A 144,179-nucleotide genomic window follows, 5' to 3' on the forward strand; every position below is an offset into this window, starting at 1 on the left:
AATTCAAAACAAGGTTTTCTTCTTAAGTACAAAACACCCATACAAAAGTGGAGGCAATAATTCCTCTTTAACCAAGAATTGTATTGATAGTGGGTAATAATTCTTGATTCTGGATTTAAGAAAGGCCAAAGTACTGATACTGAGTTTCTAAATATCTACTTGTTAATTTGAAAGAGAAATCTTCTCCAAGAACAAAATGTCAATGAATATATCTTACTATGCTCCCTTTTAGGAGAAGCCAAATATTAATTAGAAACTAACTGGGTAGCAACCAAGAAATGTTCTGACTATTGTTGATTGAGTAAATATAAATGCTGAATATTAGATGTGGTAGTCATTTGAATTTTAGAATTATAAGATAACAGAAACCAACTGTTCCTTCAGGGCAGAGATCATTTCTTGTTATTCTGTGTATGGTTGGTTTCTAACATGTACCTGAACCACAATGTGATACGTAATGTGACACAATATGACATACCTTATTCAGCAGATTTTTCCAAATGCCTGAGTACAGTGGACACTCAAGAATTTTTTAAATAAATTGCAAAATGTGCGAAGACAAGTTTATGATGTTACAGGTTGGCTTAGAGAATAAATTATACTTGAAAATTTCATTTTCATTATAAGTAATTCATCTCTTTATTTCCCACTAAACTTCAGCCAATTTTTCTGTTGTATTTAGTTTTTTAAAGAGCCTTAAAAGGAAGACTAAAATGTCAATTGTAGGCATCTTACTGTTGAAATCAACAAATGGTACATTCAGGTGACAGATCATACCATCCTGATTGGTCTTACTGGCTTCTTCTTGAAAGGAAAGCTGATTCTTGAAAAGGCTCAGCAACAGAACCAAAGAATATCTTTAATTTTCCCATTAGCTAAAACTGATGCCCAAAAGTCGTAAATCTAAACTTTCAATAACAAGAAAAACAAAACATTTAAGATGAATGATGAATTTACTATTAAAACTATTAATGGGCCAATTGTGCCCTAGAAAGTTACATGATCAGTTTGCTCACTTAATCAGGTTAGGTGTGTTTTATAAAACAAAATATTTTCTTTGAACACACATCTGTGAAATTCTATTTGATCATGACAAATGTTTTAACAGGTTTTTTTTTTTCTACATTTGTTTATTTTTGAGAGACAGAGAGAGACAGAGCACAAACGGGGGAGGGGCAGACAGAGAAAGAGACACAGAATCCGAAGCGGGCTTCAGGCTCTGAGCTGACAGCACAGAGCCCGATGCAGGGCTCAAACTCACAAACTATGAGATCATGACCTGAGCCAAAGTCAGACACTTAACCGACTGAGCCACCCAGGTGCTCCGTGATCATGACAAATGTTTTTAGAGCCTGCTTTTACTTACCAGGAGGCCATGTAAAACTTTCTAGTAATAAATGATTCTTATAGGGCATTGTCAATTATGCTCACTTCTAAAGTATTTTAGAAATAATAGTTCTTTAATTCTTACCTACAACCTTGTGTGGCATATATTTTACAATTGAATTTTTTACAGATGAAGAAACTGATGCATAGGAAAGCAAGAAAAGTTTTCTAAAATAATACAGTTAACAAACAGTTGTTAATAAATAGTAAAGATATGAACACTGGCAGTCTGGCTCCAGAATGTTCAGAGCTATGCTCTTATTGTTGCAGAACATGAAGTTGAAGTAGAATACACATAAATTCTGGTCCCAGAAATCTTGGACCAATCTTTAAAATGAGTTCCTCAACTTCAAAATGGAGATACTATGCATTTCTTTTGCATAATGTAGTATTTGAGAGCATAGGTTCTGGAGCTAGACTGGATTTGAAGCCAAGTTCTGCTACTTATCAGTTGTATCACTTAACAAGTTATGTAGCATCTCTATACTTCGGTTTTCCCATTAATATTATGGAGAAAATAATACACATAAATAGATACTTTGAGGGTTAAATTAGTCTCCTTTCTCTTGCTTAGAAGAAAGTCTGGAAAATATAAGTGATTTACAGGTGCTGGTCAAATATAATAAATGTAAGAACAAAATTAATTTAAATACATGGCAGTAAAGCACCAAGTAGAAACTCAATAGAAAGTAGACACTGTTATCTTCACTAATCTAAATGTCTCTGTTATCACAACTCCTCAATCTTATCCTTGTCTTCTTGTGCTTTATGCTAAACTAATTTTAGTTACTTTAAAATTTCAATTTTGTTCTCAATGCCTGGCCTCATTACTTGTTTCTGATATCTGAACAACCTTCTCTCTGTGTCTTTTTCCTTACTGCTCTTTAATATCATCATAATCATAGTTATTATCATTGTCACTTACCTTTTAACTTAACCCTCACTTTTTCTGGGAAGCCTTCTTTAGCTCATTTTAGATCAATATGGTAGCCCTCACTCCATGTTTTCTTTGCACCCTAAGCTGACCCTGTCATAACACTTACCACCAGTCTGTATTGTAGCTGATTACCTGTTTGCTGGCCTGTTGTTTCTCCTCAATTAAGCATATCTTACAAACTGTTCCATCCCTGAGGCACTTATCACAATTTCTGACACATAATACATTTTTCTGTATGTTTATTGAGTAAATGGAATGTTTCTTTTTTGGTCTACTGAGAACAAACTCTAGACCAGTGGTTTTTATTATTATTTTTTTTAGATGTTTATTTCTTTTTGAGAGAGTGCAAGCAGAGGAGGGGCAGAGAGAGGATCCAAAGCAGGCTCAGCAATGACAGCAGTGAGCCCAATGTGGGGCTCGAACTCAAGAACAGAGAGATCATGACCTGAGCTGAAGTCAGACGCTCAACCAACTGAGCCAGCCAGAAGTCCCTAGATCAGTGGTCTTTAAAAGATGGTGTATAGAAATATTTTCTCAGCCAGTGAAATGTGGTCAATTTTCAGAAAGATACGTGTAATTATTTTTTTTTTAATTTTTGAGATTATGTTCTTATTTTAATGATAAAAATTATTCCTTAAATGAAAACAACAAATGAATTAGTTTATTTGTATTCTCTTTACTTAGAAAATTAAAAAGCTAGCAACTATTACTACTGGAATTGCTATTTTTTTAAAATTTAACTAAGCCATGAGATCCAAAATTCTGGTGGGAAGGAAATGAGGCATAGAAATAAGGACACAAGTAAATGATGCAGAAAAGTAAGAGTGAAGAGGTTCTAAAGAGGATAATGATATGCAGTATCATTTTTTATAATATTGTTTAGAATTAGTGATAATTTTATTGGGATAGCCATGCATGTTAAGCTATTTATTGTAATCTAAGTGAATGTTCTATTTGTTGTACCTCTCCCAAAATTGAGGTTTTACAGACTGAAAGTTAGAGTGCTTCTGCATTTCAGTAGAGCATTTGACAGTTTTAAGAAATGTTATTGGATCAGGCACAAAAATATATCATGGTTAATAATGGAGAGGGGTGGAATCACAACCTAAAAGTGATGCTATATGTCAATGTCAAGTTGGAACGTTATGACATTTTCTTTGACTCTACCACATTCAAAATTTTATTAATGACTTTGATAAGAACACTGATAGCTTGCCTAATTTGGAGGTGACAGATATTGTAAAGAAACAAAAAAGATCAATTACAGTATCAGATACAAAGAAGTCCTTGAGAGGTTAAAATAATTGTCCATTTGAAGAAGAAAAATATTGTGACAATAGAAATGTATGCTTGCTTCCCAAAAGGAAATTTATAAGAATAAGTTAGTTACCAATTGAAATAAATGTAGAAAGATGTAGCAATTTTTTTAACGTTTATGTATTTTTGAGAGAGAGAGACAGAGACAGAGACAGAGACAGAGCATGAGTGGGGGAGGGGCAGAGAAAGAGAGGGAGACACAGAATCCAAAGCAGGCTCCAGGCTCTGAGCTGTAGCACAGAGCCCAACGCAGGGCTCTAACTCATGAGCTGTGAGATCATGACCTAAGCTGAAGTCGAACGCTTAACCAACTAAGCCACCCAAGTGCCCCAGATGTTGCAATTTTAATTCAATACTACCCAGTAGTAAAAAGTACCTAAAAAATAGTTGTGATCTCCCTTGTAATAATAAATGAAAGGATAAGGTCAGCACGAGGGAAAAAACAATTCTTTGCTTTGGATAATGGATATTGCATTCCAAGATGATTTGATAAAGGTAATATATCTGTAGATGAGCTACCAAATGTTGAAGAGAATTAACCTGTAAAAAGAGAAAATTAAGAAGAATTTTTTCTTTATCTTCAAATATTTATTTTAATTTAACTTTTTCATTCTGGGGAATGTGTGTGTGTGTGTGTGTGTGTGTGTGTGTGTGTGTATTTATATTTTGTCCCAAGTGAGAGATTATAGAAAGGTATCTATCAAAAGAAAATGTTTTTCATTTATTTGTAAAAATATTTCAGATTATTTAACATCAAAATAAATGATTATAGAGACAGTCTATTGCAAACATAGGAAAGTGATAATGAAGTCATTTTCCTACAGTTGAAGGTCAGAAAAAAATAGTATTTTATTTCATCCCAGGAGACTGTTGAGAAATGCAATTACTGTCCGAACTTATTTAAATATTGTGAACTGTGAAACATACATCTATTTAATAAACTTGAATTTGATTTTTGCAGATAAATAATGTCATAGGTGAAGGGATGAGGCATATTTAGAGGACAATAAGTCACATTTGAATACATTTTATACATTTCTGCTTCTGAAATGCATTTTAGTCATAATGACTAAGGAGAGCAAACAATAGGGAGCTGAGAAAGTGGCTCTATAAAATATGTTTGCATTTGGTTAGTGTTGACCACAAATTCAGTCAGAGAATTAAATGGGAAGTGATGAGTCTAAACTCGTATGTCACTCCAGATGCTTTTTTTTAATCCCAAATTCTGCATTTCCATCTTGTTCCTATTTATTGTAATAGGTCAATGTGATGAAATAAGTATACCAGGAAATCTGAAATTACTGTAGAAGGGGAATAATCTTTAACTTGAATAGACTTTCTTTCTCTATTTTTTTCACTAATTTTCTTTTATTATGGTTGTCCCACTTCATTGGCTCAGCTACAGGTAATGTGTCACCATGATGAATGCCACCCACTTCTATCAGACAGTGCTGGCTAGTGAAATGAGGGCTCCATTACGAGCTGTAGTTCATTTCTGATTTTAACACAGATTGGTTGAGTGACCTTCAGTAAATCGGGTCATGTCAGCATATTGGAGCTTTTTGGCTGCATCCTTGCTGCCTCATATATAATGAAGGTATTGCATATGGTAGCCTTTCAATATGAATAATCAAAGTTATCACTAAAACATCAACAATATTTCACTATTGTATAACTAGCATTGCTAATTTCCTAACTTCATCTCAATCACTAGCTTCTTTATCAAGATTATAGGAATGCTTCTCTTTCTATATGTAATGTTATAGATCTTCCTTTAAATATTTTTTAAAATGTATTTTTCTTTGTTGAGGTATAACTGACAAATAAAATTGTAGGATTGTAGAACACAATGTGATGATATCACACACACACACACACACACACACACACACGCACACATTGTGAGGGGTTTCCCCCTACTGAGTTAATCAACAGTCCATTATCTTACATATTTATATTTTTCACTTTTTAGTGAAAACATTTAGTTCTACTCTCTTAACAAATTTCAATTACACAATATAGTGTTATATATGTTATATATCTTTGTCTTTGGTAGAAGTTTTTTGGGAATTTCAGCTTAGAATTTAGTTACAAACATGATTGAACCAGTAACTTGTTCAGGTATTATAGTTCCTCAAAAGACTTAATATTTTAGCCAGATATTCTTTTCCTAAAAAGAATATGTACTTTTCATATAGATAAAAATGTACAGAAGCATATAAAGTAAAACTAAGTTTCCCACCTCACTGCCAATAATTCTGCTTTCTAGAGATTTCTTTGCCATCAATTAATCTACAATATAAGTGTGTGTGTGTGTGTACATTTACTTATTAATTTAAGTGGTATTCAACTCCACTTATTTTTACACAACTTAGTTAATATCACTTAAAAATATATCTTTGAGATTGTCTCACATCAATGTCATATAGATATGTTTTATTCTTTTAATGACTACGTATTCTTTAATTATAGTATTGTATCATAATTTGTTTACTCAGTTGCATATTGGTGGACATTCAGAGTTTTATAATATTTTGTGATTATAAACTATGCTGCAAAAAATTCTTGTGTGTGTGTTTATATATATACTTAATGTATATATTAGGTGATGTACAAATCACTTAATGTTGCAAAGTGTACTTTACATTAAGTGATTTTTAAACTGAAACTCTTGGAATCAATAAACCTGCAAAATGAAGAGGTTGAGAATGCAATCGTATAAACGTTTTCACCAATATCCATGTTGTCATTCCTTGAAAATTAGATTAAGAATAAAATATTGCAATACTAAGTATATTAGGCCTAAATGTACCATGTATACTAGTTATTTATAAAGACAGCTGGGTGAAAAAAAAGTGTTCCACTTCTTGTTATTTTTATTTTCCCAGTTCTTTGATCTTGCACCAAGTTAGAGATAAGCATTGATCAGTAGCACTGATTATATCTACACCTTTATATGAAAGGTGTATTTGATGAGATATGTACATATCATTGATATCTTTTACAGGTACCCAATTTTCAGGTATTAGAAGATAATGCTGAAGACTGATGATATTTTTCTTTGAACAATCCAAGATAAGCAAATTGGAAGTTAAACAGCAATTTCTACTTCATTACATATGTATAAATAATATATGTGTTTTAACATAAATTGCTGATAGAATATATTTTAACATTATGTCTTTGCATGGGAAGTGCAGTTACCACAGAAGATAATATTTTTCTTGCCATACTGATTTAACACTGTATTCTGCCATCCCTCTTTTTTCACTTGATACTAAACATAGTTTATTTTAGATTATGTGGTAATAATTCCTGAATTGTTTACATATTCTGCATTTGGAAATCTTTAAAGTGTTATTTTTCACTGTTCATAATCCAGGCTTAAAAATATGAGTGATTTTTTTTTTTTTATTAAGGTGACCCTTTAGTGTGAATCTGCATAAATGCAGGCATGGTTAAATGTAATTAGATTTATTACCAAGAAGTGTGTGTAAAAGCAAACAAACAAATGAACAGAAATACATTTAGCACTTCAAATATAGGATGGATATCCTGCCAATGTTGGTAGTATGTCATTCATTCTTCTGAGTACAGGTTATAGTACCAACATGCAAAAAGAATTTCATCAACTGTCTTAAAGTGGTATAGAGACCATGCTGATATTGAAGGTTGTATTTTATTTCATTTTTACCATTGTCTTTTAGAAGACATTTTTATGTACTGCCTTAAATGCAGTTAGTTACTTACACATTTTGAAAAAATATGAAATATATTACAAATATTATTGTATTATTATACAAATAATTCAAAAGTTACATGGCAGTTTTATGCATCTTTGGTAAAGTGTGACTTTTACTTTAAGTTTAATATTTAATCCCAACCCTTCAACTGCTTTCTTCTTAAGTCTCTTGGAGAAAGCCACCACAAACGGAGGACACTGTATGAATTTAGGAATTAATCTTAATCTTACTAAAGATAATGACCATAATAATAACTCTTTATTCATTGCATATGCACCATGCACCAAGAACGGTGCTAAGTGTTTTTATGAATGATCCTCTGTCCACACAACAACACAAAAGATATGGTAAGATTATTCCTTCAGTGAAAAATTGTGCTTTGAGCTGTAAGGATTCATTAACTTAAAAAGATCCTGCTATTAATAAATGGCAGAGACAGGCTTAAGCTCAGGTCTGTTTGGAGACTTGAATAGTTACAAATAGAAGAAATGTATCATGAGTATGATGGAGCTTTCGTTTATAACAAATTAAGAGAATGTGAGCACAGAAGGACACATAAAGTTTCAACAGTGTTAGTAAGTGTTTCTGTCTTAAGCTATTAGGGATTCTTCTTTTTTAAGATGCAAAATCTGACATTATTTGGTGTAAAAATGCCTCAGTCTAGAATAAGTAAGATTAGATACAAAATAAATTATATGTGTAATTATATTTAATGATTTTTAACTATTTCCAATTCTTAATTAAAGAAAATTAGAGACCAAGTAAAATGTATAGTATAGTGCTTTCAATCTAGCACGAGTGGGGAATAAGAGGCATATGAAATGTGACCCCATCATTTTATTCCTGTTCTTTTGACCCAGAACCGTTTAAGACTCAGTTTATTAGAGAACAAGTTAACCAAATTATACCAATATTGATGAATTTTTAGCAAAAGGTGTTTTCTGATATTAACACAATTGAGCAAATGTAATTCTACAGGACAATTTAGGCATAATTGTTAAGAGGAATAGTTATTTTCTGATACATTTTACAGTGAAGATTTACCTAATTTACCGAATTTTTATTTATTTTGAATCTTGCTAACTATAATTTCTTTGGTTTTGTTTCTTTTCAGTTCTTTGTGTCATATATTCTAAAAAGTTAAATTGATAGGACAATCATCTGATAAGGAAGCAAGCCACAGAAAAGCCATGTTTTCAGATGTAAGTTTTGTCAGTAAGAATCAATTCTTGTACCAATTTTAGACAATAAAAATTTTACCAAATAATTTTGCAAACTAAGTTTTAGTCCCTATTGATTGTTTCTACAAAGTTAATTTTTGCTGTTAGTGTAACTTCTAAATGGTATTGAAATTTGCTCATTTGTATCAAATTTGAACTGCCTGCAGTGCTAGCTGCTCTTTATTTTATTTTAGGTTGGTAGTCTTATGTAGTTATATGGCTTTTGAACTGAGTGAAAGATTTATGATTTTGATTTTATTTCGTAGCTAATTTATAAATTTTTGAGCAAATTATTGCACTATTTCAGTACTGAGCTTTGATTTAAGATGGACAGGTATTATAACTGTGATAGTTTTTAAAATACATTTCTGACCACTTTGAATTCCATACTTGACATGTCCATGCTATTTTCAGAACAAAAAGCAAATGAATGATGAGATGAAAATGCCTTCCCAGTAAACAATGTCTTTATGACTGAATTAGTGTAGATAGAAAGGCAAAGTCAAAACCTGGCTTTACCAGAAAAATGCATGCATAAGTGTTCAAAATGATCTTGGTCTGAATGGTGAGAGTATAAAATTTTATATTCTTCCTTTTGATAGTCTGCTTTCTATATTTTCTGCAATAAACATGCATTACATTTTTCAAATAAGGAAAGGAAATGAAGCAAAAGAAAGCAATCAAGCAGAGACAAATGATATTGGACTTAGAATAAGTCTTTTGGGTGTTTTAGAATCAATACATCATAATTGCAAAGGCAAATTCAAGTTTTGAAGGAATCAGTAGCTACAGTATGCAAAGTCCCTAGAGATGGACCATCTCAGAGGCTGGAAGCTCAGGTAGGGAGGCTATCAGGATATTGTGGATGAGGAATGATGACTTCTTGAACTGAACAGGCATAGGGATGGTGGAAAGTTAGCAGACCAACAGGTGGAAGAGTTGAAAGACTTAGCCCAGCAGAAATAAGGAATAAGAAATGTCCAAATGGAACAGGTTTCACCCTGATGTTCTCAACTGTCTTTCAATGCCAAAAAATAAACAAATAAAACAAACAAAAAATAAAAAGAAATAAATGGTCCTCAGTCAAAAATTTTGTAGAAAACAATTCATAGTGTCTCTAGATATTTGACTTTGTATTGGAACAACTGAATTTCTCTAGAGAAAAATTTTCCAGTATGCTACCTGGGGTGGGCTGGAGGTAGGGGTTGAATTTTAATTTCTTATTTATCACTCTGAACCACATTCTTAGAAAGGTGTTGGGGTCTATGATTTATTTTAAATGGTATGTAATGATACGTAAGAGAAGTGTTGTGGAAAAAGTGCTGACTTTGAACAAGAAGCCCTGAATTCCATCCTGATCCTATTCACTGACTATTTGTGTAGCTGGGAAATGTGAGGCCATAATTGTGCTGTAATTTGCAAAAATGAAGGAGGGGAAATGATTATAACAGATTGGTTTCAGGCTGATCTTAAGTATTTTCTTAATATTTATTTATTATTTTTGAGAGAGAGAGAGAGAGAGAGAGAGAGAGAGTGGGGGGGAGGGGCAGAGAGAGAAGGAGACACAGAATCCGAAGCAGGCTCCAGGCTCTGAGCTGTTTGCACAGAGCCTGACACGGGGCTCGAACTCACGAACCACAAGATCATGACCTGAGCAGAAGTCAGCCACTTAACTGACTGAGCCACCCAGGCACCCCTCAGACTGACTTTTAGTTTTAAATTTCTGTGTTTCCTTCCTCTTCAACATATCAGTGATGTGCCTAAATGAAAAACTTGAATGCAAATTACATACCCATCAATAAACAAAAGGCTACATAATTTAAACTAACATTTATTTAGTAACTACTCATTATATACTGGTTTTCTATGCGTCTTAGTCTGTGTAGGGTGCTATAACAAAATACTATGGTCAGGATGGTTTAACCAACAGATGTTTATTTCTCATAGTTCTGAATGCTGGGAAGTCCAAGATCAGGGTGCCAGCACTGTAGGAATCTGGATGAAGGCCCTGTTCCTGGACTGTAGACGGTTATCTTTTCTCTGTGTCTTCAGGTAGTAGAGAGAGAGAGAGACATCAAGCTCTGGTCTCTTCCTCTCCTTATAAAAACACTAATCTTATTCAGAGGACCCTGCTTTCATGATGTCATCTAAACCTAACTATCTCTCAAAGGCCTCACCTCCAAATACAATAATATCGGGGGGTAAGGAGTGAGGCAGAAAGAGAGAGAGAGAGTCCTCCACACTCAGTGTGGAGCCTGATGCGAGGTTCCATCCCATGACCCTGGGATATTGACCTGAGCCAAAATCAAGAGTCTGATGCTCAACCAATTGAGCCACCCAGCTGCCCCAAGACTAAGAACTTTTAATATCTTCCTTTAAAAGATTAGGAAATTTTTTCTTGAGAGAGAGAAGGAGAGTGTGAGTAGGAGAGAGGGACAGAGAGAGAAAGAGAGAAAGAGATAGAGAGAGAATCCCAAGCTGGCTCCACACTCAGCACAAAGCCTGACACCAGGCTCCATCCCACGACCCTGGGATCATGACCTGAGCTGAAATCAAGAGTCAGACGCTCAACCGACAGAGCCACTCAGCCACCCCAGAAAATGAGGAAACTAAGTAGTAATTCCCCCTAGGTCACCCAGTTAGGAAAATATGTATTCAAAAATGCAAATTATAAAACTCGCATTCTTAAGCACCGTGTTTTACAATTGTGATTCATTATATGTTGTAGCTACTCAGAAAAACAAGTTAAATCTGTATATTCACATTAGGGTTGTACCCTTTTATTCAATTTAGCAATAGGCTAATTTCAGGCACTGGACTGTTCCTAGATGTGGAGTATGTCATGACAATAAAATCTAATCTAAGATCCTAAGCTTTGTGGCTTTTCTGAGATACTCAGATAAATTTTTAGCAATAAACTTTTCCAAAAGCAATATTGTTATATGAGAACACAAAGCTCAAAAATGATAAATATCGCCTCTAATACCACCATTTAGGGAAAAAAAAATCACTGTACTTAATTGTGTGTTAAAAAATAAAGAAAATGACATCTTAGTAACTAAAAAGCATTTAATCTGTTTTATTTTAGGAAATATCAACAAACATATTTTTTATTTTAAATCTATTTGATAAATATTTGTCCTTGTTTCTTGCTGCATCCGTTGCTTATTTCAGTGATGGATCTAAATACTCTGAACCTCAGCTTCATGAGAGTCTGTATTAGAAAAGCCTTTTATTATGAACTAATATTTTATTAGTTTCGTTCTATTCTTTCTCTTTCCTACCTTCTTTTTGCTCACTGTCTCTCTCTGTCTCTTTCCCAAAGAACAACTTTTAATCTTATTTTATTAATTCCCAGATCATTCAGTCTGACAACTCAATCTTCCTCTAAGGAAAGTGTTGTCATTTCATAATTTTATCTACTGATTTCTGGAAAATGTTCAGAAATATGTAGAATATTTAGAATGTAAATTTATATCTGGTAAAACTACAAGCATATGTGTACATGGATGGAAAGTGAGTCTGTAAATGTGAACTATGCTTGAAACCTATGCTGCTAACAAGTCTTGTTACTTTACAGGTGGAACTATCAACATGAGTGTTGCTGGGGCTGGCCGACACGAGCAAATGAATTAGCTCCACTGTAAGAAAAACTGTAAAGTTTATATGCTTATCCTTTGCATTCTTACTTTTTATAAAGACATGAAGAATTATGATTTTAAGATAAAACTCCAGTATATTGAACCATTGAAACAAAATAACATAAACATCTGTGACTCAGCACATGGTTTACAAAATGTGACATTATCCAATTGGCTTCAAAGATATTTCAAAGAAAAAAGCAAAACTAAATGTTGAAAGAATTAAAATTCCCTGCATAACTTTCCCAGATCAAACCAGGCATTGTTCCAAGGCTTTACGTATATTACATCTATTAACTGATCTAATGCTAATGTTTTTATGAAGTAGATTTATTCATTATCCTCACTTTACAAAGAAGGAATCAAAAGTTTATAATAATTAGGTAAGAAGGATTTGAACCCGGGCTATCTGACTGCAAGTGTCATTGTGCACACACCTCACTGGGGTCAGCATACCCTAAATCTACCAGATACTGTCAGCAGCTGTTGTATCAGTTGACATTCCCACATCCTATGTACGAGATTTCATGATTCTCCACATCCTTGTCCACAGTTGGTATTTTCAGACGTTTTAATTTTTGCAAATTTGATTGTGGCATATTATTGCATTTCCCCTAAACCCCAGTAAAGTTGAATATCTTTTCATATGCATATTCGCTATATAATGTTTCTCTAGATTTTTCATTTTTACATTTTAATTAACTATATTAAGGTATAGCTTAAAAACAACAGCAGTATGTGGTCTCAACAAATTGTGAAATAATTTGCCTATTTAATCTCAATGAAGCTTATTTTTTATCAATCTCTCATTGGCTTGGACCCAGGCAAAATACTAACCTGCTTTCTGTCACTCTTAATTAGATTTTCTTTTCTAGAATTGTATGTAAATGAACTCACATGGTACTCAGTCTCTTCTGTCTGGCTTTTTTCACTCAGCATATTTTTGACTTTAATTCATGATGTTATGTACATTAGTACTTTGTTCCATTTACTTATAAATAATGCTGTATTGAATAAATAGATTACAACTATTCGTCCTCTCGTTGAATGACATTTGAGTTTTTTCTCTTTTTTATGCTTACAAATAAAGCTTCTATAAGTATCATGTACAAGTCTTTACGTGGACATGTTTTCATTTCTCTTGGGCAAATACCTAGGAGGGCAATTGCTAGGTCATATGGTGAGTCCACATTCTTCAATATTTTTATTATTTTTTAAAAAACATTTTAAAATTTATTTATTTATTTTGAGAGAGAGGGACAGATATATAGAGAGAATGTGAGTGAAGGAGGGGCAGAGAGACAGGGAGAAAGAGAATCCCAAGCAGGTCTCACACTGTCAGTGGAGAGCCTGATGTTGGACTTGATCTCACGAGCTGTGAGAGCATGACCTGAGCTGAAACAGAGTCGGCACTTAACTGACTGAGCCACTCAGGCCCCCCATTCAACATTTTTAAATTTAGCCACTTTGGTGGGTGTGTAATGGTTGGTGTTTGTTGTGGTCTTAATATGCATTTCCCTGATGATTAATGATGTTAAGCATCATTTCAACTCAGTGAGACCACCATGCTAACTCCACCTGCATCACCCATGCTGAGACATTAGGATATTGCACCTAGACCAAAATCTGGGATGATCATTTGCTTCTCTTTTCTCTGTGATCATAGTCCTTTTTGTCTGGGCTACAATGTCTGAATACTGTGGGTTTCTGTGCTACCCCAGTTTTCCAATTGTTTGCAATGAGAAGGTAACTTTCATCTCAGTTACTCCATTATAGCCAGAAGCTGACTATTGTTCTTTTACAAAATAAATTTAAAAATATTATTTGTAAACAATTAGGAGTTCATTGAACTTAGTTTTGCTAATGAAAGTAAATTGAATTAAATATATGGAGTTTAGGAGTTTATGTTTGTTCATTCCTTGTATTGTATACTTTCCTTCTAGATTCTGGATTACAATGATTAATCACTACTTTAGTAAAGTTAATTTGGTGGTAAACTCCCACATTCTTTATAAGTCTGAATGTCTTTAATTTTTCTCTCACTTCAAAATGATAATTTAGGTGCACACTAAATTCTAGTCTGTCAGTATTTTTTTCAGCCTTTTGCAGGGAATAATAGTTTCCTGCCTTCTTGTATTTATTTCTGCTGATAGCTGTCTTATCTTTTTCTTAGGTTTTAATCATTTTGTTAGCCTCAATACTCAGTAGATTGAGAGCAGAGCACAGAATGGTAGCTTTTTATAATATATTATAACATATAGCTCAATAATAAAAAAAAGAGAAGAGGAGAGACTAAGGAAGAAAAGGAGAGGTTTGAGGGTTCCGGAAGATGGCGGCGTAGGAGGACGCGGGGCTCACAGCGCGTCCAGGCGATCACTTAGATTCCACCTACACCTGCCTAAAGAACCCAGAAAACTGCCAGAGGATTAGCAGAAGGGAGTCTCAGGAGTCAAGCGCAGACTAGAGGCCCACGGAAGAGGGTAGGAAGGGCGGCGAGGCGGTGCGCGCTCCACGGACTGGCGGGAGGGAGCCGGGGCGGAGGGGCGGCTCGCCGGCCAAGCAGAGCCCCCGAGTCTGGCTGGCAAAAGCGGAGGGGCCGGACAGACTGTGTTCCGACAGCAAGCGCGACTTAGCATCTGGGAGGTCATAAGTTAACAGCTCTGCTCGGAAAGCGGGAAGGCTGGAGGACAAAGGGAGGGAGAGCTGCTGAGCCCCTGGACGGCAGAGCTCAGCTTGGCGGGGAACAAAGGCGCCAGCGCCATCTCCCCCGCCCATCCCCCAGCCAAAATCCCAAAGGGAACCGGTTCCTGCCAGGGAACTTGCTCGCTCAGCGCAAACACCCAACTCTGTGCTTCTGCGGAGCCAAACCTCCGGCAGCGGATCTGACTCCCTCCCGCTGCCACAGGGCTCCTCCTGAAGTGGATCACCTAAGGAGAAGCGAGCTAAGCCTACCCCTCCACCCCCCGTGCACCTTGCCTACCCACCCCAGCTAATACGCCAGATCCCCAGCAACACAAGCCTGGCAGTGTGCAAGTAGCCCAGACGGGACACGCCACCCCACAGTGAATCCCGCCCCTAGGAGAGGGGAAGAGAAGGCACACACCAGTCTGACTGTGCCCCAGCAGTGGGCTGGGGGCAGACATCGGGTCGGACTGCGGCCCCGCCCACTAACTCCAGTTATACACCACAGCACAGGGGAAGTGCACTGCAGGTCCTCACCACGCCAGGGACTCTCCAAAATGACCAAACGGAAGAATTCCCCTCAGAAGAATCTCCAGGAAATAACAACAGCTAATGAACTGATCAAAAAGGATTTAAATAATATAACAGAAAGTGAATTTAGAATAATAGTCATAAAATTAATCGCTGGGCTTGAAAACAGTATACAGGACAGCAGAGAATCTCTTGCCATAAAGATCGAGGGACTAGGGAACAGTCACGAGGAGTTGAAAAACGCTTTAAACGAAATGCAAAACAAAATGGAAACCACAATGGCTCGGCTTGAAGAGGCAGAGGAGAGAATAGGTGAACTAGAAGATAAAGTTATGGAGAAAGAGGAAGCTGAAAGAAAGAGAGATAAAAAAATCCAGGAGTATGAGGGGAAAATTAGAGAACTAAGTGATACACTAAAAAAAAATAATATACGCATAATTGGTATCCCAGAGGAGGAAGAGAGAGGGAAAGGTGCTGAAGGGGTACTTGAACAAATTATAGCTGAGAACTTCCCTGAACTGGGGGAGGAAAAAGGCATTGAAATCCAAGAGGCACAGAGAACTCCCTTCAGACGTAACTTGAATCGATCTTCTGCACGACATATCATAGTGAAACTGGAAAAATACAAGGATAAAGAGAAAATTCTGAAAGCAGCAAGGGATAAACGTGCCCTCACATATAAAGGGAGACCTATAAGACTCGTGACTGATCTCTCCTTTGAAACTTGGCAGGCCAGAAAGGCATGGCACGATATCTACAGTGTGCTAAACAGAAAAAATATGCAGCCGAGAATCCTTTATCCAGCAAGTCTGTCATTTAGAATAGAAGGAGAGATAAAGGTCTTCCCAAACAAACAAAAATTGAAGGAATTTGTCACCACGAAACCAGCCCTACAAGAGATCCTAAGGGGGATCCTGTGAGACAAAGTACCAGAGACATCACTACAAACATAAAACATACAGACATCACAATGACTCTAAACCCATATCTTTCTATAATAACACTGAATGTAAATGGATTAAATGCGCCAACTAAAAGACATAGGGTATCAGAATGGATAAAAAAACAAGACCCATCTATTTGCTGTCTACAAGAGACTCATTTTAGATCTGAGGACACCTTCAGATTGAGAGTGAGGGGATGGAGAACTATTTATCATGCTCCTGGAAGCCAAAAGAAAGCTGGAGTAGCCATACTTATATCAGACAAACTAGACTTTAAATTAAAGGCTGTAACAAGAGATGAAGAAGGGCATTATATAATAATCACAGGGTCTATCCACCAGGAAGAGCTAACTATTATAAATGTCTATGCGCCAAATACCCGAGCCCCCAGATATATAAAACAATTACTCATAAACATAAGCAACCTTATTGATAAGAATGTGGTCATTGCAGGGGACTTTAACACCCCACTTACAGAAATGGATAGATCATCTAGACACACAGTCAATAAAGAAACAAGGGCCCTGAATGATACATTGGATCAGATGGACTTGACAGATATATTTAGAACTCTGCATCCCAAAGCAACAGAATAGACTTTCTTCTCGAGTGCACATGGAACATTCTCCAAGATAGATCATATACTGGGTCACAAAACAGCCCCTCATAAGTTTACAAGAATTGAAATTATACCATGCATACTTTCAGACCACAATGCTATGAAGCTTGAAATCAACCACAGGAAAAAGTCTGGAAAACCTCCAAAAGCATGGAGGTTAAAGAACACCCTACTAACGAATGAGTGGGTCAACCAGGCAATTAGAGAAGAAATTAAAATATATATGGAAACAAACGAAAATGAAAATACAACAATCCAAACGCTTTGGGATGCAGCGAAGGCAGTCCTGAGAGGAAAATACATTGCAATCCAGGCCTATCTCAAGAAACAAGAAAAATCCCAAATACAAAACCTAACAGCACACCTAAAGGAAATAGAAGCAGAACAGCAAAGGCAGCCTAAACCCAGCAGAAGAAGAGAAATAATAAAGATCAGAGCAGAAATAAACAATATAGAATCTAAAAAAACTGTAGAGCAGATCAACGAAACCAAGAGTTGGTTTTTTGAAAAAATAAACAAAATTGACAAACCTCTAGCCAGGCTTCTCAAAAAGAAAAGGGAGATGACCCAAATAGATAACATCATGAATGAAAATGGAATGATTACAACCAATCCCTCAGAGATACAAACAATTATCAGGGAATACTATGAAAAATTATATGCCAGCAAATTGGACAACCTGGAAGAAATGGACAAATTTCTAAACACCCACACTCTTCCAAAACTCAATCAGGAGGAAATAGAAAGCTTGAACAGACCCATAACCAGCGAAGAAATTGAATCGGTTATCAAAAATCTCCCAACAAATAAGAGTCCAGGACCAGATGGCTTCCCAGGGGAGTTCTACCAGACATTTAAAGCAGAGATAATACCTATCCTTCTCAAGCTATTCCAAGAAATAGAAAGGGAAGGAAAACTTCCAGACTCATTCTATGAAGCCAGTATTACTTTGATTCCTAAACCAGACAGAGACCCAGTAAAAAAAAGAGAACTACAGGCCAATATCCCTGATGAATATGGATGCAAAAATTCTTAATAAGATACTAGCAAATCGAATTCAACAGCATATAAAAAGAATTATTCACCATGATCAAGTGGGATTCATTCCTGGGATGCAGGGCTGGTTCAACATTCGCAAATCGATCAACGTGATACATCACATTAACAAAAAAAAAGAGAAGAACCATATGATCCTGTCAATCGATGCAGAAAAGGCCTTTGACAAAATCCAGCACCCTTTCTTAATAAAAACCCTTGAGAAAGTCGGGATAGAAGGAACATACTTAAAGATCATAAAGGCCATTTATGAAAAGCCCACAGCTAACATCATCCTCAACGGGGAAAAACTGAGAGCTTTTTCCCTGAGATCAGGAACACGACAGGGATGCCCACTGTCACCGCTGTTGTTCAATATAGTGCTGGAAGTTCTAGCATCAGCAATCAGACAACAAAGGAAATCAAAGGCATCAAAATTGGCAAAGATGAAGTCAAGCTTTCGCTTTTTGCAGATGACATGATATTATACATGGAAAATCCGATAGACTCCACCAAAAGTCTGCTAGAACTGATACATGAATTCAGCAAAGTTGCAGGATACAAAATCAATGTACAGAAATCAGTTGCATTCTTATACACTAACAATGAAGCAACAGAAAGACAAATGAAGAAACTGATCCCATTCACAATTGCACCAAGAAGCATAAAATACCTAGGAATAAATCTAACCAAAGATGTAAAAGATCTGTATGCTGAAAACTATAGAAAGCTTATGCAGGTAATTGAAGAAGATATAAAGAAATGGAAAGACATTCCCTGCTCATGGATTGGAAGAATAAATATTGTCAAAATGTCAATACTACCCAAAGCTATCTACACATTCAATGCAATCCCAATCAAAATTGCACCAGCATTCTTCTCGAAACTAGAACAAGCAATCCTAAAATTCATATGGAACCACAAAAGGCCCCGAATAGCCAAAGTAATTTTGAAGAAGAAGACCAAAGCAGGAGGCATCACAATCCCAGACTTTAGCCTCTACTACAAAGCTGTCATCATCAAGACAGCATGGTATTGGCATAAAAACAGACACATAGACCAATGGAATAGAATAGAAACCCCAGAACTAGACCCACAAACGTATGGCCAACTCATCTTTGACAAAGCAGGAAAGAACATCCAATGGAAAAAAGACAGTCTCTTTAACAAATGGTGCTGGGAGAACTGGACAGCAACATGCAGAAGGTTGAAACTAGACCACTTTCTCACACCATTCACAAAAATAAACTCAAAATGGATAAAGGACCTGAATGTGAGACAGGAAACCATCAAAACCTTAGAGGAGAAAGCAGGAAAAGACCTCTCTGACCTCAGCCGTAGCAATCTCTTACTCGGCACATCCCCAAAGGCAAGGGAATTAAAAGCAAAAGTGAATTACTGGGACCTTATGAAGATAAAAAGCTTCTGCACAGCAAAGGAAACAACCAACAAAACTAAAAGGCAGCCAACGGAATGGGAAAAGATATTTGCAAATGACACATCGGACAAAGGGCTAGTATTCAAAATCTATAAAGAGCTCATCAAACTCCACACCCGAAAAACAAATAACCCAGTGAAGAAATGGGCAGAAAACATGAATAGACACTTCTCTAAAGAAGACATCCGGATGGCCAACAGGCACATGAAAAGATGCTCAACGTCGCTCCTTATCAGGGAAATACAAATCAAAACCACACTCAGATATCACCTCACGCCAGTCAGAGTGGCCAAAATGAAGAAATCAGGAGACTATAGATGCTGGAGAGGATGTGGAGAAACAGGAACCCTCTTGCACTGTTGGTGGGAATGCAAATTGGTGCAGCCACTCTGGAAAGCAGTGTGGAGGTTCCTCAGAAAATTAAAAATAGACCTACCCTATGACCCAGCAATAGCACTGCTAGGAATTTATCCAAGGGATACAGGAGTACTGATGCATAGGGGCACCTGTACCCCAATGTTTATAGCGGCACTCTCAACAATAGCCAAATTATGGAAAGAGCCTAAATGTCCATCAACTGATGAATGGATAAAGAAATTGTGGTTTATATACACAATGGAATACTACGTGGCAATGAGAAAAAATGAAATATGGCCTTTTGTAGCAACATGGATGGAACTGGAGAGTGTGATGCTAAGTGAAATAAGCCATACAGAGAAAGACAGATACCATATGGTTTCACTCTTATGTGGATCCTGAGAAACATAACAGAAACCCATGGGGGAGGGGAAGGAAAGAAAAAAAAAAAAAAAGAGGTTAGAGTGGGAGAGAGCCAAAGCATAAGAGACTGTTAAAAACTGAGAACAAACTGAGGGTTGATGGGGGGTGGGAGGGAGGGCAGGGTGGGAGGGAGGGCAGGGTGGGTGATGGGTATTGAGGAGGGCACCTTTTGGGATGAGCACTGGGTGTTGTATGGAAACCAATTTGACAGTAAATTTCATATATTAAAAAAAAAAAAAAAAAAAAAGAAAAGGAGAGGTTTACTGGCAGACTGATCAATGAGATTCTTTTAAACTTGAAGTGTTCATTTGAATTGCAACAGTGTGCCCAAACTGCACTTACAATCATATTCCCTTAATCAAGAGTAAGCCTCAGTTGTGAGAACAGATCATTTTTTCCCCTTTGAGGTCAACTTGTTACAGATGGAACCGCATGGCACTGTGTTTATACCGAAATGGGTTTTTGAGCTGTGCAAGAGCAGAGGTGGTAATACATGGAATGATTACATTTAATTTATATTTCAATTCTAACTCTCTTGAGCCTTGATTCTGCTTTCTCATTTTCCTCTTTTTGTGACAGTGGTGCATAGAGTGATGACTATAGATTTTCATCAGTAACTCCCAAATCCCTACCGGAGTCAGTTTGCTACAGCAACTTCTGTCTAGAATGGTTTCCTATTGTTTTGTTTTGGAACTTTGGTGATTTTCTTTTTCCCTTGCTCGTCTCTCTCTGTTCGAGAAACAAAATTATCTGCAATTTGGGATGCCATTATACCAATTTAACAAGTAAAATTATTTAATGAATTCATATAAGATTATATCAAAACATTAACATCCATATCTTCCAATTAATTGCTGTTAAATTCCACGTGCAGAGTCTGTTATTTCTGTTTTCTTAGAAATGGGTAAAGAATGTTGCTGTGTTTGTTATAGTTGTGGAAGAGAGAAAAGCTGAAATTAGAGCTTTTTAAAAGCCATCACCATTAACGAATCTAAATTTCTAGGATATTTATCACAATTAGTCTTACATGTCCTCTTACTACGGCTTTCTACTTTCTTGCATTTTAAGCAATGCCTGCAGGTTAGGAACACTATTTTTTCCTATATGTTCCTTTTTCTTCCCAGATGAGATTCTCATTCAAATGAGATGATTGCATTCTCCCCATGAACAAGTGTGTATTTACTTATCATTAGGCAGCAAAACTATAAAATAGTGGGATTAAAAATAATTATTGTAAGTGATGTGAGAAATTAAGAATATGTTGGGAAAATGTAGATATTGTGATGCATAGAATGTGTACAAATGCACAAATTTACTAAGCACCTCCTAAGCCACAGAGTTCTGCATTGAAGTTGCATCAGTAGATATTTTCTAAGCTCCTGCTTTGTTCCTGGAAATATGCTAGCTGCTGATACATACTATATCCTCTCGCCCTTTTCGTTCTACAGGATTAATGTCTCTTAAACTAAATTTCTTCTCTCTGTCCTTCCCACCTCTTTCTTTGTACAAATATCCATACATCATCTCATACCCAGGTGCCTGTAGCCCCCAGGATGGTCAACCCCTACTCCATTCTTCTTTATGCTTGTCCTTGAATACAGTCCTGCTCATATTATTCTCCTGTGTTAACTCTTCAGTGTCACCCCCTTGTCCTCAGTTTAGCATTCATACTTGATACAGTGTGCATCCTAGTATAGAAGGCATCTCTTGAGTTTGTTGCCTTTTATCCATTACAGCTCCTTTTGCCAGCATGGTACCACCCAACCATGCATACTTGTTTTGGAAGACACCACCTCCCACTGCACAGTATTCTGTTAGAACTGCCAACTAAAGTGTCTCTTTAAGGAGTAAGTACATGACCCAGGCTAGACCAATCAAAATCTCCCAAGAACTGAATTCACAGTTGAGTGCATGAAAGGACCTGAGGTGGTTGGAGCTGAGTTAATGCAGTGGCTGTGCCTTAAAGAAAATTCCATGAGTTCCTGCCACTGAGTTCCCTGGGAATCTCTTAATTCCTGTACTTCTTGAGATCTAGCTAAACAGCTCCTCCAACAATTATGTAATTTAACCAGTTCAATGAGTTCCCTTACTTTCTAAAAAGTTATCCACTGTTGGTTTTGATTGCTTTCAAGAGCATTTATTAATAGACCCTTCATAGACCTTCAACCCCATCTCTTACAATGTTCCACCTTGCATCTGAAACTTATTCCCATTTTCCCATTGTTTTTACAAAGTGCTCCAGTTGTTTTTCATCTGACTCTAGATAGTTGCTCCCCAGGCCTCCCCTTTTGTTTTGTGGAAACTCAATTCCTCTTATCTGTACTTATCTAATTCCTACATATCCTCTGGAACTCAACTTGCATTTTGTCCAGCAAGACTTCTTTTATATCCTAGATGTTTCTACTCTATGCTTCTGGAACCCATTTATTATGCTTTTCAGTTGTTGATTATCTGCTGTGAAAGAGGAAGTTTCCAATAAGTGGAGAATCTGTGTCTATCTTCTTCATATTTTATTCATAGTGCCTAGATGAGTGTGTAGTACATAAAAACAAATTAGTAAATATTTGTTGAATAATGAGTGAATGGATGAACATAAGAAAAACTTATTATCATGCTTCTAACTGAATATAATCAAGGTCCAGGCAGCAAGTTTTCTGACTGGAGAGAGAGAGAGAGAGAGAGAGAGAGAGAGAATTTCTGTACTAGGTCAGGTTCCTGGGGAAGGATGTGAGAAGGACATGGGAAGAACATTTTGGCCCTAGCATTGTGACCCTGCATTGAAAATGGTGCTTGTGAAATCTACAGCTTTCTGTAAGGTAGCATTTCAGCGCAATGTAGATATGTTGACAGATAAGTTTTATCTCACATATCAGTCTGGTTTTTAGTGGGATAATGAGGCCTCATCTAGTCTTGCTTGTCATGAATGAGTACGGTGATTGATTAGCAATATCTGCCTTGGGAAGAGGAATGAGAAAGTTTGAACAGGAGTGATAGGTATTTTCCATTCATAGGCTGGTATAATCCATTATTCTCTACTTGCCCTTTAGAATTAAATGGTTCCAGGAATTTCTCAGGGAGATGTAGAAAATGTCAGTTTGAGGAATCTATTGAGGGCTCATATAAAATTATAGAAACATAAAATTGTTAAGATGTCTCAAATGTATATATTCACATTACAGATTTGGAAGTTAATCAGTAGAGAGAAGAGGGCTTGCCCAAGAATGCCTACCCACTGATTAGCAAAAAACTTATTTTTTTCTATTTTCTGGTTTGGAGCTTTCAGTTTACATAATTGAATTTAAGAGTTGTTTGTTATCAAAGACTCCGAATTAATAAAAGTCATTTATTAGTTGTGATGAGTTCCCCAATTTACTTTAGTGCCTCCATTTTTAAGTAAAACAGAGTTAATGGTTGAATCACATCATGCTGTATGCAAAGTTGTTAGACAATACTTGTCCCATAGTAAGAAATTAAGTGTGATCTGATATTTCTATTGTGATATTTTAGTTCAAACATAACATTTAAATGACTCAACTTCCAAATTTCTTAAAGAAACTTTGTGTCTGTTTTCAAGCTTTGATAAAATTAGCTGTTTAAGGGAGTAGGGTCCCTTGTCATAAAGGGCTACCCATTCCATTGTGACTTCTTTTTTTAAGTTTATTTACTTATTTTGAGACAGAAGGAGTGAGCTAATGGGGGAGAGAGAGAGAGAGAGAGAGGGAGAGAGAGAATCTCAATCAGACTCCACACTGTCAGCATGGATACTGATGCAAGACTCAATCTCAGGAACTGTGAGATCATGACCCGAGCTGAAATTAAGAGTCAGACGCTTAACAGACTGAGCCACCCAGGTGCTCCCCACCATCATTGTGACTTCTTTATATGACCTTTTCCTCTACTTCATACAGTATAGGGATGAAGACAGTCTAGAGAATTGTGGGCAGGACATGGATCATGGAAGAAAGTGGAGAGGAGAACTGGGTGATAGAGGTCTAGAGAAGAAGGAAACATGGAAGAGAAACCAAAGACGTATGCATGATCTTTTAAGCAAGGTTGTCTATAATTCCATCTCTTTTGCAATCTGGTGTTCTATTTTTAAGGTTAAGTTCTTCTTTTTTCAAAATAAATTTTATGAATTATTATATTTTATTTACACAAGCAGAGGTGGTGACAGCAGCAGGCACGGCTTTGGAACTGTGCCCAACACTCTTTACTCAAAGTTATTACCATTAATAAAATAATCAGTGATCAGCAGAGCTAGCAAACACAGAATCTTTGTTATATGCTAGCCCCTGAGCTAATTGCTTACACACAATACCTCAGTTAATCACCAATAGTAACTCTACGAGAATTGTCCCCATCTTATGGATAAGGAAAATGAGGTTTGCAGCAGTAGGTGCCCAGAGTTAACAACAGTAACAGCCAAGTACAAAAATACAAAACCTCAGTATTTCTATTGTTTTTAATGTTTATTTACTTTTCAGAGAGAGAGACAGAACACGAGTAGGGGAGGGATAGAGATAGACAGGGAGACACAGAATTTGAAGCAGGCTCCAGGCTCTGAGCTGTCAGCACAGAGCCCGACAAGGGGCTTGAATCCAGGAGACCTGAGATCATGACCTGAGCTGAAGTTTGACATTTAACTGACTGAGCCACCCAGGCTCCCCAAAACCTCAGTATTTCTAAAGTCCATGCCTTTAGCTGTTATAGAAAACTAAATGAAACACTCACCTCCCTCCTCTTTCTCTTTGTGATTTTCACGCGGGAGGTAACATCCTCCACCATCTGCACTTGCATTAGTGTGAATAAAAGGCAGAGCCTTGCGGGACGTCTGGGTAGCTCAGTCTATTGAGGGCCCAACTCGATTTCAGCTCGGGTCATGACCTCAGGGTTGGGGAATCAAGCCCGCATTGGGATCCACACTGAGCATGGGGCCTGCTTAAAATTCTCTCTCTCCCTTTGCCCCTCTCCCCTGCTTGTGCTCTCTCTCTCTCTCTCTCTCAAATTAAAAAAAAAAAAGTCAGATCCTTGGGAAACCCTCCAGCCCCATCTGTCCTGGCTGGGTATGCTCCAGGTGAACTGTTTGGTGGGGCTTCTCTGAACTCTGTGAGGCCTCTGCACCTGCTGTTGCCTCAGCTTGGAAGATCCTTCCTGGATCTTATTAGCTCATCACTTCTAAATCTTAGAAATCTTACCTGACCTCCCAAGTGTGAATCAGGTAAGAATCAGACCAAGTGGCTGCTTACTCCTCGGCAGGAGACCCAGGGTTTTGTACTTAACTTAATCACATGTATGCTATGGTATTGAAACTATTGGTTAAATTCCCACCTTCTTCCATAGATAATAAAGTGAGAACAGAAAATCAATTTCACTCATCCTTCTACACTTAGTGCCCAGTACAGCAAATGAAGCCTAATAGATGCTCCAAAAAGGGTATTGGATGATTGAATAATTAATATAATATGTATTATTAATATAATATATATTACTATAATTCCTGAAAAAATCTATGTGCTAGGCATTGTACTTAGTTTTTCTTTGCATCATCTCATTTGATTTTTCTAGTCAACTGGTAGCTAAATAATATTATTCTCACTATAAATCACAAAAATAAGGCCTAGAGAGGATATGGAATTTACCCTTGTTCACACAGATAGTGCCAGAGGAAATTTGAATTTTGATCTTTCTAAAGTAGAATCTATACTCATAAGCACTGCACTTTATTAGATCCCTTCATGAATGAAAATAAATCAAACATCAAGACACGTGATTTGAGAACATGGTCTTACAATACAAGCTTCCATTATTGTTCTCCCATTTAAAAAGAAAATAGCTTAGGGGCTCCTGGGTGGCTTAGTCAGTTGGGTGTCCGACTTCAGCTCAGGTCATGTTGTCAGGGTTCGTGGTTCAAGCTCCGCATTGGGCTCTGTGCTGACAGCTCAGAGCCTGGAGCCTGCTTCCAATTCTGTGTCTCCCTCTCACTGGCCCTCCCCCCATCACGCTCTGTCTCGCTCTCTCTCTCAAAACTAAAATAAATAAATAAATAAAATTTTTAAAAAAGAAAAAGGCTTAAACAGCTCGTTTTCTCATTGCTCTTATAACATGCCTCAGATGTTGCTGGATTGACACCTTTGTCTTGTATTACCCCTCTTGTGATGTCCCCTACCTCCAGTCTGTTTATTCAGACACTATCCATTTGGGGTGGTTGAAGTTACATTCTTCCCTAATTTTCTGAACTCAAACTGATACACTCACCTCCGAACTCACAGTGCATTTTGTCGCTCCCATTCATTCATTATTTTTCATGCGGTTTTAGTGAAATTCTGCTGAAGTGAAGAGCACAGGCTTTGGAGTCAATCGGGGCTAAGTTTGTGGGTCATTCAACAGCACGGTAGTTTCACCTTTGGATAAATGCTGACTTTACACGTTGGATGCTTCCATTGAGGGTCACATGGCCAGTAAGTCCCAGGGTCAGACAGAGCCTGAGGCTGCAAGTGCTAGGCAAGTCAAATGGAGGCTGGGTTGCCAGTGAAGAGAATAAGGAGAATAAGGAAGGGAAAACCTGCCATTCAATGGGAGTAAATAAGACTTAGAAATCGATCTAAAACAAAAGTTCCACCACAGAGGTTGGAGAAGACTTTGGAGGGGTTGAGATATATACTGTAGGGCAAATATTCCCAGGGAGGTTATATTTTTGGTCCAGGAAATTGACCAAGCCCATGCAGGAGATATTCCTCTTGAGAGCAGGGAAAGGTTAAAATGACACATTCTATCAGTATAAATCTTTGACCTTGTGGTTATCCCTGCCCTTTTCTGCCAAATAAGCTATTTTCATTGTTACAGTTTTTTTTCCCGTAGGTTTGCATTTATTTTTTTATTCTTAGGGATAAAAAGGGAGGATATTTGACCTCTCCTTAAAAGCAGGTCCTCTTTGCTCCTGAGGATATTTGTGTCAAATGAAGAAGAGCCAAATGGAACAGGTGGAAGGAAATATCCACTATTTCTCCTGCATTATATGAGGGTGTCCTGATCTCCAGGCCACCTGCATCCTTCAGCAGTCCTGATGAAAGAATGAGCACAGGGCCTGGCAGTCTGTTGAAGGTTTGCTCCCTCGTGCTGTCTGGACTGCCGTGGGCTGCTACCAGCCTTATGGTCTCCAGACAATCTGTCATTTCTGCTTTGTCCCAATAACCTTTGGCAACAACAAAAGCAAACAGGTACCTGAAAGCCAGAGATGCCAATATAGAGAATTTGCCCTTTCTTTATTTTAAAAAATGTAGGTGTCATTGGCACTGTAAGAAGTCATTAGCTCTTGAGAAGGTTGTTTTAAACCTTGTTATAATTCTAGACCAAAAAAAAAAAATGTGGTCATCATCTGTGTTATGCATTACACATTCTTTATATCAGATTCTGCAAATAGGAGGAAATATGTGAAGAGATAACAACTATGTATGTATATATGTGTGTATATCGTTAGATCCTTTTCTTTCTTTATTTATCTATCTACTGAGAGAGAGGTACAAACAGATACACACATTACACACACACACACACACACACACACACACTGCATCAGAGAGTCTGACAGCTCACTTTCCACTGAGATTTCACAATATTATAGACTAGGAGTCTCCAAATGCCTACAACATTGAGAATAATATCAATGAGTGAAGTCAGGTGTGCATGCTGGTTAGACACAGCATAGTAGAGGGTGGTGAGATTATAAAGAACTGGAAGGTCCATGCCCAATCTGGAAGGGGCACAGACACCTTTAGTCCATTGCTTCCTTTTAGGATGCAGGTCTACTATTGGCAGATTTTAATATCTCCTTAAAACTGGAAAAATGTATATACAAAAACTTTATTTTAATTCTTTTATATTTTATATTTGTTTATTTTTGAGAGAGAGAGAGACAGAGAGAGAGCACAAGTGGGAGAAGGGCAAAGAGAGGGGGCAGAGTATCCAAAGCAGGCTCTGCACTGACAGCAGTGAGTCCAAGGTGAGGCTCGAACTCACAAACCATGAGATCATGACCTGAGCCAAAGTTGGATACTTAACAAACTGAGCCACCCAGGCACCCTCTAATTTTTTAAATTCTTAAAAATAATTGTAGATGTCTAATTCTCCCATCCAAACCTCAGCTTCATCTACTGCTCATTATTCAACTGGCCCTTTCTCATTTACTAGTAGCAGGCTTTCTTTACATGTCTAACTTTACAACAAATTCCAACCTGTACCTACTATTTTTCATATTTCCTTTCTTACTTGATCAATAAAAACATAAATAAAATGCACCTATTAATACATACCCAAGCAGAAGACATACTCTTTAAATCTGTAAACAATATAAAGGCCTAATAATCTCATTGCTCGGTTTTCTAAACTTCTCATCTGGAGAAACATGGTTTCTTTTCTTTCTTTCCTTTTTTATCTTTTTTCCCCTAAAATCTATGTGGTGTGTGATAATGATTTTTTTTTTCCTGAAGCAATTCTTATCTGTTTTCTTTTTTTTTTAATTTTTTAATGTGCATTTGTTTTTCAAAGAAAGGGAATGCATATGAAAGCAGGGGAAGGGCAGACAAAGGGAGACAGAGGATCCAAAGTGGGCTTCACACTGTTAACGCAGAGTCCGATGCAGGGCTCCAGCTCATGGAACCACGAGATTTTGACCTGATCTCTACATCAACTCTATATGCTATCTCTATCTAATCAACTCTATATGCTTTTTCTCTGGCAGTCTTAAGAAAAAGATGTGGAGGTATAATATTGTTATAGTTGAAAGGACATGAATTTTTAATTCAGACAAAGCAGACTGACCGCTATCATTTGAATAACTACAATAGCTTCTCATAAACTTAAAATTAATTCCAACCTCTTATTAATGGTCTACAACACCCTCCAAGGTATGGTCCCTGCATACCTGTCCAACATCTCCTACAACTCTTACCCATAACACTTCAGCATGTATACTTTATTTATCCTCTAGAATTTTTACCAGTGTATCCCAGCCATACAGCTTTCTGTTTGGCTTCGGTAGATGATCAGTTTCTGGCTTCTTGTCACTTATGTCTCAGAACATATGTTGACCTCTCACAGAGATCAACCAAGGTGTTATCTCTGTAGGTTTATGTTCTTCATTGTATTTATTATCTTAATGATTTCACTTTATCAAGGTATGATTGACATACAAAATGCTGTGCATGTTTAATGTATACAACTTGATGAGTTTGGAGATAAGTGTATACCTGTTAAATCATCTCCACACTCAATGCCATAAATGATTTCATTATTTTGTGTGTAAATCTCCAGTTAGGGTTTTTTGTTTGTTTTTTTTGTTTTGTTTTGTTTGTAAAAAAGAGAAGAAGTTTGATTTTGGTTACATAAAACTTAACTATTTGCAAGGCTGTTTCAGAAGCTTACCTAGACCATCCCCTTTTCTAAAAGAAAATAAATTATTTTTTTGATCCATCCTGCCCTCTGCTCTAGTAGACTGACTTTTCACAAGTAAAATGGCATAGTAGTTTTTACTAATGAATGTAGTATTTATGTTCTTACAAGTATAGTCTGAGTAATTATTTCATGTTAAGGATATTGCTAGCATTGTAACTTACTTTTGACAGAATGTATAAAAGAATCATAAACCTCTATATGACTTGACAAGGATGTGTAGTTCAAATAAATACTCCCATAATAGCCTGGTAGGCATTAGGAGATAAGACCTGTGTTGACTAGAAACCCTTCTATGTGCTTTCAACGGGTCAGTAAGAGAATTAGCAATATCCTAATGCCATCTATTAGAAAATACTGCTTATTAAGACACCATATTATTTTCTAACCCATCAAAATAATTTCCAGATATCCATGATTACTAAATATAATTTGGGCCACTATTCACATGTGAATTTTGTTGTAATTAAATGAAATTTGTTGACAATTCTCTAACTTCTTCTCCCTAAACCAATGCCTGCAATAAACTTTCAGTTGTCTAAGTAACATTGATACTGCAATTGTTTAGATAGGAACATGAAAATAGGGCATCTTGGAAATAGTATTGGCTAGGGAGTTGAACTAATATTTCTGATACCATGCCTGCTATAAACTGTGCAAATTGGGTAGTTCATGTCTCTATGTTTTAGTGACTTTGTCTATGAAATAAGGCTATTGGCCAGGATGTAGCTTTCAAGTTTCACATACTAAATTTTCATTCTTAAAGTAAGTGGATCTAATTTCTGGTATTTAAGTGTTTAAAAATAACCCATTCAAGTTTATTTATAATCTTTTGGGGCTTTTTTTCTTCATTTTTTTCTTACAACTTAATGGTACTTCTGTATATTGGAAATTTTAAAATGTTTATTTATTTTTGAGAGAGCACAAGCAGGGGAGGGGTAGAGAGAGGGGACAGGGGATCCTACGTGGGCTCTGCACTGACAGGTGACAGCAGTGAGCCTGATGTGGGGGTAAATAATACTTGCTTGTGTGCTTTTGGATATATGAGAAATAATTATCTGACTTCAAATGGTGGCATATGGAAGAGCTACTATACACCATTAAATAGATCATTAAACCCTTGTATATTACTGTGATAAAATCTTAGAAATATGCTATGAGTCATAGTCAACAGTAGTCAAACGTCAAGACTCCATCCTGCAGCTCATAGGTAGCTCAGTTGGCTGAGCATCTGACTCTTAATTTAGACTCAGGTCATGGTCTCATGGTTTTGTGAGTTCAAGCCCCATGTCAGGCTCTACCCTGTCTGCAAGGTGTCTCCTTAAGATTCTCCCTTTCTCTCTCTGTCTCCTCCCCACCTCCCACCATGCTCTGTCTCTCTCAAAATAAATGAACTTAAAAAAAAAGATTCATTCCTTTGTATCATAGGTAACTGGGAAAATTTCTTATATTGGAAGCATTGACTCTTGCTTGATATAAGGAAGGTCTCTGTCTGTTCACTATTTAGATCACCAACACATGAAAAGGAGCTTAATGACAAATCTGTTTTTAAAAATGTTGCTTAGTGGGAGGAGCCAAGATGGCGGAACAGCATGGAAGTTTTCTTAGTGTCTTGTGTCCATGAAATACAGCCAGCTCAACACTAAACCATCCTGCACACCTAGAAAACTGATTTTAGGATTAACACAACATTCTACACCACCTGAACCACAGAACTCAGCAGTTATCTGGTGTAGAGAGGTGAACTGAGGGAGAGAAAAGCTGTGGAGGGCAGGGAGCTGTTTTTCCTTGTGGAGAGAGGATGAGCTGTTTTTCCTTGTGGAGAGGAGGAGAGTATGGGAAAAGCACCCCCACCAAAAGCAGCTGGAGAGAAAGTGGGAAAGTGGAAACAGCCACAGGGACTGAACTAAAAAGGAAGAAAGGAGAAAGGAGAGGGTTTAAATTCCATTAAGACTCTATAAACAGGGGGAGCACAGAGTCTGAAACTCCGCAGCTCAATACCTGGCGGTGCTCTGGTGGGAAGGGAGAATCCCCAGGAGAAGAGTGGGGTCCAGAAGGTCCTTGGCCACATGGGCAGAAGTGGTTTCACTGCTGGAAGGACATTTGGTAGAGGCTGTGCAGCCACCAGATCCCAGCAGACCCCAGAAAACAACCATATTCGCTGGTGCTGGAACAAGTTTGTTAAGGGTGAAGCCTGGTGCCAGATGTGTGTTGTGATTTTCCATAATCCCTGAAACACTGCTGCTACACAATCACGTGAACTTTTTCTGGGTTGGGCTGGCACCCAGCCGCAGCCTCTAGGCATTGGCAGCAGCAGCATTGGCTGGCAAATGTTCCTGGGTGTGGCCGGCAATTGCTCAGTGAGATCCTCCCCCAGATGATTTGAGCAGGTCAAAGCCACAGTCCCTCAGAAGTGAGAGGTCTGGAAACACAGCCACATCTGAGAAAAAACTCAGGAAGGAGGTGTTACCTGGAAACCTGACGGCTTGGTCACAGACGGTGTCAAATCCCCAGAGACAAAGGTTGGGTGCACCATTGTTGGTCACGGAGAGCACAGAGTTCCAATACTAGAGACTGGGCAGCTGGGTGATGCCATTTTCACCTCTCCCACACATGCACATACACATCTACAAGTGCCACAAAAATCCACCCCAGTAGGCCAAGCAGTGCCATCTAGTGGAGAACGGAGCTGTTACACTAAGCCCCACCCAACTGGGCCCACTTCGTTCTTCAGGAACACCGCAAATCTCTCTGCCTGCTTAGTTTATGGACTATAAAGTGGTTCATAGTTTGACTTCTAGGGGAAAACAATGCAATTTCAGTCATATTTCGGTCTGTTCACTAGTCCATCTCTTCAATTTTCTTTTTTTTCTCTTTCATTTCTTGTCTTTTTCTTGAATACAGAAAGTGAAAAAAATTTATTTTTATTTTCCATTTTTATTAAAAATATTTTTCTTTATTTTTTCTACTATATTTTTTACTTTTTTGTACATTTTTCCAATACTATTTTACTTCCATCATTTATTTTTTCTATTTCATTGTATTTAATTTCTCAAATTTTCAAATGTTTCCCTCTTGTTTTTCTTGTTTTTCCTTTTTTTCCCTCTTTTTTTTCTCTAATCTATCAAGCTCATTTCAATAACCAGACCAAAACACACCTAGGGTCTAGCATCATTTGTTTGATTTGTGTGTGTGTGTGTGTGTGTGTGTGTGTTGTTTTTAATTTTTTAATTTTAATTTTTTTACCTCATTAATTCCTTTTCTTCTTTTGAAATGATGAAACAAAGGAATTCACCCCAAAAGAAAGAGCAGAAAAAATGACAGCCAGGGACTTAATCAACACAGATACAAGCAAGATGTCTGAACCAGAATTTAGAATCACAATAATAAGAACACTAGCTGGGGTCAAAAATATATTAGAATCCCTCTCTGCAGAGATAAAAGAAGTAAAAGCTAGTCAGGATGAAATTAAAAATGCTATAAGTGAGCGGCAATCTCAAAAGGATGCCATGGTGACAAGGATGGATGAGGCAGAGCAGCGAATCAATGGAGAGGACAAACTTATGGAGAATAATGAAGGGAGAAAAAAGAGGGCGACTAAGGCAAAAGAGCACGATTTCAGAATTAGAGAAATCAGTGACTCATTAAAAAAGAACAACATCAGTATCATAGGGGTCCCAGAAGATGAAGAGAGAGAAAAAGGGGTAAAAGGGTTATGTGAGCAAATCATAGCAGAAAACTTTCCTAACCTGGGGAAAGACACAGACATCAAAATCCAGGAAGGACAGAGGATTCCCATAAGGTTCAACAAAAACCAACCATCAACAAGGCATATCATAGTTAAATGCACAAAACACTCAGGCAAGGAAAGAATCATGAAACCAGCAAGGGAAAAAAAGTCCTTAACCTACAAGGGAAGACAGATCATGTTTGCAGCAGACCTATCCACAGAAACTTGGCAGGACAGAAAGGAGTGGCAGGATATATTCAATGTGCTGAATCAAAAAAATATGCAGCCAAGAATTCTTTATCCACCAAGGCTGTCATTCAAAATAGAAGGAAAGATTAAAAGTTTCCCAGACAAACAAAAATTAAAGGAGTTCATGACCACTAAACCAGCCCTGCAAGAAATTTTAAGGGGACTCTTTGAGGGAAGAAAAGATGAAAGAAAAAAAAAAGACCAAAAGCAATAAAGACTAGAAAGGACCAGAGAACACCGCCAGAAACTCCAACTCTACAAGAAACATAATGGCAATAAACTCATATCTTTCAGTACTCACTCTAAACTTCAATGGACTAAATGCTCCAATCAAACGACATAGGATAACAGAACGGATAAGAAAGCGAGATCCATCTACATGCTGGAGCCCACTTTAGACCTAAAGACACCTTCGGATTGAAAGTAAGAGGATGGGGTACCATCTATCATGCTAATGGCCGACAAAAGAAAGCCAGAGTAGCCATACTTACATCAGACAATCTAGACTTTAAAATAAAGACTGTAACCAAGAGATGAAGTAGGGCATTATATCATAATCAAGGGGTCTATCCACCAAGAAGACCTAACAATTGTAAACATTTATGCTGTAAATGTGAAAGCACCCAAATATATAAATCAATTAATCACAAACATAAAGAGACACATTGATAATAATACCATATAGTAGGGGACTTCAACACCCCACTTACAACAATGGACAGATCATCTAAACAGAAAATCAATAGGGAAACACTGGCTTTGAATGACACTGGACCAGATGGACTTAACAGATATATTCAGAACATTTCATCCTTAAGCAGCAGAATATACATTCTTCTCCAGTGGGACACAAATCAGCCCTCAACAAGTATAAAAAGATTGAGATCATACCGTGCATATTTTCAGAACAGAATGCTATGAAACTCAAAATCAACCACAAGAAAAATTTTGGAAAGGTAACAAATACTTGGAGACCAAAGAACATCCTACTAAAGAATGAATGGTCTAACCAAGAAGTTAAAGAGGAAATTAAAAACTACATGAAAGCCAATGAAAATAACACCATGGCCCAAAACCTCTGGGACGGAGCAAAGGTGGTCATAAGAGGGAAGTATATAGCAATCAAGACCTTTCTATAGAAGGAAGAAAGGTCTCAGATATACAACCTAACCTTACACCTTTAAGATCTGGGAAAAGAGCAGCAAATAAAACCTAAAACCAGCAGAAGACAGGAAATAATAGAGCAGAAATCAATGCTATCAAAACCAAACCAAACCAAACCAAAACAAAACAAAACAAAACAAAACAGTAGAACAGATCAATGAAACCAGAAGATAGTTCTTTGAAAGAATTAACAAAATTGATAAACCCCTAGCAAGTTTGATCAAAAAGAAAAAGGAAAGGACCCAAATAACTAAAATCAAGAAAGAGGAGAGATCACAAACAACACAGCAGAAATACAAACTAATACAAAATAATAAGAGAATATTATGAGCAATTATATGCCAATTGCAATCTGGAAGAAATGGACAAATTCCTAGAAACATATAAACTACCAAAACTGAAACAGGAAGAAACAGAAAATTTGAACAGACCCATACCAGTAAAGAAATCAAAGGAATTGAAAATCTCTCAAAAAACAAGAGTCCAGGGCCAGATGGCTTTCCAGGGAAATTCTACCAAACATTTAAGGAAGAGTTAACACCTATTCTCTTGAAGGTGTTCCAAAAAATAGAAATGGAAGGAAAACTTCCAAACTCTGTCTATGAAGCCAGCATTACCTTGATTCCAAACCAGACAAAGACCCCACTGAAAAGAACTATAGACCAAATTCCCTGATGAACATGGATGCAAAAATCCTCAACAAGATGTTAGCCAAACAGATGCAATAATACATTAAAACAATTATTCACCACGACCAAGTGGGATTTATATCTGGTATGCAGACCTGGTTCAATACCCACAAATAATTAATGTGATTAATCACATCAATAAAAGAAAAGACAAAAACCACATGATCCTCTCAACAGATGCAGAGAAAGCATTTGACAAAATATAGCATCCTCTCTTGGTAAAAACCCTCAATCAAGAAAGTAGGAATAGGGGCGCCTGGGTGGCTCAGTCGGTTAAGCATCCGACTTCGGCTCAGGTCATGATCTCACGGTCCATGAGTTTGAGCCCCGTGTCGGGCTCTGTGCTGACAGCTCAGAACCTGGAGTCTGTTTCAGATTCTGTGTCTCCCTCTTTCTCTCTCCTCCCCCACCCCCTGCTCTGTCTCTCTCTTCTTAAAAATAAATAAATGTTTTAAAAAATTTAAAAAAAGAAAGTAGGAATAGAAGGATCATACCTCGCTATCATAAAAGCCATATATGAAAGAACCAATGATATTATCTTCCTCAACAGAGAAAAACTGAGAGCTTTCCCCCTAAAGTCACAAACATGACAGATATGTCCATTCCTGCCACTGTTATTCAACACAGTATTAGAAATCCTAGCCTCAGCAATCAGACAACACAAAGAAATAAAATGCATCCAAATCAGCAAGAAGGAAGAAAGAGGATCTCTTTTGCACTGCTGGTAGAAATGCAAGCTGCTGCAGCCACTCTGGAAAACAGTATGGAAGTTCCTCAAAAAATTAAAAATAGAACTATCCTACAACCCAGCAATTGCACTACTAGGTATTTATCCAAGGGATACAGGTATGCTGTTTCAAAGGGGCACATGCACCCCAATGTTTATAGCAGCACTATCAACAATAGCCAAAGAATGGAAAGAGCCCAAATGTCCATCAATGGATGAATAGATAAAGAAGATGTGATATATATATACAATGGAGTATTACTTGGCAATCCAAAAAGAATGAAATCTTGCCATTTGCAACTATGTGGATGGAACTAGAGGGTTAATTATGCTAAGCAAATTTAGTCAGTCAAAGAAAGATAAATATCATGACTTCACTCATATGAGGACTTTAAGATACAAAACAGTTGAACATAAGGGAGGGGAAGCAAAAATAATATAAAAACAGGGAGGGGTACAAAAACATAAGGGACTCTTAAATATGGAGAACAAACAGAGGGTCACAGGAGGAGTTCTGGAAGGGGGGATGGGCTAAATGGGTAAGGGGCATTAAGGAATCTACTCCTGAAATCATTTTTGCACTATATGCTAACTAACTTGAATGTAAAATAAAAAAATAAATTAAATATTTAAAAAGATGTTGCTTTGGGTCTCCTGGGTGGCTCAATAGGTTAAGCATCTGACTGACTCAGGTCATGATCTCCCAGTTTGTGAGTTCGAGACCGACATCAGGCTCTGTACTGACAGCTCAAGCCTGGATCCTGCTTCAGATTCTGTATCTCCCTCTCTCTCTGTCCCTCCCTGCTCGTTCTCTATCTCTCTCTCTCAAAAATAAATAAACAGTAAAAAAATTAAGACTATAAATAATTGAATCTAGGACCAGATAATCCAGAATGACCTCATCTTGAGATCCTTAACTTAATTACATCTGCAAAAATCCTTTTTCCAAATAAGGTCATACTCACAGGTTCCAGGGATTAGGACGTAGCTATATCTTTTTTGAGGTCATCATTCAACTCATTACAGTTCCCCTCATATATGTTCATATAAAATCCTCTTTATTACTGTGCATGCCATGCACTTCTGTTAAAGCAGAAGTGTTCTGGGGGAACACTTGTGACCCAGTGTGTAAAGAGAGCAGTTCCTGTCAACAACTCCAGACACGTACCTGCTTAATGATGAGTTTCTCTGAATACCCATAGCATTCAAAATCTTGATTGGACTAAACATTCTTTTGGTATGATTTCGGTTAAATATCTCTCTTCTCTTAAAGTATAATAGGTAAAGATTGCAGTGGAAAGTCCAACACAGAAGAACAAGTTTATATTTTTGTTTTCTTATTAGAATTCAAGAAATGTAGGGGCACTTTGGTGGTTCAGTTGGTTGAGCATCCAACTTCGGCTCAGGTCATGATCTCACAGTTCATGGGTTCGAGCCCCACATTGGGCTCTGTGTTGACAGCTCAGAATCTGGAGGCTACTTCAGATTCTGTGTCTTCCTCTCTCTCTGCCCCTCCCCTGATCATGCTCTGTCTCTCTCTCTCTCAAAAATAAACATTAAAGAAAAGTAAACAAACAAACAAACAAAAAGATATGTGTACTCTAGTCTTGAATCTGCCTTCAATAGGGAGCTTATCCATTAAGACCTCCATATTTTGGCAGTGCCTGGGTGGCTCAGTCAGTTAAGCATCCAACTTCGGCTCAGGTCATGATCTCACAGTTCATGGGTTCAAGCCCCACATTGGGCTCTGTGCTGACAGCTCGGAATCTGGAGCCTACTTCAGATTCTGTGTCTCCCTCTCTCTCTGCCCTTTACCCATTCAAACTCTCTCTCTCTCTGTCTCTCAAAGATGAATATACAGATATGATCGAACATCAAGATTTAACTTTTACTTGGGGCACTGGCCAAAACTTGTTGAAAAGAAAGTATCTCTTCTTTGGGCCACGTAGCACTTTAATCTTACCTTTAAATAATCCCCCTTACTCAAGGAAATTGTTTTTGAATAAAGCATGCTCTTGAGAGTACTTCTTTACTGGCTACTACCTAGTGCTTGAATTTAAAAACAGTTTTGGTATATTATTTCTGTTTCTTCTATTTTTGCAGTGGCTATGAAGGAAAGAAGCAGAACTTATGTGGACAGCTGACCTCCAAATATGTGGATTCAGTTTCCACATGTCAACTCATCAACTCCCAGTGGTAATCTGTGCAGAAATAGGACTGCTGAAGAACAGAGAGTGACCAATTTTAATAAAACCAAATTCAAATGTTTAACCTTTTAGTACTTGAGTAACTTTTTTTAATGTTTATTTATCTATTTTGGTAGAGAAAGAATGGGGGAGGGACAGAGAGAGAAAGAGAGAGAGAGAGAGAGAGAGAGAAGGAGAGAGTCCTAAGCAGGTTCCACACTGTCAGCACAGAGCCCGATTCAGGACTCAATGTCACCAACAGGGAGATCATGACTTGAGCTGAAGTCAAGAGTCTGATGCTTAACCAACTGAGCCACCCACAGGCCCCAAGTACTTGAATAAATTTTTTTAAAGAGAAGTGCTCAACAATATTTTGAAGAGACCCTCATTCAACCCCTCACCCTGAGATTATTGTGATGCCAGAAATTTCTAATTATATTCAGCAATGTGGTTTCACAAACTTGAGTGTTGGGAATATCTAGGCAGTGTGTCGTTGTGTGCACATTTGCCACCCTCTAAAACTAGATCATTCTGAGGGTAAACTATACTTCATCTTTCAAGATTATAAAAATTTATAGTAATTATAATAGCCACAGACATTTCCCTGCTCTTAGTTGAAAACTATAGCTAATGGGCAAGTGGAGACAGCTACAAACAGCAGGAGCAAATGTTATTGAATGATCTACAAACAGCTGTACTACAACGAAGAGAAGATAATATCATCTCATTTATAATGTCTGAAATTGAGTTTTCTCTTTAAAAGACAAAGTAATTTAATTTTCAAAAATACTTGAATTTTATTATTGAGAAAAAACCCTTTAACAGGTTCATTGAATTTTATTTCTTCATTTTACTTGTACTGACTTTTCCATGTATAGGTGGAATTTATTATAGCTAGCAGTTTTACACCTAATGAGACAAAAATCTCTAAGATTTATTTCAATAAAATTTTGAAGTCCTTCTCATTTACAGTAAAATGTATATTCTTTCCCTGGTAAACCTATGCTTTATTGTTTAAATGCTCAGTGTTTCCTCCTTCCTTACCCCCAGGTATTGTTACTTTAGTTTCTAGAGTAACAGAAACTAGTCTAGTACTTTAGTTTCTGGACTAAAACCAATGAACCCATAAACACAGGCTGTAATATGGGTACCACATGCAAATAATAAAATAATAGCTCAGATTTGTTTTTGAGCTCCTCTGGTAACTGTACCACTCCCGCTATTCCTATTTCCAAGTCTAGAGTTTCCTTTTAGATTTACCTTTTTAATGATTTCTATCTCTTCATTGAGATTCTCTATGTAACGTATCATTTTCGTAACAATTTTATTACATGAACATAGCTTTTTATTCTTCAAACACACTGATTATATTGCTTTGAAGTCAGCTCACTGTGGATGCCTTATTATCCTCATCTTCCCATTAAATTTCCATTTCTGGTTCTTCTTCCAGTCTTTTGTTTTCTTTAACCAGGATTGTAACTTCTGGCTACCTTCAGTATTAGTCTTCTTACCCATTTGCTTATAATATTGCTACTGTTTCTAACAGTATCCATGGGTTTAGAACTTTTGCATGCTTTGCCCTATATTAAGTGAGAACCTCTGCAGGTGGGAAGGTGTTTATTAACCAGCTTGTCCTTCTCTGGTAGCATTATTGCAGAAATGTAGACAAAGAGATCATGAGTATAATTCTGGGTTAAAACATGGCATTATACACGCTCTTAAAAAAGTTTCAGCCCTATTATGCTTTTGTTTATGTCTTGATTAAATATTCCTTACTTTGTTGTGTGACTTTGGTTGATTTCTAGAATTCTGAAATTATTGTTTTAGAAAACCTGGCAAGTTTCATTTGTCTTGGGAAAGTTGATTTGCTTGGGTCCTTCCTCAGCTATTCTAGCAATGTTCACATTAATTATTATTATTCTTGTTTCTTGCATAAATAAGGCTCAGCAGGAACTGCCTAATGGGCCATGTCAATCTTTAATGTGAGGTCTCTAATTTCAATGGCTCTTTATGCCATGATGGATTCCAAAATATCCAATATGAGCCACCCTAATCATATCTAGCTTACCTAAAATGACCTTTCCTTTTGATATGAAATGACTATTCATGGTGTTTGTAATATATTATAAGATATTAATTTTTCAAACAGACCTTTAGTCAAGGAGATCCAGTGTAAATGTGTTTTTAAAAGATGAGTTTTGAAAGTATCAGCTTTATAATGAAGGCAATATTACTTACACAGTGTTTTAGGCAAATCAACAGACCTGTATGAATTTCTTTTTTTATAACTACACTGTTTATGGTAAGAATCAAAGAAAATAATATCCAGGATTATACTTTGATGAACTATTAATGAAGAAATCATACCTTCCATAATAAAATTTGCTACATTTTAGAGAAAGGTAAATTACCAACGAAAACCAAAAAGAACCTTACTGTTTTTCAGCCCCATGAAGATATCGATTTCTCTTTACACCACAAATATTTTGTTGAAAAACAATATGACTTCAGAAGATGTAGGTAGTTAGTATTCTTTCAAATACAGTTTTTAAGCTTGCTCACTAATAATGAGGAGGATCACCTGCTCTTTCTCTGTGAAATAATTCTCACAACAAACATAGTATAGGCTGTTCAATTAATGACCACCAAATGAATGCATGGATCTGCATAGATTTTCTGAAAAACAGAGATCAGTTAGCCAAATTCAACTGGCTCATATATTTAATAAATGTAGTAGTTTCAAAATTAGAGTTAAAAAGAATTTCAGTACTGAATGTTTTTTTGTAACATTGGAGTAATGTTACAATACATGGACTCTTTCTCCACATGGCACAAAATAACTGGGGCTGAGGCTAAATACACTGGGAATGGGGTCTGTTTCTCATCACCATCGGCCATCCTCAGCAATAGAGCACCTGATAAATATTGAATCATCTTTTAAAAACTAGCTCAGCTAACACATTTATTTGAAGCCTTCCCTCATACCATTTCCTGAGTATAAATGCCCCATACCTTGTACATTTATTGGTAGATGTACATCTTGTTTAAAGTGTTGTAACTTTGGGTTCCCTTGGATTCTCTATGAATTATGAACTTTCCAAGATCACACAGTCATCTTCATTTCTGTAATCTCAGTACCTACCACAGTATCTGAAGGTTTGTAAGAGGTCTCAAATGTTAGATGGTGGTTAAATGGCTAACAACGCATAGTGCTGGCATTATACCCCTAGTCCACTGACAAACTGTCCAGGACCACTTCAATTCCTCTGACATTTTAAGTTTTATCTTGGATATTATTAGTTCCTCTAGATAAAACTATGTACCTTATGAAGAGTGCCAAATTAGCCCTGCCGTTTGTCTCTTAGCTTCCTCTACTTTTCTTAAAGTATTTATATTATTATTTTCGCCTGATTCTCTTCCTCCCCATCATAATTTCGATTTCCTAAAGGAAAAAGGCCATGAAATATTGATGTCTCCATCCTATCATGTAGCACAATACTTAACACAGGTTAGAAATGCAGCAAATGTTAGAGAATTTAGTTTAATTAAATTAACATTTGGAGTTTATTTGACTGAAATGTGGTTATAATGTAATGAGTCAGATGATTATTCTTGTTGGTCATCAGAGTTGGATAGATTTTAGAAAACTCCAACAGAAGGTATTAACAAACAGATATAATGAAATTCAAACAGATGGCCAACTACCATGCCAAATTCATTCTTATTTTGATACCTTAGATAATTATTATGGTGAGCCCTGACATGCATATATTTTGATAGCCAAAATTATCATCATTCACTACATTCATTTTTGTGAGAGCCAATAAATCAATGAATGTAATAATTTTCCTAGTATATTTGGATTGAATAAGTAATTTGGAGGATTTTTAAATGATTAATTTTGCTAAACCCTGAATCATTTTTTAGGAAGATTATTTGTAAAAATACAATTTATTTTGTTTTTGCCTGGCCACCATCTGACACAGAAAGATTGTGCCTCACATAGTCTTATCTGTGGAAGCCAAGCACAGTTTTATGCCTTACACTGAAATAATTTTTCTATTGTCTTTCAAGTAGTTATAAGTATTTTGTACTTTAATCTGACTTTGTGGTTATAGAAACATTGAGGAATGTTATAGCTCCAGGGGAGACTTAAAATACAGTGCTCAGATTCCTCCCTCCAAAAATGAAACCAGTCTCTACGAAGTAGATCAGAAAACAAATGTGCTGTATTGACAGTCGATACTGCATTATCAGTTCAGCGTTTTGATTCTGTTCTATTTATGTTTTATAAATTTTAAGTTGACGTGCTACTGGCAGCATCAGATACCGGGTGTTTCATAACTCCTCTTTGTAAAAGTGATTCAATTAAAACCACAGTTTAGAGTCATACTATTTATACATGTTCAAAATTCTTCTCTGTACCCGAGATTCTTGCTAGCACTTGGCACTTTTAGGTGTCCTATGTTGAAAATGTTTAAAACGAGTCATTGGTAGGTCCTATTGATAATATGAAAAGAGAGTCAAGCATTCCATTTTGTTATTGAATAATGTTAGCTTTATTGTTATAATAGAATACAGTATGACATAAAATTAAGAGCTTTTGCTAAACTCTGTAAAGCAATACATGCATCTGCCATAAACAACCTCGATTCATGTTAGGTTTTATTGCCACTTCACTGCACTGAGGTGCAATAAACATTCAGCGTCATCTTTTAAAAAATGTTCCTGGGAATAAACAGGAACTGTCCTCTATAAGAGTGTATCTTTATTTTCAAGGAAGACTTAACTAGTATTACATGGTTTAGCAAAGCACTGTAGAAAAGCTACATAGAATAATTTATCTTTGATAAATTGTGCAGTCAATTTATACAATAGAATACTATCCACACACACTAACAAACTAAGAAATGATAGAAATGCAATCATTGCATAGCAGAAAGCAGACTAATAAGAAATATTCACATCTAATGAGTAAAATACAGACCAAATGTTAGGCGTGAGGAGTCTGGAAGATAAAATGCTCTTAATAAACACATTAACGCCGAAAAATAACAGATATAAACAGCAACACGGATGTTAGAGCCATATATATATATATATTTTTTATTTTCTATACATGATATCTACACATGATACCAGAGGATGAAACGTCCTTGGTTCAGTCTTTATTGGCCTAGCTCATTGAATTTCGGCAGGACCAAATCAAACAATAAAGCACATTTAAAAAGAAAACCAGAGTTTGCTTAGGAAAACACAAACTGTGTTTTTTCCTACATCATTGGATAGCAGCTTTTTGAAAGAAACATTGCTCAAAAGTTGGATATGGATCCCAATGGACTTATTTGGCAATTATGCTGATAGGTTTATATGTCGTAGCATTTTAAGTGTGGTTAGACTATGACCTGTGGATTCTGGATGCTAATTTTAAACATCTCTGAAATTCTGTTAGACAAAAGGAGACTTCAAAAATACCTTCTGCATAAATATTCATCTCTAAAACTTCTGGGAAGTAATGAAACAGACCAGAATTTTTATAGGGAGTATTAATGGACCTCCTATAGTTAAAGCCCTTACATAGTATACCTACAAATATATTGCTACAGTATAAATGAAATGTAATAATGTTACTCAATAAAAGCTATTTCCTGTACATTCTTTCATGTATTTTTATATTTAATGCTACATATGGTACAACACTTATTGAAATAATTGGTATCAGCAAATATAGTGATAATATACAGTTGATCTTCTAGCTCCAACTAATGCTTTTCCATTTTCTTTCTATTTTATAAGAGCCTAAAATAGGGAAATGTGGCATGACTTGAGCAGATAGCAGCTGATTTACTACTGTATCCCAGATAATAGTTCGAAATTACAAGCTTTCTCTACATAAGTAGACTTTATATTTTAAATTCCATCTGATTCCCACAGGCTGTTCTGTTTTTAATGCAGGCTCTAAAGGTATTTCCATATAGCACTTAACAACATTCTAACAGCTAAGAGCGGTGAGTCCTACACAATATTTTAAGAACACAACTTTAAAAAAGTAAAAAATGTACAATCTCATGCTGTATATTTACATATATAATTTGTTTATATAGTCTATATTTGTTTACTAATCATAAATTTCAATCTAAAGCTTTTAATGTACTGTTATATAAAATAATACATTCAACAATTCTAGAGCTTGCAAAATAGGTTTGCCTCTCTAAAAACATCTTCATAATGAGTATCAAGTGATTATTGGACCCATGTGCTATCTGGATATAGACAAGGTGGCAAAGGGAATATTTTTAATTGTTTTATTTCATTTTTATTAATATTTTTTTTTTTAGTTTTTATTGAGTGTATGTCTCTGTTAAAATGATTTCTCATCGAAGCAAGTGGTAAAAGCTCAGATGATGATGAAGTAGCCTATTTAAAGCATTTCTCTTTTTTGGATTAAATGCTTAAGGAACTGTACGTTTGCTTATGCAATCTCCATGGATTCTAAAATAGCATTTAACAGCAATATAATGCACTAGCCATTTTTAAAAGGAGGAAAAAAATTGGGATCTTTAGCTTTGGAAACAAAGTGTTAAAGCTATACATCCGTTCAAAAAACAAAACAAAATGTAAGCACACTGTAGTTTGTGCAATAAAGACATAGATTTTTAAAATTGTTGTCATTAAACATTTATAATGTATTCTTTGAAACACCTCCACATAAAAATATTTTTGACATATACAGTATCTTTTTTTTAGAATATTTGGAAATAAATATCTACAAATGACCTGGAGTTACAGACTTAAGTTTTATTTTCCTTCTACTTTCCCTCATAGCTTGGACCTCCTTCCCCACCTTTCCTCTCTGTTTCATTCTGTCTCCTTCTGTCGTGATTTTTCTCTCTCGCTTCCTCTCTCAGAATCCTGTCTCTCAGCTGTATGTTCTGCTTTGCTCTGGACTGCTGGACAGGGGTCTGTTGTTCTCGTATGAATTATGGAAATAAGGAAACCTTCAAATTCTTTAAGACAGAGGCAAGAAAGCAGATGGGAATCACCGCGTTGAGAACAGAAAGCAATTCCCAGTGCAGAAGACTGAACAACGGAATGTGAATAGAAGGACTTATTGATGTGGGGTGGGGGCTTTCAGCTGAGGCTCTCTGTTTAAATATGTAGCCCAGTAGACCAAGTTAAAGATTCCGAATAGCAGCGGGAAGGCTATTCTTGACAGTCGGTCAATTTTGCTGACACTGTTAAAGGTTTTCTTGGGTTCTGGTGGTTTTGTTTCCGGCTTGACTTCTTTGGGTTCTATGGTTGCACTTTTAGCAATCGTGGCTAAGCCAGGGTCACCCCTGGCCAAATTCGGGGTATAGCTGGTTGCTGTTGGAGCATAAGTGTTGTTTTTCTTAATGAGAGGATCCTTCACTTTCTTTGGCTGTCGAAGGAAAGAGTAAAAGCATTTTGTTCAGTAAACTGTGGGAAGGAAGTTTATAAGTTGCTGAGCAAAATCTATACTTTGATTAACATGTAAGAAATGGAATGTATACCTGCTTTATTGAGACAAATTAAAAATGCAGACACAAATGCCCAGTTATAAGATTGACAAGTTTGGGCATCTACTGCACAGGATGGTGACTATACCTAGAGACATACATATACTTATACATATCATATACTATGATATACTAAATACATATCATATACTTGAATGTTGCTAAGGCTAAGTCTTAAATGTTCTCACCACAAAAAAAAAAAAAAGAAAAAAGAAATGGTAACTTTGTGATGGGATGGAGACAGTAGTAGGGTAGGGTAGGGTAGTAATGACTTCATAATATATGAATGTATCATCAATCATATCAACTACATGGTATACCTCAAACTTACACAATATCATGTGTCACATATCTCAATAAAGCTGGGGGAAAAATGCAGACACAGTATTTTCCAGGCTTCTCTATCAAGAGGTAGAGTGATGTGATGCCATGTTAGGAGCCTATCCTCAAGAAGCTTTGCAGCCTCAGCATTTACCCTCTGAAAACATTACTGCCTCATGAATTAGCTTGGACTAGAAAACTGAGTGACCAGAGACCATGTACAGTGAGAAGCCCAGTCCCAGTGTCAGGCTCCAGACGAGTGAGAGGCCATTGTGGATCCTCTGCTCCTGATGGAGTCTCCAGTTTACTGCAACCATGTTGGTGAGCCCATATCCTAATAGAAGTACCACCAGGTTGCTCCCAGCCCCACATGCCTGGAGGTTGCTGTAGGTCACTAAGTTTTGAAGTGGTTTGTTTTGCAGTGATGAGTTGCTGAGACAACTATTTGCTCCTTCTCCCCAGGTTGCAAGTGGGCAAATGATAAAACAGTTATTCAGGGTATCTTGAAGCCAATTTCTTGTTCAATGTCAGCAGCTTGTCAATGTTACCTGCACAACTGCAGCATTTCTTGGGGTTTCTATCATATAGACATTTCCAAAAAATGAAGTGGATCATTGTTCACAGCTATGTGGTCTGATATACTGTCATTAGCCACTTGTGACTATTGAACACTTGAAACATCGCTACTCTGGGGGCGCCTGGGTGGCTCAGTCGGTTGAGCAGCTGACTTCGGCTCAGGTCATGATCTTGCACTCCGTGAGTTCGAGCCCCGCGTCGGTCTCTGTGCTGACAGCTCAGAGCCTGGAGCCTGTTTCAGATTCTGTGTCTCCCTCTCTCTCTGCCCCTCCCCCGTTCATGCTCTGTCTCTCTCTGTCTCAAAAATAAATAAACGTTAAAAAAAAAAAAAAGAAACATCGCTACTCTGAGATGTGTATAAGTATAAAAATGCGCACAGGATTTTGAAGGCCTAGTATAAAAAAGGAAAAGAATGCAATATATCTCTTTAATAATGATTTTTATTGTTTACACATTATAAAGATGCTATTTTGGATATATTGGTAAAAGCATATTACTAAATCACTAAATTATGCACCTAAAACTAATATTACACTATGTTAACTAACTGGAAATTAAATCAAAACTTGAAAAAGAAAACAAAAAAAAATTAATTTCCCTGATTTGTACTTTTGAAAAAAGCTAATAGAAAATTTTAAATTATATACATCATTCACATTTGTGGCTCACATGTTTCTGTTGGATAGCAGTAGTTAAGAAGAGTAGTTCTCATTCTTTTGTGCACACTAAATCACTAGTTAAACATTTTTAAAAGGCAAATATCTTGGGCACAATCTCATATTTTGAATCAGAAAACCAGAAGTGGAGTCTGGTTACTGATGTTCCAAAAAGGTATAGAGAATACTGATGAACAGCTAAACTTAGCCAACCAGACTCAATGTTCTCTGAATAATCCACATTTTTATTATTGAATCAGAATAAAATTTTACTACCAAAAGACCTGATGCTCTTCGCAAGAAATACTAGTTAATTTTAACAGGTTAATTTCTTTATTATCCAGCCCTGTGATGTCTCTGCTACCTTTTCCCCTCCTTCAAATCTGTAAACATTACATTAAGACAACAACAGAAAGCCCAGAAATTGTTTTTTTCTAGTATTACATCATAAAAAGTAAGGCCACTCACTCTAACTGTACTCCTATTTTATAGTGAAGACAGATTTGGTTAAGCTTTATGAAGAATGACAGAAAGTTCCATAATTATTTGTACAAAACTGAGGCAAGTAAAAGTAATTCTCTCTTTCACTGTCAAAATGACTACAGGTCAAAAATAGATATGGTTTAGTAAGTTACACAGAGAAAGACAAATACCACATGATTTCACTTATATGTGGAATCCAAAAAACCAAAACAAATGAATAAATAAACACAAAGCAGAAACAGACCCACAAATACAGAGCAGGGTAGGCAAATACAGAGGGGGGAAGGCAAAATGGGGAAAGGGGAGTGGGAGATACAGGCTTCTAGTTATGGAATGAGTCATGAGAATAAACGCACAGCATAGGGAATATAGTGAATGGTATGATAATGGCATTGTATGGTGACATGGTAGCTACACATGTGGTGAGCATAGCATTAAGGTGTAGAGTTGCTGAATCACTATGTCGTAGGCCTGAAGTAATGTAACATTTTTTGTCACCGTACTAGAATAAAAAAAAGATATGGTTTGTTTCAACACAGTTAAACAGCCAAACTGAACTTGTAATAGTCCATTTCTTAAAAAATAAGAATTCTAATATTACAGAATACAAGCATGCATGTCCTTTAGATAAAATGTATATGTACTCTGATGTTGAAGAGAGGCAATGGGTTCCAATCTAACCAAAATTTGTTGAATGACAGACACCCTATTAGATAAGCTGAAATGGGTAATCAGCAACAAGAATAATTCTTGGAGGAGAGTTTATATTATTAGTAGATTTCATTTCTCCCAGTGCCAAATTATTATAGTACTCCAGCACTAGAATACTAAAATTTATCAAGTTAAGTGCTTTTATTTGCAACATCAAGTTGAATAACATATTGAGAAATATCTGGTTGGCTTATCAGGAAAGAGCACTTAACATTTTTTTTTTAATTTTTAAGAACGTTAAGCTCCCCATATTCTCTAAGAAGCTGGTGTTTCTTTCAGCAATTTAGTATATGAGAATGGATCTTAAGCCGGCTACTGAATGTTGACTTGATAATGTGATGACTTAATGGAAATTTTCTTTTTATTTTCAAGTTATATCATGTTAGAGACTGAAATTTAACTCTCCTGATCATAGAATACACTCATCTGGTCATATAAAAAATATTTTATTCATCCTCTCTGAATGTCAAAATGAGACCTGGGTCACATTGTGATCACACTCCCTATAATAAGCAAATCAAACTGTCAAATCCCTGGGGAAGATTTTTACAGAGGCATAGATAATTTACAGAAAATATTGTCTTTCTTCTTAGGATGATAGATATAGATGACTCGCTGATAAATATATATGTGTGTATATATATATATAGGTAAGAAATGACTATACCTATATCTACATTTGTATACTGAATAACATAGACTATAGACTGATAGAGATTAGAATATTTTCATTAAGACACAGGACTTGGAAACCTAATACAGCATCAGACAGAGATAAATATAAACTTACCTGTGAGCTCAACCGATGCTGCAACCTAAATTCTATGTTTTCCAGACCAAATTCATGTAACAAATCACTAACAACCAATACTGATGAGCCAGAATCAGAAAGACACTGCTCTCATGCAGCAAAGTATTAAGACAGAAAAGCAATTTTTTCCAATGTTTGCACATCACTTCAGTTGCATATCACCCACGTTTGCATATCATTAATTCTGAAGAACTTTAGTAGACTATTCCAGTGATTCTAAGATGTGCATTTAAAAATTGTTCACATCTATGACTCTGGGCTATGTCTTATGACTGGTAGTGTCTTATGATTACCCATCTCTATGTTTGGCTCTCTCTCCTTTGGGCTGCTCTTCTTTTCTAGGACAAATGGAAGCCATCAGTGGATCAAGTATTTGACAATTACTCTGTCTTTACTCTTTTCATTCCTCTCTCCAACTAGTAAACACAATCCCTTTGTCTTATCTCCTCTCTCTACTGAACCCGAGCCAAGGTTCTTGGTTTGAAAATTCAGAGATTTTTTTTTTAATACTTGCCAAGCATGTTTCAAGGGAAGGCAAATTTTGAGGGTGTGGTTCAGGTACTGTTGGCTGCCACAATGCATTCTACACAGAGCCTTCCTTCGCTTTTACCTGTGTAGGAGAGCATGGGGGTGTTCAGCTGATTCATCTGGGGTAGATCTAAAAGGGCTTTTACTTGGCAGTATATTTTCTTTCATATGCATATATTAATGACTCATCTTATAATCAGTAACACTATAAATTCATTTAAATACGGTAGATGTTTCCACCACAAAGCATTCCTTTTTCTAGTACACCTGTAGAGCTATGAGGAAAACACCATTAATTTCTTTACTATAGACCCTTTCAGATTCTTGAATTTATTCTGACTCTGTGATATAGTATACACCATTATATAAGTATATTCAACCACACAACTTTATTTTTAGGGACTATCTCATGAGATTAGTACTCTGAGGAACAGAATTTTGGGAAAACTACTATAGAGTGAATTCTTCTAAATTACTTCTAGATGTCTTACAATCTCTGTGTCTCTGACTTTGACCTTCTTTCTACCATCTGAAGGTTCACCTGCATTTTGACATACTTTACTTTCAAGCCACAGAAGTAGAAATATCCTCCTTTCATGTGCTTTAAAATACACTCTAGAATAGGTTCTAATTTAGAAAAACAGTAATGAGCTGTACTTGATAATTTTCTACAAAGAAGAATTTTTCTGTGATTTCTGTCTATGATCCTTAAAGCAAAACTCTAATTTGGGGAAAGAAATATATTTATTGCCCCTTGCTTTACTGAAAATTGGAGATAATGCATCTCACAAACTCAATTCCACTGAGGCATTATAGTCATAATATTTATGACCAAGGTGATTAGGCTCAGAAAACGACCAAAAGGCTATGATTTTCAAATTCTAAAAATTATAATGGCATAGCTTTATTTGCTCCTAATGTCAGGTTGATTAAAGCTGTTCTCAAATCGATGGAAGGCACAGGAAAGCATACTTGAGTAGAAATGTTCTCCTTCATCTCTCTATGATCTCCTTACTCTACTCTGCTCTGCCCATCTGCCCACTCAAACAACCCCTCTCTTTAGCACTACCAAAATTACCATAGCACATAGTCATTGATGATATAAGAAACAAAGAATCCTCATCACCCTGTCTCTGCATTCTTCAGCCATTTCCCAAAGTCTGAACATGCCATCTCACAGGGCTAAGAAGACATACCAGTGATGCATTACACAGGATCTTAAAGCATTTACCTTTTCTGGAACCACACTTTTGCCATCCCATGCATAACCTCTCTTGGTGAAATAATTTACTGTGGCAAACTCGATCAGAGCTGAGAACACAAAGGCATAGCACACTGCAATGAACCAATCCATAGCAGTTGCATAAGCCACCTTCGGAAGAGAATTTCTGGCACTGATACTCAAAGTTGTCATGGTGAGCACAGTTGTTACCCCTGTAAAGAGAGAAATTAAGTGAATTTGTAGGTTCATACTGCAAAATTTGATCACTGGAGGCCAACCTACTTGTGCAAAAGGTAACCAACAGTGCCATAGATACAGTGGGTTGTTGTTGTTGTTTTTTAATCATCCCATGTTGGTTTGGGATAAATGAGTTTTAATACAACCCCAGTGTAGTGTATAGTTCATGGTATGGCAGTATTGAGGGGGATCTCTTGGAGAGATAAACTGCTCTGCTACTGAGAAGCTGTTAATAAAATCATGAATTCCCTTAAACGGGCACCTTGAACAAGGTGTCCTGGCAGGGAAGGAAACAATACTGTCTCACTGTCCCCAACGCTTTCAAACAGAAAGCATAGATCTTCATTGTCTCTGATCCACAAGAAATTGTTGTATCCTCATCTCTGTTTAATATTCTATCTGCATATCCTAAATGTATAAACCAAGAAGCTAGTAGCTTCTTGTTAATCAATAATTGATAGATAATTGAATTATTTTAGGATAATATTTTGCTACATTGTTAACTTTTCTGCTTTTATACTATTTTCCCCCTAATTCTAAAATAGCTCCTCTTTGGGGCACCTGGGTAGCTCAGTTGGTTGAGCCTCCTACTCTTGATTTTGGTTCAGGTCATGATCAAACAGTTTGTGATTTCAAGCTCTGCATTGGGCTCTGTGCTTACAGTGTAGAATCTACTTGGGATTCTCTGTCTCCCTTTCTCTCTGTCCCTTCCCCACTCACTCTCTCAAAAATAAATAAATAAACATTAATATAATAAAATAAAACAGCTCCTCTTTTGAAGAAATTCCTGAAATAAGTTGTATGTCATTTGCTTGAGGTTATACAGCTCAGAAGTGGCAAGACAAAAATACGAACACAAGTTTGTCTGATTCAAATGTCCACAATCTTTCCCCTTTTTTTGTTAATGCTGCCTCATTTGCCTGATTCTGTGAATCCATTCCTAGTGATTAATGCTACCTATATTCAAAGCAGTTTTCAAGCCAGTTGTTTTTAGCTTATTTAGACAATTATGAGTTGGTATGTGAATGATATCCATCAATGTTCATTTAATAAATTGATACAATCAACCTACTATATGAAAAACCCTATAACAGAAGCATTGTAACGTACCTCTTAAGCCATTTGAAAATGTATTAAAAAACTCACAGTAGTCCCATAGGGGTGGCTCAGGCTGCATGGGATGGAAAGACTTCTAACCTCTTCCAGTGACTAGTCCCAACCTTACCACTTACTAGCTCTATGGCCTCAAGTAGGCAAATTTACTTGTAGGGACCTCAGTCTCCACATCTGTAAAAGGGGTGATTTAGATTTCATTCTCTCAACTATCTATAATTGTAAAATTATCAGAGAAACTTCTGTACAATTTTCCACAAGATTACTTGAGGATTAAATGTAATAATGGGTAAAAGAATTTTAAAGATGGTAAATTATTTCCATGGAAGATACTGTCATCTCATGTCTAAAACTCATATCTATGATTACCCTTTTGGATTAATATTTAGAGAATCAGCAGTGTCACACAGCTGGTAGGTGACTAATTTTTCTAAGCTGCTTAAAGCCATCCAATATTTCCTAGTTTTCCATGAATTTTAAGGTAGATGATCTTTGTAACTATGTTAGGGAGTGATAAGATTAAAAAGAAACATTGAGACTTTTATTAAATCATATTTTTTTGATACATGGTCACAGATATAGTGAGTAGACTTACTCTAAATTTTGGAGGTGTTACAGAAAGTTCTGGGGAATTATCTGTATTATATAACCAACAAATGGTTTAAGAAATATTGGCCGGTAAACAGTTCTTAAATTTACATATCAATATTAACTTGAGCTAAAAGCAAAGGAATTAAATGTCAGTATTTGAGGAACTGAACAACCCAGTTCAAATCCCAACTCTGTAATTGCTGAATGACCTTGGGAAAACTGCCTCACAATCCTGAACTTTTTTTTTTTTTTTAATTTTAATGCTTATTTATTTTTGAGAGACAGAAAGCATGAGTAGAGGGAGGGCCAAGAGAGGGAGACACAGAATCCAAAGCATGCTCCAGGCTCTGAGCTGTCAGCACAGAGCCTGACATGGGACTTGAACTCATGAACCGCTAGATCATGACTTGAGCTGAAGCCAGATCCTTAACCGACTGAGCCACCCAGGTGCCCCAATGACTATTATTATTGACAACTTTGGTCCTTGTTAGTAAATCTCTGCTGCAGTGAATTTCATTTTTTTTTTTTAATTTTGGTTCATGTAGACAACTGTCAGAAATAATTTGGGAATGGGTGTTCTTAAACTAAATGTATCGGTAAATTAAGAGTGAAGACTAGCATAAACAGAGGTGTGTGTGTGTGTGTGTGTGTGTGTGTGTGTGGTCTTCCAACACTTGCTACAGGGGCAGAGAAAGGAAAAAAAACTGTGTTGAGCACCTATTAAAAGTTCCAAGAACTCAATCTGACAATGCATATATTTTATTTTTCTCAATATTTTAAAAAGCACTATTTTACATTAATTGTACTCTCATTTTACAGGCAACTGAATCTTTGAAAAATGAAGATTGGATCTAAAACTTGGATCTATGTGGCAACAAAATTACAGGACCACACTGCCTCTAAATGACAGCATGGACCATCAAAATGATGTCTTAAGACATGAAACAGGCTTTGGCTTTGCTGCATTCTTCAACCTTATACTAACCTGTTAGAAAGAACAACTTTTTTTTTTTCTTTTTCCTTTGTATATTTTTTCTTTAAATATCCGTGACCCTGTCAGGCATCTGACACAGCACAGAGGAATGTGCTGAATTGAGACTAAAAACAATGGAAACATGTGTACTAAGTAAATGTTAAAAGGCTAAAGGTCTTGAGAAATTGTACTAGTGATTGTATTGAACTTAAAATGTTACAAATATATGACTTGATACACAGAAATACTTGCCACAGCTGAGTTTACAAATACGTAGTTATGTTCACCAGAAGGGCATGAGTTGGCTGAGATATCACATTGTTGGAAATGTGAAGAGCAAGGGTTTTGACTTATAAAAGATTCCAAAATGCTTTAGAGAATGTCCAAAAAGGAGGATAGAATTTATTAGGGTGAGAAGGAGGGAGAGTGAGCATTAAAAAAATAAATAAATAAATAAAAATAACTTTTCACTGCACTTCTGGGTTCATTCTACAAAAATAAACACAAATATTAAAATATTTTCTCTACTCCCTCTTTTTTTCAATTTCCAGTGAATAAAGGGCTCAAATTAAATATACATATAGAAGTAAGCACCTTGACAAGAGTTCAATCCTCAGTTCTAGTAAGTGGCTTCAACACTAGTTAATATTAACAAATGGTAATTAAAGAAAGAATTTGAAATGAGCTACTCTTGTGCTCTGTAGCTTGAATCATCTGGGATCTTTTTTAATGTTTATTTATTTATTTTTAGAGATGTGGGGGCAGGTGGCAAAAGGGGGAGAGAGAGAACCCTAAGCAGGCTCTGCACTGTCAACACAGAGCCCGACGTGGGGGCTCCGGGCTCGAGCCCACAAACTTCAAGATTACGACTTGAGCTGAAACGAAGAGTCAGATGCTCAACCAACTGAACCACCCAGGCGCCCCCATCCCAGACCTTAATACAGCTATGTTCCTAGACTACACTCAGAGCAAAGATTTGGTCATTTCCAACCTGGAAGCACTTTGCTAAGTTCAAAAGAAAAGACTCTTTCCTGGGCACTCGTAGCAAAGTCTTGTTTTTTTCATGAGATAACAGATTTTTCATGCCTTGCCTGTTATTGAAGATTGATGCCATAGGGATCTCGGCACATGAATAATCCTCAATTTAGATTATAAGCTTCTTAAGGTTTTTTATTCTCTGGTAAAGAGGCTTAAATATAGCATGTGCCTAGTTGATGTTTTAGAATAAACCTTGATAATTTCACATTTCACCAATAAATATGTGATTGTTATTTCCAAATGAATCCCACAACCACCTGATTTCATGTCTCATCATTGCATCTATATAGCATATTGATTTTGGTTTGGAATGGTCATTAAGGGCACCAACTCTACAGCGAAGAGAGAGTCTGGGTCTTACTACAGACACCTTCACCTAATAGCTTCAGAAGGTGCTATTCTTGGGCAGGTTACCCAATTTCTTATTCTTTAGCTTTCTCTTCTATAACACAGGGATAATAACAGTACATAGAATTTTTTAGCATTAAATAAGAGAATATAGGTTTATATAATATAACCTGATATAAGAACATTCAATAAATATTATCTATGATTTTCAATGTGACTCAAATTTTAAGCTCCAGAATATAATCTTCATAAGGGGAGCGGTTTATGTTTGGTTCACTGTAGCATTCTATGCCTACAACATAGTAGGAGCTCACAGTAGGTTTCAAAGAAATGTTCGCTGAATCAATGTATGAATCAATCAATGAATTCATTTTTTGTAATGGAATATTTTGTTTTCATCAGTCTTAAAAGTAAAATTAATATAGTGTACTACAATACAGGCAGGAAATCCCTCTTTATATGAAATACAAGCTTCTAAAATTATAAGTTAGGGGGTGATTTTTCCAATAAGTAAAAAGTTTGTTACAATTTAAACAATATTGCAATTAGATTTCCTTAACTCATAACATATAGAACATTTAAAACATCTTGATAGGAAAAAACAAAAGTGTATTTGGAAGTCTTCAGAAGCACACACATGAGGTAAAATGAGGTATTCATATACTGATGATGGTCATTCATGAGCTCTCCCTACCTAAAGAATCCCTGCCTTCATATATGTAAGGAAGTAATTCTGCTGATATTTTCTCAGATTCTCCAAAAATACACTGATACATGATTATACATTCTAAATATATGATTTCAATATTAATATTTGTTTTTCATCTATCACCATGTATTTTATGTTTGCTTCATTCCTCAACTCTCCCAAAACATCACATCAAATGTTCGTTAGTTCCATCTAACTACATGCACTAGAAACAACTTTTGCTATGTAGATAAAAAGTTTTTGGGGCGCCTGGGTGGCGCAGTCGGTTAAGCGTCCGACTTCAGCCAGGTCACGATCTCGCGGTCCGTGAGTTCGAGCCCCGCGTCGGGCTCTGGGCTGATGGCTCGGAGCCTGGAGCCTGTTTCTGATTCTGTGTCTCCCTCTCTCTCTGCCCCTCCCCCGTTCATGCTCTGTCTCTCTCTGTCCCAAAAATAAATTAAAAAAAAAAAAAAAGTTGAAAAAAAAAAAGTTTTTAAAAATCATACCATAATGAGAATGGTAACTCTTTGAACCTTTCTATTGTGCTAACTTCAGATTTTAATGTATAATTACTTTTTCATTCCATCAGCAACGTCACCAATATGATATAACTTGCCCTCCATGTTAATCGGTATGCAAATGTTAATCGGCACTCACCAAAGACAGTCCTTGCTGGTACAGACTCTCTGTTGAGCCAGAAAGAGACTTGGGAGAGAATAACCGTCATTATGCATGGCAGGTATGTTTGAATAACAAAATAGCCAATCTTTCTCTTCAGGTGGAAATGAGTGGTCATTACAACATATTCTCCTAGAGGGTAAAACAGACAGTAAGGTGAAACAATTTGACCTTGAAAAGAAGTTATCTTTAAATTTTTCCAGCAGCAGCAAAAGCCTGTTCTTTAGACCTATCCTGTCTCCAGGTGACATTTGGTTCCCAAAGAGAAAAGCTTTTATCCAGGAAAGGAAAGAGATATTACAAAAACACACCAAGACGGGTCTGAGGATGAGACTGAGGTGCCAGAAATGTCATAGATATTGTCAGAACCTTATCATGGTACATCACACATTTCAGACATATCTGAGCATCTATTTACAGATTGGCTTTAATGACCATGAAGGCAATGTGTGAGTCCCCGATGACACATACTAATGGGTTAGAACAGATCAGATCCCCAGTTTACCACTATGGAAGACATTCAGGCTGTCTAATGAAGAAGCTTTGGTGTCCAACTTGGGGGAGTTCCTCGCAACACCAACAATTCCTTTCAGCAGCTCTGTCACCTTCAGTAAGTTATTTAGCTTAAGCCTGATCTTTGAAATAGGAGAGTGAGCTATCCCCTGGGTTCTATTCCCAGGGTTTCTCAAAATTTATTTTGAGGAATAAATTCATCAGAATCACCTGGAAATGTTTTGACATTCAGTTCTTCAGGTCCTACCTAGATACACAAACCATTCTTTAAAAAAAAAATTTTTTTTTTAATGTTTATTTTTTAAAGAGAGAGAGAGACAGAGCACAGGTCGGGAAGGAGCAGAGAGAGAGGAACACAGAATCCAAAGCAGGCTCCGGGCTCTGAGCTGTCAGTACAGAGCCCGAAGTGGGGTTCAAACCCATGAACTGTGAGATTATGACCTGAGCCAAAGTCGGACACTTACCGACTGAGCCACCCAGGTGCCGCCACAAACCATTCTTCAGGGAGGCCCAGGAAAATCCATTCCAATACAACTTTTGAACTTGTCCCAATTCCTAGCCTAGGCTAGGAAATAGTAGACTAGGTAGGCACAATTCATGGTTTTGGTATGTATCAAAATCTGATTTCATTTAGAGGTTGAAAGTGATAGACATACAAACCAAATTGAAGGAGTTTATTTTTTTAATTGATGTTATATTTTCTCAATTATAAACCTTTAGAATCCATTCTGAATATATATATACTTAGCTATCTGTCAGTGGGTAGAAGAGAACTAAGTGTATTCTTACACTATCATTTCCTTTGGTATTCACATTTCTCCATCTTTCTCCTTCCCTTCAACTCCAAACTTCCTCCTATGCAACCTGTTATATATGTTTCAGTCTGTGGCCATCCAGCTTCAGCCCTTAATGAGGCTAAAACTGTTCATGATCTCTTAATATCCTAAACTTCATCTTTCTGGAAAATAATTATAGAGGTTCTGAGTGTAGTTTGGCTTTCAGCTTTCTTCCCCTTTTTTTCTTGACTCTAGCCAGGATTTCCTTTCTCACCCCTGACCCTAGTGTCATTTGTACCTAGAGGGCTGCCAAATCTAGAGCTCTAAGTAACATCGTTTTTAAAATCAACCTGTATTCCCAAATATCTACAAGACATCTCAGACATTCTGATTTTTTATTGACATCACCAACCAAATACATTCAAAAACAGACATTAGTTAACCTTTCCCATAAAAAATAATGACCAGCATACAGCTGTGTTGAATTTCCACTTAGAGTCCATCTTTAAATTCATGGTACTCTCATCTTTCTACTCACTCAGGCTAAAACCCTGGAATTGATCCATGGATGTGAAGTAGGGCTTCAGAGGGAGAAAGAAAGGAATAAGTTGATCATCACAATTTTAATTTCTCCTGTGCAGTATCTCCCAGTCTATCGTTCATCTGGTGGTCACTGCTCTTAATGCCTTTGTAGATCCGTTAATTGTCTTGCTCATCTCTAGCCACTCCCTCACTCCAGTTTTCCCTAAACTTTGATGCAGAGTAATCTTTTTAAAGCATATGTAGGTGCACCTGGGTGGCTCAGTTAGTTGAGCATCCTACTCTTGATTCCAGCTCAGGTCATGATCTCATAGTTGTGGCATCAAGCCCCGCGTCAGGCTCTGCGCTGAACATGGAGCCTGCTTAAGATTCTCTCTTTCCCTCTGCCTCCTCTCCTCCTTGTTCTCTCTCTCTCTCTCTCTCTCTAAAATAATAATAAAAAAAGGATATGTAAAATCTTAAAATACCTTAATGGATTCCCATTGTCTACATTAAGGTTTCTCAACCTCAGCACTATTGACATTTCTGAACAGATAATTATTTATTGTGAGGGCTGTCCTATATGTTGCTGTATATTCAGCCTGACCTGTACCCACTAGATGCCACTAGCAAATACTCCACTCTTCCCCAGTGTCACAATCAACATTGTCTCCAGTGTTACATAGTGACAAGCAAACTCCCTAAGCTGTATTTAAGACTCTCTCTGTCACAGCTCTAAAAATGCATTTTAGCATTACGTCTCATAGCTCAGCACTCATTCTCACAACTCGGTATATTGAGATACTGATACAAAATTCTCCACATGACACCTATTACTGCTGAATATTTTGTTCACCTATGGGTTGGGATGAATCCATAGCAGAATAGGAAGAAATGTACCGTAAAGGAAAGTTTATTAGCTTTGGAAGCAAATGGATTTGAGCTCAAAACTTAGACATCTTATATTCTTACTGTTAGCCTTGGGCAACTCAGTCTCTGATCCTCTGTTTCCTAATCTATAAAATAGTGAGAAGTATATTGTGGGGAGAATGAAGAATAGGGAGTCTATTTAAATCATGTTGTGTAAGAGTTTTAAAATAAATTTTAGTTCCTTTTCCCATTTTCTTATCTGTTCCCTCCAATCAGAATTGGTAAAAGTATTAGTAAAATAAATGCATTTATTCTTCACAGTAGGAAATAATTCACAAGTGCAAATAAGCTTTCACTGATAATTGCTAATAATGATAACAATTTTAATTGTTATCAGTAATGTTAGTTGTTTTAATTGTTATCAGTAATTTTAATTATTATCAGTAATGATTTACTGATCCCTTGTAAGTAATTTCAAATTTATTTATAGCTTGTTTACATTTATAATAATATCTTATACTTTTTAGTTTATCTAATTTATATGCTTATATCCCTCTCATCAAACTTAAAATTAATTGGAAAAGGATAGTTCTTTGAATATAGCATGGTTTTACATATTTTAAGTATTCAAATATCTGTGTATGGTGAAAAGGGACACACTGAGATTTAAGGGCACTCACTCAAATCAACATCCATCAGAATCTCTCTTTGGGAGGGAAATATGCTTACTAATTTCTTTTAATTTTCTATAGATACATTAGGTGACCTCCAAGGTCACCCAAAAGAATTAAATGATTCAAATTTGAGAAAGATGCAAAAAAACAATTTTCCCCGGGCTACTAAAATGTCATCTTATGGACATGGCCATGTTACATTTTATCCTCTCAGGAGTACGCATTATTATTCTAACCATTCATTCAACTGAGGTTTACAAAATTTTACCAGCCCAAAGAAAAAATTCCAGAATGTCAGAAAGATGAATATCTATACATATTCCATTATCATCTTCTGTTGTTCACAATGAACATTTTAGGAAGGTTCTGAAAATGATATTATTTTGGAGGAACTATTATTCAACATATTTGTTATATAAACCATTTTGTCACTAACAAAATAGAGAAAGGAGGATTTCAAATCTTCTGAAATCATTTTCTTAAATTAAACAAAATCTAAGAAGCTTTGGCACAAAACATTTAAGTAAGGAAAAGAAAAGGCAGCAAAATCAGAATCATGTTGTAATAGTTTAAAAATAAAAGAAAAACACAACAAAAAAAATCAGTCTCCTAAATTGAATAGAGATATTCCTAAAGAATATCTCTAGACATCAAGTGCTTATGCACTAAGCATGTCAAATTCTTTTCCTCTAATTCAATAATCTAGAAGAATTGTAATTCAAATATCCTTGCATATCATGTAACCCTCAGGGAAGCTTGTAAATTAGATGTGACAATATTTCTGATACATTACCATACAAAATTAAGGAGAAGGAAGGAAAAGAAACAGGGATCTAAGTCAGAAAGCAGCTTTGAGGGTTTGTTTAGAACTGGCTTCCATTTACTTGAAGAGCAAATTCCTTGCTTAACTTTATTTGACTTCAGTTTCCTCATTTGTTCAATTAAAATGATAGTGCTTTACTTAATTATTTCCTCAGATGCTGTGAGGATAAAATGAAATGGTAGATATGGAAGTTATTAAAAAAAATTGAGTCACATGCATATTTATAGTGTGTAGACAAAAGGATAGAAAGGTGTTCTTTCCATATCTAGAAAGCAACCATTCACTTCAACAAAGTTGTAGTGAACATTAGGTCCATATAAAGTTGATCCTTTCCTTCCAAGTACTCTAAAATTTGTGTTTTCTAAGTTATGTGTTTCCTAAGTTTCTATGATACCTTTTTAATGGGAACGAGGAATGAAAAATATCGAGGGAAGAATTCATATTTTAATATCTGCTCAAAGGGTTATGAAATAGAAATAAGAAAAAAAATGGTTAGAGTTCTAGGCCACTTAGCCTCTCTAGACCCATCTCTTCATCTGAGATAAGAATAGGTTGATCAGATGACTATAGAGTCTTTTCTCCCCACCCCCAACTGCCAGGCTTTACATTTTATGGCTACAATGATTTCTCTGGAGATCATGTACTAGGTTTCATAAATGAGAGACTTGAGGCTCCTTGGGTGAATGTTTAACAACACTGCTGCCTCCGGTCTGGGAAAATGGTTGTTTCCTCATTCATTTTGACCCTGCAGGGTCATCCTTAAATAAAGTCATCCAGAGAAGATTTTAAGGATGTCACAATTTCTTTTGGTCTGATGTTCTAAGGATAAAAGATAGTCATTCACAAAGAAGAAATATTCATACTCAGCAAAGCTCACCTAAATTTCCTCTGATCAAATCCATCTAGTAACTTAGGTAAATATGAAGGCTTTAGTCATCACTGTGTGCTTAAAAAATGCATTACATATTATTTTGTTATTGTTTTCTGGCCATATTTTCATTACACTTAATGACTAATTATTATACTTATTTAATTATTATACTTCCCTGTATAAGTCATATTTCCATGCCTCTTAATGACTACTATGATTTTTGCATGGGCTCTCCTTAAAGAATTATTTAGGAAACATAATGTGGTATAGTAGAATGAGATGGGGGCCATGTCTGTGGTCTAGTTCCAAACTGCTTTCTCTGATATGTCAAGCAGAAATGGCCTCTTCTTGCCATGTGGCTCTCTTCCACTAACCCTATCACTATTATTGACAGTAATATCTAATATTTATTACATAGTTTTTACATGTCAGGTGCTCTGCTAAGGAGGTCACGTGCATTTTCTCATTTCAATCTCACAGTAGCTCATGAAATAGATCCTCTTATTATCTCCAAATAGCACAAGAGAAAAATGAACAGAGAAATGTCTTGCCAAAGGTCAGGAAGTTAATAAGTGGTAAAACCAGCATTCAAAACTTCACAGCATAATTCCAGAGCCCACACTCTTAAATCCATGATGCACCACATTATAGGATTTCACACATGTCTACATTTCCTGTTTCTAGTCATGTGGTTGAGAGCACTCTGCAGCTAGACTACCCAGGTTCAAATCCCAGCTCTGCCAATGCCTTGCTGTATGACCTAAGAAGAATAGTTAAATCTCCCTGGATTCAATTATGTCCCATCTGTATAATGGTTATAGTAAGAATAATACCTATATCCCAGGATTGTTGTGATGATTTGAACAATGCCAAGTGCAGGTTAGCTACTTGTATCAATCAACTATGAGCTTCTTGAAGGCAGGAATTATGTGTCCTTCATCTATCTTTTCCAGGCCCAATTACAATGTCAAACACAGTAATTGAGCAAATGGCTGAAGGAATTAGTTAATAAATAAATTAATAACATAGGATTGTATTGGATTTGAGAGCTGACTGGTCTCATCATTTAGTGTGCCTTTAAGGTTTTTCTCTGCCAGGTGACTAGCTGTACTTCAAACTAAATCTCCAACTTACTTTCTTCTCCAAAATTTTATGGCAGACTCCAGAAAAAAGATTGTGCTTTAGTGGGTTTGTACTGAATTTAAAAATCCAGGGATTGAACTGAACCTCTTATTTCCCCCCTCCTAGGTCACAGAAAAAGACCACTGAAAAAGACCACTGGTGTTCACATGTGAGTTGGCTCAGGCAAGTAGGGCAACCCCTTCTAAGAGGTGATCTATATTGCTTCTCTCCCCACAGAGAAATTTAAGGTAGAAGATGGTTTTTATCTAATCATTCTCAATGTGTGTGCTCCTTCTTGCTATCATTCCTAGTCTTCTGGCAGAAAAAGGGAGGTAACAGCACTCAGTGTCATTTTAACTTACTGTTTTTAGGGCTCCACAAGGATATTTGAAATATGGGATGGAAGACCTTAGAAAAGATCTTTGTTTCTTCCCCCACAGAAATCTATAAGGGTGGGTTTTTGATGAGCTAAAGGGGACCCAGAAGAAGTATAGTTCAGTGTCTTATCATGGAGATGAAAATGTACACCAAACTGAGCTCCTACATTGGAGAATTTGCTCACTATTTTCCTCGCCTCCCTTTCTCCCATCCCCCAAACAATATCCATCACGGGAATGGTAAGAAAAAACTTTTATTTGTACAGATAAACTTGCTGTTCTAGCACAGATGAATACTTTTAATGTACTCAACTTATGAGGTCCAGCCAGCATGGTGGTGGTAGATTAGGCCACTGCCTCTCATCCCCTAGCCCCAATTTGTGCCTGTGTATTATTTCTGAATAACTAGAACGTATATAGGCTAAAGCCTGATGAGGCCAGAGAAGTCTCCGAGTTCATCAGACTAAGCCTCTCACTTTGAAGACATGGAAACTGGTCATAAAGAGGGAATGCAGAGACATGTCAAGGTCACTAGCACTAGAAGTAGAGTGGAGGCACACCTTCCCGTGAGTAATCCTCATGGCTTGTGTATACTTTTACTATTGAATACCTGCATGCCACTGAATTTGAATTATTGTTTCATTCACATCCCTCAGCCTCCATTCTACTGATATTAGATGGAGAATTTCTAGAGGTAAAGTCCTATGATTATTATTTTCAATGTTCTGGGCTTAAAATACTGATTATTTGGTTTCCAATAAATACAAATTAACAACATGAAAGTCAACCCCTGCAGTTACTCTTCCTTGATTATTCTAGGCTGGATACATTTCTTTTTTTATTCATTAATTCAAAATATTTAGTGTCTCCTCTGTTTTAGTTACTATAGTAAATAATAGGGATACAGAAGACAGATATGGTCCCTGCCCTCACAAAATGTTAATCACAGCACTTACCACCCATTTTGATAATTATAGTTTATATGTTTGTCTTCCTTTAGATTTCACATTCCATGACAGCAAGATCTCTGCCTTGTCTGTCATCGACTCTCCAGTGCCTGCCACAATATCCAAATAGCATTCGATTTTTAAAAGTAAACACTGCTCATTTTAATATGTTTTCTCACTTGTGAAGAAAAAAACATTTTCACTATTTTCCATGTTATGGAATATCTTCAAGACTATAGCAATAACTGCTACATACCATTTTGAGTATTTACTATATGTAACACTCTGTTTAATGTTTTATATTATCTCATCTTTAATGCAAAATTACAGAATCACCACTTCTTAGAAGACACCAGAGTTTCTAATTGGATACAGGACTTTCCCAAAGTCACCAGGCTTCTATGTGGCAGGACCAAGATTTGAGTCTACATATTTCTCACTGCAAAGTTGAAAACTTTATACTATGCCACATGTATTTTTAATGTTGGCAAAACTGAGGAGCAATTTTCTCCATTTTTCAAAACAAGAAACATAAACATTTGAATTTACAGATTAGCCATGGTTTCTACAAAGTAAGCAAAAGGCAGATACCATTAAGCAGGAATTTTCCAATAACCAGAATAAGATATATTGACCTATTACATGAACATGTTAGAATTATCAGGGTCCTAATATAAAGCCTGAAACATAAGGAAGAAATTTTTCTTAGAAAATCAGCACTTCTACCCTTACGTATTACCAAATCGCATTTTTTAGAAATTACAAATCAAAGTGAATGAACTAATTTAAAATTTTAAAGACAACTATAAACTTGTTAAGTCTTCAATAGTTGAGCATAACTAAAAGTATTAGGATTGAGGGAGGGTTAAAATCCAAACTTTATAATTTTCCAGCCTGATGATCACATTACATTTAGTCATAAAATGGATATTTATATAACTAAACTCCTAATTTCTTGAAGCAACTTTAAAAGTTTAAAGTTTTGGGTCCAGCTGCTTAATAGTTATCCGATCTAGTTCTCAGTATTCTGTTGGTAAAGTAGTTACAACACTAAGAAGAATGGTACCTCACCTACTTTTAATTCCAAAGTGAAGTGGTCAGTAATGTAATTATGTTTCTGTGGAATTTAGCTGTGGAAGATCCATCGCTGGAGACATGAATGGATAGGTTTATGTTGAAGAAATTGATTTTTGGTATCATATGTGTAGGAGGTCACTGCTACAAATGCACCGAGATTCATCGAATCATGGCAATAAATTGGGCCTAGATGATATTAATAGCTAACATTTATTAAGAATTTTTTCATGGGGCACCTGGGTGGCTCAGTTGGTTAAGAGTCTGACGTCAGCTCAGGTCATGATCTTGTGGTTTGTGAGTTTGAGCCCCGTGTCGGGCTATGTGCTGACAGCTCAGGGTCTGGAGCCTGCTTCAGATTCTGGGTCTCCCTCTCTTTCTGCCCCTCCCCCACTCATGCTCTGTCTCTCTCTGTCTCTCAAAAAATAAGTAAACATTAAAAAAATTTAAAAAAAAAGATTTTTTTATGTGCCAGAAAATATCATAAGCACTGTTTATGGATTTAATTTATTTCTTCCACAATCATCAGGTAAGGTAGGAGTAAGAATTTAATCCATACGTTCTTCCCCAGAAGTTCACATTCCTAAATACTCTGCTACCCTGATCACATAGAACCAGTACCTTATTTTGCCAACAAAGAAACAGAGGCCAAAAGATGTTAAATGTTGAATCCAAGGGCAAAACTCTGTAGAGTGTATACTATAAACTCGCTTAATTGGTCCTGGTTTAGCAGAATTTCTTGTTTCTATATGTGTTATTGAAGACCTTACTGAATTCTCACATTCTCACAAAAACTGCTTATATTTCTTCTGAAATATCTGGAATAATCAAATTAATCAAATGGCACTTACCTGTACTAGACTGAACAATTCCAGAATCTACTGTTTGCCCAAGAAGGTCATACTGATTTAGGCGTGATCCATCTTCTGCTACAACCACTGAGCGTGCTGGCTCTCTGGTCCACTCATAAACAACTTCTGCTCTGGTATAGGCATCTGAAAGGAAAGAAGGGTACATGGCCCATGTGTTATGCTACTTTCATTCTCCTAATTATTTGGTGAGTCCTATCAGTTTCATATTTTCTATTGCATGGTTGCAGAGGGCAGGCCAGGAAAGGAGAGCCCATATCCCATAGTTTAGAACACTAAAACACATCTTCCTGATTTGTTCAGTCATCTGTTCACTCTTACAACAAATGGTTATTAAGCATCTACAAAAGACAAAGTGCCTTACTGAAAATATGCTACTGAACATAACTAACAAGGTTCCCTACCGCTGTGACAGTAATGGGGACAAAAACAGATAAGCTAATAAACATATAACTTCAAGTAGTGTTAAATGCAATAAAACCATTCACAATAGGTAAGAGGGTAGAGAATGCACTTATTTTAGGTGAAAGACTCAGAGAGGGTCATTGTGGAAATGACAATTATATGCATGACAGAAATGAGAGTAGGCTATATAAGTCTTGGGGAAGAGTTTGATAGATAAATGAACAAATTTTTTTTTCCCTCTGGTGCAGGTAAAAGTGTGATATATTTGAATAAGAACAGGAATACCAATATGGGCAGAACTGAAGTCCATAAGAGATGACATAAGGCTAGAGGTAGTAGCCTGGGTCCAGATTATGTCTGGCCAGCAGAAGGTCATAATAAATGTAAAAAGTAACACTGGAAATTTTACAGAACATCTGTTTCTAAAGGAAGTCTGATTTTACTTCTTTTTTAATTAATTCTCCTTTTAATAGATATTTACTATGACAATGATGATGTTGATGAGTGACACCATTTAGCTCATTACACTTCTCAATTGTTTTCATTTACCATATCAGTTTTAACCTAGTCATCCTTCTATATGAGAAACTAGGTCAAAATCCTGATTCATTACTCAGGAAATGTGGGGGAAGAATTGTACAAAATAAGTGAGAAGAAGAAGAGATTCCATAGTTTTTCTGGTGGTCACAGGACACCCACTATACATAGGGTGGAAAGATAGTACACACTTTCCTCTCTTGAGATATAGAGTGATATTAAAAGTTAAAAGACTATTAGATTAGCAAAAGCAAAGTTTCCAGGGTGATTGAGAGGCAGATATGTTGGCAAAAGTTGGCTTTACTGTAAAAGCTTTATCCCTTACCCAATTTCTGCATTAGGCACGGTAGACGAAATGCCCAGGGTCCACAATACCTTTAGGTGGACAAATAATGTTTTAATTTCTTTTAAAATCAGAAAAAAAAGTGATCCCATTTGGGTTTTATTAATCTTTATACAAATATAGTCCTCAAGTATAAAAGTTAAAAATATAAAATTATAAATCAAAGTATAGTTTTAATATACATTTTTTGAGGAATTGTTCAAAAAAGGCAAAAGTGCCCAGAGCCCATAAAAGTCATAATGCATCCCTGCTTTACCCATCCCCTCCCATCCCAAGGTAACCAAACTTGGGTGCGTTTTTTTTCAAATCTTTATTTGTCCAAACTCAAATATTATGAGATATGAAGTGATCATTGCATTTTTACACACACGTGAAGCTGCCATAAAAAAGATGCGAGCCGTGCCCCTCATTCTCTGAACAAAAGCTTTTTTCTGTCTCTGGGATGAGTTTTGCAGAAGGTGCAGTCAATATTAGTATTAGTATTGTCCTAATTTTACATGGGTACCCCATCTGCTCCAGCATTACTTCTGGACAGATTGATAGTCAAGTTCAAGTATATTTTTTATCAAATTTTCCAGGAGTTTGAGAGAATATACTAAAAATTAATTTAGTGGTTATTGCTTCTTTTGTAAATATGTAAGACTGATAAATGAATAGTTTTGGAATTTGTTCTCACTGATTTTTCTTTTTTAATTGTGGCTGTCCTCATTGACTTTTTTCATGGCACTAGTCTTGTATGTATGTATGTATGTATGTATGTATATATGTGTGTGTGTATTTATTCACAGCTTTATTAAGGTATAATTGACAAAAATGTAAGACATTTAAAGTGTACAACATGAGGATTTGATATACATATGCATTGTGAAATAATTCCTACCAATGAGTTAACACATCTCATTGACTTAAAAATGTTTTGAATCATTTTAGCATCGCATTTGTTAGAGAGGAGGATTGCATTTGTTAATAGCATCTGAAACATGATTTATTTTTATAAAATCCCTCAAAGAGTGCAGAGCACATTAGTTTGAGAACCATATTGCTTACAATTTGTAGGTACCTATATTCAGTAAAATATTTTTCTGATCGTGATAAAATTTTTTAATGGGCCTTATCTAAGAAGACATATCAAGTTTATGATAACAAAGAATCATTGATTGTTAATATGGAAGGACTTTAGAGGTGATATAGCTTATCTCATTTTACAGATGATAGACCGAAGCACAGAAACTGTGAATGACTTGTTTAAGGGTGCATAGCTGTATAGTGGGAAAACCGAAGTAAGAGCATAGGATGACATCCATTCTACTCCAGTGCTATTGATAAAGATTTTCTAGGCAAAAACTGTATGTTAGATGCTTAAAATCCAAGTAAGGATACTTGTTGGTCAAGTAATTAGGGATGAAACCAATTCTACACTTTGTGTCATTTCATAACTAATAAAAAAAAAAAAACAACTCTTGCTACCGTATTACACTAGCATTAGCAACAGTGCCTGGACTCCCTATTTTTTTGTACCTCATCATGTGTTGCCAATGGGCTGCTAATATAATTTTAGAGGAAAAGATCTGTTACCATTGACTTCTCATGTCATATAATTCCATGTCTGATTCTTGCAACTTCTTAGAAACTCCATTGTGCACAAAATCTACAATAAACATGACATTGTTGTGAAAGTGGAGATTACGTATTGTTCACGTCTCTCAGTGGAAATCTCCCAAAATGCAGAGTAGATCCACATGGTGAAATGGGTGATGGGGATTAAGGAGGCCACTGTGAGGAGCACCGAGTGTTTTATGGAAGTGTGGAATGACTATATTGTACACCTGAATACATTACACTGTATGCTAACTAACTGGAATTTAAATAAAAATTTTAAAAATGGCATTTTAAGATGTAAAAGACAGATATACACAAGGCATCATAATAGGTAATATACCTTATTTCTTCATTTCAGTATCTAGTAGAAAGTAGGTCTATGAAAACTTCCTTCCTTTGAGACTATTCAGCAAAGAGAAAAGAAGCTTAAAGAGAACCTTCAGCTATTTAGTCAAAATGTTAAGCTCCAATTTCAAATAAATGAGCAGATTACCTAAGAAAAATTTAAAATATAAGACAAAAAGTTTTGGTTGGGGCTATGAAAGAACTTTCTGGGTCTACAGCACTGGAAGCATAGACTTAGTATCAGAAGAAGCAGCTACTTATAGACACTATCACTTTACATTTAGGAGCCTTCATCTCTCCATTTGTATGAAGCAGGTGCACTGAATAATTTCTAAAGTTATTTATTGTTCAGAATTCACTTACATTTCTACTTATCCCTCTCTCCTTATTTACAAAGCACTGTGCTTGATAGTCAGGGAACCATCACTTATCAAGTCCTTTCTAGATCTAGCACTTGCTTAGATATTCTTTTCAGAATATAACCTGAATCTCTTATTTTAATTTTTTAAAGGTTTATTTATATTTGAGAGAGAGAGTGCAAGCAGTGGAAGGGCAAGGGGGGGGGCGGGGGCAGAGGATCCAAACTGGGCTCTGAGCTGACAATGCAAAGCCTGACGTGGGACTCGAGCTCATCAACCATGAGATCATGACCTGAGCTGAAGTCAGAAGCTCAACCGACTAAGCCACCCAGCCACCCCTGAATCTCTTCTTTTAGTATCAAAGCCCCATTTGTATTTCCCTCAAAGTGCAGTTAAAAGACGTCAGCTGGAGCATGCCTGTTGTCTTCTGGTTATCTGGCCTTATGAAGAGGGCTCTATCCCCAATAAGCAAAAAATGTGATGTAACACTGACAATCAGGGTCTAATGGAGAGTGGTAAGGAAAAACATCTGCTTTTCTGAGTTTAGTTCTTATCAACATATGGATGAGGTTGCCCTGGATGCTTCATAAATATAGATTACTTAGTGTTCTACTAAATTATTACAAAATCCTCTATCTTATCTCTTGCTTATTCTCTTCTCTGACATTTTGGCAAGACATTTGCTTCAAAAACTGGGTCAAAGGAATTTTAGCACACTTTTGCCTCAGTTTCTTCATTTCAGAAGTGTGCTGACTAGGCCAGGTCAGAGAACTAACCATACAATAAATCAACCAGCGCGGCTTCTAAAGCCAATGGCAGGCAACGGTAATTAGTCATGGTGCTCTCCCACTGAGCTCCAATGCTTACCTTTCAGTGTCAAGTCTTTTCTGTTTCTTTAATTCCCCACAGGCCTTAAATTGGCTATCTTTTCTGAGACGTAAACATTGAAGGGGCATTTTAAACCTGATTGTTATAATTTTTATCCATTCAATAAATATTTACTGAATGTCTCCATTATATCAGGCTCTGTGCTAGGAAATGCTGAAAAAAAATAGACTGTGCTCTCATGGAGTTTACAGTCCCCAGACAATAAAAATGTCAACCAATAAATAAAACTAATAATTATTGCTGTAATACATCTAAATTAAACATGTATTGTAATCAAGAAGACTGGCAGGACTGTATGTAAATTTAGATAAGGTCATTAGGGAAGGCCCTAGGAAATGTCATTTATACTGAGAAGTGGAAAAATAAAAGAAGCCAGTCCCATTAAGAACCAAGGGAAGAGTAACCCAAATAGACAAAAGAGTATGTAAAAAGGCTCTGAGGTGGAAAACAGATTTTTATTTTTCTTACACAAGACACTATTTGTTTTCTACTCACTATCCATTTCCCCCTTCCTAAAATACCTCCTATTTTCTTCTTAAGTAGGCTGACAATGTGCCTACTTAAGAATATTTCTTCCCAGCCTAATTTGCAGTTAGCATGGGCAATGGGACACATCTTTGATTAATGAGATGTGAGTAAATGCCTGCTAAGATTTTAGGGAAAGCTTTTATCTTTTTGATACAGGTGCTAGTTCTTTCTTCTTTGTCTACTGTTCTTTGTTTTTAAAGCAGATGCAATGACTAGAGTTGCAGCAGCCATTTTGTGATCAGGAAGAACGTCTAAGGGCATCTTAAAACATCATCCTTGTTGAGATGCTGACTAACCAATAATCAACCAACAATCATTTACCTTAATTTATCTCATATAAAAATATAAACTATTTTTTTTTCAGCTATACAAACTGCTTGAAAACATTCCTGACTAATATACTAAACAAGTAATTTGTTGTCCAAGACAAGGTATTTCTGAAGGTAAAAGGGGGCACTATTAGTAGTTATGCCATGATATTAGGCATAAAATAAGTATAGTCCCAGGCAAACTATAATGAATGATTTTCCTAACTATAAGATTATTTTGTGGATTAGATGAACTGATACATATTCAAATGTTTAATATACTACCTGACATACAAGTAACACATAATACATCATATTATTGTTAAAAATGAAAGTGGTAACCAAGAGAAAACATATTAGTCCATAACATAGAATATATATTAAATTGGGGAAAGAGTGGGGAGGGGAGAGTTACCACCAAAGGCCTGTTTGGCTGGCAATTTTTTAAGTAGTTTGTCCTTGGGTTTCAGTAGGGAATTAGATTTATAAATAGAGACACTTGTCTCTCCATGAGGAGTGCTGCTAGGAGCCTGAAGGCCCTTTGCTATTTTCTTTGCTTGCTGTCTTCCTACACTACCCCTATTTTTTTTTTCTATGAATCATATCTTCACCAAAATAGTTGCTTAGACTGTCTGTCTAGTGGGAACAGAAAGCTGGTTAGGTAGTCCAGCAGTTGACTCAGTATTTGTAAGTAACTCTCCTGCAGGAAACCAGGAATACACTGGTCTCACTCACTTTCTGTGTGTGTGCTATTCAAAGCAGAAGGATAAAGGAGGACCAGAGAACCTGATTCCATTGGCCAAGGTTCTCTTGGCTCCTCTGATGTGTGCCTGCATATTTTCAAATAGCAGAAGCCCAGACAATTATCATAAAGGTATCTAGGATACCTCCAAAAGCATTAATAGACACATGGATTTCATGGTATATCCAAACAGACCTAGAAGTCTTCTAAAGACTATGATTAGGGTAAGTTCTTTTCTGGCAATATATATTTTTTTTGGTGTAGGCTTCATTATTAAGAAAAGAGTACCATCTGTTGCTGCCACCTACCAATATTTCTATCTGATAAACAATGTGCAATATTCTTTTTAAAATTTTTTAATGTTTATTTTTGAGAGAGAGAGAGAGAGACCGAGCAAGCAGAGGAGGGGCAGAGACATAGAGACACAGAATCCAAAGCAGTCTCCAGGCTCTGAACTGTCAGCACGGAACCCAACGCAGGGCTCAAACTCACAAACTGTGAGATCATGACCCAAGCTGAAGTCGAACGCTTAACGAACTGAGCCACCCAGGTGCCCCACAACTTGCAATATTCCTAAGGTTAAACAAATGTCATCAATGATGCGAAATAAACATAATGCTCTCCATTTATTGGAAGGAAGATATTATATATGGGGTAAAAACATCCATACTCCACTTGTTTTTCTATTAATACAACTTTAACAAAAGTAGAATTTTTCTAATTAATTAAATCCATTCTTTCTCATTGAGGAGATAGGGAATAATGTCTTCCTGAAATAACATTAAAAATGAAATAAAAGATTATTACTTATAGAAAGTACTTGCAGCAAATAGCTATTTAAACTTTCTTCATGCTCTTTACATTTCTAACAGACATTATTAACCACAGCTTTCTTTACTAAAGATGTAGGTCTCTCATAAGAATAAAGAAAAATTAAAAGAAATTTACTCACAGCTTCCAAATTTTAGTGGGCAGGCATGGGCATCCATAGGGAAGTCCTCTAAATGCATTGGACACTCAGCTCTCACTGTCAGCCTATCAATTAAAGAAAACAGCAGAAATAAACAAGAGCCCTATAGATTAGATACTTTCTGATAAGTACAAATGGTGTGTTACTAACTATAGCAAATATATTAACAAAGCAAGAGAGGCCCACACAAACTGCAGCACTATTCTGAGCTATTAATCAAAAGATCTAAAAGGAATTATTTACAACAATGACTGGATGACACCGGATTTTGTATGATGAGCAAGAATTGTTACTGTTTCCCAAGACAAGGATCATCACCTCATCCATTAAACCCAGCAAATATTTGGAGACTAAAATTAAATGTAAGCAAATAAATGCTGGTATAAGACTTGGTGGAGAAGACATGGGTGGTGAGGAAGAGAAGAGAATGCTTTCTCTCCTCAGTGCAGCTCTCCCTATCTCCTTCCATCTCCTTCCCAAAAAAGCACCAAATGCATAAACCAACAAAGGCGTAGGTAAAGGAGGAAATGTCCGCAGGCTTTGTGAGATTGACAATAACATAGAGTCTCCTTGAGATTTTGCATGTGATCTCACTATATTCTAACCATTTCATTTTCTTTACAAATCTACTGACTAATGGAAGCCAGGACTCTGCTGTGCTTCTCTTTAGTTCCTATCTTCAGAGAATATGAGTTCTATTTATGTTTGAAAAAGGGTAAAGAAAAAATTTCACTGAAATATGTTTGATCTTGTTTGGTGGGAATTATGAAGGGATTTATGGTTTTTATAAAATATATTTACCCATATTATTAAGTAGCTCAAGAAATGTGGTCAGGATGGCTTTATAGCCAGTAAACTCATTAAGTGATTATAATACTGACTGAAGCAAATATGAAATGGGTAAATTAATGATTAAACTCACATTTTAAAAATAAAATATTAAGGAAAGTGATAACATATTAGCAAAGGTGGTGAGAAATTTATGAGATGGGAGATACAGTCTAGTTATTGATGAAGAACACTGAATACATCAGAAAGCATTAATTGGTAAACTTATCAGATATGCAAGTCCTGCCCTAAAAGAGTGCCAACTTGGAGGAATAAATACTGAACTTAGGCTCAAAAACAAGATATTTTACAAGGGGAGAATATTTCAAGTTTCAATTATAAATAGATCCTATTGGATGATCTGGAAAGGTCTCAACACATCTGTCCACTGATCTTCTATTTTCTTTCTTTCTTTTCTTTTCTTTTTTTTTTTTTTGTGAGATTTTTTTTTCATTCTTTAAGTCCTATTATACGTTTACTAGTTGAATCCAACATCTAAAATGGCTCTTGAAGCATTTTATTTTTCTTTCTTTTCCATTTGGATATTTTTGTATAAAAAGGTAGGAATTCTGGCAGCTTTCTTCAAAAGCAAAATATCACTCTATTCCCATGCTAAACAAACTCCATCAAGTCCAGGATTTTGCCTCCATTACCTTTTCATGACAAAGGAATAATTGGACAGTCTGAATTACCAAGTACTGTTCAGATATACAAAAACAACATTCTAACAAGTCACTTGGGTATGAAATCACTGCTTCCCTTAAGAATGAGTTCTGGACAATTTTTAATTTCTCATGAATTAGCAGTATTCTAAATATTTTTTCTTTAAAAATATTCACAACTTTTTTGATTCATGTTTCCTTCATTCAATCATGAATGAATGAATGGTATCCAGCTGCTGGATTTTCAGTAATCTCAAAATGAGGGAAATGTTTACAAAGCAGAAATATATATATATATCTATAGATATATATATATATAGATATAGATATAGATATCTATATCTATATATATAACTAATAGTATCATTATAAATTCTTTAAATGTATACCTTCACATGAATCTATAGTTTTTAAGGCCCTTGTGCTGTCCTAATTTTTCCCCTTCCTTTTATTCCCTCCCCCCCCCCGCTCTTTTTTTAAGTAGAAAAACTTTCAGATATATATTTTGAGATAGCTTCTAGAAATTTAATCTAGACTTTACTGGGATGCAGGAATATATGGGGTTAATAGTAGGAGAAGAATTTCCTTATACTGAATTAGAGTATGTTGGAGAGATATATCACTTAGTACACATTATAAATTTTTTCCCATTTTATCTAATCATTTTACTTAACACCTCAATACTTGCATAATATTTCAGTCAATTTATTTCTCACAACAGAGTAATTATTAAAGTTGTAGAATAGGGCAGACAGGAAATGAGACACTCTACCATGGCCCACTGGCTTCATGATCACATATATATGGAAGAGAAAGAAGTTCAGAAAGAGACCCAAACAGAACACAGTCATCCTTACCTCATGGTATACAACAAGGTACCATCCTCTGTGATCCTCAGGAGTTTGTTGGGCATGGTCATGTTGTGTGCCACTGACTTCTTTCCATTGTGAAAAAAGGTATCTGGAGTCCAGATCTTACTTGCCATTAGGTTATTTAACCGGAGAACTGTCATGGGTCCTTTAAATTTTAATCTTTCATCCTTCCAGCTTTGACGGAAAAATACATCTATTGTATATTCCTAGGTAATTTTGGAAAATGGCAAAGAGTACACTGAGCTATATTTTGCAATGCAAATAGCTTACACAGACCATGCATAATTTCTGTAACTTTAGAAGCAAAATATGAGCTAGGTGATGTTTCCAGAAGTAAACTTGTGGTAGCCTGTACATATTGGTGGCAGGTGAATCATTGGCTGGCATAATCATTTTTTAAAACACCTAAAATGCCTGAAATATTTCTTGGTCAAAAAATTTCCACTGATTATTTCCTGAGATATGTGAGAGGAAAATCATATCCTACTCCCTACAGCTCCACCACACCAGCACTCAAAAAAAACAGAACACAGTACACATAAAAAATAAAATTCATGTTAGAGCTTACTACATACAGGAAAATATTTAAATTAGGTTAATTCCAGTTATGAAGACCCAGCATAGTATTTGGAGTGGGGGTGGGGGGGGGGGTGGGGGCGGTGCTTCCATAGTTTCTGAAAATCTCAGTCAATCTCAAATCATCCACTGTGGCTTCTATGGCTGTGTTTTCCTCTCTCTTGTTCCGGCTTCTAATAAGAGTGTGAGAATCCCATATCCTTTTTGGCTAAGTAAAATTTTTTCTTTTTCACATATAATGTGCAGAGACTTTCAATTCTCCACAACAAAGAACATTATGAGAATAAAGAATCTGTTTCACTGTTAATTGGGATCTTTGCCAAAAAAAAAAAAAATACAGAATATGCGGGTGTGTGTGAGTGTGTGTTTGTGAGATTATGTGTGTATAAGACACATGAGAAATGTGTGAAGCTCATCATCATTCACAGCCAGGGAATCTATTTATTTGAATAAACACAGCATTCCTTATGGCAATACCCAGAGACAAACATCTGCTAATCTGAAAACAAGCAATGTGACTTACCAGCTCCTAAAATTGAAAAGGGTAATATCCATCTTCCTTGCAGCACTTGCTACACTGACACTAAATTTCGAACTTAATGGTTTGAAATAAAGATTACCACATTCTCCATTAATCTTAGCTTGCTCCAAACTGGAAGAAAGACTAACTTGAAAACATCATGGTACATTTTCTTAATCCCCTAAACCTCAATGCATCAGAAAGCTGTTGTTGTTGTTGTTGTTGTTTTTAATCTTATACATATAATCTTAAAACATGCAGAATATATAATGTCTGTGTATAGACATTTTGTGCATGAATTTAACCACCTGTCTCTTTCTCAGGGTTTAAGTAAGATTGGGTAAAGACTGAGTAAAGGTTTATGCTTCGGCCACATGTTTGGCATTGCTGAGCTCTTACTGATCAAGTAGCTAACAATTATTACTGCATAGTTTACAGTACGTCAGGCATAGTGTTAAATGCTGATTGAGACAGCGACAAGGAAGTGTGACATAATGCCAGTTTATTTTTGTGGGCAAGAGAAAATACCTTGATTTTTGCTTAGGTTTTCCTGTGTCCGGAAGTGTGAGGTGAAAAAGCACTGAGATACATGACATAGGAATTTACTCACCAAGAAACATTTGTTAAGCATCTTTTAATTTAGCAGAGGGAGAAGCTGTTTAGATTTGGATGCTGTAAGGGAAACTCATGTAGTGCGATGGGCTTGGAAAGGCATTTTCCATGAGGAGAGAAATGGGGAGGGAGCCTATGGGCTACGTGGGGAAGTGATACAGAGTAGCAGTGCTTACCCTGAAAGCAAATGGAAGGATTTACCCTGAGCTGTGTTTGTTCTCTTCTCTGGACAACAGACAGGCTTATGAGATAGGGATATGATAATGATGATATTTCTATTACTCAGGAATCAGCCACATAAGCTCTATTTTCTGTCCAACTGAACTACTTTACCCTGTCAAACAGTAGAGGGAATAGTCACTTGTAAGTCAAGATTTCAAGGATGCCTAGACTGACCATATTCCCATGAATCCAACAACTTTGCTTGTTTACTCACTCCAAGGAGATCTTTGAAAATGAAATGTTAAATATTTTAAAAACCTTAAAATGTATTTATTATCAAATCTTTAACAAGCTCTATCCCAAAGCCAATGATTCCAAAAAATTATGTCAAAACTTGCCAAATTGCTTTTTTTACATATTTGTCGTGTTTACAACCAGCTTTACTTACCTGTGCTAATGGCAGACATTGAAATGCCCAAATTCATTTATGAAATTCTCCCTTCAAATACCGTACTGGTGGCACAAACAGGCACACACACACAGAAAATTAACTGGATAAGCTTTGATTCCCACATTCCCTTCAGTTCGAAGTAGAAATGAAAACTGAAATAAAAGCACTTGATAGTGATCAAAACCCATCTAATCAAGAGTGTAAATATTTGGTTTCTCATTTTCTATGAAAGGCCCTGCAATGTTGCCATGGGAGCGGCAGGTGGCTCTTGGCATGACCTAACCCTCAGGGTCAGAGTTCATTAGGCCAGGATGGGCCAGCACTTTCTTCAGGAAGCTGAAACAAGAGAGAGGAAATAGACCCCTACATAGCATGATGGTTATGGATATAAGTTCCAAACTTGCTAATTAGAACTGAATTGTCTGTCTTCCAGATATATGACTTTAGGTCATTTCTTGTCTTTCTAAACTCCAGTTTTTGACCTAGAAAGTGGGGATCATGGCAGTACTGATTTCACTGGCCTATTGTGAGAAGCGAGTTAATGCAAGTGAATAGCTTGCAAGAATGTCTGAAACATAGGAAGTTCTCAGTAAACATTAGAAGTTATTTGTCTCCCAATTTTTTTTTGTTTGTTTCTAATCAACACAGATTTAGACTAGAGTTCAATGTCACTGGGAATGAAAAAGTGCTATTTGTTTGGACAGGTAGCAGGATAGGAAACCTGAGGAAAGTGAGGTGGTCATAACTAAGCAAAGAAAAATCAGAAGGCACAAGAAAAGACTCTAGAGAAGACTGTCTGAACAAAGAGGAAGCTCTGGTGAAGAATCTGTTCAAGGTCCGGTGTTCCAGCCCCCACCATCCAAGTGAAAAGTCTCTCCAAGTGACCCTGTCCAATACAGTGGTCCCTGTAGAATTTGAGTCTTATTCTGAAGACTGGGATAAAACATCCGATATGTTTCTAAATAAATATTGTGTGGAAGTGTTCCCACTCGCACCAGCTATTACCATCTGTGTGTGCTCTGACTTCGTACATTTTAAGCACCATGGAAAACAGGGCTCTGTGATTGTGCTGCCTAGATATTTCTGTCAGAACCTAGTGCCCTGGGAATGTGCTGTTTGATTGCCAATTAATGGTTTTTAAAATAAAGCTAAGGAGTTGTCCTAATTTTGTTTTCTATTCCAGATGAAGTCAGATGCCTTGGGAGCAGCAGAGTCTCTAGGGACACAGAGCCTGGGTTCAAGTTGCTACCTAGATAGGTCACTTTCCTCCTCTGGAAAATGTGGATAATAATAATAATAATACGTAGGTAAAATACACAGTATGAGTTACTAGATGAAATATGATCTATAAAACTGTTAGCATGGTGCCTCACATATTATAAACATTCAATAGTGTTTATTATTAATTACATATTTTAGTAATTCTCATTTTAAAAACTATGAAGTTTTCTGGTCTTGAAAAATAGCCTTTTCATTTGGCCTTCTAATAGTAATAGCCTCTAAATCATACTTTACTGCTCTTTATGCATAATTCACCCATAATGTGGTTTAAAGTTTTGTTTGTTTGTTTGTCTATTTAATTATTTTGAAAGAGAGAGAGAGAGAGCAAAAGAGGGGCAGAGAGAGAAGAGAGAGAGAGAATCCCAAGTAGGCTCAGCACTATCAGTGCAGAGCCCAGTTCAGGGCTCGATCCCACGAACCGAACTGTGTTATCATGACCTGAGCCGAAGTCAAGAGTCACGCTTAACTGACTGAGCCACCAAGGCGCCCCTCCCATAATGTGGTTTAAATAAGTAATCTTCCCAAATGAATTGGCCAGGTATAATTTCCACTAGCCACTTAGCATATCAGTTGTAGACCTGACTAATTTTGTCCTTTGACAGAACAATTCAAACATCGTCTGGTTCTGGAATTTTAGGCAATAAGAAGTATAACTGGCTTAGACACTCTGTTCCTTCTTCCTATCTGATATATGACAAAGGCCATGTATGAAAAGTAACTCATGATAATCATAGGGTTAATGCATGCACCTTTAGTCCAAGACAAAAACAAACAGGCAAACAAACAAACAAACAAACAACTGTGGTTCCTTAAATCACAATCTAAACCGATGACTCAAAAGTATATCAAATATTTTCAAGAGAAGTTTTTGATTGCATATACCTTTACTTGAACACTGTCCCTTAACAACTCCTATTGGGCATCTACTCTATGTGAGGCATTATGAAAGATGCCAGAGATAGAGAATATTCATTTTTCATTATGATGATGATAATGATAATAATGAGGAGGAGGAGGAGGAATAATATCATTATTAGTGTGTGATGTTTGTAATGCTTCATCCCCTCTCAATGTTTCCACTGATGAGAAGAGAGCTTCAGCAGTGCAAAATCTTCTGAATGCTCCCCATTCCCTCATACCCTTCTATTTAGGGAGGGGAGGAGGAAGAATAATTTATTTTGATGGGTAAATTTGGAAGGAGAAATCAATCTTGTCTATCTCAGCCTCTTCCTGCTCTGCGCTGTCCATAAGACTCATAAATTCGGCTGTTTCTCTATGCTAGAAGTTTTACATAGACAGTCTATGCCTTAACAGAGGGAGGCCAAAGTGTTGCCTGTTAACTAGGTGGTAATCTAGCTGATTCTGTTGTTTACTATCTGCAAACCTACTTTTCTGCAGTTATAAGCCACTCCTGCAGTACCACCATCATTAGTAATAAAGATGGTATTCTCATTTTCCAAACCCCTTACTCTATTACCTTATTTCTAAAAAGGCTCAGAACTCACATAGGAAAGAGGGCATTATTTATTGAGTCCCATAAGACTGTATTTTTTTAAAGACAATATAGACTCCTAAACCTATCACTAAATAAGTAGTAAGTCAACACATACTGCAGCCCAGCGATGCACTGATACTGTGAGGGATATGAAACAAATGTGTCTTTATATTTCTTGGCATCACTTGAAGAAAATAAGACATTTATATAAGAGAAATAACTTTACAAAGTATTGTTATAAATGAGACCAAGAGCTAAGTTGTTATTTTACCATCAGTAAATGTGACTAGAATGCAGAAAGGGAAACTTAATCCATTATTGGATTGGTAAAAAAAAGTTTTCATTAATCTTTTAGGTTTTGATTTGGGCCTTTATAGAAACATAGGATTTAGATGGGTACAAAATAGAGGGAATTTCCATGAAGGGTACATGGCATGATAAGGAGTTCAGAGGCAAAAATAGTAACTATTATTTATTGATCACTGTCTATGAACACTTTATATAGGTCATTTAAAATTCCTAACTATCTTATAAGGATGGGCAATTACAATAGTATACCCATTTTAGTACTTTGAGGCTTACTCACTTACCAAGGTTATATTGGTAGTGGTAAGATTTGAATTCAGCCAGCCTGAATCCTAGGCAAGTTCACTCACCCCCCTGTGGTGTTGCCTCACAGAAAGTAGTATGTAAGCAAATAACTAAAGTAAATAGTCAACATTAGGAACAAGTGAGGATGAGTAGTAGCATCATCTATGGACTGTATGAAATACAGGCAGGGAAGTTTAAAGCTGACCTTAAATCTGACTGGGATCTTTTAAATGTTCTTAATTAGAGTAGTAGCATAAGAGAATAGTGTTGTAAGACAGAATTCCAACATGGGAGAATCACAAGACGTTCTCAGAGAGTGATCAGTTTAGCAAAAAACTATTGTAGAACACAACATTTCAATAAAGTGGTCTACAAACCAACCACTGTAATAAGTTGCCAAAGGAATAAATCCACAATTGTGGATACTTTTATATCTCTATTTCTTGCATAGTAATAATGGCTGACATTTGTTGAGTGCTTCCTATAGGCAAGATTTTTTTAAGTGCTTGTCATGTATGAATTCATTTAATATTTGTGATAACCCCATGAGGTATTATCATTACTACCATCTTACATGTAAAGAAACTGAGGCAAAGAGATATTAAGGAACTTCCAAGAATACAACAATATAAAATATAAGTGCAGAAGCTGGAATTATAAACCCAGGCAGCGTTCTGGTTCAGAAATCTGTATTCTTATCTACTACTCTGCTGTCTCTCTTATGTTCTGCTGACTCTAATTGCCATAGTTGGTACATTTCTCAACCTGTGTTAAGATCTAACATATGTAATTATCCTGAGCCAGCACTCCCCAGTGTTTGACTCACAGAATACTAGGTCTACAGAATGTCAACAGGTATCATATAAAAGGTTTCAGGCAAATATGATTGGAAAAACACTAGCTTAAATGTAGTTAAACAGGTTTCCTTACCTCGGGATTTATCAGAGCTTTTACCCTGCCAAATTGTGAGCTTCCACACTTTGGGAAATGCTGGTCTAAATTGATACTTTCTGTAATTTTTATTCTGAATAAATTGATACTTTCTGTAATTTTTATTCTGAATCATCTGAACTACTCTGAAATGAGAGAACTCTTATGTAAAGATGGTGTCAACAAAAAGGCATTTCAAAAATGATATTCAACAAATAGATCTTTGAAAAATTCATAACAATATGTCTTCATGACTTCTTTATGATTTTTTTGGCTTCTATAGTTCACAAATATTACATAACATCCTGAGAGCTCTACTGATTTACCAATTCCCATCAGACAGAAGAGATATCCATGTTAATTTATTGGGTTGGGAAAAGAAAGAACAGGTATGTATTAGTTTTATTTTCCTTCTTGGTAATAATTTAATGAATGTCTTTTGCAGTGAAGCTAAACATTTCCCTCCAGTGTGTTTTATTTTAATTATTTCTCTGTCTAATATATTCCTATTATGCTAATATTATACATTATATGTAAGTATATATTACATATTACACTTATGGAAAGACACAAAGATACAGCCAAGCTATTTGAAGTTATTTTCGACATACTTGGTCTGTACTTTTCTTTCCAAAGTTAAATTTAGAAAATATACTAAGAAAACCAAAAATGTAGTGTCACTTACCATATCATGGTCTGAAACAGGGCCGAAACTGGTGACGAAGATGTCAGTCTTCACTTCAGTTACACGCTCTGATGAAGCAGGAAATGAGGACAGTGAATGTCCATCAATAGTCCTTATTAGATCTCACCACCACATACTCACACCCAAATGGGAAATTTATTGGCTTTGATTAGCTATTTCTAAAATTGGTCCACTGTGTAGTCCTGATAATTTGCTGCTTACACATGAAATTTCACAGTTAATATTTTTCAATGGAGAATGCAGCCCAAATATGCCACTTTGGGAGGCAGACTCCTTGGAGGAGTCAGTGGCTGCTTAATGAATTCTTCAATAATGGACACACTTTCCTAAATGATACCAAGCCATTTCACATTGTCATAACAACATTAGCATATGGGTATGATTTCAGCTTAAACATTCTTACAGAGCTCACCAGATCCTCCAGGTATTTAGGATACTCTTGGGAAGTATATAGTATACTGCAGCAAACTTTATTAACTCTTTAAAGACTCAAGGGTATGTTTTACAAATGACTGCTTGCTGGCACTAAATCATAACTGAACTATCCAAATTACTCCCTGGGAAAAATCTGACAACCTATACAAATATTTTCAATTTTGAGGATAAGAAGGACATATATTGGCACAGAAAAAGTTCCTTTAATAGATTCCATTTCAAGTTCAATGTGGTTTTATTTTATTAATCTCTGAGGCATATATATCAACCAACAAAACATATTTATTGTAGTTAGGTGACAACTCAACACAGAAATTTTGAAGGAAATAGTACCCCCTCCCCCCAAAAATTGAAAAATGTTGCTTTCATATAAGGACACAATTTGTTTGAGGTGAGAATGAAAAAGGTGGCTTTGTCATTTTCAACTGTAGCTCTGAGAACTAATGGCCCAGTATCTTAAGCTACTCATTTTATTTATCAGGACATTTATATCTCAAAGGTAGGACATTAAGAAGGTGATCTGATATATGCAATAATGAATTCTTTTGAAAATCAAGAATTTTATCTTTGAGCAAGTCACTTGCAAACAGTAAATACTTTCAGTATAAATTTCTCTCAAGAAGGTCTTATTATATACTACACATAATGTGTACCACAAATTATAATCTAAGTTGGAGGTACAGATAATCCCTTCAACAACCAATCCAATATTTCTTTTTTTTTTCTTTCTATTCTTTTTTTTTTTTTTTGGCTAACAATTTCATTGGCTCCAAAATGCTTAAATGAACCCCTTGATGTAAGAATTATCTGGGATTTACCCTTTAAAAACTTCAAAATGGAGGACATAGTTTGAGACAAAGAAAATAGAGCTATGTATTTAGAACTTATTTCCAACATCAGTGTTAACATTCTACAGCAAGTGTTTCACTTGTCCTTCACTGTTCCTTCACAGCCATCAGCAACGTCTAAGCTGCAATAACCATTTGCCTCTCCCTGCCCCCATCCTCTCGCCTTCTGCAGTTATTTTCCCAGTGCACACATCTCTTTCTTTTTATTGCACTCTCTTTCCATAAGTATTTTTTTCTTAATTTTTTTTAAATGTTTATTTATTTTGAGACAATGCGAGATACAGACTGAAGCAGTGGAGGGGCAGACAGAAGGAGACACAGAATCTGAAGCGGGTTCCAGGCTCTGAGCTGTCAGCCCAGAGCCCCACACAGGGCTTGGACTCACGAACCATGAGATGATGACCTGAGCCAAAGTCGGACGCTTAACCGACTGAGCCACTCAGGCGCCCCTCCAAAAGTATTTTTTACTAGACTAATTCTTTTCCTTAGCCTAAACATCTGCTATTTCTTAAGACTCCATCTAGAGCTCATACTTTATTAGAATGTCATGGCCTGACTTCGAATTAAAACAATAATAAAAAGAAAAATGTATGCTATCTATTCACAAAAACTAGAATTTATTTTATTAATTGAGCTCATTTTTGGCCTTTCTCTTTCAGCATTTTCCTTTCTAGTTGAAGCAAAGGAACCATCACTTGGACTTTCTTTGATATGACAAAATATGCACTTACTGTCATGAAAACAGTACAAAAAGAAAGACAACAGATAATATAGAATTGGGCATATTTGCATCCTAATTCTTTGAATACCAGGTATGCTCCTTATAGGAAATAATTTTCTTTATTATTTACAGATTAATTTCTTGCAATTAAAAGCACTCCAAATTGTGTGATAAGAGAAAAAATTAATGTCTGTATTTTCTTTCTACATAAGTCTTGAAATAGTTGGATCATCCTGTTATTTTATTTATTTTTCTAACTGTATGGCTCAACCTAATTTTGTTTCTAAGGCTGAGTTTTGATTCTCTGCAGATTATAAATTGTAAGACTTACAGTGAATACCTTATAGATCTGAGAGACATCTGCAGAATTAAAATGATGCCCATTCTTTCATTTTTATTTTTGTGGCAGGGATCCACTATTAAATGCATGTTCATTTAGGAAATATATATGAATCCCTGTCTGCACACTTGCAACTGCTTGGCAGTGTGGGGTAGTTTTTTGAACTCCTTTATCACCATTATCTATTTCTTGGGTGCAGGCAGGGCATAATTTCTGCACTTCATGGTAACTCCCCAAGGTAGCTAGTAGCTTTACAAAAATTGACTTAGCAGATGTTTTAGGAGCAACCAATCTGTTTAATCTAGCATGATAAAGCACTGCAAAGAAGTGAGATATCCACTTTCTAAATATATGGGCCATTTCCCCTTGCTGTTTTAGATTGTTAGTAAATGACGATGCTATATAACTAACAAATTATAAAGACCAAACAGCCTATTTATAAAGATTACTGTAACAATAAAATAGAATGTAAAACATGGTTAAGTTTACATACATTTATTGCCACACATAATTGTTAGTGTGCCATATAGAGGTTAGGCATAAATGCAAAGCAGTTCACACAAATGGCTATAATCACACTTTGAAAGTATATTTCTTTAATCTTTTATCTATCCCTACCCCTAAGTATACTTACCATACCAGTTCATCATCTTCAAGTGCTTCATCTTATTTTGCACTAGCTACCTCCTTCTGATATTTCCCAAAAGTCACCACTGTAATTAATATTCCCAGGTATGTACCCTGACCAAGAGCCCTTACCTCATGAATCCCTCAAATGACCTCACCCTGCACTCTAACCATACAGATATCTTTAAAGAGTTTCTGATTTTTGCTCTCTGTTCATCCTGTTTCTCCTCCAAACATAGTCACAAACCCTAAGGTTAAGGTAGCAAAATTTCCAAGTCCCCAAACTGAAGTTGCCTGGGGGTGGGGGAGGGGCCTGAAGGGACCACTCAACTACTGAATGGAAGAGGTGGGTGATGGCACCAAGCACAATGCAGTGAAATCCAGGAAGCCATCTGGACCTTGGGATAAGATTAACTAGAGAAAGGAAACAACACCTTCTGTATTTTCCCCTCTAAAATATTTTCCTTACCGCATACCCAAACAGTTTTCTTTGATTTCTCATTGGCTGTTTGTGATTGTCCAGTTTCCACTGTTTATTATGCATGCCTCTGGAAGATTCATTATGAATATTAGCGTGCCAATGTCTCTAAGATGTCATGTTTTAAATAAATGCGATCAACCTTGTTTAGCCCCGTATTTCCCAAACTTATCTAGGAATGCTGCTCTAAAATGTTACAAAAGCTTTTGGGTAAACATGAAGCCAATAGAATGCATCATGTTGTTTATTTAATTTTTTAAATCTTCATAGTATGTTTGGAAATTTCAAAAAAAAACATAAAAAAAATTAAACTCCCTAGAATACTACCATTTACATAAATCCACTGCTAACATCTTATGTATTCCTTTCCTTCGTTTTTCCTTTTCAAATACATACCTAATGATTATCCTCAAACCACATTCTCGTTCAGTTGAATACAATTTCAGTGACAAGAAATAGGTTCCTTTGACCAAAAGTATGTCTTTCACTCCAGCTCACCAGCAATTTCCTTAGTGATAAGTGAAGTCATTGTTCTTTAAGACAGAAGATTTATAATTCAGAGTGCAAAGGTTCAAGAATGAGGACTGTTATGAATGTACTTTACCCAAACTGTAAAAAGTGACATGGTTAACTTGCCTGTTTTATATATATATGTGTATATATATATATATATATATATATATATATATGACATTGCACTGGACTCTTAAAGTATTATTAGAAACATCTAGAAAATACTCAAGGCCTTTCTATGGATCTCATGAGGAAAAGTGAAGATATTTTTATGTTTCCAATATTCTACTTAAGAGCACACAACATGAGTCAGGAACTTCTAATAAAGTTCAGCTGGAATGATTTTACAGCTAGCCAAAGTTAAACATGAATGGACCCCTTATGTAACTAGGAAATTGTCTGAAAATGGAAATCAATTAAAATAACTCAGCTGGAGGAAATGTTCAAAGAGCAGATTAATTAGCAAATAAATTTTTTAAAGTATATTCTTCACAGTAATCTATCTCTGTCCACTGTAAAAAAAAAAGATCAACAGTCTTTAAAATTTGTGTAAATTTATATGTATGTTCAAGTGTCAAAGGGATAAATGTGGAATCATGTAAAATGAGATGATGATGATGATGATGATGATGAATACAGTGGTTGGGGATACTTTTTTTAATGTTTATTTATTTATTTTGAAAGATAGAGAAAGAGAGAACATGTGCTTGTGAGCAGGAGAGGGGCAGAGAGAGGGGGAGACAGAGAATCCCAAGCAGGCTCAGCCCTGTCAGTGCAGAGCTTGACACAGGGCTCGATCTCATGAATGAGAAATCATGACACGGGGCTCGATACCATGAATGTGAAATCATGAAATCAAGAGCTGAAATCAAGAGTCAGGTGTTGGGGCACCAGGGTGGCTCAGTCGGTTAAGTGTCCAACTTTGGCTCAGGTCATGATCTTACAGTTCCTGAGATCAAGCCCCGCGTTGGGCTCTGTGCTGACAGCATGGAGCCTAGAGCCCACTTCAAGTTCTGTGTCTCCCCATCTCTTTGTCCCACCCCCCAACCCCTGCTCACATTCTGTCTCTCTCTCTCAAAAATAAATAAACATTAAAAAAAAAGTAAAAATTAAAAAAAAGAGTCAGATGCTTCATCAACTGAGCCACCCAGGTGCCCTGGGGATATCTTAAAATAGTATATCAACATAAATAAAATTTATAATGATAAGTAAACCAATCAAAATCAGTCTTTAAAGAAGCATAACCTTCAAAGATACACTTTACATACATATATAAGTATTTTATGTGCTTTATATATATGATTTATATACATTTATATGCTTTATATATATATACACACACACACAGAAATATATATATACATACACATACACACACACACACACACACACACACACTATATTATATACTCTATAGCTGCTAGACAGCAGTAAATTTGTTTTTACCAGGGATTTTGTACAATGTTGATATCCTGCTGATAAGTATTGAAATAACAGATGTTTTTAAGTGATAATTCAAAAAGATGATTAGTGCTTGAGGCAGAAATGAGAAAAGCAGTGTGGTATAGTAAGAAGTAAGCACATTGGATTAAAAGTCAAAACACTCAGATTTTTACTCTGATTCTCCTGGAGAACAAGCTGTGTGATTGCAGGTACAATACTTTAATCTCTCTGAGCCTGTTTTCTTGCCTTTTCAGTGAAGAAATAATACCTGTACAGTTGACTATATCACACTGGAGTAAGGGTGGAATAATATTTGATGCCAAAAACACTTTGAGATGCGTTTGTTGGGTACATTAATTTAACCAGAAAATGTTTATTGAGCATTTTCTAAATGTCAGGCAGGCACTGTCCCAAGTTATAGTAATATTATGAAAAAAAAGTGTAAGTGTTCCTATTCTGTAGTTTATCTTTTAGTCTTGGGGAAAACATTTTAGATAGATTAGAAACATAGATGGGATAAATAGATGATAGATTAGAAATGTAGATTGGTAGATCGTAGTTATATACAAACACATACACAAATTATACTAATTAATTTCAGATCATTATACATGCTCTGAAAGAATGACTTTTGAAGAGATAACTTTGAACTGAGACCTCAATAATGAGAAATATTCAAGGATGAGCAGAAAGGGAAAGACAATTAAAGGAGGAGTTTTCAGAAAGAACAAGATCTAAGGTGAGAATAAATGTGTGATATTTAAGAAACAGAAAATCCAATAATATATCTGGAGTCTGTTGATGCTGATGGTCATGGTAAAAGATGACACTCTGGATGCAAGTGGGGCCATACCTAAAGAGATTTGTGCATTTTACCAAGCAGTTGACCTTTATTCTAATTCAATAAGAAGCCTTTGGGTAATGAGGTGAAATGATGTTACTTGCAATTTAAGAAGAAAGCTGATGCTGTGTGAATAATGCATTATAAGAGTGTAATAAAGAAAATGGAAGAGGGAATCAACAGTGAAGAATTACAGGTGGTGGTTTATTAGGAATGCCTATCCCAATAATTTATTTAATATGGTACTGGCCATATTTTTCCTGGAAATGCTGTCTGCTGAAGAACTCAGAGTAATATTCACTAGGCCCTGTTCTGTGGACTTATAACTTATGAGGGAGGTTTATTGCCTCCTTTGAGTTACTTTTTGTCTATTAATTCAGAGAGGCAGTCACTATATGGAGACTAAATGGACTAACATTAGTCATCATAATAAAGTATATCTTAAAACCCCACTTGGAAATAGTCCTGTTTGGAAATTGAAAATATTCTGGGCTCCCTACATAACCATCAGTGTGTACTCTTGGAATGGACAATGTTTCAACTCCTTGCCAATATGCCTGGGGCAACATTTTTGCTCCCTATCCTTCATTTTCATTCCCTAAATTCTTTAGAATAGTTGGCAACTTTCCCTAGCTGATATGTAGAGCTACTTAATTGTGGCTGCCTACAGCCACTATATCTGGATATGGGGTAGAAACTCACATTTCAAGATATCTAATCAATCCCTAATCCTTTCGTGTTTTCAGATTCAAAGTACTCAAATGATACAGGCATCTTCCAGGACAAAAATAAATAAATAAATAAATTTTATTGTGGCAGGGATTAATCTCATTTCCATTGAGAATTTCCCTCCTTTCTTCCTTATATTATAGGCAGTTTTTACTGGGAGAGGGTAACCTTTAGAGAAGAATATGATGGTTGTGCTGGAGAAATGGGTTTCTTTTGGTCTATATTAAGTCTTGAACAAGACTGTATAACCTGTAATAGCTTTGAGGCATCATACTTCCTGTTCTCATGATAGCATTTTAGTTACATGAGACGAAACTATAGCACTCTTGGAGGAATATGACATCCACTTAGGATTTTGTTTTCTCTTAAATTTTCCAAAATGGCAGAGTTTCTCATCTCAGAAACACTACAACATTATTTTTCAAAGAACGAGTTCAGATTCTACCTGAAAAAAAGCACAATCATCTACAGAAAACATTTTTAAAAATATTCTACATTGGTTGTAGAATCAAGATGAGAAATAAAAACTATAAAAATTTCAAAAGTAACTGCACAAAAAATAAACTGCAGCTGTTCACTAATAACTTGATCTTTACAACTTGAGCATAATCTCAGTAGCTACATTTCATCTCAGGAACTTCCTGGCACTGATCAGAAGATGATTTATATACAATAGGAAAAGATGAGAGTAGAAAGTTTCTAAACATGCTACAACATTCCTTTGGGTATCTAGGTTGGATTCATTAGACAAGCTGGCTTCAGGAACTGACTGGAGATCTCAGCCAGGAAAGGTTAAAAGGTGTTCTCTGTTCATTTTAACAATTCCTCTTGGGTTTTTGGTAACTGCTTTTTCTCAAAAATTCAACTGAATTATGGAATGTCTGGATACAGTATTTCTGGGGAAATGGATTGCATTATGCCAAAGTCTGAGCATCGGTTTCATACCTCACATTAAAAGCACCCGATAAAACTACAGCAAATTCAGAGAAAAGGATCCCAGAGTCCAATTTCAAAAGACAATACCAAAGACCATTATCTGGCAACGTAAATATAACACCACTACCACCAACAAAAAGTACTGGATGAATCTAACCTTTTAAATTGTTTTGGATATTGTCAGTAACTTAGAATCTTTCTATTCTGTCAAAAGCCACCACATTGTCCTCTTAATATCTCAGCCTCTTAATTTTTGCAATTCTGGCTGTTTAATATAAATACAAAATGTATGTGTTAGCTTCTGTTGAACATGAATAAAATGGTTGCTTCTGATATCATCATCACACAGGATACAAATAATAATACAAATAATACAAAGTTGAATTTTGACAAAGAGGTAAACCATACTGCTTTCTCTACCCCCAATCACCTAAACTTTACAAAGTTACACAAAATTTCACAAAAGTCGATTTGCTTTTTTTCCGGAGCACTTAGTTTTCCACCTTTACTTATTTTGATGTAGAAAGAACCGTAACCAAAGAACCTAAACTAATTCTCCAAGGAGTTAACACCATTTTGCCAGCTGTGCACATATCCAAGCCAGTCACCTTCCTTAGTCGGAGACGTTTACATCTTAAACCTGAGATCTCTTGCAATAATTGGGCTAAAAGAAGTCTAAAAGGTCTTATATAGCATAACAAATCCAAAATTGGGAAAATTAGAAAGTTAAGGAGAAAGTTTGCTTTGAAGCATAAGATTGGTTGTTAAATATTATGTTAGTACTTTTAAAAAAGGTTACCTTGAGAGAAAAACCCCAATTATATTCCAGTTCCAAATATTCAATCTAAATGATATATTCAAGTAAAATATGAGAGAAGTAAATAAATAAAAACCCCAAATCTATAAGACTTATGGAAAAAGGAGAAAATCTTAACTAAATATCTCTTAAGGGTGTAGAAGGGATAAGTAAAGTACATTATCTACTCATCTAGCTCTCTACTTCTCCCATCCACCTAGGTTTGTCACGTGATGAGTATGCATTCACTCTCTTTCCTTTACCATCTTCATCTTTTTGGCTTAATGATGAAGTCTTTGAGAGGCATCCATCACCCTAGATGTTATTCATTGAGGTTAAACCTAAGGCAAAATTAAGAAATTATATTATTTCTAGAAACTACTGTTACAGGGAGGGAGAGAGTCAAAAATGTTCTGTAATCCTTTCAAAATGTGCTTCAACCAAGAAAGATATCATTCCTTTGGCACTATCCTTTTAGAGTTCCATTAAAAATGGTTTTACCCTGGGGCACCTGGATGGCTCAGTCAGTTGAGCACTTGAGCGGGCCTGCTCTGGAGTTTATTTAGTTCAGGTCATGATCTCACGGTTCTTGGGATGGAGCCCCGAGCTTTGGCTCTGCACTGACGGCACAGAGCATGCTTGAGATTCTCTCTCTCCCCCTCTCACTCTGACCTTCCTCTACTTGTGCTTATGCTTTCTTTCTCTCAAAATAAATAAATAAACTTTAAGAAACGGTTTTACCTTAATCAGTTTTCCAAGGAGTGAAATAAAATTGTTTATAGAAGAAAAGGTCTTTTGTAAGCAAGATGCTTAAGAAGCCTGTGAACAGGAAGAAGGGCAGCCCCTCAGCCTGGTGTTATGTTCCAGACAATAAACTGCAAACATCAGCCCTGCTCACCCTGGGATTTTGTCCTATTATAGATAAAATGTAGCCTATATAGAAGGCTGTGCAAAAGGAAAGGATGTCACTGGAAGGGCATTACCTATCCTTAAACACTGAAACCTCCCTTCAGAATTGAGTTTGGGATCTATGTTTATGGGTTGTTTTTGTCCCCCACCAAGAGTGCAGGGGGGAACCAATGTGATAGTTGCCAAATGTTAACTCAGACGGTTGCAATTCAGGGGCTGCATCATTTAACGCTTTAGGAAGCTGGAGAAAATTCAGGTTTCATTAATATATTTTAATCATAGCCAATAAGGAGAAACCTTCAGAAGGTGAACTCAGAATGTGTTTGGTTTGGTCCTGATTTAAAGAGAGAAGAGGAATCTCGATTAATCAAGGAACATGTGAGCCTACCAATCTTCATAACACAGATTCCTCTCTTTTACCATCTTCTCTGTGTTCTTCTCCTTTACCTTCTCTATCCCTCTCACTTCCCTCTTCTTATTTTCATTTTATTTACTTATTTATTTATTTATTTATGAGAGGCAGGGAGGGGCAGAGGAGAGAGAGAGAAAGAAAGAAAATCTTAAGTAGGCTCCACGCTCAGCTCCTATGTGGGGCTCCATCCCACAACCATGAGATCATGACCTGAGCTGAAGTCAAGCATGGGATGCTTAACTGACTGAGCCACCCAGGCTCCCCTCCTCTCCTTATTTTCAATGCCCAATTTGCTCACCTTTCTTATCTAACCTTTTGTTTCTCATCTTGCCATTCTTTCTGGCTTTTACCTTCTCCCCTCCCCCAACGATTGTATTCTGTAATGACCAGGCTTTGGGCAAGAGCCTTTCCAAAACATGCTTTAGTCCCTAGGTCAAAGAAGAAACAGCCCTCTATACCTTGCCCTCAAAAAAAGAGATTTGTAAATAAGAATGAATCCCACAATTTCTGACAGTTTTGTTTTGTATTTTCTGGCTACTGATTATTTCAAATTGAGTCTATTTAAAGCTTTCTTCATTAACTTTGTATTTAAAATATGAACATGGCCAAGGGTGCCTGGGTGGCTCAGTAGGATGAGCATCAGACTTCTGGCTAAGGTCATGATCTCACAGTTCCTAGGTTGGAACTCCATGTCGGGCTGTGTGCTAACAGCTCGAAGCCTGGAGGCTGCTTCAGATTCTGTGTCTCCCTCTGTCTCTGCCCCTCCCTTGCTCATGCTGTGTCTCTCTCTGTCTCTCAAAAAATAAATAAACGTTAAAAATTTGTTTAAAAAATAAAATATAAACATGGCGAACTTATTGTTCTCTTTTGTTCCTGACTAAAGTACATTCTATCATTAGAATTCCACACATTGTATCATTGTATTCCTTTTTATTTCTTCTATTACAAAAAGAAAGAAAGAAAGAAAGAAAGAAAGAAAGAAAGAAAGAAAGAAAGAAAGAAAGAAAGAAAGAGTAAGAAAGAAAGAGTAAGAAAGAAAGAATGAATATCCCTTCCAGGGTATATTTCTTTATGTGATCCTATCATTTTCCCAGGATTGCTCTCTGGGCTCTGAAAAGGTAGACTTTTTAAATAGTGTAACAATATCTGCAAACTGGTTTCTATCATCTAGATGAACCAAGCTTCATATTTTGTTGCTTAGTTATTAGATCCACTGTGTGTGTCTCCAAAGAGTATTGCTATACCTTCGGATGGCAGTGTGTTTTTCTGAAAAACAGGTCATGATGAATTTGCACATACAAGAGTTTCTTACATTTGTCTCGAGTCTCAGTTTATTACATTTCTATACCTTTGGAAGATACTCAGAATAAAACATCCCTGCCTTCTGCATATGTTACTCTTCTTATAAAACCAGACTTTTGTCCTAATAGAGAAGAGAGTGGGCCCATTTCTCTTGCTAGAGATTACCTCAATTGTGATCACAAAGCTATTAAGAGGAAACTTTTACTCTCTTAGAAGCTAATGATAATCTTTCAAGTATTTCGTCTACATGGACTTTTCATCAGTGAAAATGGGTAGATAAAGAAGCAAATGGATCATGTGACAATAACAACAACAAAAGTACACTTTTGCAATGGAGATCTACTGGAATTTATGTTATACTTCGCACAAATCTATGGTAAAGAAATGAAATTAAAATAACTACAGAGAAAATGCATTCAACAATTTCAGCTTATAGCATCCAGAAATCATGGGGGTAATGTTTTTCTAATTCTGTAGCTGATTGTGTCTTCGAAAATATCTAAAAACTATGTTTAATATTTTAAGGTGTAGTTTTCTAAAGACAGACATTTTCAAAATGTACTTAAAAATATTGACGACTCAGGAGATACATGTAATAAACACATACCAGTATATCACTTATGGCTAAAAACTGCACTCCAAGAAAATTAACAAAAATTAAGTGAGTCAGTATTAAAGTTTCCTCATAACTCTCAAGTTTATCAGATTTAATTACAGTACATTCCAGGATGATACATAAAATAGAAACAGAAGCAAAAATTTGAGCTACTTTTCAAATTGTTTGGTCTATCATATCCTTAAAATCACTGTTTCCAGGAATAATAAATATCAGAAAAGTCATCTTAGCAAATATTAAAGCACATCCATTCTTTTAAATTTTCTTGAGTCCTTGAATTCTCTATTATCATAGCACATTTTATCCATTTCAATTAAAAAGAATATACCTCGACTACATTTGGCTAACTACTATCCCTGTTCTTTAAATACATGTCTATTTTTGTTATTAGGAGGCATTAAATCAGTATTAAAAGTAAATTCTAACAAAGTAGTAATGTTGCAGTGTGAATCAATGTAGTTGTTTCTATTAACAAATCTACCATTATCTCAGTTCTTGAAAATTAGCTTTTCAACTTATTCTTAGTCTACCTTATATGTCTTCGAGTTCTGTGTCTCTCCAAGACCCAGGTATGCACATAAGAAGTAGATAAATGCTTCCTGCTTACACTATATTTGATTAAAGAGTTAACATACACATGTCTATAATAGTTAAGATATATAATTAAATGTCAATGAGCAGTCAGGGTCTATTACTTACACTCCAAACAACAATACAACCACACAGCTGATCATTAAAGGTGTGTGTGTGTGTGTGTGTGTGTGTGTGTGTGTGTGTGTGTATGTGTGTATTATACAACCACACAGCTGATCATTAAAGGTGTGTGTGTGTGTGTATATTTAAAAATCCTTTCACAAACTGAAAATTATGCACACCAAGCTGACAGAGGATACTCATATTCATATGTTGAAGTATTACATGGGATTTCCTAAGCCAGAATGAAAACAATGTTTTCTAGATGCATTATAAAATTCTGCTGATTTAGTAAGGACTGGTGTCATGGAGCAGGAAGTAAACGAATCAGATGCATGCCCATTAGTACTTTAGAAAGTCTTTTTTCTAAAAGTTATATCACTATCCTGTTTTTCTTTTTGTACATTCATCCCCTACCTGCAGTCTTTGTAATTTATTTCAAATTTTATGATTTAAGGACAATTTTCCTGAAGCCAATTGAGATGTTTAGATATACACAAACATTACTGCAATACATCACATACACGGTTATGCACTCCATTTTCTTAACAATACATTTGTTCCTTAAGATTTTTTTTCTAAGAATGTAGAAAAGGAAAACTAGGTGGAATTCACACCTGAAGGAATTTGTACAGCATGTGTAAGAATGAACGTTTTAATTGACAAGAAAAAACACCTGGTAAGACCTCTGAGATATATTTGAGTTGTGTCTTTGACACAGCAGTTCCTCTTAAACCTCTGAGACACTAAGGGCATTTGGCAGCCTCAAAACAGACCCATGATCCCCATCTATGTGATTACATTATTCAAAATATTAAAAAAAAATAGACTGTAAGTGCAGTCTACCATTCAGTTTTAAAATCAAAATTTGGATTCTTAAGCTTATTATTTGTATATGTTTGCTATCTAAGTAAAGAAGAGCTGACTTTCTTAATATTGCCACTTAATTGTAATTTAAATATTCCTGTTAAATAGTTGCTAACAAATGCTTCAGAGAAAGTGTAGCATTAGCTAGAGCTGGAAATCATAGATCCTCACCTTCGTTTCCTATGTGACTTTAAACAATAATTTATTTCCTTGCTTCCCTTGTTTTACTCTTAGATCAATATTTTGTTTTGTTTCATTAGTCGTTGTTTAAATAAGATTGGTTAATTATCTTATTCAAAGGTTATTAAAAAAAGTGTGTAATAGCTAACACTATTTACTCTTATTTTTATAAATATTGTATTATTAAGTGCTATTTTCTTCCTAAGTAGAAACTCATTAGTGTAACCAATTAATTGGTAAAGAAAGAAAAATATATTTTTACTACAGAAAATTGAGATTTAAGTTCAAATGCATGGTTAAAAAAATTACCATCTATCACATTCACCTTTTATCCTAGAGTTGGTGCTAATCTAATGCAAAATAGTGGATCAATATGTAATATTCCAAAATAAATGTTTAGAGCATTAGGCTCAGAGACAATCTACTTGAATTCAATGCAAACATAGCAATGCCAAATGAAGTAGATGTAGCCTTTGGGCTGGAAGGGAGAAAATTATCTTCATGTTTCCCCTGGATAATCAAGTCATTGCACAGAAAACATTATGATTGACAAGCAAATGTAACATTTTTAATGTAATTATGAGAAGTTTGTATCTGCCTTTTACTACATATAGGTATGTGCACAGAACTACCTTAGTAAATTGAGTTAACAATGAGCCATCTATTAAAAATAGGATTAGTCCATTAAACTACATACTGCCATTCTTATTACTCTATCATTTAGAAGGAAAGCAAGGCTTCATTAGTAAATATTTAATACTGTTCTCTAAAATAAAAACACAATAATGTGACCCACCTCCCAATCCTGGTCGCAGACGATTGTCATAACCATCGAGGAGTCGGTCCAAAATCCTGGTGAAGACTGTAGTATTGTCTTTAAGTTCATCTTGTAATGAGGGTTGTCCATAGCTGAAAAAAAAGCATAAATTCAGGTATTAATCTAAATTATACATTTCTATTAAAACCTTTTTCCAAATAAACCCTTCCCTGGATATTCCTACCTTCTTTTCTATTGAATCTTAATTTGAAAATTTCTTTTGGTAAAGTAAAAAAGAAAAAAAAAGTAAGATTTTAATTTTTACCATTTTCTCATATTTGTTCTCACAGATGGTAAGTTCTTTATTCTATTATTTCTTCTATGTAAGCAAAATAACAGTAAATGTGTTTTGTCTCTTTACATGTATAAATTTCAGCACATATACAATGCTATAATGCATGTTTTCTCTGGGCAAGCAAGAATGTTAATGCATGCTAGGGAGAGAAAAAAAATCTGGCAAACCTCTTCCAAAATTAAAAAAAAATGTATTTATGAGCTATCAAATTAATAGTTTTGTTTTCATTTAATTAACATGTAGCATTAGTCTAAGATTTCACCTACCAACATAACCTTCCTTCAATCCACTTTATATATATATATATATATATATATATATATATATATATATATATATATTTGTCCTTCTCTCAGGGTATTTAGATGAGACAAATAGTTAAAACTTGTTTCTTAGGATAATTACAGTTTCAAGTCAGTGTGTAATTTCCATTCCCCTAAGGTTTATGAGCCAATTTTTGTGACGTGTCTATTTAAAACTCTAATTGAATTTGTATCATTTCTGTCTTAAAAATAAAAGATACCTTGAAAAAGACATGTTCCAATATTCTTAATTTATGGTTTAGTAAACTGTAGCGTGGGATTAGATTTTGTTTAAGAAAACCCAGCTATTTGTGAGCAGAGCTTAAACTCGAATTCAGTTTTCTTCAACTTTTAGTCTAAAACTTTAATTCTATTCTTCTATCCTGGAGTAATTGTTTCTATTTAAATCTTTTCATTTGCAAGTATAGTTCCTACCCCTTATCATTAATCTTTGAGTTTCAACCACATAGTGACCACAGTTCAAATATTGTGTATTTCTTATATTAATCACATTATCATTTTTGCTCATTGAATCATATTCTATGTAATGATTAGGATGACACTTCCAAAAGCCTTTGAGAGAAGAGTTTTCTATCTTAGGGTGGATCACACTCACTGATATATTTCAATAATAGCTCTGACCTTGAGTACAAGAAAAACGAGTTCAGAATGTAAACTAAGAAACACCACAAAAATATCACTTTCATACTTTCAACTTAATATGCTTTCGGCTTCACTCTTGTTTGTTTATATTACTGCTCAATGTAAAAAATTAGTAATTGAAACCAGGATACACTTATTTGACCAGAACAAGAAACATAATCAAAGTAACATTTCAAAAACAAAGACTATTTTTTAAAAGGTACTTAATTTTATATTGGCAAAATTCAATGGACATTTTTCTGATAAAATTTGAATTTAATAAAGCTATTAAAACTAAAAGCTCTTCATGATATTAAATATATGAAATGTACCTCTATGAAACAATTTTTCATTCTCCTAAATTCAACATTATACCATATAGATTGAGAGTTTACTCTCCTTTGGCAAAATTAAACATCTTACTAGTTTTTTAAATCAAATTTTTACTGAGCTCTGTGTCTTCCAGGGTGTCTCATTAGTAGATAACACCAATAAAGCAAAAATAGTTGTCTGAATGCAATTATTTATAAAAACTCGTCACAAAATGAACTGCCATGTATGCATCTTTCAAGGATATTGGAAGGTCATCTTGATAAAGGTGGAAAAGAAATGCTAGTACACTTTAAGTTGTGAGGAAGGCCTGATCAAGGGGTCTAAGGAAGAAAGCATGAAATAAGAAGGGGGAAAGATGAGATGGGGTGACGTGACAGAGCACAATTAGATTGTTGATAGGATTCCTAGAATATGCGGTTGTCTATTACCTTTTCCTGCATTTTCTTTGTGTTTAAGCTTATATCAAATTCAGGAAATGTTTTTATCTCTGGTTTTATCTTACAAATGCCATTTCCAGCAATTGTATTCATTGTCATACAAAAGCCAAAAGAGACTTTCCTTCCCTCCCAGAAAACTAGTTCTGCTATCCCAACTGGAATAGTAATCTTTATTTCATGGGATTTTTCTAATCAGGTTATTCTTTTATCTCTACTTCTAATTTACCATGTCCAGTTGTAATTGTCAGAAAATAACCCCAGGATAAAGAACAAGATTATGTATTGCTCTTAAACACTTATGCCAATGTAAGGTTTCCTAAACTGAAAAGATAATTCAAAAAGAAATGTCAGTTACAGTACCTGATTTTGATTCCATATGAACCACTATATAATAAAACGCTGTGCACTAACTCCATCTACAGGTCATTACAATAGTAACACTTCTTATAATTTTTCAAAAGCAATGAATAACATTTAACTCCTCAGATTAAGAGTATCTGGTTATAGGGAATCTCTTTATTATCTGGTAAGTCATTATTTACCATACACAATAGCAGAAAATAAAAACAGACAACTTCCCAACTCAAAAAATCCTCCTAAATTCATATCTTTCCAGCTAGTGCTTCTCTCCGCCTTAATTCATGAGAGTTCACTTTCCATTACATTTTGAAGAACCTTAGGTGTTTATAATACGTCTAAAACGTTCTTATGGGCCATAGGAGTAGACTACGCAAGAAATACAAAAACAGATAAAGAAAAATCTTTAGCTCTCCTTGGTTCTTTGGTCATTTATATCATTGCTTCTATAATGTGTTTATATGCTTGATTTGATCACTAGTAAATATTTTGAATATGGTTAAGCACATTATTAAATTTTTATCATAACTCGTCTCCATAGCAGTTACGCTTAAATGGGAAAGTTCAATTTTACTTAATGTTCTCAAATAGTTGTTTGGCATATTCTACCTCAATCGATTACACAAATAATGGTTTCAAAATAATATGCACATGCATTTATAGAGACGTATGACTTTCAAATTACAAATATTATTTTAAACTTCCCACTTTCATATAGTCACAAGTTACTCTATGATCTTTACAACTGGCTAGAAATTTTCTTGTTGGAAAATCAACTCACATAGTACACAGACATTAATTGGAGTAACTTTTTCTATGAATTAGGAAACAACTTATTTTGTTCAGTTACAACTGAACAGTAAAAAGTTCAATTTAAGCTTTAAATGTTGAATGAATACATTCCTTTAACAAAAGCGTGTTAAGTGTATTCTAACTATCACGCAAATAAGATGATTATTTTTTCATACTGCTCTTCTTTATTCTTAGTTGGAATTTTATTGCAGTTAAGTTTTTTTGGATTCCCTTAGTCATGAATTCATCCAAGGACAATTTTCTTCCCCCTGAAAGAATAAACAAAAAGTTACAGAAATTCTCATGCAGATTTAAAATAAAGTGCCCCCACCTTCTTCCAGTCAATGTGCTCAGAAGGAGGGTCCAGGCCCAAAGATAGTCAGAGAGACCCGGACTTTTCTTCATCGCGGGCTTGTGCAGCTGAAAAGTAGAACAAGTAGAGATCAATGTCTCTTGCAAGAAACATCAGGTTATAACCACTAGGGCTGACTGAGGCAGTTCAGATGAATGCTTTGAAGTCAGGAAATGACCTCACTGGGATATGACACCTCATTGGAAGCAATGGAAACCTGGACCATCCATTCTCCACTTTCCCTTCCATTTCTCCATTCAGAAATATATCAGTGCCTTAATTTCTCCTGTAAAAGAATACAAGTTGAAATCCTTTCAGGTGACAATACTGCTCAACATGAAAACTGTGAGTTTTTTTTTCCTCCAGGTTTTATATTTCTAATATAGCTTGAATTACTCTCTTCTTGTTGTTTATCATTTGAGAATATTGACCTTTCTGATTTGAGTTTCCACGCCTGAACTGTGCATTGAAATTTGTAAGCTGGTGTCTATAATGGGGAGAACATGCTTAGGAGCTGGAATGGGGTTGGTTAATATGCTTCAATGACTGACTTCATCTTTGAATTCTGGATTTACCTTTGAATTCTGGTTTCAGAAGCAACTGTATTTATCTTAAAAAAAAACAACAACATAAGAAACACACTGTTGAATGCTGAAGTCGTGCTTATATTCTCTGCCTATGATTGCCTTGTTAAGTATGCTCACTAATGCTTCTGTGAGGCTAAAGGACACACTTTACAGTCAAGCCATGTGCTAATCTCTCTCATACACACAAACCACACTCACATAAATGCATACAAACATGCCCACACATATCTTTTAAGCCCTCTTGAATTCTGCCAGGTTGCTGCTAGAAAATGTTTCATCTCAGACAGATGGGAGCTAGAGTGCTTTGCTTTGCATGAATAAGGGAATCTTTTTTTCCCTCTTAGGTAAAGTGCAATCAATCACCATCTGATTGTCGAATTTTAGACTTGATAGTGGGATGCTGGAGGAAAGGAGGAGTATGGAAAGCTTAGAGAATTTTGAAAAACTAGGACCTGTTTGTGGAGACGATTTTTAAAAATCAGTGCACTACCTGGGTAAGAGCAGATGTGGCAACACTTTATTTAATTTGCTACAATTAATGGCAGCTATAACATGAGAAATGTTAGAGGTATTTATTAGCCCTTCCCTGAATCTATACTCCTTAGTACCGTGAGTGATTAATGCATTGCATGTCTTTTAAAGCATGTTTTTTATTAAGCACTGTATAGTTTAATGTGGTATGCCTTTAAGTACATCTACACAAATGCTTTCCACACTCTTGGGGATCATTTATATCAGTAAAAACCATTACAAACAGGCATGTAAGCAATGAAACATAATTAATGTGTTTAGAGTGAAATGGTCTAGATTTAGAGATAAGAGCTGTGAGCTTCATAGTTTCTACTTAATTTAGTCACTGATTTTGGCACAGATGACAAGAATTATTGGATAAATATCATTATGTTAAAATATTGCATCTAAATTGCACAGTTATAATTCATTCTTGCATTAATCTTCAACATTTGTTATGAAGGAAAAACAATTTCTCTTATCCATTAATAATTGTTGGCCTTTGTAAAATTAAAAAAAAAAAAAAAAGGTGATTCCCGAAGGGGTAAATGAAACAAAACAAATCCCAAGGCATGGTACCATAGCTTTTTGTCCTCCTCTGGCATTTTAAAGAGAAAAACAAACCTATCATGGCACTTGAGTTGTTGAGTAAGAAAGTTTCTTGCAAATACAAACATAATAGTTTAAAAGAAATGCTAAGCTGCCTCCTTACCCTTTTCCACCTTCAACCTCCCCCCTGCCAAACACACACCCTCCAAACACCTATATCCCGCACCACCTATATCAAATGATAAGTTGAGTTTTTTATGTTCAGAACCAGAGAGACCCCTACACCAGAGGGCATTTTAGCAGCGTCCACTGGAAAGGAGAAAAGAGGCATTTTTGCAGCCAGAATGAGAAAGTGCCTTCCCAAGGATGGAACATTAACACAGGTTTTCTGTCCCAGCATCTTAACTTTAAACGATGCCCCCCAAAGCCCCTCCCCACCTCATCCCAGCTCCCTCCTGAAAAAAAAAAAAATCAAAACAACATGTCACCACCCACCCCGCGGAATAAATTCATATCTGCCTAAGAAAAGAAGGAAAGACAAGAGGTACGGGGAGGGGGGGGGGGAATAATGCTTCTATATCGCTGCGGTTTTCACCCTGAAAGAAAAACATTCGTTGTTTCTACCTGCTATGGGATCAGGCTCTTGTCCTGTTCCCTCTTTCTCTTTTTTTTCTCTAGCATTCCCGTCTCTCCAGCTAGGAAAAGCCACGTTCAAGGCTGTGCGTGTAGCGGTCCGAAGCCGCACTTACCTCGGGCCCCCTCTGGGCACAGGATCGCTCAAGACCCGGGAAAAGTGTGCGAGAGAAAATCGCGGAGAACCTGGAGCCAGCACGAGTCCGCGAGTCCCGGCGCGCCGGGAGCGGAGGGGCGTCCTCGCTCTGCCTCTCACTCACTCGGTCTGAGCCATCATGGACTCTGCGTGCTCCTTTGCTGAAGATTTCACACCCAAATTTGCTTCCCAGTATCCGATCTGCAGCTATACAACAAAAGATTTCTCTTTACCAAGACAGTAGTAATACGTCCCAGGGCAAACCGGATGTGAAATAGGCGGTGACTTCATGCCAGAGAGATTTTATTTTAGAAAGGAAGGTGGTACCAGCCTCTGGATCTGGAGACCAATCCGCCCATTTTTTATATGCAGCACAATTCAACTTGCATAGCTCTGGCCCTAATCCCCTTCTCTCTGGCTGCAGACTCAAATCCTTCCACAATCTGCTGCAAGCTTTCCCTTTTTTTGTGGGGAGTAGAGATGAGGGAGGAAAGGGTAGCGAGGGTGAGAGGCATAGGGACTCCACTCAGTACCTTTTCACACTTCCAATTCATGAACACTGTTTTAAGGTGTGCCCATCAAAAAAAAAAAAAAAGACAGCTGATAAGTATAACTAGTCCAGCTTTGATCAAAGATTCAACCACTGCATGCACATGAATGAGTGCAGGGAGCTAGCTGCAGGGTTGCACATGTGGAGAGCCGCTGTCCTCTCGCCTGCCTCCCTCGCACGCACTCCCACACACATGTCTGAGTCCCTGTGTCTTGCAGAGTCACGAATGATGAGGGATGGCGGGGAAGAGTTCTGGCCAGTAGGGAATTGGCCACCGGGCTTCTCGAGGCTTTCGCACTTTCACAGGTTGTGAGCGCTGTCCACCCCACCTTCGTCTGTAGCTTAGAAGACAGCAAGAAACGCGCTACGGAACCGGGTTTTCAACCTCTGGAGGCAACTGTTTGCCTGTTTACGTTATGTAGGAGAAAACACAAGCTCCTTTAAATAAGAATTGTGCTGGGTTCCCGGGGCGAGGCGTATTTAACTTTAAATAAATCACCCAGATCATTTCTAGGTTTGAGAGTCATATCTCCATTTCCGGAATCATTGCCTTGCCTCGAACTCCATCATTCTCCGGATTGGGAAAATGGGAGAGGGGGAGGAGAGAAAATTAACAAGACTTTCAGAAGTCAGGACAAAACCGTCTTCTACTTTTTTTTTAAATTAATTAATTTTTTCCCTCTGCCCTCTTCTATTACCCTCCCTGGTGGCTCTCCACCCACGAGTAATTATACACTTAGGGAAGGAGGGTGTGTTCCAACATCAGTCTAACTAAATCTTCAAGGAACTAGGGGCGACTGTAGTTCTCTCTTCGGATTTTGTGAATGGGTGTTTGTAGCAGAGAGGAGATGGGTACTGTCTTCCTGGGAGTGCTTTCTGAAATGATCTGAAACTCTGGGAGCTGTCCCTTCAGCACTTGCACACGACTAGGTAGGAGGTGCTGAAATGGTGGGGTGCCTCCATGTAATGCTTCTGGTGAGTAAGGTCCGAACTTTGATGAGCTCCCTAATCATTTTGTCCAAGAAGACTTCTAGCAGGGGAGACGTTTTGGATAGGGGCGGAGCTTGGCCAAGTGAAATAAAAAACCTAAATGGTCAGTCTATACCACTCATGGCTTTATGATGCTACAAACGTTCCTTGACCCTGTGCTGCAATACAATCAGCTTACATAGTTACAACTTAAGACAGGTGATTGAGATGATCAGGAATATAAAATTGAAGACCACCTTCCGCAACCGGCTTTGCTATCTTGAGTTTTGAACGGGAAATGTTACCGGGAAATGATTTTAGAAATAAATCTTTAAGGAAGAGAAATTTGAAGATCATTTTATGTTGCCTCCTCTGTTCAGACACAACAAAGGTCAATGTACTCTTAAAGATATCCTTTGAGGCTCATCATAGCTTCCCTATGTGATATTACTCAATTTTTTAAAATTTATTTATGTGCTTATCCATTAATCATGTATTGATTGAGCAGTTGTGAGAATAAAACTCACTTTACTAAGATTTTGAAATCCTGGGTTAACAATTAGAAAACACTATTTTCTTACCTGACAATATATAATGTAATTCCATGGTTATGTTTTGATTCAGCAAAGACTGATAGTCCCAGAAATGTAATCTTTTCATCTTTTTTTTTTTCCCCTCCTGGTAAAATTGTCACAGCTCCTTCTACTCTTCTACACTGTTTTGCAAATGGGAATGACTTTCTATCCTATATCTAATGCCACACAACCAATCACTCTACTGCTTATGGTTTTTTTTTCAAGCACAGTTACTGAAACATTATCATTTGCACAATAATCACATTGAGAACAATGCCAATGATATCTTTCTTCAGGCTGAAAGTATTATGTGACAATTGTGCAGCATTTCCATACATTTTAAAACAAATAAATATTTATAAGTAATTATTGGGTTTATCTTAAAATTACAGAGCACATATGGAAATGGAAATGTCCATACTATGAGTTTCTATTTAAAATACAACACTCACATGGGGGCATCTGGGTGGCTCAGTCAGTTAAGTGTCTGACTTCAGCTTAGGTCATGATCTCGCAGTTTGTGAGTTCAAGCCCCGCATCAGGTTCTGTGCTGACAGCTCAGAACCTGGAACCTGCTTCAGATTCTGTGTCTTTCCCTCTCTCTGCCCATGCTCTGTTTCTCTGTCTCTCAATAATAAATAAATGTTAAATTTTTTTTTAAATACAACACTCACAGGGCAGTTTTTACTAGATGATATTTGTATAACTTGCTTTTGGGCATATATGTTTTTAATAAATGAATTTAATAAATAAATTGTAGCCATTTAAGTGTTGAAAATTTGACTACTCCAAAAACAGCAATTGCAACTCTAGATTATCAGTGTTTATTATTTCCCATCAAGATATCTTTAACATATGAACATAAAACCAAGGAATAAATATAGGAATATAAGAAATTAATAGTAAGGAATTAATTTACTTTATATTGTCCTGTTATATTGGATCTTTTATTTATTTATTATTTTTTTTATTCTAGAGGGAGAGTGTGTGAGCAGGGGAGAGGGTTAGAGGGAAAGTGAGAATCTTAAGCAGGCTCTATGCTCAGCATGAAGCACCCCTGTGGGGGCTTGATCCCAAGACCCTAGAATCATGTCCTGAGCCAAAATTAAGAGTAGGACACTCAACTAACTGAGCCACCCCAGGTGCTCCTTGAACATTTTAAATAATTGTTGACACTCTTGTTTTTTTTTTTCTTCTACCCAGGGGAATAAATCCCTTCAAAGTGTGTATGCACCTGATTGAAGTAAATTCTTGAAATAGTAATAACCATGATATTTAATATTCTTAAAGGGTTTACTTGGTGCCAAGTAATGTGCTAACAAATTTGCATAAACCTAACAACTTATTCCCAAAACATGTCTGTGAGAGATAGTTTTAATACACCTGTTTTACAAATCATTCAATAAATGATAGATTAGAGAGAGTGAGAGATTTGCCAAAGGTCATGTGGGTAGAGAATGTTCATGCATTTCAGATCTTCTGACTCCAAAGCTTAGTTTCTTAACCACACTTCCACAGTACTTTATGTCCTTTGTTACTCTGGTTGTAAGCTCATGTTAAAATCTGTTGTATTCATCTTACTCTATGTTTAACCATCTTCTTATCAGTTACATAAAACCTTCCTTTGAACATTTTTTAAAAACATGTATTCACAGTGCGCCTGGGTGGCCCAGTCAGCTAAGCATCCCACTTGGGCTCAAGTGATCTCACAGTATGTGAATTCAAGCCCCACATCAAGCTCTTTGCTGTCAGCCCGGAGCCCACTTCAGATCCTCTATCTGCCTCTCTCTCTGCCTCTCCTGCATGTGTGCACACACACTCTCTCTCAAAAATAAATCTTTAAAAAATAATATTTATTCACGACAAGATTCTTCCTTTTGCTGGTCTAGTGCATCAAACTACAACACAGCGTCAAGCCTACTTTAGTGTTTCAGAGGTTCCTAATATTTCCCTTCTGTCTTACAAGGCCATTCCCTTAAGGGACCCTCAAACAGTCACTGGTTCTGGGACGAAGGGATTTGAGGTCAAACCTAGGACCACAGATCCTGGGGAGGCCTGATAGCTCTATTTCCAGTGTAGCAGTCTGGTACATTTTGCTTTTTCTGTCAATTTTAAATGGCAGGAAGCCCTGACCTAATTGAAGAAGTGGTACTGATTCTTTTCAACAGAAATGTTTTTACTTTCTCCAACTAAATGTGAACCAAATGAGAAAAAAAAATAGCAAGAGTGTTCTCATTAATTCAGTGTGGCTTTTTATCATTTACAAAATAATTTGGGGTGAGGGAGAAGAAGAGACAAGTGAAAATAATGAAATATCAAATAAGTTTCAACTGCAATCTAGAATAAAGTGGTCTTTTTAAATGTCTTTGCATGGTTTAGACATGTACACTGAAAGTATGCTGTAACATATATGAAGCATGGTTATAAATCTGTATCAGTAAATGTACAGGTTGCAGTTAAACATGATGACACCTGCATTTATGCATATAATCTCGGATATTCATATGAAATTTTTACACTCACTAAGCTAGTCCTCCTTTTCTAATTTCCCTGTATATAATACAGACCATCTTGCTAATGAACTATACTAGCACATTCAGAGAGCGATGACTTCTTTTTTTTTTTTTTTTTTAAGTTTACTTATTTTTTAGAGAGGGAGAGAAAGCAGGGGAGGGGCAGAATAAGAGGGAGAGATAAAATCCCAAGCAGGCTCTGCACTGTTGGTGTGGAACCCGATGCAGGGCTCAAACTCACGAAACTTGAGATCATGACCTGAACTGAAATCAAGAGTTAGTGCTTAACTGACTGATCCTCCCAGGAGCCCCTAGAGGACTATACCTTCTTTTATAATTGGTATTGAAATAATAGCTCAGTGGGAAGAAGAACTGTGATTTAAGTAATAGACCACTTTTTGAACCTTAACCTAGATACATTTACCATCTGGGTTACTTACACAAATTCTTTCTCCCATGCTGGAAGGCTACTTTGACATCTCCACACAGTGAGAGACAACGTACGTATAATAAAAACAAAACAAAAATTTTCTCATATTTGAGTCACAACTGTTTAACACTCTAAAAGGATTTAAAGATTGTTTGCCTCAACCAGTTTGACAGGTCACAAAGACTATGTAATTCTTCCTTGATCTTTATAGAAGTAGAACTTAGGTTAGCATGGCAGTGACTGCTCACGCATGGATAGATATCTGAAGCCACTGGTATCTAAAAGCTACATGACCATTGGTATATTGCAGAAATTTTCTGAACCTCATTTTCTGAAGTTTTAAAATGAGGTAATGTTACCTCACTAGTTGATTGAGGCATTATATAGGAAAACAAAAGTGACTCACATAGTCCTCTTGCATAACACCTAGTAGGTATCCAATGAATGCCACTTTCCTTCTCTTTCACCCCAATACAGATTCATTACTTTTCTACCCTTGTTATACATTCTGTATACCATATTCACATAACTCACAATAATGATTATATTGCCTACATTACACATTAGACTTAATGGAAACATAAAATTCCCAGTTAATAGACTAGCTAGCTTGCACACCAGGCTAAATCTTAGGCCCGTATTCTTATTTCTAGGGTGTTCTGAGAAAAAGAATGCTTCTCACTGCACCTGCCTTAGGCATTGTATATTTTACATATACTCTAAACCAGGAGGATTTGAAGAGTCTGCTCCAAGATAGAGCCAATCACAGTTTCTACACTAAGCCATAGACCCCTTCAAAGGTACATTTTACAACACTGTCCTATAAGATTTAAGAAAAACCCAACAAATACCTTTTAGGAATAAAATATAGATACAAAAACCAGACTCTTTTGAAGAGTCTTATAAGCAGGACAGTATCCAATCTTCTTTTGCGGCAGTTTTCAGTTTATCAGCAACTCATGTGTAACCCAGATTCATCCCCCCATTTTCTTTCAAAATCTTTTCACAGATGTCAAACCCATCAATCCAAGTGGGAAAATGTAGATTTATTCAGGGTTCAGAGGAATGATAATAAGCTGATAGTTAAAAGAAATCATTTATTTTCAAATATCAAATAAATATCAATAACTTTCAAAACTTTGAAGACTCTGCAGGTTCCATTAGCCACATGAAGATTGCAATGTAATTCAGGAGGGGGGTAAGAACATGAGCACAGTCTATTAAAGTGTTGTCACAATTCTAGATTAGATATTTTATTGTTATTTTCTTTAAGTTTATTTATTTTTGAGAGGAGAGAGAGTGGGAACACACGCACAGGGAAAGGGCAGAGAGAGAGGGAGAGAGAGAATCCCAAACAGGCTCTGCACTGACAGTTCGACCTGGGGCTCAAACTCACAAATCATGAGATCATGACCTGAGCTAAAACCAAGTGTCTGATGCTTAACCGACTGCACCACCCAGGCACCCTAGATTAGATATTTTAAAATAGATGACTTGATGGAGGAAACACGCATTCTCTACTTTTATGGTAAAATTAAGGTATTCAGGGTGTGTATATGTACACATAATCAGCTTAAAGTGTGTATATGTACACATAATCTCCATGTAAACTCCTTTAACCCATCGGAATGCTTATTTTTCCTTATTTTTCTTTGTTCAGGTGAACATAATGAATAGATATTTAATCAATATCATTTATTAAGGGTTTAGCATGCACAAAGGAAAAATAAAGATCTGAGTTGGGGAATCAATTTAGAAAGATTACTTGTGAGAAATAATAAAAATAAATAAATAAATAAGCTTGTTGGTACCAAGAAACTGCATTTAGTTGATGCAAAATCTTCTGACATGGTAAGGATACACCCAATTTAGAATATTTGAGGATTTTAATATGGTTTCATTATCCTGTTGGGCAGTTGCATTCACATATTTGTTTGAAATCATAAAACTCAAAAAGTGACATAAACATTAAAGCAGCCTTAAAAAAAAATCACTCATCATGCCCTGAATTGCCACAGGATTTGTGGAAAGGATATGAAATGGAAGGATTTACTAGAACACAGATCAAGAATTAAGACCCTAATGCCCCATCTGTTCAGTAACTCCCAATTCTTGATGTTTACAATAATTGTGTTCTGTGCAGTGAAATAAAAATGAGTTGGTAGATATGGATGCATTTTTTATTATGATTGTTCACAAATATATCCCAAATTATCTACTGGCCTTGCGTTAAATGTAGAACATAGAACCAATTAGAATTTTTTTTTTTTTTTACTATAATTTACAATGAAACAATGTCAACTAACCCATTTCCAATTTCACTTACAATAGCATTCACCATGGTTTTTCTTGGAAGAAATTTCACAGCTTCCATTTTAAATGTACCTATGATCTTGGGCAGGGGTAGGGAGGAACAAAAGGGTTTTAAATGTGAGTGATAATTACTCTTGAGTAATTTCATTTGTGAAACAATCAGCCCATGCAAATCTCAGGAATGTAGATTGTCCCCCATGAGAACTGGAGATTTAGCTCAGAAAGCATTGCTCTGGATGGGCAAAGAGATACAATATCAGAAACCATATAGTCCAATACCAACTTAACATAAAGGATCAAGATGACAACTGAAGATATATTTACTTGTTCCATACTTCATCTGCTTATAAAGATGACAGCACATAATTGCCTTTAAAAGATGTGAAGTGTGATTCTGAAAGCAATGGAGTGGGCTCACTGTTTGTCACTATTCACTTTCAATGTTAGAATTTCAACATAAAGAAGACCATTCTTAAATTCCACTTAAGGAGATGAGGGAATGGACTCCAAGTTGCCACTCCCTCCCCCCATAAAAGAGATTATCTCCTATTTAGTAGCTAAAGTATACCAGACACCGTACTGGGTGTTTTTCCTCCACATAATCTTTGCAATTGCATTTTCAAAACAATGCCGTTTACCGACAGAAAACCTAGATTCAAAAGAATAGGGGGCATTCCCAGACACACATGGCTCATAAATTAGAGCCCAGATTTGAACCTGAAGACACTGATTTTGTGGCTTCCAAAAATTCATGATAACAAGGTAAGTGAAGGTAACTTCCTTCCTCAGAGGCTGGCTGTAGAACTGTCATGACAGACTGATGAAAGTATTTCTGATAGCAAATTTGTGATTTGTGAAGAAATGTAATTATATGAATTAAAAATTTTTTAAATGTTTACTAGAGGGAAGCAGAATAACATGTTTAAGAAAGTGGAACTTGGAGTCAGACATTTTATTTTTCCATCAATTACTTACTGCTTAGCCACTTCTCCGAATTTCTGTTTCCTTCTTTGTAATGGAGGATTAATAATTTTGTTTTACATGGAATTTTCATAAGATAATACCTATAAAATAGGTAATACATTAAAATATGTGCAACAACTGGTAGTTATGGTTATTATTACACAATCTTTACACTGCAACAATCTGCGATAACATACAACATACCCTAGAAGATTGCTTAGCTTTTCAAATATTCAAATTATGTTTTTATATATGGTAACCAATTAAGTTAAGGCTCTGCAGTTGGAACAACTCACTCAGCCAAAATTTATTAAATATCAGATTGACCATTTGATTTTTTTTTTCATCATGGAGTTATAGCCTGAAGCAAGAAAGCATTGGCTTTTACAAGGAAAGTGAATTCATTATTTCAGAGAAATTCGACTCAGCAGGTGGTAGAACATAAGACACAAAATGCTTAAGGCGGAAGCAAGACTCAACCATAACCCCGCGACAGGAGGTGAAAAATCCTCTATCCAACTTCTGCTCAACTATTTTGCAAATAAGATGATATATATTTAGTCAAAGTATGGGATGGCTTAATATTAAAATCAGATAAAATGGAATAAATGGGATAAAACTCAAAAAAATGAGATAAAATAAAACAATGAATGAAAATTAATGAATAAATAAGAAGTTAAGAAAAATTACCTACTCTTATTCTTTTTTTTTTTTTTTTTTTTTTTTTTTGACAATTGTAGCAGATACCTCTGAAGAAGGAAGCAGTTCAGAAAATTACAGTAGGGAGCATTGAAAAATGGGTCATTTATTACAGATTCAGCAAATTCTGAAATTGAAAAGTAACTTTTACTAGACCAAGAAAGGATCAGAAAAAACTCTTGCAGAGATTTATTTTTTTATACCATGATTTTGATCTTATTTATTTGTGTAGGAACATTTTATTTTATCAGGGAAGTTAATCCCATAATGGACCATTTGAATATCAATGTTTTAGAATTCAAATAAAACACAGATATCAATTAGTATTGAATTGTAAATCAGACAAAGCATTTTGTCTGATTTACATTCTTTCTATAAGCTAATTTCAGTTAAAAGTGTACTTTTCTAAACTACCAAAGTAGGGGTACCTGAGTGGCTCTGTAGGTTAAGCATCAGACTCTTGATTTCAGCTTAGGTCATGATCTCAAGGTTTGTGAATTCAAGACCAGCATCAGGCTCCACTCTGACCGTGCAGAGCCTGTTTCAAATTCTCTGTCTCCCTCTTTCTGCCCCTCCCCATCTCTCTCTCTCTCTCTCTCTCTCTCTCTCAGAAATAAATAAATCATTAAAAAAAAAATTAAACTGCCAAAGTAGAATAAAGGCAGAACTTGGAAATCGTGTTTGAAAAGCAGCTTCACTAGACTGATGTTCTGTTCTTAGCCTTCATTATTAGTTCTGTGAACCATGTTAAAAGATTATAGTTACTCTTTGGGTGACCTTGAGAGATTTGATACCTCTAGGAAATCTAGCTATTTCAGGGATTGAACTGTTCTAAGTTAGTCTGACAGCCATATGTTTAAATCATGACTTCTGTGCCTGGAGAAATTTTTGTTAGGCTCCCAAGCAAGTCAGTGAATTCAGGAGAATTGCCTTGTGGCTTTGGAAGAACATGGTTGGGGAAGGTCAGTCAAGGTTCAGAAGCCTTTGTCAAAGGCTTAAGGAAGGCGCAAACACAAGTCCTGTTCTCAGACAGAACAGCATCTATCTCCCATTTAGACTCCCGTGGAAGACCCTATAAATCACCAAAAAATAAATAAATAAAAAGAAAGAAATCCATTACAAATTGTGGCCTCTCCTCACACTTTTTAAAATGAATGTATGATTTCACTCTAAGCAATATATAAGAACCAAAGAAAATTAAAAAAAAAAAAAACAGAAATAGAAGATAGGCTAATATTTTCCTTAAGAAGAGCTTGTGAGTCACCAGAAAAATTTAAGACAAAACCAAAATATTTTAGGGCTAGTTTTGTTTAAACTGTGTAGTAGTTCCTCTACTATAATTTATGGGTACAGGTAGAGAAAGTATTGGTAACATTTGAAATTATAGTCCCACATTTTATCATTCTTTCCTTTTGAAGTATCATGCTAACTTTACATTTGCTTAACTCCCTTCTCTTTCTAAGCACATTAAGACATAAAGTGAAATATGGTCTTCAGAGTTCAGCACATTAAATATCATGCAAAAATAAAATTTTATATAAAAATCTTAATAAAAAGACTCCTGGACAATATTAAATATTTTTTAATCATGCCATTTTTATTGAAAGAGGCCTCACTAACCATCCTTTGTATAGATCCTTATTTTTATCTAGTTTCCAAATCCAAAGCCAAATGTGAGATTTCCTCATTTAACAACGTACTGTATTCAAGGACTCACTTGCTCGGGCCAACTACTTTCACTGTCTCATACCTATTTGCAGAATTCCTATCTATAGTTATTACTGGCTTAGAGTTTCCAGAATGTGTTGCATACAAAATCTTTACAAATGCACCAAATACTCTAATCAGATTATTCTTAGAACTGTTTAAAAAGTCAATTCAAATGTTCTTCTGAGGAGCGAATATGAAAAAAATCATCACCAAAACTTTGGGGAAACAAAATAGGCATAGGGATTGTTTGACCAGATATAAAAATGTACATAAGGAAACTATAGTAAATAAATTTTAAATAGTTCTGGCCCAGATGCAGGTGGAAGCTTAATTAAGGTAAATGCCCCTAAAGTTGGAGGCATCTTAAATGTCCACAGACAGGGGAGGAATTGAATAAATTTTGGTATATTCATATCATGAAATTATAGGTGGTACTTTAAAAAAATGAAGTAAATTTTTACCCACTGACATAAAATGATGCTTGCAGTGTATTGCTACATCAAAAAAAGCAAACATGAAGAAGTATGATTACTGTTTTGCAAATACATTTAATACCAAGATAAAATATAGACCTGAAATGGTACACAGTTTAGATACATAGAGCTGTCATTTTACCCTTTCCATAGCATGATTTTTTAAAAATGTTTATTTCAGAGAGGGAGAGAGAGAGACAGCACATGAGCAGGGGAGGGGCAGAGAAAGAGAGAGACACAGAATCCAAAGCAGGCTCCAGGCTCCAAGCTGTCAGCACAGAGCCCGATGTGGGGTTCAAACTCCTGAACTGTGAGATCATGACCTGAGCGGAAGTCAGACACTTAACTGACTGAGCCACACAGGCGCCCCTGTAGCACGATTTTTTTGTGTGTGGGTATGTATACCTTTTGTAAAACTTGTTGTATAAGACAATAACAAAAAGAAAAGTATATGATTTAGCTTCCTGGATACAGAAGAAATGAGGCAGTGACACTAGAGTTCATTTAAAACCCCAGAAGTCTGAAAAAAAAAAGCCAGAAGTCTGACTCTAGGTTTACAGAGCGAGGTTTGTTATTATAATTATCACCCTGGAAGAGTTGGATTCTCAGAATTGCTGAGATTTCATTCACTTATCTTAGAGGTTGAAGATGAAGTGGCAACATAGTGCTAGAAAGTCATACTCACTTTCTTCATCTTTCTAATTATATAGTGATCCAGGAACAAAACTTCCCTGGAGAAATAAGGTACTTCGTTCAGAGTCTTAGGCACTGCTTCAAATGAAATTATAGGTTTACTGTGAACTCAACAATAAATGGCCGAAAAATAAAGGCTGTCAATCAACTGAACAGACACGGTTGAGTATGAAAGACGCTCTGGTACATACTATAAATCCCAGATCCTTTTTTTTTTTTTTTTTTTTTTTAATGTTACCAGTGCAGAGACTTACAGCCACTTCTTTTTTTATTATTTATTTATTTATTTATTTATTTTTTGGTTTCAGGCAGAATTCATTTTGTGCCTGCTTAATACCCTAGGGAGCATATGTTTAAGTATGTTAGCATCACATTGACGGGAACTAGAGCTCTTCACCTAACTCTCTGCCTATAGACCTTGGAACTGTTCACCAGTCACTTAATTCTCATCATCCTGTTGTTAAATGAATCACTTTCTATCCCTTATGTTGGAAGATATGTAAGCTTGGCTGTGTGGTTTTGCACAACAGTTGTGTAAGTAAACATCTCCAAATCCCTATCAAGCATGCTCTTTTCTCTCATTTGAAAGGTTCTCTCCTGCCTCCCCCTGCCCCACACACACATAGCCTTAGCAAGAAGACCAAGTTTTAAACAGAGAGAAAATTTAAATGACTCAAACTTATTTGTTTTCACTCCTAAAAAATGTACCATCATAAGTTAGTGTTTTTTAAAAACATTGAAGAAACAGTTAACCTCATGGTCAAGAGAGAAGTATACCTCTTCTTTGCATCTTTGTATGAAAAAAGAAAAACAATTTTTCCATATATGATTAACATTGGACTTTGGGCATCTATTTTCCCATGGGTTGAAAATAACTTTCTATCTAAAGGATGAAACGATCAGGCTTAATCATTGAATATATCTGTGAAATTTTATTAAAACGCTTTTAAATTTAAAACTCTGCTCATTACAGTTTACTATTAAGCTGTGGTAGAGGAGGTTAGCATTTCCTACCTCTCACCTAGCTTAAATAGGTTTGCATTTCAGATGAGTATGTATGCAAAGATAAACCTAGCCATGTAGTATGGGGTCAGTGAAGTGTCGTATGCATTAGTCTCCAGACTGGTTGTAAAAAGATTTCCTTTCTTCTCCTGAGATCAGAGGAGGGTAGATATTGGAAGTAGGGGCTAAATGTCCCATCTTGGATGCACATAAAGATGGCAGAGACATTTTGTTCAACACAAACTCAATGAAATAGAGGTCCAAGCAGATGTACAGCAGAGCAGTTTCAGGGAAACACGGGTCATGTCCTGGCTCAGCTAATTACTGAGCTGAGACAAGTTACTTAACTTTTTTGTATTTCTGAAAAGAGCCACTTTTTTCTTAAGAAACCTAAATTAGATAACTTAAATAAAGTGCTTAGCACAGTGTTTGGCACATGATAAATACTCAATGAACATTTTTTAATGTTACTGATATTATTTCTACTCATTAATATTATATCATCACTATTATAATAAAATCTTTCTGATACTCAGTTTCTAAATTAATGGATTGTGATTCGTATTTCTTCCTCACAGTGAGGTCCAAAGGAAATTGTACTATCAATACTATTACTGGAGACAATGACATTATAAAGTTGCTTTTTTAAAATTTTGTTTAATGTTTATTTATTTTTGAGAGAGACAGACAGACAGAAAGCAAGTGAGCAGGGAAGGGGCAGAGAGAGAGGGTGACACAGAATCCAATGCAGGCTCCAGGCTCTGTGCTGCCAGCCCAAACCCGACGCAGGGCTGAAACTCACGAACCGCGAGATCATGACCTGAGCCAAAGTCGGACTTTCAACCAACTGAGCCACCCAGCAGGCCCTTTATTATAACATTAAAAAAATTTTTTAATGTTTATTTTTGAGAGAGAGAGACAGAGTATGAGCAGAAGAGAGAGAGGGAGACACAGAATCCGAAGCAAGCTCCAGGCTGTGAGCTGTCAGCACAGAGCCAGACATGGGGCTTGAACTCACAAACTGCAAGATCATGACCTGAGCCAAAGTTGGACATTTAACCGACTGAGCCACTCAGGCACCCCCATTATAACGCTTTTATTTAGGAAATACTTTGGTCACCATCACTTGAGAATTTACAAAATAGCCACGTAAATGCCACACATCAGGGAAAATATGTCTCTCTGAATGCAGTGTACAATTTAGGATTTAATGGATGAATTCAAGATTCCTAGAAAAAGTGATGCCAATGTATATTAGCATAAGCAGTCACTATTATCTTTAGACAATCTTGTCTTAAATACTTTAAGCTTTAAAAAGATTCAGGTTATAGGAACACTGATGTTAGATTAGTCAGAATGCACAATTACTTCTCCTTGGCTCCATGAATCTATGCATAGACAACAATATTTCATGTTGCATTTTGCAAATTGTGTATGCTCCCATCCTCTTCTCTCTTTATTTTTGCTGCTTTTGTTTAAATTTAAAGTTTGTTTATTTATTTTGAGAGAGACAGAAAGAGAGAGAGAGAGAGAGAGAGAGAGAGAGAGAGAGAGAATGAGAATCCCAAGGAGGTTCTGCACTGTCAGCCCAGAGTCCAATGAGGGGCTCAAAACCATGAACTGTGAGATCATGACCTGAGCCAAAACCAAGATTGGATGCTCAACCGACTGAGCCAACCAGGCACCCCTTCCCTGTTTCTTTTTGAATACTAAAGCTTATGTCTCTTATCACAATAATTAAACAAGAAAATAGTTACCCTGCATATCAGCCCATATATCTCTTATGCATAAGACAAAGACTTTACTGAACATTTGCAAAAACTTGACAGCTCAGGTATTGGTGCCTAGGATTCTACTGGACTAAAAACTTCCCTCCCTTAATCCCAACCCTATGAATATACACTGCTTATATCCCAAGCTATGACAGACACATTGCCAACCCCAAAGTATTGGAGTCATGCTGATTAGGGATATTCTGGTTATTACATATTCTAATAATAATGATTCACATGAAGGAGTTCTCATGCTTGGACTTCTCCTGCTGGGTTTAATACTTCTAAGTGCTTCAGAGGACACCCAACCCTTCATTCTTAGCGGAAAGTATTAGTTGACTACCTCCTGTCTACTATAGTTAGGGAGATAGCTCCAAAACACAGTGTCAACCACTCCAACTATTTATGAGGCCGTGGTCATGGGAGTGAGATAGGTAAGGAATGCTGGTTTTGGAGCTGGAAAATCTGGATTTCCTCATTCACTAACATTAGAATGTTGGCTCCCTGAGATCCAGGAACATTCAGAGGAAACAGATAGATTGAATAAGTCATATATAAGGTAGAATTTAGAAGAGCAAAATAGACATCAGGGTGACTTGTGAGTAAGAGTTAGAGGGACTTAGTAGGAGGCAATTCTCTGTTGTTTTCTAGCATTTCTGCACATGTTATGAGCAGAGAAAATGATTGCTTTGTTTCAGATTATTTTTTTCAAGGATGTTTCTGTAGTAAGGTAGAGATAGCATACATGTTTCTCATAACAAGAGATGTGGGTTCCTGGGGCTCCTGACTGGGTCAGTTAGTAGGGTATGTGACTCTTAATCTCAAGGTCATCAGTTAAAACCCCACGGTGGGCATGGAGCCTACCCAAAATAAATAAAATAAAATAAAATCTTAAAAAATAGAAGAGAGAGATGTGGTTTCCCTATATTCCGGGTTCCTCTCCTGTAATGCACTGCGCTCCATATGCAGGTGCCATCTGGCCCTCTTCAGGCTGTCCTATGGAAATTGGGGTATGGGGCACTGATGCAAACGTTACGCTGCTGGTTGTGCTTTGAATAATAAAATCCTTTGTCTTTGACCCAGGTGTCTTATGTCCTCTGCCTGCATCCAAGAAATTGCAGCAAAGTGTTAGCTTGCAAGTAGGGTGCAGCATTAGACACCTCATAGTTCTTGACAGAATATAGCAAAACAAAAGGATGCAGCATATAAAGAAAATCTAGAAGGTGAATGAGCAAACGCTGGCCTGCAATTCCCTTCCTTTGTGTTTAATAAAGGTTCACTTAACATTAATTCATTTATTCATATACTGAGGACCTTCCAATGGGGCAGGTATTAGTCAAGGCACCAGGAATACAGTATTGACTATGACTGACAATTCCTCTTCTGTCTTGCTGCATGCCTACTAATAAGTAGAGACAAATATAAGTAGGTAAACAAATGCATTTTAAAATTTCAGATGGTCGTAAATAAATAAAGCTAAGTAAAAAGGATAACGTAATTAGGGACAACTTCTTTCATTAGAGTGGTCAAGGAAGGCCTTTCTGAAGTGGCAACATTTGGTGTAAAGTCTGTCATGTAGAATTTGGGGGGAAGAACATTCCAGGGGGATAGGGGAAAAGAGAGGGAGAAAGAGAGTAAGGAGGGAAAAAGGAGAAAGAGAGAGACACAGCATGAGTAGAGACACAGAAAGCTTGAACAGGAGAAATAAAAGCAGTGTTGCTAGAACATGGGTAATGAAAGAGAGGAATAGTGATATTGGATGATTTTAGCAATTTGTGCAGAAGCCCGATCATATTGGAAATTATAGACTATGGTAGGCACTCAGATGAGATAGATGCTCTTTTCCATTATGAAGTTATATTGGTTCAATTTCTTAATTATTTTTAAAAATATTCAAAGTTTGGGGCACCTGGGTGGCTTAGTCGGTTAAGCGGCCGACTTCGGCTCGGGTCATGATCTCGCGGTCCGTGAGTTCGAGCCCCGCATCGGGCTCTGTGCTGACTGCTCAGAGCCTGGAGCCTGTTTCAGATTCTGTGTCTCCCTCTCTCTGACCCTCCCCCGTTCGTGCTCTGTCTCTCTCTGTCTCAAAAATAAATAAACGTTAAAAAAAATTTTAAAAAATATATATTCAAAGTTTACTGGTACTATGAGTATTCAGAAAATAAGGAATACATTTGTGCTGTGTAAGGCAGGTGTTTGGATTTATTTGAAAAAATGGAAAGAAAGCTTTTGCCTAGAAACTTCTGGAGAACAGAGCTAACTACTATTATTACTATTAAAACACTAGTACAGTACTTCTATTACTACTAAAAATAACAATATAAATATGAGAAGAATGAAGAAGGCAAGAAGAAAAACAGAAAATTATGGAGACAGCCATGTGCCAGGAATTATGCTCAATGCTTTACATACTTTTTTTAAAACTTCAATATGAAGCTGCAAAATGCTTTGTCACTTCTTTCAGACATGGAAATTCAGGCTCAGAGAGTAAGAGTTCTTTCCTGAGATTTTTGAGCTATCCTACGCCTGTGCTAGGATTTGAACCTTGGAACTCTCTTGCTCCAAAGCCTGGAACTTTGCAGAATATGCAGCCTATATTCCAATGTAGCATCTCTATGCTGAAGATGTTCCTTCCTTATAAAGCAGGCAGCTTTGTCATCAGTTGATACAGAATTGTAGTATCCCAGAGATTGTTAGATTTAGTCATGGAACAAAATGATTGGTTGTTTTTATCTGCATTGTTTGAGAAGTCTGGCTCTATACAGAGGTTGAAATACAGCACATAACATTTTCTTTTTCCAGTGGATGCCATAGCAGACAGCAGATGTACAATGTCTACATATTAAAATGGGCAAAAATGCCTAAATCGATCATCTAGCATGAGAATATAGCTGACCCATGTTTTACTCCAGGTGCTTCTAGACTTTGGTCCTTTGGAAGAAAAATGATGAGCTTCTGGAAAATATCTCTAAAGAGAAAGGATTATTATCATCCTAGAGAAAATGCTTTAAAAATGTACAAATTCAGAGGTACAGGAACAGAAAAAAAATATCTGAACTAAAAAGGCAGGTCTTGATCTAATAGAGTAATAAAATATCAATCTAAGGGGATCTGAAGTTTACTTCTTAGGTAATTAGTGACTACTAACTTGTTACACTGGGGAAAAAAATTCTGAAACAGATTGTCTAGACAGGGGTTTCCAAAACTGTTGCAAAGAATGCATGTTTCTGGAAATGCCAACATTTTATGAAATTAAGATTCCGTTGTTTGGAAAACCTCTAGTAAAATGTATCCAAGTCTCTTCTTTCTCAGTTTTATTTGGGGTTGAAGATGGAGGCCAATGATTTGGTGAATTTAAAACATAAGAGTGGGAATTTAAAACAAGGAAAGAGAAAAACAAGCAGCCAGATGGCCTGTTATTGAAATCAACAAAGCTCTCTAAAACAAAGGAATATGGAGAGGGTGTCCTGGCTCTTTCTCTAGTCCTGTGGCTGGCAAAGTGTTTATTGGAGATAGCCATCTTTGAAGAGAATGCCCCTTTGAAATGGATGTCTCAGCAATCAAAGTTTAAGTCAGGCACTTGCATCACAAAAAAAAAAAAAAAAAAAGCCAACTGTCAAGATTTACACTACAAAAAGCTGCAGATGAAATTTAAATATACTCTGCGGCTTTGCCACATCAGCCCCGGTGTATCTATATCTTAACTCTGTTCTGGTGAAAATACAAACTCTACTGGGTTTAAATGATTGTGACTAGATCTCTATTACTTACCAGCAATTAGGTGCAATTCTTGATACACCCCGTGTATTGCGCATTTCTCTTAAAGGTTTACAGGCATATTTACTCATTAAAGACCTTGAAAATTAATGTCAGAAGTAATACATTCATAAATAAAACAACTATTAAGAAATTACCATGTGCCAGTCACTGTGCAAAATGCTGAGGGTGTGGGAAACTAAAAGACAGAGTGATTGAGTATGTCATGGATGCCTTTTCAAAAGAAGCTCAGTTAAGGTTTGAGGGGTGAATAGGAATTTTCTAAATAGAGAAGAAATGGAAACACAAGACCTGTAGGGAATGTAATAAGTGAAAAGAGACAGCATTATTAGGTTTTCCCAAGAACACCAGCATCCTTTATAACAGCTGAGGAATAGAAGTGAGCTGCTGTTTGGGGTGGCTATGTGGTCCTGTGACAGAATTACACATTTGGAGAGGTAGACAAAGGCCAAACTACGCAAGGCTTTTATGCTAATCTAAGACACTTAGGTATTATACTCTGGACAATGTGGCACTATTAAGCAATTTTAGACCAGGAGAAACAAAAGCATTTTTGTGTTCTTGAGTGACCTCTCTGGCATTAATGTGGAGAATGGGTAAGGGGGGTTGATTGTGGAAAGCTGGCAAGATGGGGCATGAAACCAGATATGAGAAAGCCAAATTGGACTCTACTCTAGAGGACACAAATCAGTTCAGTAGTCACTTCTCTGACTGACTAGCGAAAGGCCACCAATATTTACTCACAGAACAATGCCAGTTCCATGAATCTACCAAAGATCTTAGTAGATTCTGACTTTTACACCAATAGAAAGCCCATATTTGAGGAAACTTATTCCATGAATTAAAATTTAAAAAAAAACCTTCCCATTCTCCAATTTGTTAAAGGACCACTTTTTCTTTAAAGCACAAAAGTGAACATACTTCTTTGATCTATTCTGATTCTACTAACACTCAGCTGCATACTGAAGATGGTTTTGATTTCTTTGCCACTTTGTAGACATCTCACTATACCAAGATAAGAGTACAGAGTCTACTCATCTCTTCATATCTGTGATCAAGAAGATTTCCATTTTCCCAAGGCCCACTTTTCCTGGAATTGAGAAGATGCTGAGAAACAGCCCACTGTGGTGTTTAGCATTACTCTTGCTTGGAACATTGTGACTGAAGCCAGCATCATCTTCACTGACGTACTACCATTCATTGATACTAAAGAGCCAATGGCTGCAACTTCAATAAAAACCTGCACGGTCCTGATTTCAGAGTCCTTTCTGTGGGAGGTCATAACAACTTTAGGATTCCTTATCATCCCTAAAATGAAAACAGCTACAACAGTGCATATCCAACCTCATGAGTTTTTGTAACAACCTTCTACCACACCAAATTCTGAGGAGATTCTGAACTTTTGAACAACCCCTCCTCTGAAGTATAGAGTGTTTACTTTGCAACCTTTGTGGAAGATCTGTAAAATATTTCTACATGCGATTCCTAGATTACCATCTTTTTTATCAGTATCTTCCTCTTGAGGTAGTTGGAGGTAGATTATCTTCTTTATTGTAATAGTGGTGTTGTTATCATTTCTATCCCACCCACAACTCTCATCACCTTCACCCTGCCAACTAGATTTCTGGGAAGAGTCAGTCAATGTGTGAAGAATTAGAACTCAAGTTCATTCACGCTGCTTTTGCCCACCATCTGTATTTCTTTATAAAGACTGCTGCCTCAGACTTTATTCCTTTAGGAAACTTTTTCCTTTCAAACATGAAATATATCACCTTATCAAGAAAAGGTATCCAAGAACCTCTACTCAAAAGGATTTTTGGCAGAAGGTATCACTACCCATCAGATAATGGCAGAGGCTGGGTATACAATGGGGGGCGAGGGGGATATGTGATTTTGTTGCATATCCACTCTATTTGATGAATATTTTAATTAGAAAGCAATCATTAGATGACTTAAAAGTATATTACATGAAAGCCTACTTATGGAAAAGTATAAAAGTATATTTTGTTCATTTTTATTTGGTCTCCACCTAGTTCCCAAAGAGAGTTAGGAGTGGCTACTGGTATATATTCTGTCTGCTTTATTAATTATTCTAAGTTTTGTTGATGTCCTTATATGAAAGGAAAGGACATTATTACACATAGTACTTTCTCTTTTACTCAAATTAAATTCAATTTTTTTTTTTCTGGAAAAGTAATATATTCAATGAGATGAAAAGGCAGTAATAGACAGTTTGGGAATTAGAAAGAGAAAGAGCCATGTGTGGCTCAGTCTTTGTTTTTCACAAATGGAGAAGAAAGCACTGAGATAAAAATCATGGTAGTGAACCTTTAAAATATTTACAAAGCAAACCTTTTCAAGAATTATAGGCATGTCCTCACGTCTAGGAAACATCCTGACTACAGCCCTATAAAATTGGTAGGAATCACAAAATCCCACAGATCCTGAGATCAGTTTCTCGAAAGATGATTCTTAGAGAGCATTTAACCCAATGCTTGTACGTCACAGTAAGAAAACAAAAATTCCAGAGCATGAAAGCAACTTTTCCAATGTCACATAGTAATCGGGGCTAACTGGAGCTTTTTGAAACCTACTTCAAAATTATTATTGTATGGTGTGCTCCCAGGCAATGTTTTCTGGGGGAAAGCCCTGGGCTAGGACTCTACTTTTATCCCTTTCACAAAGTAGATAGGTGTGCCTGTAATTTAGGACACATTTATTAAAGTGTTTGTTTGTTTGTTTGTTTTGAGAGAGAGAGAGAGAGAGAGAGAGAGAGAGAGAGATCTCTCAAGCAGGGGAGGGGCAGACAGAGTGGGACAGAGGATCCAAAGCAGGCTCTGCACAGGGAGTGGAAAGCCAGATACAGGGCTCAAACTCATGAACCATGAGATCATGACCTGGGCTAAAGGCAGAGGCTTAACGGGTTGAGCCACCCAGGTGCCTCTACGACATCTATTTTCTGAATTTTTGTTAGATGATACAATCTTGATTTTTAAGAATCGAACAAAACCACCTAATGTAACAACATTTGAACCAATGTCTGAGATCAAAGACTAAAAGATACCTTGCTTTAGAAACTAAATGTGACATAATTCAGATCGGATTTATAAAACTAGGTAGAGCATTTTATGTAATTATTTCTTTTAAGGAAAACAGACTTGACAACACCTTATTTCAAATAACAAAAAAAAGGCTTTTATTTTATTCAGTTGTGGTTCCATCAGTTAAAAGATTAAAGAAACTTTCTTAGGTTTCTGGAAATACTTAGTAACCCAGTTTCGTAAGATGCCATCACATCCCAGCAGGATGCATGTTTGAGAGCTCTTCGATATAAAAGTTTAGACCAGGGAAAAAGAAGAGCCAATCTAGTGGAGGAGAAGCATTCTCTTTTGTGGAGTTTTACCTTTAGTAATTAAATTAATCAAATAGATATTTTTCATTTTTCTTCCACAAAATACACATTTAAAGACCATTCAAATATAAATTGCTCTCATAATCATGCTAATTGGCTCTCTGGTAATTCAAGAGATAACTTCTTGATGAAGAAAATAGTGATGAGCTCTCAAGGGAATGTAAGGAAATTTGATTTTTAAGAGTAGTCCAACTTATAGTTTGTTCAAGTTACAAATAAGTAGAAAACACTTTAAAATGGAAGCTTGAGAAGGGTTCCTGAAAGGGGTAGTAATGCTGATATTCATCATCTCTAATCCTCAGGGTAAAAAGGAGGGAAACCTCTGAATTACAAGCTTACAAATTGAGTAAGAAAACAGACTCAGATAATAAGATAAAGCTCTGTGTCCCACTTAGCTTCACATTTATGGTTTTCCCAAAATGTAAAGACTTTGTAATTGCTCATATTTCATTATTGTGTGTGAAAAAGAAAGACCATTTTCCACCTCTGTGCTGCAAAAAGAAATGCTTAACATTTATAGAGCAGAGAAGTAGAAATGTTCCTGGAATCTAGGAGCCTGGCAGTCTCAGCTGGTTGCCCAATGTGGCTGCTTCTTTGCCGCAGAACCTCCATTTGTTTGGATATTCACTCTCCCATGGTTCAGAAAAAAAAATAGAGGGGGAGAATTATCACAGGTCTCAAACTCCTTAGTAGTGATTTATTAGGTATGAATGCATGACCCAATCCTGACCAAAGGGATAGACAGGTAAACCTCTCAATGTGGCTTCCCAGGCAAACAAACAAATAAAATGATGCAAGAGTAGAAATATTTATTTTTTTCACTAGATATGGCCAAATGTCAAGATGATAACACAAAACTGCTATAAATATCTCTCAACCGTAAGTAAAAACATTTCCAACTTGCAAAGGATAACAGATTACTAATATACCAAGCATCTGGGTCCATGATGATATGCTGACTTGCAAAACCAATTCTGGACTCAACCTTTGGCTGAGCACGGAGAGAAAATTTTCCATGGGACTCTTGCATTTCTGCGTATCTGTACTGTAAGCAATGGTTCTGACTGCCTTTGTCTCTGACTACATTTTCAAGGATGTTTGTATAATGAAGAAGCTTGGAAGATAGAGATAGTGTCTCCCTGTGTAACACAGAGGCAGTTTGTTTAGTTTTCAGCATGATAAAGTTAATGCTTGCCTCCAAGACAAAGTGTAGGCAAGCTTACAACCAATTAAATGAAAAAAAGATTCTGGTTTCCTGAGTTTAGAGTTCTTCTCTTGTACAATGTAACCAACTTTATGTGCAGGTGTCACCTGGTCCTTTTCATTTCCATGCGGAAATGAGTCTCATGGAACTAGTGCAAAAACTGATACTCTGGCTGTTGTTACTGTTTTGAGTAATAAAGCCTTTGTATCTGATCCAGAGTCTTGTGTTCATATGTACTCCTGAAACTATTACAAGATAATTATTTTAGCCACAGGTAGAGTAAAATCTCAGACCATTCACATTTATTGACACTAAACTTCCTGTTGTGTGAGGTTATATATATACCCAATAATTAATCTCTTTTTAATGGGATACTCTACTGTTTATGGGTAAAATAATTCATCAAGGTATCATCACAATACTGTGTATTTTTGGAAGAGGAGAGCAAAATATTCTCTAGGTGTATGTTTCATGTTATCCCAAAGTCCATGGCATGATACAGTGAAGTTGGAAGAACTGGATACTTCTGAGATCTTAGGAAACTATTTGATCCTTTGGATTAAGTATTCTTTTTCATTAAATGGTGACAGTAAATATGCTCTACCTACATATGCTCTTATGTAAGCATTGTGCTTTGCAGAATATACATATAGTTGCTTTAGTAGATCAAAAAGTCATAAAATTTTATCTGACTATTCTCTAGAAATAAACAGAACTGTTTATATAATTAGTATTGCAGTACAACATGTTTTATAACTAGGTTGTTATTGCAATACAACTAGGTTTTAGAAATGGCAGATATCTTAAATTCTACAATAAATACCTTTAATTTAAATTTTTGGGGGGTAGAACTGCAAAGAGATCATCTTAGGTACAAGTGTAAAGTCATTTCTTTAGATAACTCACATTTAAATATGTAACCCAAAAGCAACCAGGAAGAGCTATGTACATTCCCTCTTCTCTTCCTTTCTTTTTCCTTGTTGGTAGAAGATGGACTCTTTTTTTAATGTTTCTTTATTTTGGGGAGAGAAAGAGAGAGAGAGAGAGAGAGCAAGTGGGCGAGGGGCAGAGAGACAGAGAGAGGGAGACACAGAATCCAAAGCAGGCTCCAGGCTCTCAGCTGCCAGCACAGAGCCTGATGTGGGGCTGGAACTCACGAACTGTGAGATCATGACCTGAGCCAAAGTTGGATGCTTAACTGACTGAGCCACCCAGGACCGCATAAGTGGATTCATTAAAGAACCATTTGCAAAGTACCCTTCAGTGGACAGAAATTCTGTTAACAATTCTTTACCAGTTTTCTTTCCTTTTCCTTCACTGGGTAGAAGAGAACATTGGGCACCTGGAATGGGAGGTGGAGAGGGAGGGTCGGGGAACTGAACAGAGGTATGGAATGGCAGGGTTGATGGTGCTCAGGGATTCAGGGCAGACTAGAATATGTGATGACCAACATTGGATTAATGACAGGAAGGTTAGAGATAACAGAAGAGATGGCTGGCTGGCTAGAGTTCATTTACACTAAGCAAATAAGGAAATGTGTTGAGAATAATATGAAACCCCTGGAAACAAGAGAAGATGTTAACAAAGAAAGGTAAAATGATGGAAGGAAACATGAGGTGTGGGACTAAAATTACAGATTTTAGCATAGACTCGTGATTTTGTAATATACATACACAGCTATATGTGTAATAGTTGCAGTTGTATATGCATTATATACATGCACTTCCAAGCTCTGTCCATTGATAGGGCAATGCTACTCCTGTAACAATAAGTATGGTGAGTGCCAAGATACTGCTTTTCTAAATGCTGACCTCACTAAAAGAAACCAGTTGCCATTTGGCAACTATCAGAGATCATGGTTAATTAAGTAGATGTTATCAATAGACACTAAAGTCATTTGGTGGTGGTTTGATGAGGAATGGGTTTGTAGAATCAGTTTGAAATATTTCCCTACATGACTCTAGTCAATTAACCTGAGAAAATGGTGACTGTAGAGTGGAAAAATTTGGCAAATGCCAGTATTACCAGCTTATTCAGTTAAAGTCACCAAACGAAGGATTGTTCCGCAAATGTCTCCTGAGGTGACGCACCAAGAAGCGTGCAACAAAATTTTTGTGGAATGCCTGCCAAAAGTGCATGAGCTGGATCAAGACAAGAAGAATCATCACACAGGCCCAGGTTGCAGGTCATGCTATATAGAATGCAAGGCCTCCTCCTTTTAAACTGGTCACAGACACAAAAGACAGGAAAACACTGAGGGACTGAAACAGGATGGAAGAATCAGGAGACGTAACAATCAAACGCCATATGGTACCTTGGATAGGAACCAGAACCAGAATGGAAAAGTTTTAACTTTTGGGGCAACTGACAAAATTTAAATGAGAACTTGGGCTTGAATGGTCATATTATACTAATTTTAAATTCCTGATTTAGAGGGTTATATGATATTCAAGAAAGTATGCTTGTTTGGTGAACAGAAATATTGTATTGTTTGGAGCGATGAGACACTATGTCCACATCTTATTCTTGAAACTTCAGGAATAGATAAAGGATAATGGCTATATATTTATATACAGAGAGATAGATTGGGAGACAAACAAATGTGGCAAAATTTAACAAATGGAATATCTGGTATATATATACTGATATTAAAGTGTACACGACTATTAGAAAAAATGTAATTATTTCCACTTGAATTCAAGGTGGGTATTCAATGCATCATTTATGAGTCCAACAAATATTGGGATTCTGCATTGTTTGCCCCAGTATTTTGGGTGCAAGATTTACAGAGGGAACAAAGATTCTGCCAATGACTATATAGACTCTAGTGGAATTCACATAACCATGGAAGTCTGTGATGTCTTTTTTGAAGTATTTACTTCATTACAACATTATTTTCATTTATGCTATTTTTAGACATTTCAGTGGCTTTGTGAAAGGAGGTGAGGAAATCTGAGCAGAAAATTATAATATTCAACAGGATAATAAGTATATCCACCAAAGCCTGTACTTTATAGCAAATGTACTCTATTTCCTAATTTCTGGGATCTTGAATCTAGAAAGTATGTCATTTCCATTATTGTTACCAGAATTATGAATAGAGGTTTTTGTTTTTGTTTTTTGTTTTGTAATTTTGTCAAGGACTTTAGCAAATATGATATTGTTTTCAAGGCTGAAAGCAGTCTGGTAGTGAACTGCCTCCTCAAATAACAAATACTATATCTCTTCCCTTCCAGCTCCCAGTTCCTTACATTTCAAAGGTCAGAAGTATTTTGAATAAAATAGTAAAGACCAAAAACCTTTATAAATTGCGGTGGAGGCCCTCCGTGGAAATCTTATTTTTAAAGTGCTTATATCTAAACAATAAAGAAGGTAGTATCTACAATGTATTGACACATTTCTTCCAAGTTCTATTAAACAGTAAAACTTTCATTGACTTTAATTTATTCTTTATTCTGTACTATATCTATCATATAGACTTCCAAAACCATAAAAAATATTAAAAATTCTTGAGAATGTTGGCAATCTCACTAAGGATCTATGTTTTACTTCCCTTTGTTTTGTGAAGCTGCAATACTTTTTGCCACTGGAATTTGACAAATGACTAATAATAATTATCCTGGTTTTCCTCTTATTGCCTATAGTGAATTTACTTTATTTGTACATGAATAGTAATAATTTAGAATATCTGCATATATGAAAAGTAGATTGCAACCTAGAACATACTTGTCTAATGACTAAACTGTCTCAAGCCCAATGTTACTATACACACGAAACATAAAACAAATGAAAAGGAATGCCTCAACAGGAAACACATTTTGGTAACAAGTAAGAATCCAATACAGAAATTTATTAACATATTCATAAATAAGGGGTAGAGAAAATGTACAGAAAAGTATGACTGTCTCCAATTAAGGAAGTACCAGGAATGGCTTTCTGGGGAAGAGGACAATAACCAAGGTTTTAAGATTGAATAGAACTGTATCAGACGAGAAAAACAAAAGCACCCAAAGATATGGAAGCATAGAAAAATAATAGAATGTAATGAATATATTCAGAATGGCTTTGGCACAGAGTACAGGTGTGTGTGAGATGGATGAGCAGGACTGCTTGTAAATGTGAGATTGGAGAGGGATTTAGGGACCAGATCATGAAGAACTTTAAATGTCTTCATTTTACCCCGCAAAATAAAAAAAAAATGGGGAGCTAATAAAGAACATTAGATGGAAGAATCACATGTTCCTAGAAAAAAAATTTTAAAATCATATTTAACAATTGTATAGTATACAGAAATAAAATGCATCTTAACAATAGAAAATATATTAAGTCACTGTCATACGCTGAATATTTTACATATGGAATTATATGTAGTACAGTGTTCCATTCACATTAGAGTTGCCATCTGTACAGTAGGGTCTCATTCCATGAAAAGTTGCTCACGCTGCTGCAGAGGGCAGACAGCCAGACAGAGAAAGAAGGAGATGTATCATTTGGTGTTCAGAGACTTGGGATGCTATCATTAACTTCAGTGTCACTATGTGCCTAGTCCTATGGAAAATCATCCTTTCTCACATCTCCTAAATCCAAAGGCAGTATGTAGGGTGTAAAGGTATATATGCATGTATATATTTCCCCATTCCTAGTTCATTCTCCACATAACAGCTAGAGTGACTTCAAAAATTCAAATCAGATCATCTTACTCTTCTGGCTTAAAACTTTCAGTGGCTTTCTACCACATTTGGAATAAAATGTGAATTCTTTTACATAACCTAGAGTATCATGTAGGATCTAGACCTTACCTACTTCTCAAACACTCTCCTTACAAATCACTCACTGATTTCCAACCATGCTGGTCTTTTTTCAGCTTGTAGAATATCCATGTTATTTCCTAATATATGGGCTTTTGAACTTATGGATTTTTTTTTGCACAAGATATCTTCTCTATTAGCAGAGTGGCTGCTTTATATACTTTATGTTTAGATAAACCCCACTCAACTCTGAAAGGCAAATCCATATGGTTCAAACCAATATTACACAATGTTGCTCTTCATGGCCCTGATGACATTAAATGTTGGAAACAAGATGGAAACAGTTGGCACAATGGGATGCCCACAGGGTTTGGAGTCAAATCTCCAGTTAAGATTCCAGTTGTACAACTTACCAGCTGTGAGTGTTTGGATAAATTCCTTACAAATCTCTTAGCCTCATTCATTCAATTTTGCATTCACAGATTCATTCATTTGTTCATTCAGGCACTGTTATAGACAATGGGGATTAAGCAGGGACCAAGACAGTTAATACTTCTGCATTTGTGATGTTTTCATTGATGATGAGGGATATAGGCTAATAATCTATAACTGAGCCACCCAACCACCCCTGTTAAGATCTTTTAAAAAGTTTTAAACCACAATGGACTGTAGTTTCTCCAATAATGATAACTACTGTCTTTGCAGAAAGGTCAGTGGATGGCTGTCCTTGAAAGTGGTAATACTCAAGGTTATTTATATTTCAACCATATCATCTACTTATTAAGGATCACATGATCTTGTTCAGCCCATGCCACCCCACTTTCCCTAAATACACTGGTGCCCATGTTAGCATTGCTTTGTAATGAATATCAAATGACTATTTGGGTTTATCCTTTTTTTTTTTTAGGTCCTTAGATGATACCCTATTCCTTTATCCTTATTTCTCCAGCACTGATGCCAATACCATTCAGGTGTTGGGATTTTTAATGTTTTTTCTGTACCCATAGGGCATTTCCATGGAAATGTGTCCATGGAAAGAGTTTATCATCAAGGTTTGTGTAAATATTAACTATTGATTTTGTTTGTTTTTTATGTTTATTTATTTTTGAGAGAGAGAGAGAGAGAGAGAACAAGTGGGATAAGGGCAGAAAGAGAGGGAGACACAGGATTGGAAGCAGGCTCCAGGGTCTGAGTGTCACCACAGAGCCCAATTTGGGGCTCAAACCCATGAGTGATGATATCATGACCTGAGCTGAAGTTGGATGCTTAACTATCTGAGCCACCCAGGTACTCCAATTTTACAGGTTTCTAAGTGCTATTTCTATACTGAAGTGTGAAACAAACATCTAAATTTTTCTTTAGTCTAGCCCTAAGGACAGAAGTGCCATCTGCTGAATTATTGCTCACGTTTCCTATCTTGCCCAGATTAAAGTGTGAAGACATCAAATGTTGGAATAAGTTAATGTGGTGCTTAAGTGTCCCATAAGCCTCAAAGGCATGATGGACTGTTGGCAATTTTTGGTACAATTAAGCCACTAAATGTGTTGTCTTTAATAAATGTTTCATTAAATTTAAGTTTTTAATTATTTTGTGGTATTTTCTTTTACAAGGTATCCTCAGAGATTTTCTATCTGGCTCTAAATTACATACAAGGGAAAAAAGATCTACCAAGGAATCATCTCAAAAATCACTTGTTTAAGTTCTGTTGTTTTGCCTGTTTTTAAGTTATAGTTGTTTTTCCAAATAGATGCAACACATACTAAACCTAACATACTGAAAAGTTTAGTAATTGAACATGGAAAAAATATAATGATAATCTCACTGTTCAAGTATATCTGCCATTAATATTTAATTTCTCATTCTCTTTAACTTTTGTTGTCAATAGAAAAATAAATACCCACATATAGAAATTAATCTTTTTTTCCTCTTCATTAATGTCATAAAATAATGAACACTTCTGGAAATCCATATTCAAGTGAGTAAACACTGTGTCAATATGGCACTAAAGTTAATTCAATATCCCATAAACTGGATGGATTTACATTTGAAGCTGGTAGCAATTTAACAAAATGTTTTATTTAATTACTCTTTCATGATGCTTCTGGATTTTAAGGATACTTTACCAGAACTAGATTCTTTCAAAAACTGAGTTACTATCATTTATAGTCCAGATTCATAACTTTTTTGAAGTATGTAAATTGATTTGCTTAGTAAACACTACCATTCAATATTTTTCAAATGGAAGTTTCAATTAAGTTTAATACATAAGTTCTAACTACTTGCCAAGGAAGATACACGTTATCAAGTAGAGAACATTGCCCTTGTATGCCTATTATATTGTAAGTAAGGTAAGTTACACACACACACACACACACACACACACACAAACACACACACACACACACACACACACACACACACACACAGCAGTGAAATAATATGAGTTTGCTTACATTTGCTGAAAATAAATAAGCAAAACAGAAACCTTGCTGTTCCCTTCTTCTACAGCAGTACATTCTATGTGTTTCTGAGATCAGAAACAGGAAGTTTCTTGTCTGGAGTCTGATAATCTCTAAAGAGTCATTATTCACATGGTTTCTGGGCCTGTGGCACTGTACTTCACACTGTATCCCTGTGTAGAATAATGAGGGACAGAAAAAGTAATTTTGCACTATGAAGAATGGTTACTTAAGGAGTGAGCCAATATTGGATTAAGAGACAAATGGATGAAAATGAAAGAAGGATGTCAGGTGTATATGGTAAAGAGCCCCCTATATGTACTCTATTGTACACTCTGCACCTACTCTTTAGTGTAGGTAGTCAACAATATTTGTTGAATGAGGTAATGAGTCAGGTTTAAAATGTTCTCAATGACCGGAAAGAAAAGCTGGCATTATTGATGAATATCACTTACATTGACCTGATGAAATTTTTCTCTAAAATACATGTGCCTATAGAAAACGAGCACCCTCAACTCCTAGAAACAAAGATAAATGTAAACTCAAGATTCAATGGCTATTTATCTGCCGGCTGCGGAGTTTGGACTATTGAATTGAAAAGGTGATTTGAATGTCTTTAATTTTCTGAGTATTTTTCCAGTTTTAAGTAAATAATACTTAAATATCATAGCTTTTTCCTAATAGAGCCATTGTGTGGGAGGAAAGTGGGGATAAGGTCAGAAATGGAACCCAACCCAAGGAGAGACACTTTCCAACTTCTGCTCTTCTGATGAAGACTCTCCTGACTCTAATTCATTTCATTACAAAAGTCTTAAAAGATTTAAAGAAATTCCTAGTTTTGTTGGAAATAGTTTCTCACAATCTCTAAATAAATTAATCCCCTTCAGTATTGCTATGACATGCTATTTCTGCTATGGTTACATTTTTTTTAAGCAGAAGAAGAAACTAAAAAAAAAAAAAACACAGATTCATTAGTTTAAATTCATTTAGTGAAGGAAAACTGCCTGAAGATTTTTTTTTTTAAGTTTCCTTCCCTGAAGCAAATTTTTAACAGGAAATTTTATCTAAAAGTTTGCTGTATTATAACACATTGCAATTCCCTTATGCTTGATCCAAGACCACTTTAATAATCAAGAGACTGATATCCGTGCTCATGGATAAGAATAAATATTGTCAAAATGTCAATACTTCCCAAAGCTATCTACGCATTCAATGCAATCCCAATCAAAACTGCACCAGCATTCTTCTCGAAACTAGAACAAGCAATCCTAAAATTCATATGGAACCACAAAAGGCCCCAAATAGCCAAAGTAATTTTGAAGAAGACCAAAGCGGGAGGAATCACAATCCCAGACTTTAGCTTTTACTACAAAGCTGTCATCATCAAGAAAGCATGGTATTGGCACAAAAACAGACACATAGACCAATGGAATAGAATAGAAACCCCAGAACTAGACTCACAAACGTATGGCCAACTCATCTTTGACAAAGCAGGAAAGAATATCCAATGGAAAAAAGACAGTCTCTTTAACAAATGGTGCTGGGAGAACTGGACAGCAACATGCAGAAGGTTGAAACTAGACCACTTTCTCACACCATTCACAAAAATAAACTCAAAATGGATAAAGGACCAGAATGTGAGACAGGAAACCATCAAAACCCTAGAGGAGAAAGCAGGAAAATACCTCTCTGACCTCAGCCGTAGCAATTTCTTACTTGACACATCCCCAAAGGCAAAGGAATTAAAAGCAAAAATGAACTGCTGGGACCTTATGAAGATAAAAAGCTTCTGCACAGCAAAGGAAACAACCAGCAAAACTAAAAGGCAACCAACGGAATGGGAAAAGATATTTGCAAATGACATATCGGACAAAGGGCTAGTATCCAAAATCTATAAAGAGCTCATCAAACTCCACACCCGAAAAACAAATAACCCAGTGAAGAAATGGGCAGAAAACATGAATAGACAGTTCTCTAAAGAAGACATCCGGATGGCCAACAGGCACACGAAAAGATGTTCAACGTCGCTCCTCATCAGGGAAATACAAATCAAAACCACACTCAGATATCACCTCAAGCCAGTCACAGTGGCCAAAATGAACAAATCAGGAGACTATAGATGCTGGCGAGGATGTGGAGAAACGGGAACCCTCTCGCACTGTTGGTGGGAATGCAAACTGCACTCTGGAAAACAGTGTGGAGGTTCCTCAAAAAATTAAAAATAGACCTACCCTATGACCCAGCAGTAGCACTGCTAGGAATTTACCCAAGGGATACAGGAGTACTGATGCATAGGGGCAATTGTACCCCAATGTTTATAGCAGCACTCTCAACAATAGCCAAATTATGGAAAGAGCCTAAATGTCCATCAACTGATGAATGGATTAAAAAAAATTGTGGTTTATATACACAATGGAGTACTACATGGCAATGAGAAAGAATGAAATATGGCCCTTTGTAGCAACATGGATGGAACTGGAGAGTGTGATGCTAAGTGAAATAAGCCATACAGAGAAAGACAGATACCGTATGTTTTCACTCTTATGTGGATCCTGAGAAACTTAACAGCAACCCATGGGGGAGGGGAAGGAAAAAAAAAAGAGGTTAGAGTGGGAGAGAGCCAAAGCATAAGAGACTCTTAAAAACTGAGAACAAACTGAGGGTTGATGGGGGGTGGGAGGGAGGGGAGGGTGGGTGATGGGTATTGAGGATGGCACCTTTTGGGATGAGCACTGGGTGTTGTAGGAAACCAGTCTGACAATAAACTTCATATTTTGAAAAAAAAAAAGAGAATTATAGAATGATTTTCATTTAAAAAAAGTAAAAAGAAAAATTCCAGACTGAAATAAAAATATTTATCAGTAACCGTTAATAAATGAAGTTAGAATTCTGTACTTACATTAAACCAACTGTATAAGTTTGAGCTCATCACCTCTTCTCTCTGAACCTCCATTTCCTGATGAATAAAATAAGGATATTGAAATAGAAGTGATCTATAAAATCTTTTCTATCTTCCATGTCCAGTTACTCTAACAGTCTACTTAAACCAAGTAGTCTACTGGACTTTAGAAAAAATCCCCCAACACCACTTGCAATTTCTGCCACCCCTTTTCTCATTCTGCAGTCTTTGAGTCAGAATTAACTATCACAGAGCACACTGATTACACCTCTCTAATAGCACTTACAGTCTCTTGCCTTATTTGACAAATTGTTTCCATGACGGCTAATACTTAATGGATACTTATGACCACTTATGCACTTCACAGTTGTAGGAATCATTAGAGAGTAATACTGTGAAGCACCATCTCTCCACCCCAAGTGATCAAGTTGTTATCTTCCATAGACTGTATGTTGCTTGAGGACCAAGACTCTGTGTTTTACTCTCCTTGAATAGAAAGCTTCACTCAATGTTCCATACATACTAAATGAATAAATGAATAAATGAATGAGGAATTAAATGTGTTATCCTCTATTGAGCAATTAATTCCTAGTTAGGCTTTAGGTGGAAAACAAACACATATATCAGGTTTGATGGCTAATGTCTCTTGGAAAACAGATCAGTTAAAGCTAGGTCCTCTGCCAGTGAATGCAGGCAGATAAATAGAGGTAGGAGAGAGGAGGTGGAAAAAAAAAGCCATGAAATCTGAAACTACAATACTGTTATATTTTTCAGGATGTGATTTTTGTTTGTTTTTCATCTTTATCTTTTCTGTTTCAGATGTTTTGAGCTAAGGACTGAAACTAGGTAAAACTCATAATTTCTTTTGGATCTTTCTAAAATGTAACTTAAAAAATTCCTCTTTTGTTATTGGGAAAGTATTTTGAAAGCAATAATATTCTCTAAGCTAAAATAATCTTGCAAAACAGAAACTTTAAAAGATTTCAGGAACTGATACCCAAATCAGTGATAAATTATTCAGTTTAAAATTGATTTGGCCTGCTTAATTTTTAAATAATTGTCTAAATATGGAATATAATATTCTAAGTATTTAGGCAAGTCTCCTTGGTTGTTTCTTCCACTAAAGTCTCTGTTTCTGTGTAGTTTACTAAAATAAATGTAAGCATGCAGTTATATTCATCCATTAAAAATTTCTTATATTAACAGCATTCACTTAACATATTTTCATATATTCCTATTATGAGTAAGACAGTGTTCTAGGTGCTGGTTAGTATCAGCAAAAAAGCAGATGAAATTCTCTCCCTACATGGCACTTTCATCCTAATGGAAGATCACATAAATAATAAAAAATTCTATACTTGGTTGAAAGGTATTAAAGAGAAAAATAAAGCAAAAGGGGGAACAGGAAGTGGAGACATGAAGATGACATTTAAAACAATTTTTAATATTTATTTATTTTTGAGAGAGACAGAGACAGAATGAGAGGGGGTTGGAGCAAAGAGAGAGGGAGGCACAGAATCTGCAGCAGGCTCCAGGCTCCGAGCTGTCAGCACAGAGCCTAATGCAGGGTTCAAACTCATGAGCTGTGAGATACTGACCTGAGCCGAAGTTGGATGCTCAACTGACTGAGCCACCCAGGCACCCCCATGAAGGTGACATTTTAAATAGAATGACCATAGAAGATCTCACTGAGCAGATATCTGAGCACCAGCTTGCAGGAAGTGAAGGAGAAAGTCCTATGGTGGTTTGAGGAAGTGTTCCAGACAGAAGGAACAGTGGGGGCAAAGTTGTAGCACACAATGCCCCATGTGGTAAAGATGCTACGGTGGCTTGTGAAAAATGAATGACTTTAAAAATAATTTCAAAGATAATTTAAAAATAAAAAAATCTTTCCCTTAAAATTCTCACACATTGTACAAATATAAAATCAATAAGTCATGTGTCTATCCCCAATTTTTACATTGGAATATTGTAGGAATAGAGAGCAGGTATTTTTTTAAGGGTTTTTTTTTTTTTTTTTTTTTTTTTTTTTTTTTTGCAAGACAGAGAGAGACAGAGAATTCCAAACAAGCTCCACACTGTCAGCACCTAGCCCAGCTCACAAATCATGGCATCATGACCTGAGCCAAAATCAGGAGTCTGATGATCAATTGACTGAGCAACCTAGGTGCCCTGAGAATAGGTACTTTCTAATCATAACTGATGAAGAATCAGAGCTGGGATTATGCCCACAGAACATATGTTCAAGACAAAGGCTTATAAATGAGATCAAGGACTGACAACTTTTTGCTTCAACTTTCCTCTCCCTCTCTCTATACAGCATAAAATGTGTCTCTGTATTAACCTATATAGCACCCAGCCACAGAAAATGTATGTGATTCTATATTCTTTTCTTGACATTGCTCCAAAGATAGTATCCCTGTTTGAAAAATAAAGCAGACCATTATGATGCTATCTGTATAATACAAGTAAGCAGAAATCCCATTAGTCTGAGTTGCCAAGATAACTTCGCCAGGTGATTGCATCAGCAGTTTCCCTGCTCGCTATAAAACTAAGCAGTGCTAGGTCTTTGTTTCTTCTCTCTGCCTCTTTTCTTTATGACAACCCTGTAGACAATAAATCATTTATGTGGAATCCAGATTATCAAACATACCTCAAGAGATTATCAGATCACTCTGCTTTGTTAAGACCAAAGTTGCAACCCCCTTATAGGCTCTCAATGGGTCCCCCATTGCATGTTACCTTTGGATTGTACCCCCTCACTTTTTCTTTTGTCCTTTCAGCTCTGCTTTCTCAGGCAGACATCTAAATCTATCCCCTGAAAATTCATTCACAATGAAATGATGAAGAAGAACTTCAAATAGTATCTCTCCTAAGGGAAGAAGTTTGCAGGGTAGAGTCTATTTTCTAGTCAGCTGTAAGGCAGGCTGACTTTGTCACCTGTCTGTTATTTTCTGTCACCTGGGCATTCTCTACAAGAAGCCAGGTCCCTGGATAAAAGGAACAAAAGCATTAACCCAACCCACTTTTCTTTCTTATGCTTTATATCACAGACCCTTAAACAAGGAAACAGAAGATGTCAGTATCTGCCAGGAAAGACACAGATAGATAAAATATTTATATATAAACAGTTATTTGAGTTCACAATATGATTAAATGGCATAAAAACATTTAAAATTGAACTTTGGAAAACCTAAGTTGGCAAGAGAAATTTTTCAAGTTATAAGAATAAGTGAAGAAAGCATGACATAGTGTGGCATGTGTTTATTAATAGTTGTATTCATGCATCTGTATACAAATACATATAGGAATGTACAAATATAGAGGCAAACATATGTGCATAAAGGAAACAAAACATTATCTTTAGTAGTAATATTATAGGTAACTCTTTTAATTATTTTTTATATTCTTCTGTATTTTCCAAATGTATATAGTTCATCTACAAAGCTCATTTTACTTCTCCTTTCCTTAAGGACTCCACACAAAAAAACATTTAAACAAATTAAAGAAAAAATGGTTAGAACTAGTAAGTGAGCCAGTAAAGTTGCAAGATACAAAATTAACACAAAAGTCAGTCGTGTTTCTATACACTAACAACAAAGAACAAAGAACAAAGTCAGAGGCATCACACTTCCTGGTTTCAAAACCTATTACAGAGCTACAGTAATTAAAACAGTAGGTTATAGCATAAAAACAAACATATAGATAGATCAATGGAAGAGAATTGAAAGCTCAGAAATAAACCTTTTCATATATAGTGAGCTGATCTTTGACAAGGACGCCAAGGACACACAGTGGAGAAAAGATAGTCTCTTCAAAATGGTTTTGGGAAAACAGGATACCCATATGCAAAACACTGAAATTGGATCCTTACCTCACAGCATATATAAACATGAACTCAAAATGTGGTAAAGAAATAAGCATAAAATCTGAAAGAATAAAACTCTTAGAAGGAAACTTAGAGAAAAACTCCTTGATGTTGGACTGGGTAATGATTTCTTGGATATGACACCAAAAGCACAGGCAGCAAAAGCAAACAGACAAGTAGGGTTAGATCTTTCAGGAAAAAAAAGGAAATAAAGAAATAAAAGGCAATCTACAGAATGGGAGAAGATATTTACTGATCAGATACCTCATAAAGAATTAATATGCAAAATATATAAGGGACTCCTCAATACCATAGCATAAAACAAATAACCCAATTAAAAAATAAGAAAAGGACCTAAATAGACATTTATCTAAAGATAACATACAAAAGGCCAATAGATACAACATCACTAATTCATCAGGGAAATACAAATCAAAACCACAATGAGACATCACTTCACACCTATTAGGATAGCTATTTTTAGAAAAACAAAACAAAAACAAAACAAACAAATGACAGCAAGTGTTGTTAAGGATGTGGAGAAAAAAGAATCCTCATACACTCCTGGTAAGAATGTAAATTGGTAGAACCATTATGGAAAATAATATGGAAGTTTCTCAAAAAAATTAAAAATAGAGTTACCTTTTGATTCAGCAATCCCAATTTTGGGTACATATCCGAAGGAATTAGGATCCTGAAGAGGTGCTTGCACCCCTGTTCATTGAAGCATTATTCACAATAGCAGGATACATAAATAATCTAAATGTGGATGAATGGATAAGAAAAATGTGGTATATACATACAATGGAATACTATTCAGCCTTAAGAGAAAAGGAAATCATACCACTTTTCACAACATGGATGGGTTTGGAGGATATGATGCTAAGTAAAACAAGCCAGACAAAGAAAGACAAATATTGCATGATCTCACTTATGTATGAAATCTAAGATAGTCAAACACAAAGAAGCAGAGAACAGAATTAATAGATCTAAGAGGATAGACCTTATGTTAAGATTTCTAACCACATGAGGAAAAATAGAGGGATAGCAAGAGGAAACTTTTAGAAGTGATGAATAAGTTTAAGGCCTTGATAGTGATAATGCTTTTGCAGGTGTGTACTTATCTTCAGAAACATCAAATTGTAGAAATTAAATATTTACAGCTCTTTGTATGTTTAATCATACCTCAGTAGCACAGTTTAAATTGTAGTGTTTACAATTTAAATTTTACAATCAGGGAAAACGATCTTTTCAAATGATGTGTTGTGTTATCTGCATTACTATTTTGCTTTTGTCCTCAACAGGGAACAAAATGTACATGTTAAGTAGGGACATCTCTTAAAAGCATAAATTCCTTCCAGGGGGGAAAAGATCTTATCATGAGATAGTTTCTCTCTAGCCTCTAAGGCACCAAGTACAGAGATGCACAAGTTGCTAAGGTCAAGGAGTATGTGCCCGCTATTGTGTGTGGACTTGTCCCCAAGGGGGTAATTCAGAGGACACTCAGCCTCATGATCATGGCACACAAATGTCCTGTTTTCTTAGGCTGTTGCAACATTTAAATGTATTTGGCAGTCCAAGCACATAGTTTCTTTCTCAAGGAGTTTTTCTGCTGAAGGTTATGCTATGTATGCCACTAAAACATAAATCTGTTGGCTGTTTGTTAAACCTCTTGTACAATGAAATCAAAGCAATCGTCAATGGGTATGGTTCACTGGAAAATGTAAACTGGCTTCTCCACCCCAAGAGAAATAGATTAAGCTATGCAGTTGCACATACTCTCTATAGACACCATCTCTTTTTGTAGGGAAAAGCTTTAGTGCAACCCTTCTCATTGAACCTGCCAAGTTCCTCTTTTCTCCTGAAAACACAAAAACCATTCCACATCGAAGAATGACTAATGCCTCTCAGTGCCCAGAATGTGTTCGTAATAATTGATATTTCATCCTCTGGTGCCAGGGCTACATGGATAGAATGCTTTATGTTGAAGGCTCAGGAATATGCTTTGGTTTCTTTGGTATTGTAGGGGGGGAAATTTTTCCCTTCTTCCCGTCTAGTTTCTTTGGTTGGCCTAATGATTAAATTGATGTAAGACAGATGACATGAAGAAAACAAATTTAATTTTGTGTGTACATGAGTGCCACAAAGACAGGAGAGGCTCCCTGACAGGTAATTTAGGTTTATATGCTATCCCGAGCTAAGAAGAACTGGCAGAGGTCTGAGACTTCAAAGGGGAGGAAGGAAGACTAGAAGAGCAAAAGTTTGGTAAACTAATGCTTGCCATGCCATGCAGAGAGGTCTTACGGAAAAATAAAAAAGCAAAAAAAAAAAAAAAAAAAAAAAAAAAAAAAAAGAACAGGGTACAAGCTTGTTATCTAAAATTCTTTCAGGAAGTTAAGGGAAGGTAAAAAGCTCTTGAGTTTGTTGGACCCTAATCATTTTCAGTTTGAGATAATTAACATGCAAATGTGGTACATTCTGGGGTGGCCTGCCCTGAACCCCATTGGTATCCTGCTCAGATGAAGTATGCCCACAATCTTTACAGGACCAATGCAACCCAAGCACATAATACAGGTATCTCATAAAACACAGGAGCACCAGAGGCTTACATAATGTATCAGAGATATGAAAGTGTTCTTTGGGAGAGATAAAATATGATATAGAAACTACCTGGGTGAAGAAGAAGCACCTCAAGTTCTTAGAAGTCAAATTTTTATTAATAGGGATCACATGGCATGGAATTTAGGCTCCAAAGCTTATCATGTCTCTAAACTGCCTTATTCAAATCAAGTATTATAATTTATTGTTATAAAGTGTCTCTGCTCTTCACCCAACCTATCTCCACTGCTGTATTTTATATCAGTGTCTAATTATAAAAGCAAATACCTCTTACTTTAAGTAATTTTACCACCATGATTAAGATTATCTACTTCAATAACAAAAGAGAATAAAAGAGAGGTGAGAAAGTAAAAAATGACCTTGAAAATAATATGATGGTTGGGATGTGAAAATCAAATGTTTTTCAAATACTGGGAGTATAGGAGAGAAAAAACTTTTACCATCACATGAATCTCATCTATTATTTTATGAATATAGCTTTATTAGTTTAAATAATTCTTATCCATTTATTTAAACTTCTCTTGGATATTCTTGATGGCAAAATATGAATTATCAGCATTGAGAGCAAAACTGATAACTGCCTCTGGGTAACTCTAAAACATGGATAGTTGGTGATCAATTAGTTATTGTGCATTATTAATTAATTGATAAATTAGCATTTTTCAATTCTCTATGCTATTTCACCTCACTTACCTATCCCATCCTCACACCTTTCCAATGTATTATTTTTGCCAAATCAGGAAAGGATAACCTGAGCCTTACCCCAAAATGCCATCAACTGAAAGTCAAAGTGCCCATTTCTCATCCTTTGAGGATATCTCCAATTGTTATCCCCAGAGAGTTTGAAAGTACTCTTGGCAAAAGAAATGGGGGAGAAAAAAGATCAACAACAAACGTGACTTGTTAGGTGTTTGTTATGTTTGTTTCTTCCTTGATGGAACATGCACATATTTTTAACTGACCACCACTGAGACACTTCCA

General features: G+C 36.1%; 1 protein-coding gene across 1 annotated transcript; it reads right to left on the reverse strand.

Annotated features, from left to right (window-relative positions):
* Window positions 1-45,489: 45,489 nt before the first annotated feature.
* Window positions 45,490-103,794, reverse strand: GABRA1 (gamma-aminobutyric acid type A receptor subunit alpha1). The gene is made up of 10 exons (XM_015535483.2): window positions 103,531-103,794; window positions 101,115-101,203; window positions 97,605-97,717; window positions 83,102-83,169; window positions 75,784-76,004; window positions 73,419-73,501; window positions 66,395-66,538; window positions 56,957-57,109; window positions 51,321-51,523; window positions 45,490-45,885 (listed from the first exon to the last, which is right to left on the reverse strand). Exons 2-10 carry the CDS (start codon window positions 101,186-101,188, stop codon window positions 45,574-45,576), a joined length of 1,371 nt encoding a protein of 456 aa, XP_015390969.1. The 5' UTR covers window positions 101,189-101,203; window positions 103,531-103,794; the 3' UTR covers window positions 45,490-45,573.
* Between the last annotated feature and the right edge of the window lie 40,385 nt (window positions 103,795-144,179).

The sequence above is a fragment of the Panthera tigris genome, chromosome A1 (assembly GCF_018350195.1).
Source record: "Panthera tigris isolate Pti1 chromosome A1, P.tigris_Pti1_mat1.1, whole genome shotgun sequence".
NCBI classification, from domain to species: domain Eukaryota; kingdom Metazoa; phylum Chordata; class Mammalia; order Carnivora; family Felidae; genus Panthera; species Panthera tigris.

Excerpts from the sequence above, each read along its gene's own strand:
- GABRA1 (XM_015535483.2), bottom strand. The coding sequence starts at position 101,188 with ATGAAGAAAAGTCCGGGTCTCTCTGACTATCTTTGGGCCTGGACCCTC. Across the intron at positions 73,502-75,783 it reads ACCTTGTTGTATACCATGAG|GCTGACAGTGAGAGCTGAGT; the intron begins GTAAGGATGACT and ends TTTAATTGATAG. Across the intron at positions 57,110-66,394 it reads AATTGTTCAGTCTAGTACAG|GAGAATATGTTGTAATGACC; the intron begins GTAAGTGCCATT and ends TTTACCCTCTAG.